We start from the raw sequence: 136507 nt of genomic DNA, 5'->3' as shown, positions 1-136507 counted from the left end.
CCTCAATTCTACATATATAAACGGTGTTATGTCTTGAGAAGCTGTTTCCCGCCGCCACGGGCGGCCACACCACCACACCAACATATGTGGTTCTGGGACGGTGGGGAAAGCAAGAGGGAAGGCGCGTTCCGTTTCTGTGATGCGACTCCCCGCCTCCTCTCTACTTTTGAGTCTGCACCTATAAACGGTGGTATGTCTCGAAAGGTCTTCTTCGCCATTTCGGGTGGCCGCACCACAACATGCGGCTCCGTGCTGGCGGGGAGGGCAAGAGGAGAGGCCGGTCGGATCTTTGCCAATACCTGAAGTCTAAGAGAGTCGATGCCAAAGTTTCCGTCCGTTAGACCAAATTTCCCTCTGGTCTCTCTGTTTATATGCACATCGTCCCTTCCCCTGTCAGAGCAATCCCCACCATATGCCCGCAATAGTGCTGCCGTCAGGCCGAGCTCCCCTATCTTATCGTATTTTTGCTCATTTGTGTCTCTTCCTACCCCCTAGTACATATGTAACTGTTAAATTTGGACGAATAAACTTGGGCAACACTCGGCCTCCGAGTCTCTGCCCAATTTAAATTTAAAAAAAAAATCTAGAGTGCAAAGAAGTTCTCCACTAGGTAAAAAAATTTAAACAACATGAACAACATTCATAATTGCAACTTAACATATTATCCCTTTTTAGGGATATGAAGACAAAAAACCAAGCATTGGCTCATGGTACAGTGCAAGAAACAAACCTGGTGACGTGCCAAATCAATCTACGCGTTGTCCCAAAGTTTCTACAGAATCACTTTGTAATTGCACATTTTTTATTTTACATTGTTTTATTTCTGTCTAATTTATAAACTTTTATTTTTTTGTTTGTTTTAATGACAGCAACATGGAGACCATCGCCTATATCTCTTTCATCGCGATTCATCGGCCATTCTGGATATTGCCCGAATATCTTATAAAGAAATGGCACTTGGACTTCGAATGTTGCGGGGTAATTATCTGTTGCTGCCGTCATAGCCGAAATTGTTTCACGCGGGGTTTTATATTCGTTTGGGACCACTTTTCCTGGTATATATATAAAATGGCTGACCCATTTTACGCGTTGGAAGAGTTAATCGAAAGTTTTGGTAGAAGAAAAAGTCGATTATCTTCATTTTGTGTTAAATTTCGACTGTCTTGAGAAAAAATTATTACCCCTATGAATGACGGCCAAAAGACAGTGTTGCGAGATTGAATACTTGTTTTTTTCTAAGAAATTGTGCAATGTTGTTGTGAGGGATTTATTCATACGGAAGAGGTGGTCAGATAAAACTTATTTTTTATGCACCCGTACTCAACATCTAAAACATTTTATTAGTTACTACTGTGAATTACTATTGAAAGTGAACGACTGATCACCTTATAGAATCGGACGACAAAATGGGTATTCCAATAAATGCAATGTAATAGGAAACAGTTAAAATCTTATTCCTAGCAAGGGTTTTGAAAAATGTTATTTACATTAGACGACATGTGGTTTCTTAATTAATTGTACTCTTCTTCTAGTTTTCTTCAAGACTCAAATTTCGTGGGCGACTCCGAGATGGCGTGCAAGCAGCCAGCGAAGCAGACGGACTCGCGTCACTCGGTGTTATGGCAGTTGAATTTGTAAAATAATCAAGAGGACACCTCTTCTTTTTCTCTGCTGTAATACACAGATCATCTCGTACCGACGACTCTCAGTTTGTATTTAATGATTTTTCGCTACATGCACATCACATGTATATTACGAGAATGTACATCATACATTCTTTCAGCTATTTCTTTCAAAGCCGCAATATTTGGGTCTTTAACGATCTTCCTTTTGTCCCCTCTGTCCCTAATCCCTTTGGGGGATAACCGGGTCGATGGAAAAGACCAAACGACCCCGAGTTACTAAAAAAAGAAAAGAAAAGAGTTAGGAAATAAAAAAAAAATAAGGAAAGAATAACTGAAACTCGCCTTTCGCTCTGGCACAGCGACACTCTCAAATTTTTGAAGTGATCTTCTAGTATAGTCAAATAAGCAATTTGACCACAAACAAATTATTAGTAGTTATTTTTTTTCCTGAGCACTGTTTTCACTATAACAATGTAGTTTTGTTTAAAATATTTGATAAAAATATCGTGAAGAACATGTTTAAATCGTGATTTTAAATTTTATTAACCGTGTTAATATACTTTCTGGTTGAAATAAAAGATATTAAAAGATATTAAATAGAATATAAATAGAAAAAAATATTAAATTGTAGGAAATCTTTCATTCTCTAAGTGCCTCAATTTTGGTGCAGTTATGAATAGATTTAGTATTTAAAATAAAATTAATTGTAAAACCCCCTTTTTTCCGTAAAGTATTTCCGTTTATATTAAAACCAAAATGTTTTAACATTTTCTAAAGTGTTCTTTTTTAGTGTTCAACACACCCTCTTGGTTCGCTTCTGCACTTGTTTACTTCATTTTTCTGGACCCTTTTTGGGCCAAATTTAACTATTTTATTCATCTATTTCTTCACTAAATGATGATGTTCTGGCACAAAAAAGCCCCCCAAAAAAGCTTTTGGTTCATCGGTTGAAGACTGTCGTTTCATCTGCCTACTCATAGCCAGATATTCTTGTTCAGAATCATTGTCGGATATATTCCAATTGGAATGCAGCGACGACGCTATAAGTTTGTTCCCTCTGGCATTTTTTGCTGACATTTTGGAGATCTTTTCGACACTTGAATCAGCTTTTGGCTCATCGGTTGAACACTGTCGTCTCATCTGCCTACTCATAACCAGATTTTTTTGTTCAGAGTCGTTGTCGGATATGTTCCAATTGGAATGCGGTGACGAAACTCCAGTGTGACAAGGTGTCATCTCTTCTCGATCATTTTTCAAACAGGTATTGCAAGTGAATTGCAATGCATTTGCGTCCATCTCTGCGGCCAATGATTTTTCTATGGAAACGCAATCACCATGAAACCACTCCAGACATTCGCAATATTCAAGGGCAAATTTTTCGGCAATAGGAGTACCACAGTTTGCTGCACTACATTTTTTCTTTGAAAAAAATTGTTCCACGTTATGCTGCAATATATGAAAAAAACAAGATCACGAAGAATTATTGTAAATAAATTAAATGCTGCAGTATACTACTTGGAAATCGTCTATTACCTGTATAATCGTCTGTAAATTAGGTCTTGTACCCCCTACTAAAGTTGATCGTCCAACAGGTGGCCTACCATGTCGTTGTTTGCAACCTAACAAAAAATGTTATGTATGAGATATTGAAAAAAATAACCTTTTATATATTTTTGGAATACTCAAACTTACCTTCGATAGCAGCGTACAGGACAGCTAAGTGGCCAGGGAGTTTGCCGTACGGCGTTATGTTATTTTCCATCGCTTTGAGAATATCTGAAGCCAGTACCACCGTTTCATGATTAAATGTGCAATTTAGCGTAGATTCCAATCCATAATAAAAGAAATATAACGAATCTTTTGGAATACCAAGTCGATATTAATCTTCCAAGAAACTTTTCTGCAAAATAAATAATTTATAATGAAACAAAATCAAACAGCAAAATTTTGCCTATTTGCAGGAGTAGAACAATGGAAAGGAACTCACCAAATGTTGTGGCGAAATCGTGAATGATGCAGGTCATAATTAAAACAATAATGTCCATTGGTCGGTACTTGAAAATCAAGATTTCTGGCAACACACCCATTGGCAACCAATTGTCTTTTGATTTCGAAGGACGCCGAAATCTGGATTGTATGCTAGAGTTAGCATTGGCTCTTGCAACAAAAACCCCACCATGCTTGACCTTTAAGGGATATCCAACTCGATTGGTCCGACCAAATGGCCCAAAATTACTAAAAAAAGAGTAAGTAAATTAATGTAGGAATTAATTAATAATAATGTAGGAATTACAGTAACTCACCTCACGCTATTTAAAAAAGACTGTTTTAATTTTATGAAGTGATATTCATCCATAGGGACATCAAACCAGAGATTCTACCACAATAAAAAGTCCACGTGATTGGCTTTCTATTTGAATCTTCTTCAATCATTTTCGGTAGGTATTTGGTGCCCAATGATATCCAATTATTTGCATAGGTTTTGTAATGACTGCATGGATTACAAAGTTGTTTTTCTGTATTACTAAGACAGTCCCAGAAGCGCAATCATATTTGACACTTCGGTCCAGTAGCGACTGTTAACGCAGAATTATTTCTTAACTCCATCGATTGTGAGATATGCATCATTCCGTGTAACGGAGACACAAGCCAGCGAACTTCATCATAGAAACTCTGTAGCGATTAACTTGGTGTCCCTGTTAGTAGCGTTGAATTTGAACTTTTCAGTTGTTCAGTAAGTAGCGAGTATATATATGTCCATAAATCGCTGCATGTTGAATACTTGTTGTTGTACCCTGTCACTCAATGGAAGGCTAAATTTCCATACATGCTGCAGCAGGAACAACCATTGGCATTTTTTTTCTTTGACCTCTTCCTTTAAGACATCTTCTAAGTGTAGTCCTCACTTTCCTAGGAATTAAAAAAAAACAATTAAAAAAAATAGGCAAAAAAATTTAAAATGACTTCTTACCGCAATAATGCCTTGCAGCTTCAGATTATGATGATGAATTTTCACGCACAATTTTTAAGAATTTTCGTCTATCTTCATCATCAGGTTCTTCATTTTGGGATTCCGATTTTGCCTTTTCTTTTTTGCTGAAAAAATTAGCATATGCATTCGGTCGTGTTGTGTAATTTTTTCTTACAGCATTTTTGCTTAAATTCATGATTTTTTCAGAAGAATTCGAAAAAACTGATGAACCCGCACCAAGTGGCTGAGGCAGAGGGGAGGCTTTTATTTGGGCTGGACTGATCGAGCATCTAGTAGTTGCCCAGGTCCTGGTCGTTTTTTTAGCGTGGCACCTTGAAGAACTACTTGTATTTATATAAACTTCTGCGGAGGCCATTCTTCCATCGTTTCTTGCCGTCCCGGTAGTGCGGAAAGTTCTTCATAACGAACTCGTAGATACCGTTGGTGGACACGCGCTTTTCGGCAATGCTCTGGATGGCCATCATGATCAGGGCGTTATAGGAGCACGTAGGCTTTTCATTCTTCTTCGACTTTTCATCGCCACCTTTCTTTCCGCTTGACCTCTTGCTGATGGATTGATGAACTTCCTTCCTCTTTAGCATTTCAGCCTTTCATTTTAAGTAGAATTGTATGTGGGAAAGTGATTGTTGTAATTACTTTTGTCTTGCAAGGTAAACAAATTTGATTTTTTGTATAATTTAAAACATCCACAAAGCGCCGGCATCTCATAAAGAATGGGCCAGAAACGATTGGTAATGGTACAGTATTCTGCAGTTCCTCTGATTGCAAGATATTTAAAAGTTCATGCAACAGGGAAAATTGCCAACGAATTCCTTAAATAATCTCTTCAGTGACTGACATGACGCGACTGACACTGACGTTTCATCTGAACTTTTAATTTTTCAGTTAGTGAACAGAAAATTGCTCTCCATAACTCGCTGCATTTGGTATACTCGAGTTCATGATTATTTGAGTACAAATTTAAAAAAATGCCACAGCAGCCACAACCATCGCCATTGCCGTCTTTCTCTTTCGCCTTTTGACGCATGAAAATTTTTAAATCTAATCCTCGCTTGCCTAGGCATACCAAAAAGTAAAAAAAAAACAAATAATAATTAAAAAAAGGGGCCATAAATATCAACAATGACGCCTTACTGCAATAATGCCTTGCAGAATCCAATGCCAAACTTTAACGAACTAACTTCATGAATTTGAAACTAGCTGCATCAGCAGGAACGGGATCAACGTCTTCATCATCATCTTTTGGCAAAGGAAGCTAGGAGAGGACGAGTCGCATGAGGGGATGATGTCTGAAATAAATGCCTAAAACATGGCATGTCATCATCTCAAATATTAGTGAGTTTTTCTATTTTTTTAGAAATTCAGATATTATTGCAAGATAATAAAAATTAAGAAGACTATATGTCTTCTGCCGCTTTGCTTAACACAATAAGAATGTTCAACTTAACCCATTTTAATCAAGAATAAAATTTGAAGTGACTCCATAAAAGGGAAGTCCAATTAAATTTTTCATTCCAGTCCCTTTACAATTGTGAAGTCATGCTGAGGAGAAGGACTTCAGTTGGACCATTCCCTAGTAATATTTAACACATCTTCTCAATCTTGATGAAGAAGACATTGATTGTTTATTTGGGAACGGTCTAATTTTTACCCTTGTACATTAAGAATATGCCTGAAGCAATTAAATATTTCAATAGAAGGTAACGGTCAAAATAGATGTCTTATTCACACTACTTTTACAGTTAGGAAGTCGTGGATGTGAATGAAGAATTTAGTTTGACCGTTCCCTTCTTTTGTGTTCCTTTCAATCTGATTGATGAAAAGGGATTTGAGTTGGACCGTTCCCAACAAAACAGACATGTTTCCCCTCTTGATTTCTATTACTTTACAATAAAATCAACATCTATTAACCAGAAAACACTCGCAAATATTTGTTATGGTTACAGGCCATATATTTGTCAATGCTGAAAGGGATTAGCAACGTACTATACGGGCAACTTGCCCTATATACGAGTCATCCACTGGGTTTCCCTTGAAACTTCAAATCGACCGGCGTCAGAATTACTGGGAATTCAGCTGCTAATGATGGATGGATGGCATTAGCCGCTAGATTACGCGCCAAAAAGTGTCATGGCGGCTTTCCCTTTTCAGTGTCCCATCTCCTTATCTCTGGATATTTTCCCTTTGTTCCCCTCACATAGTTGTGAATTTTTCAAATATCGAGAATTTAAAAAGGGTCGTAGTGATAGCCTGTCTTTTATCTCCCCCTGCCCTTAAAATTTAAAATTTCGGTATTTGGAAAAATCAGCAACTCTGGGAAAAGGGGATATATCTTAGAAAAGAAAAATTTTCGTTTTGCAATCAAAATTAAAGTGATCTCATGTGGCATGCTAGTCAAAATTATGCATGAGCTTGTAGAGCTTACGATGCACTTTGTTTAAGCCATAATGAATCCGCCTCGCCCTATTTTCCGTCCCGTGAAAACAAGCCAAAGTAGTAGGATTTATTACTGGCCCTTTTGACTGTGCGAAACTTTTCATTCCATTATAAAAGGGCACTTCCCGCAAACAAAAAAATCTCCAAAAATTATATCACATAGAATTTGTCCCATAAGTTTCTCTCAGTTGTGCGGAAACTTTAGGTTATTACTGATGAATACAAAGTATTAATAATTTTGGTACCAATAATAATTGCTACTGCTTGATTATTGTAAAACTAGATGTCACTGAAGGGTGTCAACACAGCTTCATTCTGAACGAGTTTGAGCTGCTCGTGCTTTTATTGAGGGGTGGCTCTCCATAGTCGGAGAAACGACTTATAGAATGTGCGTTTAAAAATACAGTACGATGATGAAAGTGCAAAAATACAAAAAATACGAAAGTGCGAAAATGCACAATACAAGATACAAAGAGATAAGGTACAAGTGCGTTTTATGATGAGACAGAGTGTGCTACTGGGAGGCCAGGGTGTGAACCATCGGAGGGGGGAGTACCCTCCGATGAGGTCATCCTGCATCGGAGAGTCCTTTTGGTCGCGGATGTGCTGCCTGGCGATGGTGAGTTACCCACGTATGGTCAGCAAGCGGTTGTCGCGCCTGACTGAGTTCCAGGAGCGGGGAGTGATGCCAAGTGTTGCTGTGATCTGGTTGTTCGTCGGAAGCCACGATCCGAGGAAGCTGACGACGAGGGGAAGCGTGGTGTCAAGGTACGAGTACTTGTGCACCTTCTCCCATGGATATCCCTAGTAGCCCTAGTTCCCAAAGAGACGAGACGTTGTTTGGACGAAGGGACTAACATATGAAATCCGAAGGGACTAACATGGATATCTTATGCTAGCAGGGGTGGCAGTGTGTAAATTTTTTTTTGCAGATCTGAAGCCGATTTTGAGGCTCTTTCATGTCCTTGGGCTGCTCTGCAATAGTTTCTATGCAGTAATGTGGTCTACAGCGCTGTAGCCTTCAAACAAAGAAAAAAGGGGAATATTTAGTCGTTGACTTTTAATTTAAAGTTTTATACAACATATAGTTTACTCATTTGGTATTCGTAGTTTAAAAAACTTCTCTGTATAATGTACTTGAACTTGCACACTTCTTGTGCTATGAGTTTAGGCGAGTCCAAATCTGGAATGTTTTTTTACAACCAACCAACGTATATGGTAGATTCAGATCGATCGTATAGTGAAGAAAATGCGTCGTGTAGTACAGTCCTTGATTTCCCACTCCCTAATAGCGTCAGTGTTGATGATGGGTCCATATGTTGGAGGGGCTGGTCCTTATTCGACCGATGGAACTTGTTCCATCACTTGTTTTATATGTAATTCAAATAATGGACAAAATTGTTAGTTTGTATTTGTTTTAAATGTTCAAGACTGAGTCGACATTAGCAAATGGACAATCAAGACAAACGCAATAAAAAGATTCAATTTAACTTTGAAAGTTAGTCGAGTGGTTGAGCAGGCTTAAAGTAAGTAAACCAGTTTTGTCGATGCATGCGTAAAGGTTCAATTGATACTTTTCCATCTAGGGCCCCTCTTTTTAAAGGAAAAGATTTACCTCAGGTTAGCCACGGAGCGTTCCATAAGTGACAGATTGCACATCATGTTCTTCTAGAGCCACATCAAGTGCCAAACTTTTATTTACACAAGCCATTTTCAGCAGAAATTAATATAATTTGCGACACTGGGCCTATAACCTGTTGAAAAATTAAATATTAGACATGATAGCGTCAAGATGGCACAACTGTTGTGCAAGTTTTCCCGTCAATGAACAAGTTTATAATTTTGTATTCAATAGAAATTGACCTTAGACTCATACAGAAATTTAGAGTCAAGTCGTGAGTAAGGATAACTTTTAACGTTCAAAACATAGCCTGTAGGCTAGTTTGGACAAATTTGTGAGAGAGTGAACTTCAAAAAAAGGACATAAATTAAAAAGACTTTTAAACGACTAGCGATTGAGGTGAGAACATCTGTTTTTTGGGGGGAGGGGGTTAAGCTACCAGTAAAGAAATTCTGAAAGAGGTTGCAAGCAAAAAAAGTTGCATGTTTTGCTCCATTTAATCGGAGGCTGAGCGAGGCGGCCATAGAGCATATGGCGTCCAGCGTCCACTGAAGGAGCTCGGGACGAGAGCCAACAAGGGAGATGTCGTCTACGTAGGCTGTAAATTTGAGGTCCCATAAGTTTCTCTCAGCTGTGCGCAAACTTTAGGTAGTTACTGAATACAAAGTAATAAACCAGTTCTGTTTGGTGCCTATAGTAAATGCTACTGCTTGATTATGGTAAAACGAAATGTCACTGAAGGGTGCCAACACAGCTTCATTCTGGACGAGTTTGATCTGCTTGTGCTTTTTCTCTGAACTGTAGTTCAGAAATTTTAGAAATAAATGTATTTGAGATTGCGCGTGAAACATATCAAATCGGCATTACTATCTCAACCGTTCCTTATAACAAATTAGATTTGTTTACAAGTTACAGTACAAATTCGTTGAATCCCATAATTATCTACTAAGCTCCTCGTCCTCCTCAAAAAATAAGAAAGTATTCTAATAATGAATTCCTCTTCGTATGAAATCCATATTTAAATAGAAATTTCTCAATACACAGAATAGCAATAATTAACCTGGATATTTTTGAAAATAGTTTTCAAGTTCTTGTGGACAAATGTCGCCCTGTCCAAACCTAATTTTTTGGTAATGGAGAACAATCGGAATGCAATTTCAAAATCAAAATCCTGTTCAATGAGGTGCAGATCCATTGATGTCCACACCTGGGCCATGTCAAAACGTTCATACCGATTGTAATATGTGAAACCGAAGGATATAATGATATATAATATAGGATATAATGAAGATTGGATTGAACCTTCGATCTAAGATAGCACAGTAGATTCGATATGATTTATGGAAATAAACTAAGTATAAAACCGAAGTGAATATAAGGAATTGTAATCGGAATCAATACTGATAAAACAGATTTAATATAAAGGAAGAATAACATCAATCGAAGTCTTCGTTCTCCTGGCCGTTCCTCAGCTCTCTAGATACGATTTGGAGTGCTTCTTGGTGAGTCTTCTGAGCTGCTAAAGCAGTTCTTAAGAGGAAAGAGGGTTGTCCAACTTCGTCAAAGATTCCACTATGATGGTCAGCGCTGTTTGGATTCCGAATCCTTATTCAGTTTGTTCGAGGACTGGTTTTTGTGACAATAGTTTGGCGGTCGTGGCAATTTTATTCGCCTCTCCCTTTGTCTACATTTAAAAGATCGCCAACTTGGTGGATGCAAGTCCTAGTGAAGAAATACTATTTAAAAAATAACAAACGGATTAACAGATAACTTGCCAGCAACAGCTTTGAGGATATTGTGGATACCCTACACGTTGTTATTAGTCCTTACGTGCTGCATAAACATTGACCAGCATTCTGGTGGCCGAATCGTGCTGTTAATGTATGTTGTCTCCACATAATTGCAGAAAAGAGCATTAGCCCTGTGGCGTTGGAAGCAATGCTCTCAAAGCTTTTCCGGATTTTCTAGATTGACAGCAGGTGCAGGCTAAGCAATTCCCGACATGTTTTCCGGGTCAATCCGTCCTTTCTATAGACTGGACTTAGTCCTATATCCTTGATGTTACGGTAATAGGACTAGGTAAAGTGAAAGGAACAGCCGACCGGTTTCACTGCGGGAAAAACCACCTTGATTGCATGAAAACAGTGAAAGAAAGAGTTATTACTGTAGATTTACATTTAAAAAGGGATATAACTGCCACATAGCAGCCTCGAAATGAACAGGAACTCGCGATAACTCCTCCAACACATTTCACACACTTGAAGTTGAACAGTATGAACACCACCTTAGACTTCTTCATTTACGGAAAAATTTAGTGCTGGACAAAGACGTCAGCATACACTGACGATGCGTAAATCTCCGGCATGAAACACAATAAATAATCTGGGGTTAACGACTAGTGAAATTTTCTAAATTGTACTCGATACTATAACCACTTAGACACCGTTTATATTTCAGTCGTATTTATCAATTATGTTTGAATAAATTCATTCTTCGTATACCTCAGAAGAATGCTCTGAACTTTCGTTATAAACACTAAACAACTACCATTTATTACGATTCATTTATTAAACAAACCAAATTGAATTTAATCGTCATTTAATTCTTTTAAAAAACTTGGGCCTCAATGTCACCAAAATTGGGCCTGAACGGCATGTGAAAAGTGGGCCTGAAATACGCGGGCCTTAATGTCGCACATCCACTTCAATCTACACCCCGCATATTCTGAATTAAACGATTAATCCTATTCGAATGCTATCCAAACTTATGGTGCACAACTTGTGACAATTCATGGGAATCATACTGTCGTTATTTGTGGAACAGATGCCAGTAATTAAGAAACAGTCAAACAGATGAGTAGAGCGACCCCGAAAATGAAAACAAAAACTTACCATCCATCCCAATTTTTGAAAAGACAAATTCGGAAAAATTGACTCAGTTTTCTATAGGAACTTGTCAGCCCCAAGCTCTTTCCCATTTTGAAAAAATAAGGATCTAATAAACCATGTAACTCGTAGCACCTCATTCTGAAATTCGGAAAATTCATCATCACTCGGGGGATACATGCTAAGTGCACTTCAAGTGGAAAACCTCTATAGAAATCAAATGTTTTATTGCTACCTAAAAAACCAAAAACCAAAACAAAATATGAATGGATACAACACGCAGCCAAACCCATTAATTACTGCAAGTTACTTTATGAAAAATTATGATGCTCTTCAATAGACGTAAAGAAAAGGTAGGGGAGACCGGGGCTATGTGGGACACGGGGCTAAAATGTACAGGGCAATTTTAATATGTACAATTTGTCTAAATATTATGAAATAAATACAGCGTATGTCAAATGATGTTTTATTTACCTTATAAACTTTTTTTCTTGAAATTATGATTAATTTGACGAGTTTTATGGGAAAAAGAAAAAAATGGGAATCGGAAAAAAATTTCTGACGTTTAGTTTTTCATTTTCGTAATACTGTTTTTATATTTTTATAAAACACAGATAGCTGTTTGATAGGGTTTTCTTTCTAGTTTAAGATTATATTAATATTTTATAAAAAATGTGTTCTAAAGTATGTTATAATTTAGTTTATTTCATGTTGGGTTCGGGTTAAACGGGACATGGAAAACGGGGTAAAACTGGTATTGCCAGATCAACGTTATTTCCAGAAAAACGCCCCTGGCAACAAAAACAAAGGAAAAATGATTGAAAAAACTTTTTGATAATATCTCCACTTCTACTTGATAATATAAATTAAAATGCAGCATTTCTGAAAGGGAAATGAATTTCCTTTTTCACCAGTGCATTCTTTAATAAATATAATTAAGCCGTAACAGAGAAAAATGATGTTCCATTTTACCCCTGGGTCTGTTCCGTTTAACCCTAAATGTTTGGTTTTTTTCTATATTCGTTGTTTTTCTTAGTTCGCAGTGGGTGTTTTTCACTTCTCTCAAATTATGAACTGCATTTTTCAGGAATGCTCTCTCATAAGTAACTATTCTATGTAACATTAACAATCTAATCATAACTAAATTTACAATAAAAAAGTATAGCATAGATATTTATATTATTTCAAAATTTAAAGACAACATTTTTAGCACTATACCGTCACTCTTCGTTTTAACTTTTTTTCCTCCACCAAGATTAGAAATACAGCATAGGTATCGTTCATCAGAAAAGCGCTCTTTAAGGAGATGCTGGAAGAGTGTTGGGAAGGCAAGGCAGCAGATTGTCTTTTTTGTATTATTAAAACGCCTTCCAATAATGAAATCACTTTTTACTTGTCGGATAAAATTTTCGATCTAAACCAGGTAGAGAAATGAACGGGATAGACGCAATCCTCCACTAAAAACCCATAATCAAAAAAAATTTCCTCGTATTGCTTCATGTATCTGAAATGAAATGAAGTAGCAAAGAACCGCTTTCATGTTGTATACGGAATGAACAACGATGGCTGAAATATTTTTGTTTGGGGGAAATCAAAATGTAATTTATAATTCCTACTAAGCTTTGTATTACTTGCTGCCAAGCTTGATTCGATTTTCACAAACGTTTTTAGAAGATTTCAAAACGTTTTCAAACGAATAGGCATTGGTAAGAGAAACGCAATGTATAATCACAAAAGCGGATAAAGTTATGCAGGTTAAACGATATATATCTTGATTATACCGATCCATATTTTGATTCACTTTGGTAACAAATAAATTCAATAATTTTCGGGTGTATTTATTTTCAACGATGAAATATTTCTCGGAAAGGAATGCGTCCCACATGAAACACAAGAAAACAATCTCAGAGGCGATTTGTGATATACCTGAGTCCTGAGATTACCACTGGACCCCAAAGCAGGTAATGAAGAGGCCAAATTTATCGTTTCAGGCTCAATGACATACATTTTCTAGCAATTTCTATAATATTATTTCTCAATGGTGTTAAAATATTATTACTTCATCTGCTAACATCTTAGACAATCTTCTTTGAATTGAACCGTGAAATCAAATCAATAAGACCTTTTCTTGTGTACACCCTCGACTAATAAAATTACACCAAACAAATCTAAACTTCCTGATTGTATGGCGTGACGACGAAAAGCCAATACTTCTTTTATCTGTTCTTAATCCTGACTCTTATTTAGTTTGCTGCAACTAAAAGAAAAGCAAGAATGGTTTAATATTTTGTCCAAGCATTGGCACAATGATTCCACTGAAAGAAGAATTAAGTTATATACCAATGCCAACTTAGCGAAAAATTTGGAATCAAAACTAACTGTTTTCTTTTAAAACCACACCAAAGCGAAGATTTCAAAAAACAAACAAAATTGTTCTCATTGAGTCGCATACGGTTTTTTAAAAGAATGTGTAGAAAATGGAAGTATTACTTTTAAAATTCCAGGAAATAGAAGGATAAAGTAGAAATTTCTCTACATCGAATTTAACCTTAGCTTTCAATGATGGGCTAATCAAACACTTTATCTCACGACCATTAACACATAAAAATATTGACAACTGTAATATTATCTAATTTATTTGAGCTAGGTTGGTATTTAAAAAGCGGTGTATTTTAAGTGATTTATTGCTGATCTATTTACTTAAGGTAATAGACGATCAAGCATAATGATAATGAGATGAGGTAGAGTAAGAATTTTCATTTTTGATTCCATCCATGACTTCGTCTCGCCAACAAGGGAGGAAAGAGAGGAAACACAGGAGGAAGCACACAACTGGTCAGAATGGTCCAAGTCAAGTGAGAAAGTTACGTATTTTTTATAATCATCGGTCAGTGACGTCATGCCTCTTCGAGATTGAATTAATGGGGCTGTTGTACAGTGTAAGTAAAACAGGTCCTAGCACGGAGCCCCGTGGAACACCAAATTGAAGATGGACTTCAACGGAGGAACTGTCGTCAATTCAAACAAACTGCCGACGACCAAATAAGTAAGAGTTGAACCACGAAAGAACAGTTCTGGAGAGGCCAAAGACTGAGCTTATGAGGTTGATTTGGATGGAATGGTCAACCGTGTCAAAAGCAGCAATTTGATCGAGAAGAGCCAGTACCGCAGCATTCCCGTGGTCTACTGCCAGAAGAAGATCATTGACAACTTTAAAAAGTACCGTTTCCGTGGAGTGGTTTGGTTGGTAAGCCGACTGAACTAAGACATACGGATTTTGTAAGACAAGATGTGTTGTTAGCTGTTTACACAACACACGCTCAACAAACTTCGATAAGAAAACAAAACAGATAGTTATTTAGGTCATTAGGGCAGAGTGAAGGCTTTTCAGAAGAGGAGTAACAAGGGCAAGTTTCATCTCATCAGGAAACACCCCACAAGAGAGAGACAGGTTTAAAATAGGAACAGCGAGATAATCAATATATTTTCTGAGAAGCTAAGTTGGAATTGGATCACAGAGAAAAGATTTCAGAGGAGAGCTCATAACCAAAGACAAGATCTCAGAGGCGGTTACTTTGTGAAAAAATGAGAAGGAAGGGACGCATAATGGCACGTTAGCCAAGGGATAACAACGCCGAGAAGCTAAGAGATCGGTCCTGTCACAAACTTTTTTGCAAAAGTGCTCATTGAATAGGTTTGTGGGATCGTGAGGAGAGTCATGACGAGGGAGTTTTAATCCAGGCCTTCTTAATCAGAAGAGAGTCCACAATCTTGAAGATTTTAATTTCCAACCTTACGCCTTCTTCCTCCCCCCTCCCCCCACGACTTAAAAAAATACATTTGTATTTTTTTAGGACACTGTACCTCAGAAATCAGTATAAAATTGGATTATTAAGTCAATCACTAATTTGTGTGGGCTGACTTTGTTGTCTTTTATAAGGGTTGGGACCGTTGCATTTTTATCTTCCCTGTGTTTTGTTTTCTTGATTCTGTAATTTTTTTCTGGGACAGTCTGTACGTAATTAAAATTTTAATTGAAGATATAAAGATGTAATTTATCTCGTCACTTAAATTCATTCTTCTTATTCACTTACCAATAGTTGAAACAACTTCCTCAAGATTTTGTCTCACAATTCTAGTTGACTGTAGCTTTTGTGTTCCACAACTTTTAGCACAACTTCCCTCTCACGATGTTAAATTCCGTTGGACATTCTTGAAAACATTAGACGCCTCAGTGGATAAAAATATGAGATTGGGCTGCTCAAAAAAGACTATTTTAAACCATACAACTTTTTTATTTTCAACGCAAAAATAATTAAAAACTAGGGTAAGTAAACAAGAAAATACTACAACCAGAGATAAGGAGAGAAGGGAAAGATAGGGTTGCAAATTTACCCACCAAACTTTTGCGTAAAAAAGCTGCTTTCAGCGAAACTAATGGCTAAGGATAACTTTTTGGGGGTCAAAGTGAACAAATTTTTTGAAGTGAAATGGAACGCATTGTAGCGTAAGTAGAACGAGCTTAGGGAGGAGCTAAAAAGGTTTCTGTATAGATCCAATTTTTGAGGAAAGGGATTAATAAATACATTGTAAAAGTTCTCTTTAAAAGAAAGGGGAAATTCGTATTCATTGTGTTTGTAAAATAACAGTTAGTTAATTAAAATCGTCAACATTTTCAATTGCAAATAGAATATAATTAATAATTAAAATTAGAGCGTATGGCTACTTTTTAAAAAATGTCAAGACAATCTTGATTGATTTCCCCCTTTAAAGTGTACTTGAAGCCACTGGTGAGAAAAATGCTACATCCTTCATTGGTTTTATTTTGATTCTAAGGGCTTTACGAAAGAGATTAATGCTGGTGAATAATCAAGTCGGAATTCTTTTTTCGGCCTCTTTTTATATTTTTGGTCGAAGGTCCTTTAATTCATCGAAAGTCTGCGACAACCATTTTTATTTTAAAGTTAACATTGAAAATATTTGGCAAGGAATTATACAGCCCCCCCCCCCCCCCTAATAAATTTACCTTGACCATATCTTTTGCCGTCTTGGGCGTTAAGCGATCTTTCCAACATTCTTAACGAAATCAAAAGTTTTGTCATATAACAAGAACAACCGCAACATTATTTGTGTATCTTTAAATGGGTTGCACACGTTGTAACTACCGTTAGTTCAAAACCATGTGAAACTAACTTCTACTAATTTCGAGGGAAGCTATCACAATTTTATGTTAAAAATGAGCATTAAGAATTCCGATAGTGAATTAGAATAGTATTTGTGCAGCTCATACAGACGCTCATCTTCTGCATTGGCTTTGGCCACATGTAAAAATTAGGTAATCTTGGACAAACTCTTTTTCCACCAGCGGAAACCATCGCATCAATGTCAAATAGCATATGCAGCTGTCTTCTAGAAAATAACTTCCCAACAACCTATATAATTCAGAATTTAATAAATAGGTATCAACGTATGAAACCGAGGCTAAAAAAGGTTTTCTAAAAACCTGAACATCTTCGTAATTAAGAATTTTATTCTTTGTACATTTTAAAACATGCGGAGTATCTAGTAAGAAAATAAATCACTTCTTACTGAAGTTGTATGTGCATTGAGTTGGTTATAGATTGTTTTCCATCTGGGCTTTTAAAAATAGTTATTTTATCCGAGTTCTTCCTATCGGAACATAAAAACAATGGAGATATCTGCTAGGTCTTCATCAAAAATTCTTGTTTGTATTTTCTTCATTTTCCCCTTCCTCTCCCGCGATGTGACCAAGGTCTAATCTCCCATCTAATTCGAAAGACTTATGATTAAATTTATCATTTTCTACAATCTTGATCTCGTCAAAGGTTAAAACACCCAAACGTTCTGCTGCAATGCATTAAGTCAAGATTTTTTCAATGGCTTTATGCAATTTTTATGAATCCAAATTTTCATGATATTGAAGAAAGCATTCTTCCTTACGTTATTGAGTGGGGAAGAGGAAGTATCTTTATTTCCCGCAGTTGGTTCTAAACCCCCGAACTCCTTGTAATACGCAACAAAATACATTCCAATAAGCACGCAGAATCGAACCTTATTCCTTTCTTCTTGCCTAACGACAATAGCTTAGCTTGTTTTATAAGTTCAAAGTGCAATTCGTCTTCTTTGTTGTTCTTTTCAAAAGAAGAAGTTCTTGATAAATGAAATTTAAAAAATTAAATTTGAAGTTAACAATCAACGAGTAATGTACTGAATAGTGTAATCGTTTTATAGCGTTACTCAAGAAAAAAAATCAGAACAATTTATTGTCAAATGAAAAAGGGTGGTGACCTGTTAGATAGACTCAAGAGGGCCAAAGAAACTCACGTATACCTATTACGGCTTTACCCGAACAGTGTTACGGCTTTAAAACCTGCATATAGGCAGGCCAAATACAACATAAAAAATGTAGAATTCGGTCAACGGCCGAATCATATAAAAATAATTACATGATTCGGCTAAAATTATTGGCCAAATCGTACGGATTCGGTATTTTAACTACCCTCGCAATATTAATGTTAATTAAAAGACATTGGGCAGTTGATAACAGATTCATATTATATTCTTGTATATACATCTCAATATATATGCATATATGCATGCTCGCGTCCTGCAGAAAAATTTAAAATAAAATCTAAGACATTGGAGTAGAGCTGAATAATATCCAATCAAGCGGATTTCTTGCCCATTCTCTTTGATTTCGGGTGACACTTGAAATTGATAAAAAATTTATATTTAGGTGGAGATTAGTGACATATACAATTCAAATTCTTTGGAAATAAAATTGTTTTCATCGGATGTTATTCCAAAGCTTCTACCGGATCATGTTCGTGGTTTAGGAGGGTTAATTTTTACAAGAACATCAGATATTAAAATGAATACATCGTTCGTTTTGGGGGGCCAAGTATAATTAAGAGAGGGGCCATTTTCAGTGAACAATTTGGCATTCACTCCGTTATAGTCGACATCAAGGCTCTTTCCAATCCACCACTGACTCATGAAAAAACAGCTACTTAATCGTCTACAAACAAATCACTGATGGAGACAAAGTTTCTATCCGGTAGACTAGGCAAAACAATATAAGTTTTTTTTTAATCGCTATCTTGGACAGAAGTACGAGATAGCAGAGAGTACGCTCTTGAACCTCCCTTTGAAATTGGTTCGTAAAATGATATTTTTGTGTTCCGGTTATGGCAAGAGAGTTTAACCTATTGGACAGCCTTTCTGCGTCGGCCGCAATGATATCTTTACTTGCGTATACAAATTCGATTCCAGGTATATTATCCACTGTCCAGTTGTAAAGATCTAAGGGGTTAAAATCAATGAAAGTTGAAGGGAAGCTCGTCGAGCTAATCGCTTTATAGTCCCACTAACCCCTTCAAATGCATTTTTTCCATGACAGATAGCCCAAAAATGCCAAACGGCGGGAAACCATGGTCAGATTCGAATTGAAAGATTGGCAAAATTGAATCAATTTTTGTAATATGCCGGACCACCGTCGATAGAAGAATATATTTTAAAAATTGGGAATACCAGTTTTGATTTTAGGTAAAATTTCCCGAATGAACAGCTCCTGCGTCGTGTTTAAGATAATCAGATATGATACAAACACTTTTTGAGATCAATTCCTCATTTTCCTTGTATTAAATGGCGATTGGATGTACTCTCGCTTGGTTGTTGTCCATTGTACGTCCATTGCGTGAACTTCATCCTGGCTTTCAAAAGTATAGTTTTCAGCAAAAACTATCGTTACTAGGCAATCTGAGTTTCTCAAATGTTCTTTTAACGACTTCAAATGAGCTGCTTGGACTTCTAAAGAAAATTATGAGTTCGAAGCTTAAGAAGGAGAGATACTAGTTTCAAAACAAAATCCTCCACTGATTGTTGCACTGTAATCAAGGTAGTACGATCAAGAGTTGTCCATTCGCTATACGTTACTGATTCAAAATCATTTAAATCTTCCAAAATAAATTCCTTCATATGAACTTGGACAAAGGGGGCATTCTCCAAACATACAAGATTCGTTATCAAGGGAGCCATCGAGAAGTTAAAGAAAAGACTTATAATCAACACCAATATCAACCCCGCAGATAACATAAGCTTAGGATTTTGGTGCTTGATACAGACGCACACATTTTGAGAACCAGAGGAATCATTCGTAAACACACCATTTTGGATGCAGAAAACAAAATTTTGATAGCCCGATTTTCACATTAGGATTATCTCATTGGAACAAGTAATGAGCCTCCTTCAGGTTTAACAGAATTAATCGTTTACTTACGGGCACTTTCTTTCCTTACATATTGACCGTCATATAGTATTTCATCCCATCGGCAGTATTTGCTAATTTTCTCGTCTAAGTAGAATTTAGTGACGGCGTCGATTGTAGTTTGTAGAAGGCGATTTCCAGCTAGTTTCGCTTTAATAACAGGAAAAATTCCTTTTTCTTCCTTTAATTTTTGGGCGGTTCGAACAACACAAACTCAACCTTGAAACTCGGTTGCAACTCTTTCTCGAGACCATGAGTCAGGGTCAAATATCAATAATAAGTAGATTCTTTCAGAAAATTTCGATTATGTATTCACCTTTTCTTTAAACGCGTCCATCAAGGTACTTAAATCTGCAACTTGCAATGTCAATTTAACTTGGATGAAGTTATTTACTGGTACATATGGTACTTGAATAGCCCTAGATCAATCGGCAACAACTGCTGCAGCAATTGAATCAGCTTTTCTTTTGAACACTTCTACACGTTGTAGAGAATTAAGTTTGTTGTAAAAAGTTGTGGACTTGTCTAGAGAAACTTAGTTTGTGAACTCGATCGCGTGAGAATTGTGTCTAGGGCGCTTGAGAGTTCAACGAATTCTTCAACAGACATTTGGCTCGGATATGTGCTTTGGCTACTCCAATTCTCTTCTCGGTTGATTATATCATTTTTGCATTTTATCTGAGCACACACAACAAAAGACCAGGGAATCGCCACGGGTTTATTTTCAAGTTCAAAGAATCATGTGCAGTAATTGTGTACGTCCCACCTACTATAATTTTCTTGGGATTGAGAACTAATTTAGTAACTATTTTTCTATTACAATTAATTAAATTTAAAATTTACCCAAATGGCCTGAAGAATTAATCTTAAATGGGTTTGTGCACAGTGAGCTACCTGAATATCATTCAGTCTGAGCTTTCAGTTTTAACTTGCAAGAAATACAGAGTTTTGTACCAGGAACCAATTTTAACATAAGAACTAGCTGTTGTAGTTTTACTTCAGAGATAAAATTTGTTCCTACGTATCAATTCAACAGACACTAAGTTAATCTTAGAAACGTAAAAAACTACGCGATCAAAATACCTCTACATTTTGATTTGTGTTCTTGAAAAGGGTTGACATATTTATCATTTTTCCCATTAAAGAACTTGTAGTCGCTGAGATAATAATGTTCATGGTGAAAACAGATAGTTGATTCCATATCTCACTGTTCAACACAGAGGCCAGTTCTTAACAATAACAGAGTATACACTTCATCAGTCGTCATCAATTTACTCACAATAATTTGTTCTCTTTTCTTATAAATAGTCACAAAAATTCACATTCACTTTCTTTTCCAAAAATCGTCCCAATTCTTCCTAATCTTGAGAACAAAAAAGACACCTCACCAATTTTTGGATATTTTTTAGAGAACATGATTAACAATAGAATATATAAGTTTCATAGCAAACAAAAATAATAGTTTTGAGATCAGAAGAATAAGAGTTTTTTTTAAGGCCAATTTTCGTCAAAATCAGTGTTTTTGGTAACTTTAGCGTTCAATATATTTTTGTTCTATGCAGTTAACGTCCTTCAAATTTTTACGATGAATAGCTCATATATCTAGCTATTGCCCCTAGAAAAAAGTTAATCTAGGTGCATTACAAAGACCCCGGAAACTAAAATGAATTTCAAAAATATTTCATTTAAAAAAACGATGTTTTGGGGGGACGGTACTTTCGATGAAGGTCCCTTTGGTCTTAAAATAAACTGTTTTATACCCTTTAACATTCCTGTAATAAAAATTCTTCATTCATAAGATCAGGTTGGTTTTAAAAATAACAGCGCAAAACACCCTTTTTCGACTTTTTTGAAAAATCGAAACTTTGGACACCTACAGTCATCTGTGAAAGTTTCTTGAACAGGCAAATGGCTCTCTATGTTTTCACTTTAATTTGATGGAAGGGATACTACGGTGCCTACCGTACGCCAGTGTTTTACACCTTTTTCTTTCCATTCTTCTCTTCCTTTACTTACGAAAACGGCAATGTCATTTGATTGATTTCAATTCTCATGTTCTAATCAAAATGTGTTTTTGAATTTGTCCTTGTCATTTCAAGTAATTAATTGAAAATTGGTTTGCAATTCATTTATTGTGATATCATCAAGAGTGATCTCGTTATTTCAATGCAGTCCTTGTTTTCCAATAAACAAGCAAGTGTTACCATCGTTAAAAAACAGCAAAAATAACACTTAAATTCATTTAAATTAATAACTGGGAATGTTTCCATCAATTTCCGTGATTTTTGAGAAAAATCTGAAACCGGGGTTGTTCCGGGATTTTTTTAAACTAAACCGGGGGGACGACCAAAAAGGAGTTGGCAACACCGAATACAGTACCTTTACATGTGAAATACATCTAAATAAAAAAAAATAAAATATGGTGAAAACGAAAACGGTCCCGCGTTACTCCAGTAATGGAGAGAGGAGATGCGGATTTGTCGAGAATTAAATAGGCACTTTGGCGGAAATTAGGGAGGGACGACCGAAGGTTTGCAGAGCAGAAGCTGAAAGGGCCCGAGCATGTGGGAAAGGTGATGCATGTGGTTGGGTGGCAGGAAGGAGGAGAGGCGTTTTTGGATAGAAAGTATCGTAATAGAATGGCCGTGCCGTACGCGTGATCAGCAGAGAGTTGGTGGAACGGCGAGAAGCCGGGCGGAATGTTAGCAAGAACTGGAGGGTAATAGAGTATGCGTAAGGTTCCTGGACAAGAGCAACACCAATATTTAAGTCGAGAATAACTTGGGCTAGAGCAGAAGATGCAGTTTTGGAATGTCTTAGGTGTTCTGTCAATGTCAATCGAGTCGGCGCCTGTCAACCAGAGGCCAACTCGATATTGGCTACCCCATTTTGTAGTGCCCAAAGTGTTTGGCGTCCTGAGCAGTGGTTGTTTTTCGACGCAGCTGCTATAAGTACCAAGGGAGGAGCCTCAACGACTACGTCACAGCTGGCCCAGCGCTTAAAAATCCGCTCCCAGCTGTCATTCTACACTTCAGGGAAGGAGAGGTGGCGTGGTCCACCGACATAGATGCTATGTTCAGCCGCATCCGACTGGACGACATGGATCGACGCTATCACTGATTCCTCTGGCCGGAAGAAGATAGAACGGTGACCACGTGTGAAACTATACGGGTCACATTTGGTGTCTCATGTGTTCAGCTCAATAAATGTGTAAATAGTATTAAGCTCTAGTGTAGTATATTAACCTGGTTATTCTCGATAAGTGGGTGAAAGAAGTAGATACACGGTACAGGAACACGAGATTAGAAGAAGTAAGTGAGAACGAATATAAGTCGTACAAGTGACGAAATACAGTACAAGAATGAAAGAGTAGACAGGAAGAGGAGATCAAGTTTATACTCAACATCATGTTCGCCCTATACGGAAATTCGGACGACCTGGCGAGCAGGAAACGACGCAGCCGTGGCCCAAGGTGAGGTGGCCGCCGCCATCCGGAAATACCTGTACAATGATGGAAACCATCGACGAGACCCTGCGCTTAGCAACGACAGTAAACAACTTCCACCTTCCCTTCGGCAACACGACTTCCACCTGAGCCATTGGGTGACTAGCAATACACGCCTGCTGGAGGAGCTCTCTCTCCCAGATCCGAGGGACAGTAGTCAACCTTGGCGCTGACGCCGAGATGGTCCTTGGCATCACCTGGAGACCTGCTACTGACGTTTTAAGTTTTCGAGTCCGGTTAGCGTATATCAACTATACCCGTTTTGGTCTCCTCTCGAAAGTGGCTGGATTATTTGACCCCCTCGGCGCCGATGTCCCAATTACCGTTAAAGCCAAGATTCGGTTGGGTCACCTTGGAGTGAAAGGCCCGCAATGGGAAGATGCAGTGACTGGAACAGACCGTAAATGGTGGGAGAATTATTTTGAGGCAATGGAGCAGCTGAAGACGGTCGAGTTTGCCCGCTGCCTTTTCCCGGGTGAGGGCCAAATCGTCCGGATCGAGCTGGATACGTTCGTGGACGCATCTGAGGAGGCCTGCGCCGCCATATGTTTCATCCGCAATGTCTATAGAGACCGTCGAGTGATCGTGCGTTTCATCAATGCAGTGACCAAGCTGGCTCCGTTGAAGACAGTGTCCGTCTGCAAATTGGAGCTGAATGCTGGTCTTCTCGAGGCGCGCTTGGCTCGATTCGTGGAATCCTCATATTGAACCGGAAGATAGCAGCACGTTGTTTTTTTATCGATAGCAGCACGGTGCGCAATTTGGGTTCGGGCGTTATCCGGTGACTACCAGGTTTATGTGAGTAACCCAATCGGCGAAATTAAGTCTTTAACGGACCCTTCGGAGTGGAGGTTCGTCCCGGTAGTATTAAACCCAGCAGATGCTGCGACACGCTCTCATCTGGATGACCGAGAGATCTCAGCTTGGTGGCTGGAAGGACCACCCTTCTTATATCAAGAGGATTCGGCCTGGCCACAAAATCTCCCCTGGACCTTGGAAAGGGCAGAGATGCGTGGGGCCCGCACCCATTTGAGTGATGTTGTTGCAGAGACAACAGTGTCATTTGACTGGAAGACGGTGCAAATAGCTCCTGGCAAAGTGCCCACTCTCATAAGGTTAGGGGATAAATACCTCAACCTTGTCCGTCGATGCCAGAGAGAAACCTATCTGGACAAGATTAACAGATTGGAACTTGGAAAGGCGATCCGCCCTACATCAACTTTGCAGCCCTTGAAACCCTTTTGGGGCGAGCGCTCTATCCCGTGCTGGACAAGGAGTCGGAAGGGCAGCGCAATCCAAGTGAGGAGATTCTTCGGACGCTTCTGTTCGAGGTGTCGGGACTTTCCTACTGCCTACGACTACCTACAACCCTCTTTTGCCCTCAGTGCCTAAAAGCGAAATACGAAAAGGGTGATTTTGGTGAGCGTCGTCTGCAAATTCATCAAAAATAAGGCACCGCCCATCAAAAATGGTTGAGGGCATGTTTTAAAATGGGAGGAGCTTATTCAAACTTTGCATTCAAAATATACATACTTTGGTTCATTTTAAAAATATTTAAAAAATATCGTGAGAATCAGCGTAAAAACTGATTCTAACTAGTTATGTTTAAAACAAATTTAAATTTCATGTTACGACCCTATTCGAAATTCATTATATTAAAATTTTTTTTTTTTTAATGTGAAAATGACCATGTTGTAGAGCTAACGAAGCTCTTTATTCAACTTTTTGCGTCTTTGTAAGTTTCTTTGTTCCCTATTTACAGACCGGCAAAGTAGCTCATTTTTTAAAAAGCTTCTGCAGCGTGTTCCCATACATTAGGGCTACGCATTTATTTGTAGCTCACCTCCCCTTAATTTAAAAAATCTGAAAAAATATTTAGGAAGTAGCCATCCTGTATGGCTATACTTCTTTTAAAAAATCGTTGCCTTCTCTCTAAGAAATACGTCGGTAATTCGACCGAGTAAAATCTCTTTAATCAACGTCCAGACTATATTGTCGGGATTTTTTTACCGAGATTAAAATCGGTACCATTGTCGATTAGCACCTTTCCGTTTCTGCCTTGTCCGTCTTCAGACCGGATATACTCGCCCCTCTTTTTTTTTGTCCCAAGGTCTGTCAGGGTTTCAATCCCTACTCAGGGTCAGAGAGGTAGAGACCGAAAACTAAATTTCCACCCATCCCCGATCCTGAATTATTAAAATTATATTTTCTTTACTGTTCTTCTCCGTTTCTCTCTTACCTTACACATCCAAGTCCTTTAATAGCCATTTTCTAGGGATCAAACCCAAGAATGAATTTTCACTTAGCAATTCACAGCCCACAGTGCTACTCTTGTGCTATTCGTTATTAATATTTGGTATGGAATCCTGTAAGAAATTAACTCATAGTCAGTTGGGACTTAGTATTTTAATGTTCAACATTCGTTCCTTACATCGATAGGCGCTATTTCCCTTCACATCTTTATAGTTTTGGGGAGTATTTCGGTATAACTAGTATAATAATACGTAGACCTATGCTGAATTGTTTTTCTTGCGTTATAAAATAATGAAGGAAGTTTAAACTACCTAATTTAATTAAAAGCGAACCTAACATGACGCTGTCTACATTTTTTTCCTTCAACTTTTCCCCAATTTTCACCCTGTGTTGTATTGTATACGTAATCTTTGTCTAGTTGTCAACCTCCATTTCGTGTTGTCAATTTCTTTGATCACCCGACAGCCAAAAGAGGAGAGGCGAAAATTTTACGCCTCTTTTTTTTTGTTTCTTCATCAATACCGAAATTGACTATCGGTATTTTGAAAATATGTTTTTTTGGCGAAAAAAAATTATAAATAACGACATCTATCTCGGTAAAACAGTACCTACCTAAAGTTTGGAGCGCGTGAGAGAACAATATGGAGAGAGGCGTTTTTTTCGGCGTCCCCAAAAATCCAATTTCCGTCGGAACGCGACGAATTATTTTGGCCGCAGCCATTATGGGTAGCATTAAGCTATTTTTTTTAGAATTTTCCGATCAAGGGAAGGGTAGGTTTTTAATGGATCTCTAAGTTTGGGAATGCTCCGTAAAGCTCCCGAAAAATCTGAAAATGAAGACTGTTGTTGAGCTTGTGAATTTCAGAGTTTTTCAGATTTTTAGTTTAACACGTCTTCCTAGCTTAACCCGTTCTATAGTTATCACCCTTTCAAGTACCCTAATTTGCATGGAGCTCTACGGAGCGATTTTTTTTTAGATTTTTTACCGACAAATTTTTTAGAGGGTTCCGTCAAAAATTTTATTTTTGAGAACATGGCGAAAATAGGCCTTTTACACAAGCTTCTCTTTCGTGTTCCCAAACATTGGGTAGTTACTGTATACTATAATAGCCCATTTATCTACGTATGTATAATTGTATAATAGCAATTAGATCAAACAGATAATAAGGATATGGTGATCTAGAAATTCAAGGTCTCGCTCATCTAATAATATTACGATGTTTATTCATTAAATAGAATTTATAAAGTGCCTTGGCGTTGCGCCTACAAATAAAAAAATTTTCCCTTAGCTTGTCTCATTTCCGGTATTAACTTAGAGATGTTTTAAAAAACCGTAAACTTCTTTATATAGTGGATTTCAGGAGCCCACAAGATGTATACCGGCGCACTTGTGTGCGCCGCTTTTAGTGTATGTATAGTATAGTATAGCTACTCCGTTGTAAAATAGAACCCAATACCCCACTTCAGGTTTGTAGCCTTATGTCTAGTCGTTACACCATCTATATTACAGCAGTGTGCACGTTGAGTTTCAGACAACACTGTCGCACTGGAAACAACTACACGGACCAGTCCTTCCTTCTTTTTTGAAACATTCGTAATACCATGATCTTTTGACGCGCGCTGGAACGAAGTCGGATGAGGGTTGCGGGAGGGAGGAGGAGAAGCAAAAGGACGTCTCATAATACATAAATAGATGGTAGATAAATCTCCTGGCGACCTGCCAAAAACACCAGCAAACAGCAGGAAAACCACATTCGTTTGAAGGCTGCTCCTTGCAAGTTGCAACAACTGAACTCGAGGCACCTTGCTCATCGACATACACGTTCTTGCCGGTTCAGTCTTCTAGACGAAGTCGACCAACTTCCATCTCGTTTTACTAGTTCTCGTTCATTGCTAAGCTTCACAATGGTAAACTATAGTACCGTTTTCCTTTCATTGAATTATTTCTCGAAATTTATAAAGTAGTCTAAGAAAATTTTTGTTAAACTGGGAACGTTTTAAAAATGTTAAAGTGAAAAGAATAGGTTTGAAATATGCTCTAAAAATTTAATATAGTGCAGCAAACAACTAAAGATAAATGATAACGCCCTAAAAAATCCGTCGTTGTTTGGCACCTTGAAATTTGTGAATTCTTTCGCTTTTTTTCCATTTGTTGTATCCGATGAGAGGGCAACGCTTGGTTAAAAAAAAGGGGAAATATTAAGGGTAACACAAACCTTTAAAAAATGTTCGACTCAATGCAAAAAAAAAAAAAAAACAAAAATAACGTTAAGTTCAAGTTTAGCGAAAAGTAGTAGCTTCTATAGCCAAACATTTGTAATAAAAGTCAAACATTGTCATTTTTCTATTATGTCTCATACAACATGGACTTGGAATCGTAGGACGGTGATGATGAAAAGACTCAAAGTAAGTTAATTTTATTTACTTTATTTTGCGGTTTTCTGAAACAAAGTTTAAGTTGGCGATTATTTTCGTGCTCTGAAATTAAAATCAAATTGTATAAATCTTTTCCTCTTATTAGTGCTCAAGAAGGCCTTCGCCATGTTCGATCAGGGCAAAACTGGGTTTATTGAAACAAATCGAGTAGCAGCTATCTTGAACACCATGGGGCAGCAATTCGACGCCAACGAGTTGGCAGTTACCATTGAAGAAACCGACAAAGACAGTAAGACTAAACTGTTGACAAACGTGTGGAACATTTGACTAATTATTGTGTTTGTAACAATTCGAAATAATTAAGAGACTGGAAAACTGACGTTTGAAGCTTTTTATTCTATCGCTGCCAACTTCTTGGAAGATGAAGACGATGAAGCCATGCAGAATGAGCTGAAAGAAGCTTTCCGTCTTTACGACAAAGAAGGTGCGTTATCCAACTAGGTTAACATTCCTCTTATTATTCTTTTAACGTCAATATTTTGTAATCGTTTTCGTAGGTAACGGTTACATTACGACAGCTGTTTTGCGAGAAATTTTGGGCGCCTTAGACGATAAGTTAACCTCAGACGATTTAGATGGCATCATTGAGGAGATCGATGAGGATGGTTCCGGAACTATTGATTTTGATGGTGAGATATTTATTAAAATACAGTGTCATCTCTAATTATCATGTTCATAATTATCAATCCCAATTGCAGAATTCATGGAGATGATGACTGGATAAATTTTGAACATCCTACTTTAAAACTCTTTCACCCCTAGATATAGAGCTTTGTATCTTTATTACCATTTCATTTCAAATTGACCTTTTGCCTTATACTGAACTGATGATTCCCAGTAAATAGAGCTGTTCTTTTAATCTTGAAGAAAATTACTCAGTGGTCATAATTTATTGGTAAATTAGATAAGGTTTCCTAAAGTTTGTAATGGATGGTTATGGAGTACGGTAAACGGATCCTTTTGCGATACTGTTTTTATGGAGGGAAAACGCATTCTCGTGGTACACTTTCAGTCATTTCAAAATACACTCACTATGTATTTTTTTGTATCTGTTCCTGTTACAACGGAGGCTTTCATTTATTTCAACGTTGCAAATATTTCTGCGCACTTAGTTGCATGCACCTGCTACTCTATAGGCAATTGAATACTTTGAATTTTAAAGTATTCCGTACAAACCTACATTACTAGAATCCGCTGTAAAACTTGTAATTAGCTGAGTCAGTTTGTCTTTTTCTTGGATTCCCCGTCATCACTCGGTAAATCAGCTGAAAAACTGCGAGAATCATCGGCTATCTATTTCAAAAACGTAAATATTTATGGATGAGATAGATGAATCAAATCAGTATTAAACGGATTATTAAGTACCTTTCCCGAAATTATGAATTGATAGAGTATTTTTAAAATTAAAAATGTCCAAAAAAGGTGAAGTCCAAGCAAGACATACAGTAATAAAATTAGAAGAGCAATGACAGGAGAACCTAAGACATCGATAGCTGCATCAAACCAAATACTGATTGTAAAATATAAAGTCGGTCAACAGTTGTAATATATAAATCTAGGAAATTTTGTTTGTTACTTTTTTAGGATGTAAAACGGGAAAATCCCTAGTCGAGAAATGATCCAAATAATGAAAAATAATCCAAAACCTAAATTGCAAATCCGTGGATATTTAAGAAATTTTGCTATACTGCACGAAAAAAAAAATGTTTAAAGCATATTAATTTCTTTTCCAATCAGATTTATCAACTTATTACTTACCGTGCCGCTTCCATGAAAATGTCGGCGCTATCATGAACAACTAGAACTAAGGTTCCGATTCTGACTGTATTGCTCACCCAGGATAATGTCATTAGGAGTATTGTAACGACGTGATGAATAAACATTTCAACAAAATCACTGCGCTTTCGGCTCAAAAGCTGGCTACAAGTGTGTGACATGTAGACGCTCAAGTGAATAATGTAGTACCACCAAACATCCGCCGAGATCCTCTATCGGTATGCAGGGAGAAAATTCGCAGAGATCAGTAATGCTAAGTTAAATTTTCTGATTCCGTACTTGAGGAAATTATTTAGAATGTCGGAAAAGGCTATCCTTGCCTACCTGGTTGGGAAAATCCGTCCAGCATTCATCTATATTCCACAGCCAAGATTTATCCGAAAGCACCAGCACACCGATAATGAATAAAGTAGTGTGATAAGTAAAGCGCCAACCGCATTCTTTAAAATACATCAGCTCCGTCGGCTGATTTTCATAATAGCGACACCACATCCATCTTTCTACTTGATCGTCCGACCAGTTCACTTGTTTAGCCAGGTTATGAATCCAATAACGATTTTTATGTTCATTCCGTCCGCTATTCAGGAATGCTACTTCTAACGCATCGTTCTTTGTTATGGGAGATTTGGAAGATTTCAGGCCGTTGCTTATCCCCAGCGGTTCAAAGAAGCATCTTTATGTATTATTTTTTTCAAAATTAAGTTGTTAAAATTCAAAGAAAATCTGTTAGTTTTGAACAAATCCATATAACAGCTTTTTTTAACTAACCTTTCAATTAACGACCTTATGGCAGTGACGAAAACTGAGACAAACACTGGGTAAATAAGGTGAGATACATGTGGGTAAACTTCACTGTTGTCAAGAACATTCTGCATCCAGATCATTTCAAGACAAGGATGAGACTTGCTCAAAAATTCTATAAAAAAAAACTACTCCAAAAAAGAAAAATACTGTGTTGCAGCCTAGGACTACACTGTATAATTTGTGTAGTATGAAACATGCATTACTTATCATTTGTTAGTAGCCTACTAAGCAAGTCTACACCAAACGTTTGCTTAAAGCGATAAGGATATTGCTCGTCATTGCTCGTCATTGCTCGACGAGACCAGAGTGACGAGACTTACAAGAGGCGTGTGATAAACATATTTATGTCTGTTAAGGAAAAATAGGTGTGCTGGCAACATTGACAAATAACAATGCTAGGGCTGAGCTTTGCTATAAGCTTTTAATAGGCTTACTAAAATTTACGTACCCAATTTTTTTAATCGATGTAAAGCATACCTTCAATTCTGAAATGTACTTGTATATTCCATAAAAGCTAGGTGCTATAGACGCTACGTGGCTATCAATCAATGAAATCAATAATAAAAGAATCGCGATGTTTCCCTCAAATATGTCAAGATAAATGGTGCATGTGAAACTGCACACAAAAGAATATTTGATTATTGTTTAATAATTGAGAATTCAAGCGAAGTTATAGAAAATATGTAATTGCCCTTCTGTTTGAATGCTACTTTATTTTCTATCCAGCCGGCAGCTGCTGGCAACCAGCGAAAAGCGGTACGCTGATAAAGCCCATTTTTAAAAAGTGGCATAAAACAAGGAGGTTTTCTTTGGACATGTGACGCACGAAATGCGCTCATTTTCCGCCCGTACGGCAAATGAGCGCGAGTATGGGTCTCCTATATAAGAATCATACGTATGAGGACGAAAAAGTCACTGATTTCTCATATGAGATGAGTCGTTGTCCTCGGCGCGCCGATAAGTTTACAATTAAGATACGGCTTCCAGATCCAGAAGCAACCAGAAGCCGTTCTGTTTAATATAAAATTATTCGGGGTACTCACTATTCATTTATTTAGTTTTAAAAATATGCATGATAATGAAGCACAAAGGGTCCACGTCAGTTGACGTCTACCGCCGTGAAATGCTTGGTCATGTTAATGGGGGATTGTTTAAAATGTCAACACGTTCTTATATGTATTTTCCTAAAATGTTTACGATCATAACTAAAATTTCAGGCAAAATATTAATCTCTAAATGGCTCTGATGTTTCTTTTGTGGTCTTCAAGTTAGAAAAATTAATTTGAATAAACAATTTTTAAAAAATAACTCCTTTCTCAACGGAAAGGCACTTAAAACAAGTACTACGAAAATTTTTATTTAAAAAAATACAATTCTTTTTAAATCATTTTTTGGCAAGAATAAAAGAACTGTGCAGCCCAAAATTTTAGTGTTAGGCAGATATTATTTATCAAGGAACATAAACATGATATTGAATAACATTTGACGAGTTGCCCTACCTAATACCACTTTCTGACTTCTTTTTTCTATAATTGTAGGTATATTTAATGATAAGAGCTTATCAAATTGCAATTATCCTTATACTGGCACATTGTCTGCGTGAAAGACAACTTTTGAGCTGAAGTTTATTAAATACAATGATTTTCCGTTTCCAATGCGTCCAAAACAAAATGAACGCACATAACAATCAAATCTAAATCCCTCGTCAAATCATCTTGCAAATGCCAGAATGCTTGTAAAATTTTACTAAGGGATCGAAAAGAGAACGGTTAAACATATTTCAATAACTATAACAGTAACACATTCGCGCGAGCAGTGATTAACACGTTAACCATGAAACGTCTTCCAATAATACAGTAATAAGAAGTAAGGCATACTGATACTGAGCGAAATTCCACAATTTGAAAGAAAATAGGAATGCTTATTTGGTTCTATGATAATACTTAAAACACACTATGTAAGAATTCCTTTATAAAATCCTTGTTCAGCTTATTTCCTGAGTTCACTATTTACGAAGTCTAACGGAAGAGGCAGGATTATCTGAATTCTCTTCAGTGGCTGAAGCTTCACTAGACGAACTTCGGGAATCTTTCTCCGTCTATGAAAAATTTGAAATGGTTCGTCAATGATCATTTTTAGCTGAAAACAATACGAGATTGAATAAGCACTGACCTTTCCCGACAATACTGCACGTTGCAATATTTTAAGGATGAAATAGGTCCACATGATGTGAAGTAAAAACAGAACTACAACCAAATATTTCAATCCATTGTAGGCAGGAAACATGGGCATGAAATTTGGAGCCGTCAGCCAAAAACTAGAAAAAAAAATTAAAATCAATAACGAATACGAAAGTAACAGAATACGTATACGTATCTATAATTATGAATTTGTGATAAAAAAATATTTAGTGTCGCTTACTTTTTTATGAGATATCCAGGGAAAATGATTAGGCGAGTGACAGTCCATACAATGAAGAATAGTCCGAAACAAACATCACAGCCACGCTGCCACTTAATATACTTAAACATTTTTGCGGCTTCCATAAATACGTCGGAGAAGTCATGGATAATGAGCACCAAACTGCCTCCACGTATTAAATTGCACGTGTATGAGAAAATTATTAGAAGGATAGTAGTCAAATGGTGAATGAACATTTCTAAAAAGTCCTTCCGCTTGACATCGACAAACTGGGAGAAAAGCATAGACCAGTAGCAGCTGAGTTGGAATACGTAATAGAGCCGGATGTCCCAAGAGACTGTCTGCATTTTTTAATAAATTTTTATTAGAAATGTACAGTGTTTTTTTTATTTTGCTACATTACTTGGTGAGGATAATCGGTCCAACATTCATCAATGTTCCAAAACCAGGGTTTATCCCAAAGAGCCCATATTCCGTAACAAACAGCAAATGAATAATATGTAAATCTCCAACCACTTTCTGTGAGTTTCACTAGTGCAGATGGTTTGTTTTGTTGCTTTCTGTAACGAATCCTGGTTAAATGTAAAATTTTATCATTTAAAACATGAAAACAAATCCTGTAAATTTGTAAAGTAAAATCAGACCATCGTTGAACTTGTTTTATATTCCAGTCCAGTTGTTTAGCTAAACCAATAACTTGGTGATGACTTAGACTTCCTGCATTTTTCAAATAAGTTTCTTCTAATAAAACATTTTGTATTATCTTCTTCTTAGTTGGTTTTAATCCTTTGCTGACACCCCATGGCAAAAAAATATACCTTTATATTAAAGCAGAAATGCATGATTACTATAAATACATTTGTACTAAAGATTTGTTGGACAAGAATTGCCAATAATTGTCTTTTTTTTAGTTAATTTTGTTTTTGAGGCCCCTAGTAACGTGAAACTAGAATATATTACTTATTTATACCTTTCAATGATGAGCCTGATGAAAACAACTAAAATGGAATATGCAACAGGGTAACAAATTTCTTGGAATTTTGGATACACAACAGTTTCCGTGTCTTTGAAATCACTCCACGTGATATTTGGTGGTAGCCAAAAGGACGGTGCCCAAAATTTTGTCCATACATTAGAAGCATATTGAACTATAATCGACATGTCTTTACCAGGAAAAACTTTGATAAACTTTGGCGTGGCTATGTTGTCATGACAGGTGTTTTTTACAAGCAAAAATGAAAATCGCTAGCGAGGTAGTACGCAACCCAACCCACTGCCCACTTGTTTGCACAGCAGACGAAAATAGCCGCAGCGATCTTGGCTCAGGTAAACGCCTTGTATACATTTAGATTTACGTAACTTTCGTTACTTCTCAAGTCTCAACAGCCGGAACTGCTGGGGTTCATTCTGATAGATTCGATACAACTCTTGATTGCATCGTCACGTTCTTACACGTATATGCATTTACATAATCATATGCTAAGATACTGCTGGGTACTGGATTCATAATGTGTAGTATTTGATATGTTTTTAGTGCAATAAATAACGTTCCTTAGTAACCATATAAATTAATTTTCACAAGTAATATAACTATAAACGAATTATGCCAAAGAACAGGTACCCAATGATAGGAAAAAAATTGCTTCCAAACAATATATAGTTCTCTCGTGTGACAGGTTGGTAAGATATGGCGCAATGAATATTATCTACTTGGACACTTTTTGACAGTTTACGAAGCAGTTTACAACGGGAAACGAAGATAAGAGAATATTGCTGTACCGTCTACCGTGCCACTCTCGTTTGACGTAGGCTTTGATTTTGTTGCTAAGCTAGTAGAAGCAGATCGCGACTAACTGTTTTCCATGCACTAGTACAAGATTAGCTAAAAATTCTAGCATATCATGTCCTCAAGTGGCCGAGTAACAAAATTGTTGACGGACTTATTAGACCTACGTGCATCGTGCATCCATTATTTTAAGTTTAGGTTGGATTTTTATTTTCAAACACCGTTTTTTTTTTTTAAATAATATCTGCAAATCTCACAAACACACCTGTTTCTTTTTTCGCGCGATTTACCTCGATTGGTCAATTACAACTATACAACCTTCAAGCGAGATTTTTGTTTTTACCGCCATTAACAGTGGTGCCAGATAACAGAAATTCGTAACTTTCTGCAATCTGTCTCTGGTTCATTAAAAATAATAAACTATTGACTTAATTACTTGTCTGTCTATAGATAATTAAATTATCCGTGTTTTTAGCATTTAATGGTTAAAAACAATTACTTTTCAGGTTTGGGGCGAGGTTTGGGGTTTTTGCCATGCCATGCCAAAGCCAAAGCCCTCTTACAGCGACTTTGGGAGTGCAGCGGGCGTGAAAGCGACTTGTCTAACTCGGCATAGACACGTTTCTTTACAATCCCATCCCTTGCCTGATTTTCCTCCCCATAAAATAGTGATGTGGGTTATGTTCTCTTAAAATTTTTGTGAACATCATTTGTCACAAGGGCTAGCTGACTGACATAAAAAAAATGCGAAAAATGTAATTATCTTAACACATTTGAATCAACTAAATGTTCGTTTATTGTGCATTTTCCCTTTGAGCTACATCCTTTTTAGAAAACTACAGTTAGATCTATACAACAAGTGCAAAAAAAAACAGCAAACAAAACATAACGTTGGTTAAAGCGAGGCGACGTGCGTAACGTGTCGTAATTCAGAGATGAAAAGGAAAATAACGGATTTGCTAATCATCAATTTCCCCGGGCGCCGTCGTGAAACGTAATGGTTTGTGATGTATTTACAGAAGAGCCTCACACGTACAGAAAATACGTGTTCTTCAAATGAAAAAAGACGCCACAGGGAAAGTTCTTTGTAACAAAACTTTTCAGCATGCTGGAGATCAGAGGCCTTAGTTGGACTAGAACGAACCATGGAATTCTTAGAATTCAAAAAACGTCGCCGCTGTCGGGATGGGGGGGAATGTTAGTCGACATTCCGTTCAAAAAATGATAAGCAACAATTAAAAAAAGGGGAAGCTATTTAGTGTCATCCAACAAATGTAGAAAAATTAAAAAAAAGGGCCTCGCCGTCTAAAAATCGAATGAACCGGTTGTACAAAAAACCAAAAATTAAAATTAGGAAGATGGGGCGGGGCAGACATGTGGAAAAGTCTGCTGAAGCCGCCACCCTTCTCCACCAGAATGTCGGCTGCTACACACATAGGGAGAAAGCGTCTGCAATTATTTGCCGCTTTGGACCGACGCGTGAAAATGTCAGCTGCTGCTGGGCCGCGGCTGAATATCGTGTCATTGACGGCCGGCGCATTATACTGTTTGGTTGGTTGTGCAGACTGGGTTTTGGTAACTCGGCCGGATGAAGCTTGGTCTACTGCAGTTCCGCTTGTCTTCTCTTTTGCGTGCTGCTAATCGCCCGTCCGCCCTTGACGGCGACCACAATAACATGCGTCGGGCGTATTTTCGGCAATCCATTTCAAGTAGCGCCCCATACGCGTGTAGACACCGGGGTATCCTTCTCTTCCGCATCCTTGGCCCCAGGACACCACGCCTGCATTACATATGACACGAGTTAAGTAATAGATATAGAAGCGCAGTTGTTACAACATCACTGCGGCGCACATCACAGAGGAGGTCGCATTAACATTTAGCGATAAGAAAATGGCGAGTCCGTATAATTTACCGATTAAATCAATCTTGCGGTCTTTGCCTTCCAGATGCAAAGGTCCGCCACTGTCTCCCTGACAGGCGTCGAGTTCGCCGTGGTCGTATCCGGCGCACATCATGTTCTCGGTGATGGCCTGCTTTCCATATTTGGTCTTTTGGCAGGCTTCGTTCGTGTAGATGGGCACTTCCACTTGGGCCAGGATCGGCGAAATGTTGCCCGTCTCGTTGACTCGTCCCCACCCGGTCACGACGGCCACTTTGCCCGCATAGTCAATATCTGGCAAAATCAGACGCCGACAAATCAATGGTGAACCCATGTCGTTGAATAAAACAAACAAAAAAGTCGGCCCGTTCCAGTTGCAGTGACTTGTTAAGTTGTTATACCTGATTGGGGGAGACAGACGGGTCCAATTAACCGAGAGAACGGGATCGGTTCGTCGAATTGCAAAATGGCAATGTCGTTGTTGAAGGTTTTAGGTTCGAAATTCGGATGTTTCACCATTCGCACGACGGCTCGCAATTCCAGCTCTTCTTCTTTGACGTTCTCCAGATCGTGTCCCCCGAGCAACACGTGAATCGATTCCATGTCCAACCTTATTGGGTTATGAAAGAGATCGCCGTTCCATGTGATTCATATTATCCTTGATCGATTGAACATTTTTGATTTACCCGTCGACACAGTGGGCAGCCGTGACGACATATCTGTCGTTGATGAGAGTGGCACCGCAGTAGAGAGCGCCTTTGTAGAGAAGGCCGGCCATCCATGGGTAGTCGTAGGCTTCGGTTGGACGTCCGCCGACGATCCGGTGCTCGTCTTTTCTCGAGATGCCACAAGCTGGCGTGGCGCAAACAGCGAAAGTAATGCAAGAAAGGAAACAATAAATGTACTGACGAATTGTTTGATTTTTCGAAGAAAGATTGTTCAGTCTAAACTTACAACATTTGCACGTTTTCTTGCCGTAACGCCAGCGATCGGGATCAAACTGTAAAACGGGAGAAAAGAAAATGAAACGTCAGTTCTAAATTATTTGTTACAACTTGATCCATATTTTGGTGTGTCTTGTGAGACAACCGAATTGCGGTCATACAGGAACTATTAAGTTTCTTTCGGAGACGCGCAAATCAAAATCCTTAAAAGTCTCTTTTAAAAGTCTGTTGGCACTAAATTTACTATCGTGCAAATTGTGAAAAAAAATGAAATTTTCAAAGTTTGATGTTAATTGCTGCAGTAAAAATGATGGAAACAATTCTTCGGTCCAACTCTGGACAGACAGCGTTATGAATTCGCTAGACTTTCGAGCCAAAGCTGAGAACTTAAAGAAACGCCTCGACCATTACAAGAAGGCAGACGAATAACCATTGAAAAGACGTTTATTCCACAAGAGGAAGCCGTCAATGTCAATCATTACGAGGCACTAGGCAACATCCAGCTGCTGTCACCCATCACGAAACCCATAAAATCCTTGTTGTTTCGTAGACTAACCTTTTTTTTTGTATTGTAACATATGCTTGTTTTTCGCAGTCGACATGTTCTTATTGCGTTTATCTCGCCCGTCGTTTCGTAAAATCCTTGATATTAAATCTCCCCCAATCTTAATAGCTAACGCGTGCAGAAACTATGACTGAGCATTATGATAGTTTACGTGTTTATTCAAACGGCCGCTTCCACCGAAAGAATTCTAACTGTAATCACCCCCCCCCCCCCCTTAAAAAGCTAAAAAGCACTCAGTGCTCCAAGGCGACAGATGACTCGCGTATGTACTCAGCAGAGAGAATAAGACCAGAAAAGTAAACAGACGAACATTTTTCTTTTGGTGTTGTGTTTGTTAGACCAGCTGTCGACTCGGTATATAGTACTCTCCTTGTTGTTGGTTATCTTATTTAAGACGACAACAAGAATCCGTAGAGTTCCAAGAAAAATGACGATCTCCTTATTAAAGAAACCTATAGCTATATAGCTAGGCCCGCCTAACAGTAATAATCGCTGTCGTTGTATATGGAAGATTAAGTCAGAGGAAATGAGTTTTCCACGACGGCCTATAGCTTCTTCCTCATAGTGTAGTGCTGTGGCAGCCCTGGCGCGTTGTGATGGGCCAGCAACAGCAGCAGCCGTCACGGTCATAACTTATGCATTGCTTGGTGGAGACTGGATAGTCTATAGACACAGTGGAAATCCATCGGTTAGTCATCGTCTATTACCGCAAACCCCTGAGAGATGGCTCCCTTCACAGCGCACAATGTTTGGCTGTAGGAGGAGAATTTCTAGTTAGAACATGTGTGAATTGTTGGCTATAGGATTATTAACCTTGTTAACGAGGATGACGCAGCGGCGTTCATCCTCCATCCCAAATTTACTTTAATCAAATTGCTAGCCCTTGCGAAAACGGTTTGAATCAGAGTTTGTCTTTGAGTTTATTCGCCCTGTATACACTTTGATGGATTCGTATATGATTCACCAGCCCCATCCAAATGGACAATGATGTATAGTATACGGTATTATAACTTTTAAAAAAAAGAGAAACTTGATGTTTTCATTTCCTTATGGGCGACCTTAATCCGTTTGAGGTTTTGTACTCTTTCTGTATTATTTTTTTCTAGGTTTTGTCACTGGATGCTTATCGCTGTGTATTGCTGTACACAGCAGCAACGATGATGGAGTAGATGAGGGCTAATAGAAACTAAAACACCTGTTGCGATTGTGGGAGATTCGATGGCGATTATTGTGCAGTTTTCGCTCTAGTGGACTAAATTCGACCCATTTTTCATCTCAACGGGGTGTGCTTTTGTGAAAAATGGAAAACAAGGAAAACATTTTCCTTTCTATTCCGCACTTTTCTATAAAAAAACAACACTTGCGATCCACAATGTGATATCTGACGCAATCCTTTCCGTGTGTGTCGCAATAAACCCCGCTACTACCAAGTCAGCAGCCTGCGATCAAATAAAAAGAACATGCGCAGAAATTGTCTTCGACTTACCCAAGATGCGGAAGTGACTGTCCTCAAGACGACAAAAACGACGAGCAGCTGAATGTGAAGGACGTGACTGGTCTTCATGGTGCGACAATACGATGATGCTGGACGCAGCTGAAGATTGCGACCCTTTCTCCTCAACAACTTGTCGACGAGTCCAAAGCGGCGGTGATTCAGCGAAGGAGTTGTAGACTTTTGATGGGTGACGCAATAACGAGTGAGCGAATATTGCGAAAAAAAAATGTTTGATCAATGTGTCTGTTTGAATGTGTAATGTATGAGAAAACGAAACGTGAGGAGATATAGCGCTGTTGGTCAGAACACTCCAAGGCGACCGAGATAGTGGCTCGACTGGGAATGAGCGGCAGCGGCAGCCATGGCTGGTTTTTATATTGGCCTGCTTCGGTGATTCGGCCGGGCCGTACATTCAAACACGGTTGACGGTTGGTGGAGGAGAAACCGAAACGGAACGACTCGAGGGAAACAAGTCCGAAAGAAAGAAGGAGAAAATAAGGGACGAGAAAGAGAGAATAGCCCCGGCCGCCCATTACACTAATTTTCGCCTATTCTATTTTCATCTGCCAATGAATACCGTGCCGCCGTAGGTGTGAAAACCACCTGCCTTCCTCGCTTAATCAAATGCCGAGTTTCATTTCATTAATATCAGAGTACGTTAAAAATTTAGTTAGGTTAAAATTAAATACTACCATATGCCATCCACTGAACGCCTATAAAAATATCACCGTAATATTCGTATGACGTAATTGCATCATGTTTTTTTAATGCATAAGTAGCCTACCCTTCTTTTTTTAAGGAAGCGTGGCAGTTAAGTGTCATTGACGGATTATCCGGATACTGGTACGGTACCATCGTTTAGCTTTTGCGGTGTTGTGAAAGAGTTGAGCTTGAGTTATGAAAGCAGTTCCACTCTCATAAAACACAAATACTCGAGATACCGTCGCCACTGTCTAATAATTTGCATACCTTTTCTTTTTTTGCAGTGAGTCTTTGAGGTATGATAGTTGGTAAAGTCTCATGCTTTTTAAAAAACATTTGACCTTTATTATTTGGATCAACTGTTTCTGTGTTATTCTTTTTCACATTTTTATTGTTCATATTCAATCAGAGTTAGATTAGGCCGTAGGTACAGCGAGTTGCCGTCCAGTCATCAATTGAAACTTGGAAATGAGCAGGTGCCCGTTTGATGTGGTCAGTCGTTTGTTCAAGACAGAGCGACCTCATTCCTATCATTCTGTGGGCAAGAAACCGACAGACTATACACTCTGAAAGCCTCTTTTCTTCCAAATATTGTGTCGTTTGAAGAATACCTCTAGAACGTGCCGCATTCTATAGATATTCAAAAGCTCCTAAAATTCTGTTCTATCTAAAGGATACAATGCAAAAACTTATGGATGACGTAATTCAGTCATCGCAAATAAAGAAAGCACATTTTTGTGAGTTGGCTATTTACGCTGAATTTTCATGTCTTGTATGATTTTTTTTTATCTTGCCCTGATATGCGATATTTCCAATCCATTCTATCGTCAAAACTACAAGACACACCTGAAATTTTTTAAAAATAAAGTTTAAAAAATGCGAAGGTAAAAAGCAAAGAACGACATGTGTGAAAAGGCTGCTATCCTGTGGCCTATGTCACGTGTGGTGCACCTGACAGGACCAAAAAAAAAAAAATAAAGAATAAACGACGAGAGATAACAGGTGTTGGCGCATGCCGTCAGAAGATGCGACATAGATTCAATGGAGCTCGAAGACTTTCGCTGGATGAATGACGACAGCAACCGACAAACACTCTACAAAGAACAGATCAACAGGATAACTCATGCAGCCTAACTCATGTTGGACTCGCGGCTCTCGACTGCCCTTCGTTCCGCTCAGCTCCACTCGGTTTCACTCGACCTCCCACCGTAGCAAGAAATGACATTTCCCGCTAGTTGCCATTACACCGAACCGAATGTTTCCTCAACATTTGGCACAAAAGAACTTGCAACTTGCGCATGCATCGCCAACATTTTGTATGCAATTAAGTTTTACCCGAGTTCAGTTCGACGATAACGTCTATTCGGCCTTATCTCCTGTCTGGTCTTTTGTCAGATTTCAATGGTCACTTTGTGCCCCACGTATACATATATGCTGGCATGAATGTTCTTGCCAAGTCATTTCAACACCTCGGGTGGTTGCTCGCTGGAGGACTCTCATCTGTCGTCCTCTTATTCTTTATTAGGGATTTTTCCCTTGGACTTTTTGGACTTTTTGCCGTTTTTTTTTTATCGTCTTCTGTCTAGCAAAGCTAATGTTTTATTTGACGTCACCCCAATGCTGCAAAGAAGAAGAGAGACGGGCGGGACCGACAATTCCGCCGGACTCGGAACGAACGGCCATACCACTGCTGACCTGATTCACTAAAACGCAGCTATAGCTACGAAAAGGGAGGGAGTGATCTCGATGGTCGAGTCTTTTCTCCTTGGCCTTGTAACACAGGGCTAATGAATTGAGGTAACATAGCGGTACGAATGCCCTATAGGGTATAGCACCCACCTACACCTGGGACAAATTCATTAAAACTTGGCTGATGGTATACAAGGACTCTCCGCGTGTGTGCTCTATAGACTTTCTCTTGCTCCACTAGATGATGATAAAGAGAAAGAAAGAAAGAAGAAGAAGAAGAAGAAAAAAAGAAAAGCAGAGAAAAGACTTGTCTCTCTTTGCCCGGTTGTTTGTTTCGTTCAAAAGATATATAGACTCCTTGTTGCAGCCTACGTAGTATCGGGAGCATCAGGAGAAAGCAGGGCCTCTATCTCATCTTCCTCCTTCAACATGTGTGCTTGTATCTTCTAGGCTCGACTGGATAGCGACGTGAGAGTGTTGGCTGTGCGAGTACATATGGAAGACTCTATCGAGCGTGTTATAGGATCCGAGCGAAACCGCAGCCGGAAAACGAAAGAGTTGGTCAATCGAAAATCATTGTTTAGATGATTACACATGTGGACACGTTTGGGTTTTATTTACTACCTTTATTTATCGCTACTTTCCGTTTTTAACCGGCGACTTAGAAATGCTTGGAAATAGGGTCAGAGCTTTTTCGGCTTTTTCGTGTCATCCCTAATAATGCCTGGACGGAGCGAGTGTTTACTTTTAATCTATTAGCTCGCGCCCATGCCGTTCCAGTTACAACTTTACCGCACTGGATGGGTAGTAAGCGCTTATGCAATAGAATAGAATAATCAGAGCGATGGCGGTTATCACGAACTGAAACCAATTAGACCTATATAACTTCTTTTTCTCGTGTCTTGTATGATTAATAACCTTCGAATTTAATCCCATTGTCCCCGTAATAATCCCCGTAATAATCAAGTCTCAAAATACTGTCCGTGAATGCGACGTACGCCATTGGCGATTTCCGATTTGTTGTCGAGACAAGCCGTGTGCCTGACGAGGACCTGGTTCCAAACTTTCAAAAGCAAACTTTGAAAGCGTTGCAGTTTAATTGATTGGACTGCTGGTAAATGGTGCTATGTGTGCTGTGTGTGCTCCGCATTCTCGTCTACGGATCCCTGTGAATTGGTTGCGAAGAGTCCGACACGGGAGAAAGTGCCACAGTGCCCACACTTTCATTTCAAACTGTTCACTATCCCATAGAGTGTCCTCAAGGAAAAACCTGAATTTCCAAAATTTAATAACATCTACTACCTCGTTAGATTAATAACGGCCTCCCCCAATTTGAAAGTGTCGATGAGCGAGTTCTGTAAAAAACAAAAAAACAAAAAAAAGTCCTTGTGGTGAAAGCACTTTGCCACCTCCTCCGTGTGGTTAGCCATTTTTGGCCCGTGTGCAACACAACTGCAGAGTAGACACATATCTATAGGCTACCGTAGTAACTATACAGCAGTGCCGTGCACTAAAAGTTTTGAAAAGAAAAACCGAAAAACTTGTTGTTTATTTTTGGTTTTGTTTTAGAGATCATTTCGGTTTTGTTTTTGTTGGCAAATGACTTTGGGAGATACTGTGGCATATAGAAATCCACTAACACTCACGCACAAAAGAAGGGGGATGAAAAAATGAAATAAAAATAAAAGAATCGTACTGTGTGTGTGTCATTATTCATCATCGTATAGAGAAGAATGTGGAATTAAGAGAGAAAAGTATTAGAGAGGCGCATTGGAGTTATACAGTCGAAAGACAAGTGGCGCTCCGGATACTGGCTGTTGTATGCGGAACGCCATTGTTGTTGCACATGCTGCTGCTGCTGCTTTTCTTTTTTTCGCTGTTGGGCATTTGATAATAGCGGGAGAAGGAGGGGGGAGGGATTAAATCGTTACAACTCCGTGATGGGATCAAAAAGTTCCAACACAAAATAGAGACACTGCGTACAAAAAAATGCCGGCCGGGTTCTTTCCGGCACTATATGTAACAGACGGAACACTGAAACAGATCAACACGAATTATATAAATGAAGAGAGTCTGCGCCGATTGCGACAAGTTGAGTAGAAAAATACAAACGGGCAAATGAAAGTGAGTAGAAGAAGAAGAGTATACGTAGCAACAGACGTGAGTTGATATGAACAAATATCTAATAGATATGAAAACTAATCATTTCAGACGGAACTGACGCGTTCTTTAGTAGTGTATGTGAAACAACGATTTCAGTTGCGCAGATACAGGTGTCCAGTTGAAATCTAGAGACAGTGCAATTCCATACGGATAATAATAAATCAATCAATGACAAATCAAATTGAAAAAAAAAAACCACCACAAAAGATACAGGTAAATGGAAAAAACAACGACGACTCGCACCCCTTGTGGGCCAAAAATGTGACTAGAAAAAGACCCAATTATTTTGATCCGTTGATCCGTCAATCTCTCCCATCATCTCTCTTGGTTATCGTCAGTCACTCATACACGATCGTACAAAACAATTGTCGAATCAAAGATATGCTCTATTCTCAACTTCTCATATTCATTGGATGTAAAAAGAAGAAGAAGAAGAAGCGGGCCGTACATCCGGAGGACGGATATTCCAGCCCATCCGCTCCCATCTTTTTTGACAAAAGAGAAAATGGAAGAGATGGAGAGAAAGAGATGAACCACTTAGACGTAGGTGCTCCGATCCGTAGAAGTCGTCTTGAAATTTTCATCGATGATCAATAGAGTGGTGGGTCGTTCGGTGGTCATGGCGTTGTCTACCACCGTCATCGACTCGTGCTGGACGACGTACGGCGTCACCAATATTTTCATTCGCTGAATAAAACAGAAAATTTGTTAAAATATGAGAGACTCGGAACAATGTGTTTTGTGCAGGCCTCTCTTCCTACATAGATTCTGGAACGTACTTGACAAAAAGTTCCTGGCGTGATTAGGATCTGGTAAATGGCGACGGTGGGTATCATGGCGATGCTGGATCCGGCTATACACCAGCCGAGGACGTTGGCCCACATCGGGTAGATGTAACCGTCGTATTCCAGCGGCTTGTAGTCCCACAATCCGTAGCCAATAATGCCCTTTAAAACAACAACAACAAAAATATGTTTTTTGTTTCTTTCTTTCTTTCTTTGCCGGATCGATAGCGAAGTGAATCCATTATTTCGCAATCTTTACCATGAGAAAGATGGGAGCGATGAACTTCCAACAAACTCGCCAGTAGATTCCTGGGCAGAAACCAGTCATGGCTTTGATATCTTGACAGAAGCGATCGATCCCTGTTTTTCATTTCCGACAACAAATATTGTTAGCGAGTTATAGAGTCGAGCGAGAGAGAGGGAGAGAGGGAGGGCGATCAACATTGAATTCAACCAGGCCAGCATGTAATAGTTTTGCAGTCTATAGTCTAGATATATATGAAGTGCTGGGCGCATGAACGATAACGACGTTACTTTCTTCCTCAAAAGACTCATCACAGAGAGCTAGCCACTTAATGAAAACCACGACAGGGTTGTATAATACCGAGCAGCTGTATACTTTGGGTCCGTGTGTGATGTGCCGCCCAACTCTACGTCGGGCAATCGATGGTGGGGGAGCAGAGGCAAAGTAGTAAGTCTAATTTATATCTAGTTATATATATCTACCATAAATCCAGGACACGGCGATGGATTCAAATAGAACGGCGATGAGGATGGAGAAGCCGGCAGCGAAGCGATCGAGCAAGTTGAAAAAGTAAAAACCACCCTGGATGGAATAGAGATAGCGAGATAGTAAGAGAAACGACTCAAATGAATAAAGTGATGGGAGAAAAAGAAGAACCGAGTTCAACCATATCGAATGACATGTTACCTGAGAACAGGAAGCCAATCCAACGACAAAGTAGACGCTGAATAAACAACCGACGAAAATCTCTCGATGACGACCAATGATTGGATATTCATCGCTGAGTGCCGTAATGATGGCCTCTGACCCACCAAACTGTTCATCGCAAAGGTAAAAGAAGAAAAAAACAAACATGTCAAAATTAAAGATGAAACAAAAAAAGAAAATGGGAATTTAGAGAACGATGAGATCGTACGGAGCTGTCGAGTCCAAGAGTCATAAGCATCATGAAGAAGAGCAACGACCAGAAAGTGGATCCGGGCATGGTGGCGATGGCTTCCGGATAAACGACAAAGACGAGACCCGGCCCTTCGGTCGCCACCTGGTCAATAGGTTTTCCCGAACGCAGCGCCATATAACCCAGCACGGAAAAGATGACGAAACCGGCCAGAAAACTCGTCGAGCAGTTAATTAAAGATGTCAGCATCGCGTCCCTGTTTTTGTTTTTTTGGAGAGTTTGTTCAGTGTTAGCCATGGGGTGAAGGATAAACTATTTTAATACTTCCACACGCATGTCAGCCGGTTAAGCTGTGTAAGTGTGTAGGCTACTATAATAGCAACATATATACGTGTGACGTAGATATTGTAAGGTATCTAGACCGAAATTGGATCAAGGAATAGGTGTCCTAATTCTTATTATGGACCGAACTCTGGTGGTTTGTAACCATTTGGCTGGATACGTACACGAGCGACATTTTGTGTTTTCCTCGATATCGGCTCGCCTTGGCTAAGCACGAGATCAACTTGACAGCACGCAACTTGGCCGGCAATTTTTTCTAAACACCAGATTATGACGATCGCGTAGCCTATGTATTATGCGTGTACAACAACAGCCAGTGCTGCTGCTGATGTAACCGGCAACTTTCTTCGACTCGTGACATTTGTGGCTTCGAACCATCTGCCATCCCTTTTTTCCTTTTTCGCTTTGAAGGTCTGACGGTCTGACAAAGCTTTCAAGGGTTTTACTCATGTGTAACTATTAACGTCGCCTACATGTACATTGTAGTCATAAAGAAACACACATAGAATTTTAAATTAATGACGTCGTCAGAAACTTCAAGGCCCATTAAATTTGGAAGGTAAATGCTGTAGGGGGGGGGGGGGGGCTGGTGTTGAACAGAAGAATATATCAGCAGTTATTATCTTTTAGTTGTTAGAAATAATATTAAAAAAAGTAGGGGCTAGAGTCAAACACACACTTACTGTACTATATACATGAAATACTTTAGCTGGTCATGTACGTAAGTAAGGCGGTCGTAAGCCTACTTACTTGTAAACGTTATTGTGGAACTTGTTGTAAGAGGCGAATGCCAGCAGAACGCCAAAACCTGGACCCAGCGAAAAGTACACCTGCGTGGCTGCATCCACCCAGACCTTCAATAATATGCACGCAAGTATCGATCAAAACAATTGAATTGGTAATTCAGATTTGAGCCAACATATGGTACTTTTACATTACAGCATAATAATTCATTGGCAAACATTTTGGCTGTATAAACGAGCCGATTTGTTCTCAATCGGAGAGAAATAACCCACCTCGGCTTTTTTGAGTGCTTCGAAGTTGGGCGATAGGTAGTAACGGATGCCTTCGGCTGATCCCGGCAGCGTTATTCCCCGCACCAAAAGGATAAAGAGAACAACGTACGGGAAGAGCGCCGTGAACCAAACAACCTGCCGGTGCGCGCCGCCCGTTTGTTTTTCGTCGGTACGGAGAGAAAGAAAAGAAAAATTGTAAAGTAAAAGTAATTAATAACATTGGTGATGTAGAGCAGAACAGTTGTTTGTTTTCTTCTTTGCGTTTGTAGGTTAGGTGACAACGAAAGGCGACTGTATAGAATACGGGATTTCACTTGCCTTGCCGGACGTGGAAATTCCCTTCCATAAACTGAAGTAGCAGATCAAGTAGACGACAAGAAGACACAGAGCAATGTCCCATTTGATTCGACCGAGATCGTCGATACCTTTGCTTTGGTTCAGTTCCAGTAAACCGCGCCTTTTACCAACGGAAACAAAAAGATACACAAGGAAAAATTTCAATTCTATTTATATCCATTCCCTTTTTTTGTTTTTTGTTTCAGCTTTGTCGGCGTGTATACGCAACCGGGATGCATAGAGTGTATAGTCTAAATAGGGATATCATTGGAGAGAGATAGAGAGAGCCTTACACGAAATATTCCCAAGCGGCTGACGTGAAATTGGTTGACTGTTGGGTGGAATTCAATTCGCTAATGCCGTCCAGATCGGACATGATCGTCTCGTTGTTGTTCATCTGGCTGATAACGCTGCGATTGTTGACGATGTAGAAGCTGCCGTTGAACTCGTGATTCACCTGATAAAAACAATGACGGGACCGCAATCATTTTCAATTCATTCGCGCCACACAACTAGTTCAGTTTTTCCAAAGTGTTTCCATATTTGATCAATTGATCGCGTACAAAACGTCTGTATGTATTATGTAAGGCGTGTGTAAGAAGAGCTGCATTTTCCCTCGTTCTCTCTTTCTTTTTTTTGTGTGTTCAATTCAACAACTTGGAAAGAAAGAAAGAAGAAAAAAAAAACGAAACGTTTTTTGAGTGTATATATACCTCGGCGCATTGAGGTGTGTTCCACGAATTGGAGCAAGTGGTCCACGGTAATTGGCTGGTAAACGAAGCGAAGAAGAAGTGCAAAGCCCAAGCGATGATGACGTTGTAGAAAAAGTCGACGTAGAAAGCGATGAGGACGACGGCGAATCCGATTCCTGTCGTACAGTTACAACGCATACGCGCCCGTCCAGTTTTATTAGACTCTCATGTCAACTCTGCACCACTAAGAAAATCGCCAGTCGTGTCCTGTGACACAGGGACGGGACGACGGGATGGGACGGGACGACGGGATGGGACGGGACGGACTTTGACACACAAGTGGAGGGAGAAAAGAATATTTCCCGTCGATCCAATTAACGACGACGGTCGGGTATGTAACCGGCCACAATGGGAAAATCGACCGCATTCTTATACTATTCACTGGCTTTTCGAATCTTGCTGGACTTGGACATTATTGTAGACCTATGGCGGGCTCCGGCTACAGGAAGCTGAATAAACCCAACGGATCTGATCGTTAGAACGGACGATTACATCCAGTGAACGAAAAAGGCGAATAAACGGGACTGGATTTCTTCTGTCGACGCTGGGCTCATTATTCGGCGATTTTTTCTATGATAGTCTAGTCGAGCGGCAAGACGTCTGGTTGGCAACTGTAATGGACATCTGCCCCGTTTCCCTCTACAATACCCCAAGTTGAGCGAACAAATAGTCGCACATATGATCCATCGTCCCAGGTCTCGCCAATGACTAGACACATGTCCAATCCATCGCTCAATTCGGTCAGGAATCTCTAGACCTTCAATATGTATGTGCACTCTTATTTCAACAATGAATTTGATATCTTGTAAGTATACTCGAATATATTATTTTAAACTTGATACTGCCTAGTTTGTTTTTGTTTTTTAACTGCGTTCCATCAAATAGCAGCGATTGAAACCAAATAAATTACCAGCGCAGGATAACGGGACTTGAGAGCACCTATAAAAGGGAAACGACCGCAACGAACTTTTTTTAAAAAAATAACGTAAATAAGTGCTATGTTGACTTGTAAGCAAAAGTTAATGTTTGCAACGTTTCTGAAACGCATGATGCTGCTGCTGCTGAACCGTGTCTGTCGGCGGGAATGAGCTAAATTGTGTGTGTGTGATGACATCACTGGCCGGACGATAACCAAGTGCAGACTGAAACGGCAGTCAGTCACGCTGTTAAGCCTGTTACCATATACTTAATTCAGCTGTCTGCTGGCGTTTTTTGTTCATCGTCTGACGTCATTCAGAACATTTATCATCCAACTAATAATCTTATGCGTCCGTAAAAACATTAAACAAAATAAACATTACGGTATTAATAGTATACGCAAATAACATCAACTAAAAATAAAACACGAGACAAACAAACAAAACAAAAGTCTTAAAGAAATAAATGAGTGGCGTGTGTGTCTGAATTTCATTTTTTTTTTTCAGTGGCAATAATTTGGTGGTTAAGGCGAGAGAGCGATTACCTTTGAACAGGGGAACGATCCTACCCCAGCTGGTAATGGCGCCTTTCCGGTAGAACTGCAATGCGAGTATAGTAATTCGAGAAGATTACGATGATTGCCGGCTGAAAGAAGCCTAACGGACATCGGAGGTAAACAAACTAAAAATATGTGACGGATATATTACCTGTCCGAGGGCCAGTTCCATGTAGAAGAGTGGTATTCCGCCGACGAAGAGCATGATCCCATATGGTATTAAAAAGGCACCTGTCATGTACACAAACATTGGAAAGAGAGGAAAAATAAACATTTCACATGTGCATATCGCTTATCGTGCCATCAAAAATCTGCCAACAACTGACGATCAATCCACATCTCGATCTTGATATGAGCCAAGCGTTCCAGATTACTATATTATACTCTGTGCTACTATCATGGGACGATATGACACTGGGCACACTAAGGCCTCAAGCATCCATCAACACAGCTGCAAACTGGCACACAAGGACCCTCCGTCAAGCCTCCCGCTAAAAGCCCTCACTTCTTCTTCTTCTTCTCTCTCTCTCTCTCTCTCTCTGCTGGCCACAGTCAGGCGTAATACAGTGTCACGTATTGTACTACTACACTGCAGGGAAAATATTCGACCCCTTTCCGGCTCGAGTCTTCTTCGTTCCTGGCTCATTCAGACGTGCACTTAAAGCGTCTAAAGCGTCTAAAGTGTCACATGAGGAGAGGTGACGGTTGACAAAGGCCGACTCTGATTTATAACTCTTGATCCAATGTAAAGAAGAAGAAAAAACGGAAAACAGAATGAAAAACGAGATGCTCTTTACTGACACGTTTTATCAAAACGGTTTGAATCGTCTAGCGTCTACATTGGAAATAGAGCAAAGACTAGATACACAGAGGGCCGAAGCAATGCGTTAAAAAAGATAGAATCTCTCCCGCAATAATATGAAACGAGAGAAATTGGGTTTGACAGTTTCCGTTCTGCTCTTCATCAAGAGATTAATTTGACAGTGAGGCCGGGTTACTAATATACCCAGAGTCGTTTCAATATTACTTTTCTACTGGGCGGTTACATTGTTCGGTGAAAATATAAATATTTCCCTTTTTGTTTTCACATAACCATCGCTGATCAAACGTGAGGTCGTATACTAAAATGAGTTTTTTTTTCGGCTTAGGCTACACGATGGAATTTCAATATATAGACTTAAACATATTTAATCAACTACTAATCAACATGCCATGGAGAAATTAAAGGAGGGGGGGGGGGGACGAGGAGCTGGTCAACTCGAATCAGAAGTCCATGTAAGTTACACAAAGCGTATGTCTGCTAATAGTCTAGTGTAGCTTAATTATGTATTTTCATTTATTGTGTGTGCTGTAATAACACACGAATCCAAAGCGGATATATATGTATTATACATATATATGATGCTGTGATAGGGTAGAGCGGTGAAGACGACAGATCTATACGGACGCTGACTCCCGCGGGAAATATTTCTAGCCGATGATTGTGGGCATGGTAATTTGATTGTCAGCAGAGAACCGAAAAAAAAAACCCCAAAAAGGGAAAAGTATATATTATATAAGATATAGCTTGCAGATAGAAAGGAACAGGGCCGGGGATATGTGTAGAGGAACTAAGGCAGTAGAATATACATATAAGAGCGCAAGGCGGGCAAAGCTAATTAACGGCCAGGGGGAGATGCAACCGAAAAAATGTGATGAGAAATACGTTCACGATGGACGTATTAAGAGAGGCAAGAAGAAAAAAAAGAGATGCATTTTCTCGGATCTATTGCTCAACTCGAAATGTGTACAGAGACCCAGAGCTGCTGTGCTCTGTATTAGGGACATATGAGGTTGGCGTTTTGGTTTATTTGCTTTATTATTATAGTATTATGACAGCCCCCCAATGAGATTCGATGGCGTTTATTTGTTAGCAGAGCTGGCGGAGGGATATATAGGGCCGGGCCCCTCATGAGCCGCGCACACAACTATTATATCGCCGCATTCGTTAATTTACGAGTTGGGTTTATAAAACGTTAGCGCATATTGGATGTGGTGGAGGATTTCGAGATCTCGGAAGCCAAGCCGAGAATTTCCAGCTCATTTTTTTCTCTCCTACTGAGTCCTGACCTCCCCTCCCCCCTCCCAACAACTCTTTTACGTTGTCCTTATACGACGAGAGACAGAGAAGATAAATGCTCAGCTCGAGGATTTGCTTGTATCCGCCATCTCTCCCCCCTAACCCCCTATACGAGTCTCTTTTCTAGCGTTCGTGCCTAGTCTCCTAGTTCCCCCCTTTTGATATCGTCTCTCTGACTCTCAGAGTCTGGCACTAGTCATATAAACAATAGCGGGGCGCGCATTATAAGGACGCCCATCCTATTACCAAGATGCGAATGAGATGTTGCCAAGAGGAAGCGCAGCTCGACACTTTGAGCAGTAGAAAAGCGGACGAATAAGACTCGCGGCGGGCCAGATTCAATCTCGCACCCGCGACGCCACCCGACGCGGGGTCTTGTTCTATTGCCGTCAGTCCTCTATAGACTCCTCTCCTCTCTACGGCGCCCCGCTTTCATACTGATCACGACTCCTTCAAAATCCTGCGCGTCATATCGCGCACTTGATGATGAACGACCGCAATGTTAGCTGGCTGGCATCCCCACTTCATTCGCGTGATTGCGGAGAGCATTATGGCAACACACAACCGCCAACCAACAGTCGCGCCCGCCCCTCTATTTCTTCCTCTAGCTCTCTCTCTCTCTCTTGTTTTCTCGTCGAGTGCCTTTTTCTACGTGACGTGCAGACAGCACCAGATCGTCCAGCTCGATTGGTTTGTCTCCCCAAAAATGAAATGAAATAGAAGAAAATAAAATCAAAAGTCAATGTCACGCAGTCGAAACCTCTAAGTTGAACCTCTGTCTTTTTTTTGGTCAAAAGACTATAGAGCTCTCGTTCGAAAAAAATACTACAGACGATAGAAAGAAAAACAGTCATAGAAATGAAGAGGGATCGTGCTATTTGGCAAAAAGAAAGATTTTACCTCCTCCGTTCTTGTAGCCTGGCAGAGTTGAAAGGGTTCCACGTCGTTGTTTTGATAGAGTCGGAATAAAAAAAGAGACAGACACAATTGCAATTTGAAGCTTTGAATCACAGTGGCGAATAGGAATGCAGTGACGAGCTGATGATATAGGAGACCAAAGTACTCACAATAGTAGGGGAAGCGCCATACGTTGGCGAGATCGACGGCGAAGCCGATGACAGAGAGGAGGAAATCGACCTTCTTGTTCCAGGTTTCGCGCGGCTCCCCTTCGCTCGACAAGGTCCGCGACACCGGCGGCTTATTGAGCGCCGTGATTTCGTTTGGTGGCACGCTGCTGTTGGTCCCATCTGCGTTGCTGCTCTTACTGAAACAAACACAAACGAACTTTGAGTTTAGTTTTGAGTTTAGAGAAACGGCAGGGCGGGCAGGCAGAAGATATAGCTAGTCACGATAGAAATGTGACACAGAATTCAGTTAGAAAGTGCGCAAACAATAATAATAATAATAGTATAGATGTTGGGAATTTCATGTGAGTTGAGACTATAGTGCCATCTGAAGTATATGGAATAAGCTGTTTGTAAATCGCGGGATTATTAAATGGGGCCGACGTCTTATACAAGTTTCATTCTGGCTGACTAATGACATCTGGTCGTAAATTCACTAATTCCGACGCGGCCGTCCCGTCCGCTTGATTGCCGAGATGCAACCCACAATCTCGGATGTCAGATTATTATGAATTAATAATAGGCAAAGGATAATAGAGAGAGAAGAATATACTATAAAGACACGATTTAACTTACCCCATCCAGTTATCAACTCTATTCTTGAGACGTTGCATGTTTGATGTTATGGTCTTCTACTTTTTTCCCTAACCGGAACGAGGACGGACGCAGCTGGAAATTGTAGGGCGACGAAAGAAATTTACTGGCACACTAAAATCTCATACCGCTGTGTCCTGAAGCGCAAGTTTCCGCAGGGTTCGTCGTCAATGATGACAAAATTTAAATTTGCAAAAAAAGGAAAAATAAACAAAAATCAATCACTTGTTCGTTTTTTCGGTCAGTTTTGACAACTGCAGTTTTGAATCACCTCCCGCTCCGGTCATGATGACCACCATCACTCGCTGAAGCGATCGCTTCTTCGGACGCAAGATTTCCAATTGAAATCGGTCTGTCAATTTTTCCGAACCGAAAAACAATTGGGGGTAATAATAAAATTCAGCGAACTTGGGCGTATCAACCAAATCGGATTTGGTTGAATTTGAATTTTTCGGTTTTTTCACGTAACGGAAGAAAGTGGCAGGAAGTGATCACCGACAAGGGCGGTCGACATCTGAGGACGCAGAGGACGCGGGGCAACAGGTCATATGTCTGGCGATCAGGACTTTTTTTTTCCTGCTCTCTTTTTTTATAAGAGTTGCTCCTCCCTGATTCGCTCCTCGATATATAGCGGGAGTGTGCAGGATTGTGCGTGCGAGAGACTCAGAGCATGCGTCAAGACCTAGCTGGCGAACTTGTCAATCCATCTCCATCTGCCGGCGACACGACACTGCATCATATTTATTCGTTTCTTTTTCTGGCCTTCACCTTATAGGGCTCTTGGAATTATTTTTTTACTCCGCGTACTACTATCACTCAACTGCGTGGCGTATCCAGCATCGAACATTATTGCCAGAAATAAATATTGAGATTTAATAAGTGTTGTCGGCAGCGGAGTTTTATTTCCCTGTGTCGAAACAAGAAGGAAATTATGAATTCATTGCACAGTTTTTATATTTCGTTCAATCGGACCAAACTTGTAGACATACAGTAAACATTGGGCGAAAGGATTTAACAAAGAAGAACACGAGAAAAGAAATACAAAATTTCAAAAAAAAAAAAAAAAATTAAAAAAATAAATAAAAAGGGGAAGACCATCGCACAGCACCTTATTAAAAAAAATAAATAAAAAAAAATGCGCGTCATATGCTTGTGCCAGTCGACATACATACAGTATACAACAAAGCCAAATAAGAAAAATCGAAGGAAGCCAAAGAATCCCCGAAAAAAATACAAAAAAGGTTTGAAAGGATGTATAATAGTGATATGCTGGTAATGAAGTGTGCCGAATAGACCACTCGATCATATATGCTGGACGCGCGAGCGCGAACGACTCAGATCATCGGATACAAAACGCCAGCAGTCGCCAGAGTCTGGTATAATTAGCACTTGAGATTGACGCAATTGACGCCGATCTCTGTGCATTTGCATTCGACGCACGGTCCGGACAGCTCGTCGATGATGCGACCCACTCGGTACATCTGGCCGTAGATGTTGCAGCTATCAATCCTCAGACCTCCTATTTGTCAGCAGGATACAAATGAGAATAATTCAGTTGCAAAGAAAATCGATCAATCTCGGATCACACAGGATACACGTAAATAAAAGTGCTCCAGGCCTATAGCTTCGTATACTACGGCGTCGTTTAAAGAAAAGAAAGAAATGGTGAAGGAATCAGAAAAAAGAAAACGACGGGTAAATAATCAATGTCCCCTCATTCCTCCTGCCTAAATACATCCGTTTTTTCTACTTCATTTTCTATTCCATTTCCCGATGGGAGTTGATCGGCTGGAAACGGCTTTTATGTTTCAACCCTGCTATACTACTATCTCTGAGCAAGTCTCTGCTGATTTTCGTTTCTGAATCTTTCTTCGCCGTCAATTGAAATGAGAAAAATCAATCAAAGCGCATCAATCGGATAATGAAATGAGGCGAACAGCTCGACGAGAGAAATTGGGTGGGCACATTATTGTGCGCAGTAGGCACACAGGTGCTGGGACTCTGGGTTGGCCGGAACGTTAAGTATTTAAAAAGAAAAAGAAAGAAATGGGCAGCGGGAATCTTTAATCGAGTCTATATAAAGTCTCGAGATGTTATAATTGAATTTGATACCTGTAGCAAAAGGAGCTGGAACTCCGACTAGATTGTTGATTGCCGGCTTATTGAATTTGCTGTTAAAAGACCTTGGTGGCGTCGTCGGAGCAGTTGGCCGGGCGGTCGGCCGGTTGGTCGGGAATCTCCGCAAGAGGAAAGTCGGAGTGGGAGGTGGCGGAGGCAGGGTGCTGCTCGGTCGCGGCGGGAAAGTCACTTTGAAGGCCAGGATCGGTGAGGGCGATGGAGTCGTCGTCGATGTCTCGTCGGCTGCCTTCGATTGTTCTTTCTCCTTTTCCACTTTCTCTTTAGGTTGCTGAACCTTGTCGCTGGGCGTCATTGTACTGGTGGTTATCTCGGCGTTCAAAGTTTCCACTCGGTCATCAACGTTTCCTACAAAGTCGGACAGAAAAATGTGAGGAAAAAAAACCACCGAAAAACTGTCGTTCAAATTTGAGCAGAACAAAAGATGCGTGTTCTTTTTTTTCTTCTGTCGAGCCACGCCTATTATATCTCTAGTTAGTCGGGAATGGAATTCATGTGAATCTCTTTTGTCCTGGCAGACTTTTGTCTCAAGAACGAAGGCAGACGCGCTGGGGGGTTTTAAAACTGTAAAGATGCAATCAACCTCAAGCAGATGTTATACGCAGCTCATCATAAAAGAACCCAAATTAACAAAAAGACACAAATCCAACTCGAGAAATTTTCCCAGATGATGATTACGTCACCGTTTCTTACATCCTCGCGACTGCCGTTAATGTTCAAATCCCTTTGATGAATTCGGGCTTTTCTCTTTGGTAAAATGATCATCGATTGATGTTGGGGGATGATATTAAAATCAATGCACACCGAGAAGCTTTTTTGTGGGAGGAGGGTCGACAGAGATAGTGTGTCTATAGTTGACGTCATCATTAGAATGAACAACTTACCGCCACAGACCACTTGTCCACAACAGAAATGGGGCTGGTCAAGCCGGCGACAGCCGGGCAGCAGCGGAGCGCACTGCGTTTCGTGGCAAACGACCTCGCCCAACATGCAGCGGCAAATATTGCAAGGGTCTTCATCCAACTCGTCCGGCTGCTGGCTATTGATCAGCTCGCCGTGATTGTATAATTTGCCATCCTTTGAGCAGTATTCTGCTATAGAGGCGTGCAAACGGGTCGCCGGACGCCAATCGGGGTAGGCAAAATTGTGCAACCGAGTCCCCCATAAAAAAAAACCGGTTGGCCAGGAAAGTCAAGCGTGCGCAAATGAGTTAGTTAATAAATCAATTAGATTTAAAAAGATTTAAAAATTGTGTTGTTAGTGATATTTTTTTTAGCGTGATTAGTTTGGTTATCCAGGTTTGCAAGCTAAAGGTGAAAACAAAAGGCGATCGACAGTCGATACTAACCTGTCTTGGTCAATTCGTCGACAGCCGTTGCCTGAGACAATGGCGTGCGCTGTTCGATGACACCGCCCAAGTTGAGCCGCTCGTCTTCCTCCAAATTGGCCACGCCCATGACCGCGTCGGCCGCAACAAACGGGATGATTCTGCAGTGAATAAGGTAAAAAATGCAAAATGATTTCAGGTTTCATTTTACAAACGGAAATTATTTGTAGATTTAGTCGCGTCGATCGAACAAATTGAATTTCGTGGTGCCCATCAATATAATGTAGATGAACAGCTCACTCAAGATTTGGTAGTGACGGTGGCAGTTCCATGTGGGTGTAGTCGTAATCTAGAGAATCTTCCTCTTCCGGAACTGAAGGCCCTGGCGCCGAAGAAACGACTTTACCGGCATCTACCAACGGTTTGGCCGTCTTGTTGTCGACGGGCAGTAAATTGGCGCTACTTTGAGGAGGAGGCGCCGGAATGGGTGAGGCCGTGCTGGCGTTCGTTTTATTCGCCTCGTCCTTGGTCCCGACAACTCGGACCGGATTGGTGGACTGCGAAACGGAAGATATCGATGACGAGACGCTGACTTCAATGTTCCTTTCGGCCGCTTCGGCATCCAGCTCGTCGTCGGTGATCAATTCGGGCTCCTCGTCCAGTCGGGAAGAAATCGGATCTTCGACTTCTTCGGGGGTAGGAACATTCTCTTCCTCCTCTGGCGTATTAATCGCCGGCGTCGCCGATTCTTCCGGTGCGTCGGTGTTGGCCGTGAGCAGGGCCGGAGCCGGAACGCGGCTCTCCACGACGGATCCTTCGACGGCCAGCGAGTCGGGATGTTGTTCTCCGACGTGATCAATCGAGTCGAGTCGAACGTCATTGTCGGCCGTTTCGTCGATCGCCTGTTGGAAGAAGGAAGCGGCCGAGATGGCATCCAATGACGAGATGGGATGGTCGTCCGCCAAACTATCCGGTCCTAGGGTAACGGCAATGGGTTCCTCCTCCTGGAATCCACGACAATCAACTTGGATTAGGACATGCCATTTACAAATGACTGGCCACCCGATGAAAAGGGGGGGGGGGGGAGACTCGACCAATAATTGACAATCATCCACATATAATAACAAATAAGTTGTTGGATATACCTTCATTTGATTGAGGACAGCAGTGGCTTCCTTCTTTTGGTTGTCGACGTTTCGTTTGACAAGAATCTTCTTTCGAAACACGCGCGATTCCGCCAACTAGACGTAACACAAACAGAAAAGAAAAGGAAATGCATCTGATGAATTAACCGTACGATGATGTAATTGTAAATGTGCTGTGAAGGAATCTTTAGAATTTCCCCTCTCCCCTCTGTATACCTTCTGGTGATGGTAGGACGACGTCAACGTCGAAGACGAATCGATAATGCGGTCATTCCCCCGCATGTTGCCGACAGTCGTAGCGGCAGTCATCGGACGAACGCGGTCGCCTGTTTTGGAAATTTATTTGTTACATGCGTAAATGATTAGTTTTTCAACGGTTCAATGTCGGCGAACCGACAAGAAATGTTCAATACACCCATAAACATAAATAATCCCCCTCCCTTTCAAGAAAAGAAAAAAAAAACGTTCGTAAAAATTATACTACGCGTAATAATAAGCGAAACATGAAACGGCAACAAAACTACCGTTAGATTATTAAAGTCAACATATTGTGTATGTATACCTCGACGTTCGGCGGTGATCTTTTTGGCTGCGACGGATGTGGTGTTGGTCGTCGACATGGCTGTTGGTAAACAACAAAGAATGAAATGAAAACATCGACAGATTATTTTTGCACTCGGACATTATTTTAAAAATTCGTAAGATTTAAGTTTCACGATGACGCCTGTTTCCCTACTGATATCAATGAAATATAGGACTGAATTTTGTAGAGCGCTACACGACTACATTTTTACTTTTTGTTTTTTTGTTTGCTATTAAGACGGTGCTGGGCGCTTGGCTGGGCAGTCAAATAATGACGACATTCTTCGTCCGTCGCCCGTACACCGCAACTCAAAAGAAAAATTCTCACTGGGCTGAACATTTCGCTTTGGCGACCAGCAACTAGTTTGTCATCATTTATTCTTGGTTGTATGTCTATACAGGAAGTGTGTAGTTTTGGCAGTGAACGATTCCCTACCGCAATCGTAATGAGTCGGACAGCAGGCCAGATCGCGGAAGCGCGGAGTGCATCCTTCCAGTTCGGGTTCGGCGCACTTGGGTTTGACGCACGTCTGTTTCCCTTTGAGACAGAAACAATATTCGCACGTCGACGACGTCATCATGGCCGAGCCGTCGGCGTACAACGTCCCGGCGTCCACGCAACCTGATGGGGTTTCAAAAATGGCGCGCACATTTCAAAATGGAATTTGACAAAATAAAACAAAAAAAAATGATAGACTAAACAGTCGACATACCGTGCTTATCTGTGCCGCTTCTGGCCAGATGTTTCACCAATCTCTTGCGGAGATCTTCGCGCACTTTCCAAGCCGACACCTGGCCGGTGTAATCTTTCCGCAGGAGGCGATTGCCGCTGGTTCCGCCGGTGGTGGCTGTATCAAACGGAAGGGGATTTCAACATTTATAACTATTGTAACGCATGAGATTGGATCCTTTTACAACTTTGTGAAAAGGTAATAAAGGACGTTGGTCACCTTTAATGTAAGACGAAACCTGTTGGACCCTTACTGGAATTATCTGTGTTATATAAGTTAGTTGACTAAAAGTAATTTTACATAGGTGCTGGCACTGTCAACCTAGTGAAAGGTTTGATCGTCAGTGGACGTGATTGGGAAGTCTGAACTCGTGACCGTTTTTACAGTATCACCAGCCGGTTGCTTAACACATATTTATGCGATCGAACCCCAGTGTCGAGTGAAAGGCCCAACAGATGACCAACGCCTCGTAAATTTAAAACCTTTGCAAAAACAAGGCCAACTTATCGTCCAACACGGACCTTTAGGATCGACTCATTCTCTTGAGCAATAACAAAATTTAAAGTCTACTCATTAATATTAAAAGCTGGTTCTCTTTAATTGAATGGCTGGAGTGGAATGTTCTAATCTAGCCAAATATTTCAAACTAAAAATTGTGCAATTATGCTTTTAGCAGTCATTGACTTCTGCTTCTGGATATGATTTAAAAAAAACGTGACTCTGCTATCGCTTCATGGGAATTCCACTACGACAAGCGCAAAAATTAAAACAAGAAATGATAATCGCTTTCTACCGGGAGGGAGCAGGGAGGGGGGTAAAAAGATAAAATTAGATAAGTATACTTACGACAATGCAATTTCGGGCAGCAGGCGTTCTTCCTCTCGACCAAGACGCAACCCGCCGGCGGTGGATAAATGTCGTGCAAAAACGGGCAGACTTGCAGATGACAACGCAACGCCCCGTTCCGGCAGCTGCAGTTGAGGCAGGGCTCTTTGGTCACCACCGCTTCGGTTTCGTTGTAGAATTTCCCATCGTACAAACAGCCTTGTGAGAAAGAAAACGTAACACATGCAATCAGATTTCTATACATAAAGCAGAGTTGGCTACTTATTAATAATACAACAAGCATTAGACCAACAACAACAACTATTGCCAGGCGACTTGAAAGCGACGTGGTTATTATTCGATGCCGCCGACACGTATCAACCGACACGAAAATTGTTTGCCCTTCAGCAACTTCGGACACGCTTGACTCCACTTTTTGGCCAATTCCAACAGAACCGCGAAACCCATCCGGCCAAAAAGGGTTCAAACAAAATGGGAGAAAAACACGTACGCTAATTTCTTCTCGTTGTTTTTTTTTAGTGTCTATATTCTCCGAGGAATTTTACCAAAAAAATTAACAAAAAAAAAAACGAAAATAGAAACCAGTCTATAATATGTTGGTATTTTCCCTTCAGTTATGTTGTTTACATCCTGTCAAGTATTATTTTGTTTTTTTTTTGTCTTATTTAACGTGTCTTGTGTATTTCAGTTATGTCCCCGGACGTTCTTTGTGGGATCGACCCCGCAGAGGACATGACAATGGGTGCCAATGCACTGGAGTAACAGGTATATAGAAGTAATGGCCGCTGGGCAACGACTAGATTGCCGGATTGCCCTTCTGGTTTTTTCTTTTGAAATTTATTTAAATTTAAATTCGTTTCCACCTTGAAATTGCGGGACGCTAGCTAGATAGCTCATCAGTGGGCTGCATGTTATTATTTGTATTCTCTTAGTATACTATGCTATGTAGTATGTAATTACAAAACACGTTTCTCCGTTGCATATGCTAATGAGGCACAATTTCAAAGATGTTATCAAAATGCGAAATCCCAATTCCGATTGTAAACAACGAATGCTCACTGTCAGCAGCCATTTTCCCATTCTCGGTTTCATCTCTCGCCCGTTTGTTTTGTCTCTTGAGTGTACTAGTGTACCTACTCTTCTTTTTCTTTTCTTTCATTCTATTCCGTGGACGAATTTTGTTCGAACTTTTCAAGGTCTTTTACGGTCATCAACCGACACTTCCCCCTTCAAAAAAAATTCTAGTTCTACCTGTATGCTAGTCCTCACTCACACAGTTCGACAGCATTTCTTATATACGGCCGTTTTGACTGTATCTGTGCTGTGTCTCTCTCTCTTTTGTTATATTTATATTTCACTCTTGCTATTGTGTGTCGACATCACGGTACCGCTAGTTTGACTTCAATAATCCGGGCACGTCTTCGAACTTTCAGCGAGAAAGAAAAAAGAAAGAAAGAAAGAAAGAAAGAAAGAAACGAACGCAGAATCAACCGAATAGTGTCAGTGGCATATAGCGGCACTTGCCAAGTTCAGGTTTCTTCAGAATGATGATCATCTTTTGAAAAGACCAGAATGGGCTGCAAACTCGCGCAAGTCGAATGGAAGAAGAAATGAAAAAAAGGTTCACATTTTTCCGTTGTGCTCAGTCAAGTGGACTGATTGTTCCGCATACAAATGCAATTGAGAAGCGGAAGGAATATAGAAATGATAAATATGTATACCAGTGCGCTGAGGATCATCCACCATGACGTTAATGTCCGACGTGGGAGCTGAAAAAGATGAACGAAAAGGAATTAAAGAAATAAATAAACATTCACTATACAGTATCATGACATAAGTGAGAATTATACATCACTCCGATATTACTGTGTTTTGACATACAGCTCAAGGTGTAACAAATCTAACACGGCCCCATGGATATTTATTTTAGACAGGCAAAGTTAAAACTTTTGAGACATAACATCTGTGGGGCGTTTTCACGCATACTCAAGGTTTGCAAAATAACCGGTTAATCAAATCTGGTCTCAATTGGTCCTTGAATAGCAGTTTTGAATGTTTCATTTGGAAATGAGATCGTAAACTTTCACAGTCTCTCTTAAAAAATGTAGCTGCTCAGTTTCCAGAATTTTGGCGTTTCGTGTTTCAACATTTTGGCCGTTCGCGAAATTGACTTTCAAAGTTCCGAAAAGAGGCGTTTCGTCTTTGATCTCAGCTCGTTTCTACTTTGAAAGAAGAAGGTCTGGCCGGTGTCGAGGGAAATGAGACAAAAGCAAATGTTGCATTACCTGCCAGAATGGTAAACCATAAAGTCGATAAAGTCAGGAGCGACAGCCAAATGTGAGCGGAGGTGCACTGAGCCATCGTCGGTTCCAAGTCCCTGAGCGCCGAGAGAGTTGTGAACAAATCAACTGGGGAGAGAGGGGGAGAAAAGAATCAAATCAAACGAAACAAGAACCGAAGAATGCGAAGATAGCAGTCGACTCGCCACTTGTTTGGTGAAGCTTCTGGCCACAACTGACAGGGCGAGGCTCAGAGCAGGTTTTTCGTCGACTCCTCTTACCTTGCCGCAGCAGCGGTAGCTACTATAAGGCTATAAGGCAAGTGGCAATAAGACTGGGCGGGTTTGTTTTTTTTAGATTTTAGACTCTCAATAACTTCTGCTGAGCTGCTGCAATTCGTTTATTCTACCGTTTGTTTTCTTTTATTGTTGCCCTACCTCCTCCTGCCAAGTGTTACGAAGACCCAGAAACATTAGACGCGTCTTCACAATAGCAGAAACCGCAAAGTGTTTTTTAAGAAACCAGCACAGATTTTATTGGACAAGCGAATTTGGTCGTCCGCTATAAATGGACTATAACCCGGCGCTGATTTATTTGATTTACTTGCCCTTCCTCTCCAGTTCTCCACTGACCCGAGACAAGTGAACCCCTGAACTTCTCTCCCGCTCTTCATCGTTGACTGCTTGCACAATGCACATTCTTTCGGGGTGTATCCTCGCTGACGATCCGACTGTCTGTCGGCAACACGTAATGTTCGATTCGACTGGTTATGAATTATTCCAGACAGTCCCACCTAACTGTTTGCGCTTTGACTGTTGAGGAAAACCAGAAAACAGAAGACACGCTTCCGTACGAGTCTGAGCATTTTCTGCGTTCAAAAACAATACTTGTCCATTACACCCAAGCCAAACTCAGTCAATCATTTTTTTATTAAGGCATTCTTTTCTTTTCTTTTTGTAACTCAAGGTGCCGGAACACCGAATGACGATCGGTCTTCTTGTAGATATATATGACAAGTGTGTGTGTGCTGTAGGAAAATCGACCGGCTGAAGGACATTTCAAGGTAAATGGATGCGACAAAAGCGACCTCCAGCCATCGAATCATTATAATGCTATAAAAAAAAATTAAAAATAGCTGGAATATTATTTCAAAAGGACGTTTATATATTTTAGAAAATAAGAAATGGTGATTGCCTGCCCGGTGTAGCTATGATAATCCAACGCCATCAAATATTCAACAAAGAAAATATTTCACAACACATATGAAAAAATCTCTTTGCGTGTTTCCCTCAATTTAAACTGAGGAGGCGAAAATCAGCCTCCGTGAAATTGACTCTCACTCAAATAGGTTTAGGTGATTTTGTGTAAAACCTTGGCCGTTTTTTCAGTTGAAACGCAATGACTCAATGTCTGAACAAGTGCAACAGTTCCCACATTGTGTGAATATTTGCTGAACAAACAAGAGCGCGAACAGAGTAAAGTAAATGAGTAAATGAACAGGATCATTTAGGATAAATACATTTTTTAATAACCGCCAACACCATCGAGTCTAGAAAAGTACGGCCATTATCCTTAATTATTAAATATGAGTTTTCTGTCTCTGTAACCTTCAAGCAAGTGCAATGAACCCATAGCAATGTCCTATAGGGAAAAGTCGCCATTGAGTTTAGTGATAGACAAAAAAGAACCGAAATTCACTTCGCCCTCCGTGCTCAAACACACACACACACACACAAGTTGATCACAGACCGCATCTAAGTGAGAGCAGCACTGTTGAAACGTGATTGGTGAACGTGAGCTTCCGGTCTGCTGGTCGAAAATGGCTGGCGGTCGCTGATAATTGTCACATATTCCTATAAGGTTCCAGCGCGCCCACCATTGCCCAATTTAATATCGCCAAGGAAACTTCTAATTATTGCGAGCTATTATTTGAATTCGGGCTACTATATACACCCATGCAGCAGCGTCGTGAAGGAAGCAAGAATAGGTTTTGTTAGAAAATAGTAAAATACCGACTTTTTTTATGCGTCCTATTGTTAAACGAGTTATTCGAAATTTTATTTTTGTTTGTAAACCTACTGAAAAGTCATAACGAAAGTTGGCCAAAGGAACGAGTCCATATTCCGGTTGCCGGTCATTTATTTGTTTAGTTTTATAGATTGTAACTCTTACGCAATACTGGCAATAATCAACAGAATATAATATCGACCCAAAAGTGAGCCATGTGATAAGGAGCGAAGCAACGGAAGACACAATAGCCCTGAAATATACGACTCAATTTGACATCGTCCTTAAAGTCCCATTTCGTCGCGTTCGTTCTTTTAGTGTTGTTCCTCCTCTTGGTTCCCTTTTAAAATTTCAAACACAATAATAAGAAAAAGGAAGACACAGGATGCAATAGACTCTCCTTTGTATTCAATATCTGCATGTTGTTTCAAGATGGAATGGAAACCAATGTAACTGGAAAACAGAACGTACCGTTCGGCACAGATAATCACCAAATCTAACACTATTTAAAAAGGAAATAGGCTTCTTATTCTTTTGAAATGGCACAAAATAAAATTCAAAATAAAAAAAAAGTCATCGGGACAACGGAACTAAAGATATTCGTCTCTTTTTTTTATTTTTTATTTTTATTTTGTTTACGGCACCCTTTTCATAAATTTTTCATGCATCGGAAGGCCTTGATCGTAAAATACGGTAAACATGTAGAAACAAACGCACGAAAAAGCAGGAATTATCACTTACAATTTTGTCACATTTTTTGCTTCTCGAAGGGGGTATGGTATAGTATAAAGAGATCAGTATAAAAGTTTTGTCATGGACGGCTGAAATAATGCTTGGCGTGCGGGTGCTATCTATACTATAGATAACATTTTTCTGCATGCCAAAACTTTCCTTTTTTTTGGCTTTGCTTGGATAACGTCTTGAATATCTTTCATTTCATTTCATTTGAACATTATTTCGGTCTAACTATGTTGGAATCAGAATTTGGCATTGTGTTTATTTTTGATTTATTGATGGTTACCACCTTGTGAATTCCATATGTGAATATTTCAAGGTTTGTCTTACTTTTTCACTGGGCGCTCACATGCGACCAAATAGGCAAATAGTACATTGTGTGTGTCAAAAAGCCAAGGATAAATCAGTAGAGCGCGAGTGGGCGTTTGTAACAAGTCACCCATGGCCGTCTAAAGCCCAGTATTGCTAGCCCTTTTTGCCTTTTCCTTCAAAATCAAGATTATATCCGTCACGATAGGTTTCGTTGCTTGAGACACCAGGCCCGACATAATCTAGCACTTCCGGTATAAAATATAGGCCGGCTTTCATTATTCCGGGAATTTGGAATGATTCAGTCCCCAGTCCCCACGCAATTTCTTTTTTTCTCTGTTGTGTTCTACACAAGTACAATTACTGTAGGCTCTTCGCCGAAGGTCACATTTGCAACTTCATAATTTACAAATTATTTTGTCAGGCGCTCCAACTTAATCCGGAAACGAACTAGTGGAGCTACAGTGAAATTCGATTGATAATAATCTGACCAATCGATACTGGGAAGCCCAAAAACTGCTAACGCAAGTTCGTACGTCATATTTCATCAAATCGGAAAGATATACAAGTAAAAAAAAATACATATTATATCTAAAAAATTCACCAAAAATGCTATAAAAATATTCGTCATTTACTACAGCTCGAGTAATATACGTTTGATAACCGTAAAAGTAGTAAAAATTATATGTCTATACCAAAAAAATAGGGAAACCAAGATATCAAAAATCAGACAAACAATTATTGTATTTAAAAAACTGTATTTTTTTTTTTTTACATTTGAGGAATCAAAGGAATACGTTATTTTGATTTTGGCAGTGTCAGTGATGGGTCGAACAGTTTCTGTAGAAACTTCCACACTTTTTGACATTGGAAGATTTTTTTAAAAGAAATTTCAATCATTTTTCTGGACATTTGGAACCAAGTAACTGATCTTGGTATCTTTTTTTGGCGCTTCCAGGATCGCATTTCCTCGGTTATCATGAAGCAACATGCTGTTATTAACAAAGATAACAACGGGACCTTCAGCAAATGTCTGGTTATCTAAATATTTTTCAACCCAAAAGATTTAGATGGTTCATAATTTTCGCGACAAATAGTAAAAGAATAAATAGGAAATGGCCGTAGTACAAATATGTATCATGCTCATGCCTCATACTTTCTTATTTAAGCTAGTAAGCAATAAAAAATCTTAAACTTACAATGTATAACCGTTTTAGAATAGCTTTTTTCGTAAAATGATCTTGCTGGACTCTATATACGCCTCCATGAGTCCGCATTTCACGAGTGTCAATCCGTCCTTCTCTAAGTCTTGAAGACAACTAACTGACCTTTAAATCTTCCGTCAACATATACACCCCCAGCAGCTCTTTTGAAATTTTTCCAAGAAACATGAATCTTCGATCGGAGGTTTCACAAAACAATTAGAATGCTTCTAAAGTTCAGATGTATAAGCCATGTGATGTAATAGGCTATGATCCGATTCCCGATATTTCTCTCTGGTGCCAGATTTTTATTCCCAAAGCATTAAAATCCTTAAGTCATCTATGGACTAGTTTTTAATCGCCCATGATTTATCCCTTGTCAATATGTTTGAGGTCACGTAAACCATGATGAAAACGGGAAGGCATTAAAATAAAATTGATAATTAAATCTTGGAAACACTTGTCCATGCAATTCAAAAGCAAAGAAAACCTGAAAAAATTAAACATTTTTTATGATTTGTATTGTAAAATGTCTGATTTGTTATCTGAAATGGGGTGTATAAATCATGGTGTCACGTTTTAAATGATCTCTTAAAAACTAAACATTTTTTTTTTTTCATACCGACAAGTTTTTCTTTGTAATAAGCTGGCGTCTCTCTTTTAGCTTATAGATTTCTCGTCTCCTTCTGATAGCAACATATTACCCTCAAGTCCACCACATCATTGCTTCCAGAATGAAAAGACGATGAGCTCTTTAGGATCCACTGATACGTCTGACTTTTTAACTGGCGCAGACTCCCTGTAGAGGTAATGAAGGACATTTTTTTTTTAAATAAATAAATAATTAAAATTTCAGCGTTAATTTTTTTAAGATAAAAATAAACTTTTAACATACAAAAAAAACTCACGTTCGACTTCCCTCCGGTCTGACTTTTCGGATCACTGTCATGTCATTAGAGATGTATTGGACATCATTAAAAGACAAGGTTTTGCGCTGGTTACCGACATTCCAAACAATAAGGAATCCGGTATTGTTTGATGCGTGAACTCTACAATTAATAGGGTGTTGAACTAATGTACAAATTGCCAAAATTCCAAAATTCGAGAAAATACCTGGTAAAAGAAAATATATCCACGTCGACCATCGGGAATTCAATAGTTCCATTCGTCAATGCTAACGAACTCTTTTTCAGGCTAATCATGTCCTTGATTGTGCACCAAATGGAATTGGTTCTGGATTTTAGTAAATCGACAGTCGGGTCGTTGTTGTTCACCGGAAGCCAAGGATTTGTCGCGACAGTGAAACCTTTCTCAGACAACCATGCAATAAACAACGGTAAAAATGTACAGCCAAGAGGTAATTACCTGCGTTTCGGGAAGAGTTCCACTTCATGGGAGTGCGGAAGGGATCCCGCGATATTTTATTATAATTCGATTGGCCAGCTTCCTTGGCAGCACTATCAACTGTTTGATCGTATGTGATTGACGGGTTATTGCTCAACATGATCTCTTCACCATAATAGATGGACGATGAACCCGGCAGGAATATTTGAGTTACTTGTAATCCGACAGCCAATTGATTGAATTTGGACGAGATGCGACTTTTTGTCTCGTCACCTAGCGACCAGATTGGCCACACCTAAAGTCGAAACATTTTTTCAATGTCGATTCTAATATTTAAATGTTTTTCAAGAACATGAACCGCTTACGTGTGTTTTGTTGAAGGCCTCGAGTGAATGTTCAACAACAGCTTTCAGTTGCAAACCGTCGAATGTTGAGTTCAATTTGTAGAGCGCGTTGGTCGTCATCATTTGATATGTTTGGAACCACTTTTCATCACTCATGACTCGATCGTTAGTTTCCATAAGCAATACTCTGAGAACAAGGCAAACGAAAGAAGTTGTAGCGCACCGTTATATTTTGACGTGTAGCGGTTTTCAAAAGTTACCTGTCAGCATTCATCCGTGGCTGAATAGCGCCAAAAAAGATGTCGTTCACAGCTTGGTAACTTTCAGTGAGGTCACGGGTATTATTGTGGCTATGGAAAACGTATTCCTGCGAGCTACTCAACTGACTCTCGTCGGTTAACTGGGCATCTTCGTACAAAAATGAGACGTCGCGGAGATAGAACCCATCCACCCCCAATTCCAACCAGAAATTAACCGCCGTCTTTAAAACAAAATTTCAACATTTGATATTATAAAAATGTGAATCTGTTTGTTAACACATTGGGTGTGGTTTGTTACCTTCATTTCTTGGATAATCTGCGGATTTCGGTAATTAAGGTCGGGCTCGTTTTTCCAAAACTGACGAAGGTAATACTCCTGTCTGCTGTCACTCCACTGCCAGGCGGAGCCGTTGTACAGTGAAATCTAAAATTATTTAATAAAGATTCGTTATTTAAATCTCATTTGACAGATATTCTATTCAAGTTTTTTGGCTCCTTTTTGTTATTACCCAGTTGTTGGGAGGTAGAGGTTTAGTGTCATTTAACCCTCCTAATTTACCCTTGCTCCAAATATAATAGTCTTTGTAAGGGTTTGTTGACAACTGCGACTGCTTGAACCACTGGTTGAAAAAAAAAAAAAGAAACGTGTCAAACGGTACGTGGAACGCAGTTCGAAATTAATATATTCCTATATATTTCTTGTTTACCTTATGGGCGCTCCCGCTATGATTCAAAATGATATCCATAATCACCTTGATTCCTACATGGTGGAAATTTTTAAGTTGAATTATTTTGTTATTTGTAGCTAAATTTATAAATTTTTTATTTTTTATTTTTTTTTAAATAATGATCGTGGTCTGCAAAAAGATACGCTAGTCACGTATTTTGAAAATATAAATACTATAATATTTTTATTTTTTTGGTGGTTTAGAATTTTACGGGAAATTTCTTAAACAAATGGATATTTGATTTTGATTTCAAAAACTGGATTGCTGTAATAATGCTCTATTTAATTGAGAATTTGATAGGTACCCATTTCTTTGGCGGCAGCGACGAGATTCCGAAAATCTTGTTGCAAGCCATATTCAATTTTAACTTGTTTCGCGTCGATTACGTCGGTGCCAGACACTGTGTTCTGCATTTTTAAAGAAGTCGGGCATTTGAAATTATAATGAGTTACTACATCAAATATTAAATCACTGAAAAAGGACTCGTAGTAGTATTTACCGTATTCTGGATAGGTGACAACCATAAAACGTCAACTCCAAGTTCTTTTAGATAGCTTAAGCGTTCCTGGATTCCTAGATATTGCAATCAGATTCCAATGTATAGATAAACATTTCACAATGAGTAATGAATTCAGTTTTTCGTAACGAAAAGAACCTTTGAAATCTCCTATTCCGTCTCCATCAGAATCGACGTAGGACGTCACGTAGCAACGGTAGATTGTGGAATTTTGCCACCACGTCAAATTGACTGGATTGCTGTAAACAACCGACTTATTCTTTCCACCCAAAGTCACGCCCAGAACAATGGCCAAAATGAGCAGCAGAATAAATGCGCTCATCGCTGCGATGAACCATTTTTTCCTAATCAGAAGGCAACACTGCTTCTTCCTCTTTTGCATCGTTGAACTCTTGGTGGCGTAAGTTTTCTTCGGGATTGGAGGAGCAGGTCCTATCCGGACCGTTTTTCTTTCGTCATCACTGCTGTCTGACGATGATCTCGCCATTTTGTTAAAATAGCCAACGACACTTAAAGATGAATTGAAATTTGATTTCAACCTGTACGATGGACGGCTGAGTGGTACGAAGCGTTGCACGCAAAGAGTTTTAACAATCTGAAAAGAAGCTTTGCCAAGCTTTCGAAACAGTGCGTGGTTACTGGTCAAAGTTATCTGCTATCTATTTGACATCTGATAGGTAACCTGTGATAACGGATAACCAGTGCTCTATCCTTGCCTACGCTTTAGCCTCATCTCACCCTTACAACTGTTGTAAGTTAAGATAACAACATGGTCTAAGCATACAAAGGTGTGGTCACAGTGTGGCCAGTACTTGTTTTGAAATGAATACCAGTTAAATAAGTGATGAAATCAAAATGAAGGCAGGCTTATTGGAAGTATATCTCGACGGTGTATTTCTCAATCAAACACGATGAACGTTGATGAATCAACCAGTGGATTGGGAAGAAAATTCGGTATAAATAATAAATTGGTTAAAGAAAACAGTCTTTCGTGGAATGGAAGTTGACAATATCAGCTTGAATGTTGCGATGGCTACTTAGATGAAGAAAGTCATGAGGGCACTATAAATAGTTAATCTTTTTAATTCTGCAAGCTGGTGTGACTGGAGTTTCCCGCACAGAGGTTTTTAACCAGCAATAAACCGGTGACAAGCTCAGCAACTCGACGAAATGTCATTTTAAAGAAACTGTATTCGTGTAGGACTAAATAATGAATGAAGGTTTTTATTTTCGTACCAGGCAACCGGTGAACATGTATTCGCGGGTCTCTACATCAAAACGGCCATTCCAAATCGTTATTGCCAACGAATTCAAAGATTGGAGGCCCTATAGTGTATTCAAAGTTCGAAGTTTAAAAGTCAAAAGTTTTGCTATCGGCTGATAATTCTTTTGCATCGATCAGGTTGGTTGCATCGGGAATTGGGGGCATGAATCTATTCATTGGGAGCTTTATTCGAGTGGATGGTGTGGCTGGTATTACGTTCTAGTGCGCTACACCAACGCAACATTTTCATGATGCATTTATCGGCTCACGGTGCACGGACAGTTTAGCGAAAAACGCCTTTTACATAGTGTTGTTCCGGCACACATATTTTTTAATCATTCGAAACATTCAAGTAAAATTGATTTTTTGAAAACCTGTCAATTATCGTTTGACGATCTGGCAGTGTCAGTGGATGAGAGTCGAGATGTTTCCCTACATGCCGTCAAATGGTTCAGGGGATATTTCCGGACTACCGGTTTTGGAATGGACAAACCAGGTGCGGTGGGGGTAATTAAGAAGAAAAAAAAAACACAGTTTGATGGAAGGAAATTGTAAGATCTTTCTCAGAAAGGTCAACATTCAAGCAATTTAGATTAATGGGTGTGCATTTAAGCTTTTAAGATACGCTAATCATTTAAACATTTCGTTCTTTTAGATTGCATTTCTTACCTAACCCGAATTAATTATTGATTTACTTTTAATTGCTTTTGTCTGACCCTAGAAAACATCCACTGAAGAATTTCCATCGGAGCATCGATCGCGAGACAAACCGAATTAGGTGAATGCCTATAAACTGCTTGAATATCGCTAGGCGTATTCCGTAGGACTGCTATTAAGTTTTCCGTAGAACTAATAAGATACACCTTACACCGTAGTGAAATAATGATGTTTGATATTCCTACATGGGAACTACGAGATTTACATAATTTTTGTTTTTAGGGAGCTGTTAGTTTAGTTAGGTTAGAAATGGTTCCAAATGTGCAAGATGTTGGATTTCGGATCAGATGAAACAAGTAAATTAACAATACCAATAAACATAGAGCTGAAATGAATAGTGGAATTTTTAACAATTATCTCTAACCTAAGCTAAACTAATCTAATCAGGCTGAGCCAATCACAGCTCGGCACGGACGAAGAAGCCACTCACCAAGAGGCCAGCGTACTCACCGTATTGGCAAGCTCCGGTTTCTTGGCCAGTGGCTTCTCTCGACCAGGTTAATCTCTCCGGTAGTCCGAGATATGGAAATATATGTATGATTTTTTTTCTTTTTTAAATCTTATTGTAACTACGAACTTGCCAAATAAACGAGATTCAACAATATCAACAGAAACCGCTGAACAGAACTGAGAACGGATAGAAAACGACAGTTAAGAGGACGGGAATGGTAAGTAGGGCGGTGGGCATCAGAGATGGAGACCCGTTGCAGCCGTCGCCGGAGCACGTACAATGGGTGAGGAAGACGTCTTGTGAACCGGACCGTTTGAAACAGCTTTTACCGTCGTCTTCGTTGCTTGAGTTGAGCCAACCACAACTGCGGACCACACGCAAGTTTCCGTTGACTGCATATATCAATGAATATCAATGAATCAAGAAATCAATTCAAAATGAAATCGATGGAAATAACATGCCCCGCACAATTGTGGAAACGTTAGTCAGCGATTTTATAATCCGTACGAGTGTGGTCTTGTGAAAAATTGTTGTCTAGTTTCTTAATCTCTTTCTGTCAGTTATTTTAATTCAGAAATGCAAACAAATGGGACCACCCCTTATTTCCGTCTGTCTTACTTTTTCATCAATAGTTAGAAATAAATGAATTCCAACCTGATTGCGTAGTTTTTCTGCATAGGGTGGCTTCCTTTACACTTAAATGCGGATAAGACATCTGGCTACAGTCGACCATGGCGATGGAATGGTTATCGAATGGGTCTCCGCATCGTGGATCGTACGCTGAGTTGCAGTCCCAGCAGTGAAGACAGTTGGCTAAATTGAATGGTGACAAATATTGGAGAGGTTAATTCAATTTTGAATTGCTTTTTTCTTTTCTTGACATAGTAGTATAGAAGATACTAAATCGATTTTAGCTCAAGGGCAGACTTGCATGGCACACGGCACCGGATTGGCATTAAACAAGCTCTACAAAGCAGTAAGCAAGTGACGGCACCATGGTAACGTTCCCGCAGTTGTTAGATACGGTACTGATAAAACCAACCGCGTTTCCTAAGAGGCATTGTCGCTAAGAATCGATCCCAGTTCCCAGAAAATGGCGCTAGATAGACTTGAGTCGCCCAATAGAGTTATTAGAATTGGAAATACTTGGGAAATACAGATCGAATCACTATAACACCGGAATATGTAAATTATATCTGTATAGCTAGAGTTGTTGAGTTGTTTTCAAAGGAAGTTATACGACAAGTTACCAACAAAAAGAAACGGAGAGATTTAGGAAATGGAATCAACGTCAATTGTTAGTTGAATTCCCGGAAAAAAAAATAGTTAGGATAAGAAGGAGACATATAACTAGAAATCGTTCGAGCTGCGAAGACAAATCCTCATCGATCGATCCTTTCCTATAGTCTTAACATTAAACAGCAGTCACAAGCGAATGCTATATGATGCCTGGTTGCACACTAGGAATAGTTCTAATTTTGCACAGAATTCTGGAATATCTTAATTTAGAAATTTGCTGGCTCGGAATAGTTGGACTTTTTTCATGATCCCAAAAGTGTTTCTAGATATTTCTTAATGGTCTGAGAGCAAATGAAGCGAATGCGTTAGGTAGAAGCCAGACATACTAACCTGAATGCAGGGTTGCGAAGAAGAATAGGGCCGTTAAACCGATAATGATGGGATGGTAAGTAGCCATGGTAAATTCCAAACCGCAGGTTTTCAGACGATGATAAAATAACAGATGCCGAATCGAAGGGTGACAGCGAAACCAAAATTCGCGCACAAATATTCAGAACCAACTAGGTAAATGATTTGGGTTCGAAAGTAGTGTGATGAGAATCCAGTTAAATGAGTAAGGCACCGACAGAAGAACCTTCGTCTGGATAGCCAGGCAACGCATTGATTCAGGAGGGACGTTTCGTGCCAGTCGCCGCCACCAGTCTCTAGTGTGCGCTTCCAAGGATTCCCGGGATCGATTCCAACCCTCCCCAACCCCCTCATACCACTCGCCCCTTCCCTCTCATATTGATTCAACCTCCTTTGCACAGTCGCACTGCAACTCGATGTGACAGACAAGTCTAAATATGACTCAACTATTGATCCAGGCTTCTTTTCCGTTTGTTTTTTTAATAGCCAACATCGTCCTATATCACCCCCCAAAGGAGGTAATGTCTGTGTTAAAACAACTGTATTGTTTCTCGGGCAAGTCAAATTTGAGAGCATGAGGTACACCAAAAATGAACGTTGAATGGCACAGATCATAAATGAGGAAAATGTAAACATTTTATAGAAAAAAAAAGTCTGTTGGAAAAAAATCTTTCGACGGAATGCCAATGAAACAAAGAATATGGGTCACTCCAAGCTGATCAACAAGATCGTAGGTCACCACCTCTAATATGTCAGATCAAGAAACGAGATTCTTTCAGAGGGCAACAAAAAAATCCTTTTCAATTGTCCGACGAATTTTTGTTGTTGTTAACAGATTAAAAAATCGATTGGTAATTTGATCATAGTAAAACGATGGGTCCGTACACTCTGTAGAAGATTTCATAATTTTACTTTCAATTCCTGCATCCGTTTTTTAATGCGCCGCTTCAGTTCCCGGTGCCTGTTGATGTAATTGGAGGTAAAACAAATTATTTACATTTATTTGAAATGCAACTTATGGAGCTTTTCAATACTTATTTTTAATCGATTGCACTTCACGCTCTTCTTCCTCACAGTAAAGCCTTAGAATTGATTGTAATTCAAAATCACTAAGACGTAGAAATTGCGCAACAGCAGCGCTGACTGTTTGCAAAAATTAAGATACATTAATTAATGCGCAGTGTGTTAATGAGATCTAAAAACAGGACAGGTTTTATATTTAATACCTTCGTGACTGCCTTCACCTTCACTTTCCACCAGAAAAAGTTTGGCTACGCTTTCATCCGGCCCCTGCATCACACGCAACAGCAGTGGGTACTCATCTTCCTTTACTCTTCTTCGCTCTAATGATCAATGGTACAACTATTAGAAGTGTCATCCACAAAATGCTTCATATTTTAATTGGTACCTCCGTTGTCTTTAACGACGAAAAGAGAAAAATTACTAGCAGGGCATTCAACGCGGTATTTGTCGAGAAGCATGTTGATCACTTCCTGAGTATTTACAAGAGACGTAGTCCATACACTCATCGTACTGCCTAAAAGTGTTAAGTGGTCCTCGTATTAGTAAGGAAAAATTTATTCCTGAGTATTATTGCCAATTACCATAAGGTGGAGTAAAAACACTGGTTTCTCTGTTGTAATAATGCCCATTTATAGAACAACGGCGCCTTAATTTGGTTTTATCGAAGCGCCTGCCTGGACGTCGTCGGAGTGCTGTAGATTTTGTTGGCGAAGTTGCATCTTCGACTACAGAGGCTTTTGAACTTGATTCTTCGATCACCGTCGGGCATACCTATTGAGAACATACATTATTTCTTTATGTTGATGTCTTTGACAAAATAGTACGCATTACTTCACTGGGAGATAAAGAAATTTTGTTGGGCAAAGTTGAATAAGGTTTTTCGTGATCTTTCCACTCTCTCTCGACTTGTATAAGCTCGTCTAATTCATCTCGACCAAGTTGCTTGGGATCCAGTTTAGAAGGTACCGTATTGAATTTTGATACATCATTGGATTCGGAATTTAAGCTCACTTTCTTTTCATACCCCGAACCGTTTACAGCTGGACTAAACGCAGAAATGACTGACGAATTTTCAGATAAAGAGTCGTCGTCACTATCAGACTCGTCAAATGAAGACATGTTTGCATTCTACAAAGAAAAACAAACAAACATAAATAACTATTCTTAAGATTGAACTGCATTATAGTAAATATTTTCTTAGTACCTGATATCCCAAGCTGCTTGAGACTTTTCTTTGGGTTATTTTCTCCTCTGCGCCATTTGAAGGAAGACGCTGATCATCATCTTCTTTTAACTGAATGGCAGATTGTACTCCCCAATATAGTCTTAAGACACCTTCTAGCACCAATCTTCCGTTGACTTCTCTACTCTTAATTCCCCCACTTCCTCCATGTACATCATGGTAATGATTGTATGATTTAATTGTTGTTTCAAGATGAGTTCTATTGGTGAGGACACAATAATTTGTATAGCATTTTAAAAAGTGTGACAATAAATTGCCTATTTTTTTTATACCTTGTAATTCCTCCATAACTTTTATTCTCTATTTTTCCAAAGCTTTTGTGTGATTCAACACGAGTACCATGGCCAAATAGCTGGGGTCCAAACAAAGCACCATAGCTGAAATTAAGATAAATGTAACACAGCCCAACTATTTTTCTTAATATCAACTGAACTTACCAAGGGACATGGCAGTATGAAACACCTTTATGCTAAATGTGTAAACAAGAAAGAGGTAACAATCATAAATATTTATTTGAAAATGATACTATTAAGACCTCAGCATGTTGTCCTGGTTTTAAAATTTTTCCACACTCTTCACATTTTAAACAATCTGGGTGCCAATCATATCCCATAGATTGTTTTCTTTCAGCTAAAATAAGGAAATGTATTAATTTCTTCCAAGTCTTGTATATTAATACTGCATACAAGCTAACAAATAAACATGCAAATTTACCAAAGAACACGGGTTTTCCACACTTGTGACAACTCCACATTTTGTTTTTCTTATTTTGACCAGCAGTTTACATACATTATTACTTTTGTGTACACATAAATGACATCTTGGGCAATAAAAAAGTGTTTGCCAAATGGTTAATAAACAAACTTTCGCAGCAGTGCGGCCGCGTAATAGATTGTTATTCTTTAATTTCGATACGAAATGGGTATTAGTATTTTAATTCACTATTTTTAAACACTTGTAAATTATGTTAGAAAGATTTAATCCAAACACTTTTTTAATTTGCTTTTTTATTCACCTTCGACATTTAAATGTGTGTTCTCCTTTTCTCTCTCCGTCCGGCTCCGTCTGACAAATTTCGGCTCTTTTTTAGCGTTTCTTTATTAATTAGAGTTTATTAAAATCTTACGAATTTTAGTTGAAATTGGCTGAAGTTCATGAAAGGTTTGTAAATGATAAAATTTGAATATTACTTCAGAATTTAAAATAATGTGTTTATGGAATATCTTTTTCGTGTGTTTAGGGAATGAGATTCTAATGTAGCCAACCTCAACAAGGCCACCATCTTTTTCCGGCACGTCGTTCGTTAGTTTGGCAAGCAAGATGGTGAGCTCCTCTTAAAATTATTTTCGTAGAAAGTTTCGTAAAATTTCATTTTTTTTGTGAATTTATACCTCGAATTTGCATTATTAAATCTTTTAAAGGAGAAGTGTCGTTAGTGTAAATCAAATCATTCTTTTTAATCGCCAATTCCACTAGGAATTCGTGGTCGTTTTGCACTAGAGAAGAAAAGTAGAATTAGTTGTGTAATATTACTTGTGGACTTAGTTCTTTTAAAGAAGTTGCAGGGGAAAATATTATCAAATAGTTTTATTATGGTTTTTTCTCGAATTGAACGTGTCTAATTATTATTTGGTTTCAGCCTTTCACCAAGTTTGTTGAGACGGGCCGCGTGGTCTACATCGCTAAGGGCCCTGATGCCGGCAAGATTGCTGCCATCATCGACATCATCGATCAGAACAGGGTGAGGTTTCCCTTTATTTAAAATTGAGTAACAATTTAAATGATGAACCTCATAATTACATGATAGGAATTGCCGTCTGATCATTTCTTGATGATGTTTATGTTCTGAGCATTTTTTTTTCTTCGAGACATTGCCTCGTTCCTAAAATGTATTCTAATGTATCTTTCATTATAATGTAGGCTTTGTTGGATGGCCCTTGCACTGGTGTGCCTCGTCAAGCTCGCCGTTTCACCGAGTTGCATTTGACAGGTCTTGTCACTAAAGTGACGCGAGGCTGCACAGAGCGAGCATTGAGGCTTGCATGGGAAGCAGACAAAATCACTGACAAGTGGCTCGCTACATCATGGGCAAGAAGGATTGAGAAGCGTGAGAAGGTAATGAGTTTTTCCTCTTCAAAATGATTAAGTGAAGGGATCCATTTGGAATTCTTTTGTGTGTATGATATAACATCACTGAACTAATGCTGGTATTTTGTTTTGTAGAGGGCTAGCCTGAGTGATCTGGAAAGATTCAAGGTGGCTAGGGCTAAGCAAGCTCGCAACAAGATGATCCGCACTGCTTTCTTCGCCATCCGCAACAGGAACACTACCGGTGCCAAGAAGGCCCACGCCCGTATCTTGAAGCTGCGAGAGAAATCTAAGGCTTACAACAAAGCCCAGAAAGCAGAGAAAAAAGCGAATAAAGCAAAGAAAGCTTAAATATTTCCGTTAGTGTTAAAATCAATACACTACACTTGGGAATGTTACTTTTGTATTTTACTTAATTTTTCAGTTATTTAGCATAAATTCACAAGCAACAATTAAATATCAATGCATGCTGCTGCGTTTAATTTTTCGTGGTCCATTTTCCTTCCTTAAGGCAAGCGATTTTCATAGATTTAATCCTTTTTATAACCTGATTCTCCTACATAAATTAAATCATTAAGAAAGATTCGGAATTTGAGTTCATAAACTGTTACCTTCAGTTGACTTGGTAGTTTTTGTGATATCATTCCTTTATCGACCAACTCAGGACGAACTAAATTTGATTTTACAATCAATTTAGATGCGTTCAATTTTCCCGGACTGTTACCACCATACCACTGGCTTCTGTTAAGGTCGCCCTCAGTACGATTTAAAGATTTTCCTCTTTTAATACCGACAGAAACGAGTTGACAAGTAGATGTCGTTTGACTAAGGAACTCCGAACTAGTTAGAAGGGATCTATCTGATTTTGCTTGATGGTGCTGAATATTTGCATATCCAGAATTCGATTCTTCAACGTGACGAGTTTTAGCCTTCTTATTGTAGCTTGATGAATCTATTGGATTGACTTTGCTAGTTGAGGGATGAGCACCTGCAAACTCCGAATGGAATACCGTTTGGCGAGATTTATCCATCTTTTCATTACCATGAGTTCTGGTATCAAGATTGGTACTCCCGGAGGATAAAGATTCCGGGAATGCTGGTGTTCTAGTTCTCGCTTGTTTCCTCTTCAATGCATTTTCATTTTCCTCGTCGTCACAATGCTGTATTTCAGAAGTCTAAAAAAAAACAACGAAAATTATAAAAAATTTTCAATTTTGAGCAAGAAAGTGAAAAAATTTATAATACTCACAACGGCGACCATTTCATCGAGGTGAATTTTTTTGCTAGGTGGCTGAAGAACTTGAGAAATTTCCGAGATCTGTTTCTCGATTCTATTTCTTTTGGACGGGGGTTCTTCACACTCCTTCTTGCGACCAACAAGTTGTGGTACGTTACCCATCTGTGTCTCTTGATCGCGGATACTGCATTCAACAGAAGCAAGGGCATGCTTATTACTATGACTTTGGCTATTTTGGTTCAAATTGCGCGCACGAGGATTACAATGCACCTCAACAGAACTTGAAAGAATGGCAAGACCAATTTCGTTCTGGGGGATGGAGCGTTCTCCACGAGAGGATACTTTTGTAAGTAGGCGACTGTAATCCGGAGAAGGACTGCTACACTCCACCAACAAGGAACAATTAGGATCAAAATTCTCGGTGTTGTTTGAAATAATTCCACCAGCTTTCGTAGCGGCGATTGCCATGGAGGATTTCAGTTCGTTAGGAGTGGCAAATATAAAGGTTTTTCCGAGAAAAAGTGACTTTCTTTCCTCTTTGGGAAGAAAGCATTTTTTGTCAAACTGTTCAAGAGCTGGTCCAATTACAGGGGTGAACTGTGAGGCATCAGGCATAGAACTAGAAGGATCCTGCTCAAGGATTTTCACCCATTTTTCAAAATATTCCACTGTCACAATTGGTTTGACAGCAAGTAAACTATCCAATACCTGTTATTAAGGAGGATTTAAAATATTGTGTGCATGTCCATGAAAATTATTTATACCTTTTGTGTAAGCATGATCTTATCTGTTACCAAATGGGTGATGTCATCCTGCCAATCAGAAAGTAGTTTGGCTCCTAACATGGACAATTCTCTATGGAGCTGTTTTCTTTCAACAGATCCAAGAGCTGAACAAACAACAGAGACATTTCTCCATTTGACTGTCCAATCATTCTTGACTCCAAACTGGAAAGTAAAATCAATATCCAAGGAAACCCATACTTTTGATTCAATCTTGTCAGTATTAGTAGCAGAAAGGTTAACAAATATTCCATAAGTTGATCCTAAATCCATAATTTGTAAGATTGGTGGTCCCGAGTTCTATTACGTGTGAACAAAATATACTTGGATGCTAAATGTCAGTTACAACTATGCTTATATACTTGAATCAGTGGTGAATAGTCGACGGATAGCTTCAAATGTTGGCGACTCACAGAAAGATCATCAGACAATTCGATGGTACAGTTCTTCCTACCTATGGTGTACTCTTTATTCAAGAGCCAAATTGTTTTCCCTAGATGAAGAAACTTTAGTACCTGTTGTACAAATAAAACCGAATTTTAAAATGTATACCATCACTCTTTCTTTGTATAATCCACATTTTAGAAAATTTTCCAGTTCACTTCGGATTTAACGATTTCACGCAGGGAAATGAAGAATGCACGAAACATGAATGAAAGAAATAAACATCGTCTGCATCCGCGACCCGAATTTGGCGCCAGATTCAATTTCAAAAACGGAAAATGTTTATGATGCAGCAAACAGTAAGCCTGCATCCATTTTTGATGAATTTTTTCGGAACCTTTGCATAGCAATAATTTATCTTCTTTATATCTTAATCTCTATTTTATCGATTTTTTCCGAATATTTGGACATAATTTAGTTTTAAAAAAAATATTTCGGTTATTTTGCGTCAGAATTATTTATAGATTAGCTAAATAAAAACAGTAGCACTTACTGTAAAGCAAATAAATCAACACGCGTTTTTCTACTAAATTTGGTCATTTTATTTTTGTATTTAATCTTATAAGAGGAACAACAATTGTAACATGTTTATAAATTTCATTCGATCGGAATTCGGAAGGAAAGTTTACTTTTTTTTATGGACTTCGTTTGAACCTCAATGGCCGAATGGATAACACATAGGAGTAAGACAGAAGTCATTCACTAACTTGTTCCATGGACATTTCATCGGACCATCGAGGGGTGGAATTGGATCCAATCTAGCAACAATTTTATCTTTTTTATATCTTAATCTTTATTCTATCGATTTTTTCCGAATATTTGGACATAATTTAGTTCAGAAAAAAATATTTCGGTTATTTCGCGTAAGAAATATTTATAGATTAGCTAAATAAAAACAGTAACTAACCTAACCTAACCTAACCACCACGGGTGTTAACGATTCGTCTGCATTCACCACTCTGGTTGTTTCCAATAACGGTGGTATTACTACACTACCCACCAAAATTATTGGTTCATTCCCTGCCGGGGCTTATTTTAACCCGCGCTACGATACGCCTCACCGTGTCTCTCTCTGGAATTTTTTATTACTGTATGTACTAACTTTTCACAAAAAAATTACTGTTTTTATCGGGAAGTTTATTTGAGGAGTCATTTTAACTCTGATTTTTAATTTACAGATTGCTAAGGTGCTTGGGTTTTGTATTCCTCGATCATGTCGTCATGTATTTTATATTTTATGTTTACGAACGAACCAATAATTCTGTTTCTTCTATATTTCCATGTACGGTATTTTTTTATTCGTTATTTCAAGAACATTTGTAGATTACGACGTATCCATCTGTAGACACGCAATTCTCTCAACTTCTGCTCTGTTGGAATTTATTCGGCTACATTTTCTTCTTTGCTAAATTAAGAAAGGATGTTAATGCATTTATACAAATATTTGGTCAAAATAATAATAAACGTGAAAAAACGCGCCCTGTTTTATAGATCCGACCTGGATTCGACACGCTCTTAGCTTCACAATACAATAATAAGTCTAAGTAATTGACTTACTTTCAGATGGGTTCTTTGAGTTGCTTGGGAAGAGCAGTTTGTCAGCATTGAGAAACGGCTGTTCTACCACGACGGAGACGACAGACGCAATCGTGAATACGATGAGCAAAATTCCCAGGTACACCGTAAAGAAGTAATATTCTGTTAAGTAAATGGGCTGTCGCATGTGAGATACGTATGATTTAATGAAAGTGAAGTGAACCAAATAGACAGCATAGCTTAGCCGGCTCAAAGGTAAGAACACTTTCGAAGACAAAAACATCTCGATGCAACCTATTGAGCGGAGAGTTGTCAGCCAGAATAAAAATTTGACCCAAATATTATATATTTTTTAAAAACTCTTAATTACCTCCGTATCCTTGAGTGCAGGCAAATATTACCCAACCGACGGTCAACGACCAGGCCGAACGATGAAACGCTCCATATAAAACATGTATGACAGGATTTATTACTGGAGTCTTGGCCTCATCCAAGTAAGGAAACATTCCATAGATGACAGTAAATCCTAGTAAAATGGCTGTGATCCAACCTGCTACTGCAAGATACTAAAACAGTTGAATTATTCAACAATCAGATACACAGTCATTTTTAAAAATTGTTATTATAAACGACCTACTTTATTTAGGTTGATTTTTGTATCTTTTATTTTATGCAGATACCATCCAAGAAGAATTCCTATAATATATGGAGGAATTCGGGCAATAGTATGGTGATAATGCTTTCGGCAGTATTCATTAAGTTTCAACATGGCTGATCTAAACGTTAGCCAACCAATCAAAGTTACTTGTCAAATACAGACATGGCTGGGCTGTAGACTTGGAACGTTTCTCCGTAAATAACTTACGGTCTACTGAATAAGACTGTGGGTGGTATATCGTGCACAACGAAAGGTACAGTGCTCATCACTAGGAAAATCAACAAACTAACACTGGTCCATATTAATCCTGTTTTCTTCCAACGCCAAATCGGGTATACGAACACAGGACTGACCCAGAACATTTGCATGTCGCAGGCAAGATACCACGATTCAATCATCCCTGTTGATGGGTTGCTCAAACTTGATCTTTGATCAGCTACGGTCACGTAATTGTTGATGTATAGCAAATTAGCCCACAAATTTTGTCGGAAGGTTTGGCTCATCTGTTGAACGTAATTCCAGTCGGGCCCAGTTCCAACATAAGGCCACAGCGTTGCTATAAATACAAGCACAGATGCGTATACCGGGGTGAGCCTTTAAACTGAATAAATCTCAAAACAATTAATATATTTTTTTAATGTAGTGCATTTTTTACCTGGCGAATCGGCGAAAATAAAAGCGTTTAATGTTAAATAGACCATTAGTGTGATCTAGCTGGCGCATTTGTGTAAATGCAACTAACATGCCGCTTATTAAAAGAAAGGTATCCACTGCAAACAAGCCATTTGTGATTATTTGAAATTCCCATCGTGTTGCGTTCTAAATATTGATATTCATTCTTCATTTAATCCACACAGTGTTCAGAGAGACTTAAATCAAATTTAAAAAAATCCGAAAATATATTTGTTACCTTGAGATCCATATTCCTAGTATAGCTCATTCGTTGAATGAATTCTCCGGCAGCATGTATTAGAACAATCCAGCAAGTAGTTAACACTCGGATGCCATGTAAACATGCTAAGCTGTCTTTGACATCATCTTGAGTTGAGAATAATGTGCGGCAGTTCGTATGAGCGGAGAAACAATGTAGCAACTGGACGGGAAATATCTTTTGGGAATGGACCGATTCGTCCGAGTAATTCCATTTTTCGTGAATAGTTGCTATCAAGACAATAATGCCCAAAAGGCCAAAACCAGTCCTGAGAAAAAAAAAATTGCATTGATATTTGCGATTTGGGCACTATTAGGCTAATAAAATAGGGTTGAACGAAATCTGTTGAGTTTATGGCTATAATTAATTATCCAACTTCGTATTTATGTATCTTTTTCTCAAATTTGTGAACCTTACATATAATATTTATACGAATATATTTAAGTGTGTGTGGCTGTTTGCCTAATAATATTAGTAAAAAATTATTATTTGCTACTTACAATGCGCCAATTGCCATGTTATCGAATTTTATGCAATGAGCGCTGAGTTTGTTATTGGTATAACAATAATTTTCGTTTGTAATGGCGACCAAAGAAAAATTTACGTTTTCGATCAGTCGATAACCAATACGTTGAGCGACTGCGTAGCGCAACTCACGCGCACTACACGTTGACGGAAGGCAAAATCCAATACTTGGCATTAAAAAATTCGAAATGTGATTTTTAGGTTCTCCTTCTTTATCACTCTTGATTGATTGGTCAATCGCGGGGTTTTGTTTTTCGTAATTTTGTCGTCTTGAAACTGGAGTGAGATCAAAAAACACTGTGCAATATTGTCCTTGGAATGGGACGTCAGACGGATAGATGGAGACACATTCATCAAAGAAACCCAAATCATGATGGACGTATCCGCTACCAGTGTGAATGAGATGTTCCGCTAATCTCCCAGAAGACTGGTACACTGTATCAGAATAGTATCCGTCCCAAGAAGATGTTGTACCATCCGATTTTTTAAAAATTATATAAGTTTAATAAATTCAAAACTTACTTTTTACTGCCCATAATTGCCGGTTACGGAGTGCTTTCAGGTATTGCTCTGTGTGATCCAGGCATGTCTCACTGATTTTGGAAGGAAGAGCATTTGGAGAACTGGTTTGAATCAACCAGTCGGGTTGATGGGGAATACCTTTTTCCACACTTGATGTGGATAATTCCAGACAATAAATGTGTTGTACATTAAAAATAACTGGGATAAAAAAATTAAACAACAGCACTTTGGTAAGTGGCTTAGAGCTTAAAAAAAGAGGAGTTCTCATGGCGGAAGAAATAAACGAAGTGAAGGAAAGAAGGTGTTTCTCGCATCTTATGCATATGTAGATCAAATGGTACAGACGGGTACAGACAGAAGAATAACTGTAATAAAAAAAGAGAAAAACCAGTTTATGAAGCAACATATAGACATTCCATATTTGGTTGTCCTACAAGCAGCATAGTTCATCTAGTTTCTTGTTACAGTGCATAAGAACTGAACCTATCCACGGAAAATCTTACTAATTTTGGTGTTATGACTATACCTGCTAAGTGGGCAGTTTTTTTTTTAATATTTTGAGCGCTTTTAGGCATTCTCGGGGTATGTAAAGCCTTCCCATGAGTGTCTAGAGTTTGGACTTGGCAAAAAAAACAAAAAAAAAAAAACAGGAGAACGAAAGGTCTAGTCTAAGCATAGACGTAATTACTGACAGTCTCTCGAGGTCTTGCAGGCAAGGTGAACTTAACGGTAGTTACGGGAAATAGAAGGGCAAAAGGAGAAATATACGAATTGTTTTCCCTGATTTTCATCACCAGGTATAAAACATTTTAACCATTTAATCTACAAGAAATGTTTTAATGAACAAGAATGACTCAGTTTGGGCAATATAAAATTATTAATTGGCTTTTTAAATATATGCAGTTTGTATTTCTATAGTTAACTATCGTAACTGAAAACTGTATAGACTTCTGATAATAATTTAATTTGACACAATTACGCTTCTTCATAAGAATGTGAGAATAATACGCTCACTGAGGAAAACATTTTTTCATTGACGTTTCAAATTTTTCAAATAACTGATCGTGCTTCAATATCATTTGCTCCTTCTAAAAAATGTACAGATGCATAATTACCACAAATTTATGTAAATATCGAAAGTAATAAATACATCTCGTTGGTGCTTTATATAAATGGCTTCAAGCACTGCCGCTCCTTCGTCAAGTACTTTTTGACTTAGTTTCAAATCTTGCCTCAGCCGGGAAATCTCGTTCTCCGTAGCTATTATGCGCGCCTCCATCTGGGCTTTCCGACAATCATCCTCACTCAAGCACCTGTTGAAATAAATTGTACGAATAAGTTAATAAATAAAAATAGCCTGTCGAATAAAATTTGGAAAAATTACTGTTTCACATCGGAGCGTGTTTTTTCCAGTTGTTCTCTCAAATGTTCGACTTTTTGTTCGCATTCTACTAACATCCGTTTCTTGCTCTCGATTAAATTCAGGTCCGTTTGGACGTTGTTTTCTAGGAGTTGCTTCTCGTCGTCTACTCTTCGGTAATCAGCCTCGGCAGTGTGCCACTCAAGTCTTATAAGAAATGCAATTTAAGTTCGGGACTGGAAATTTGCATTTACCAATTTGACTTACTTTAATTTAGATTCCCTTGCTTTGACTTGCGCCAAACGTTGGTGAGTCTCTTTGTGTTCCTGAAACTGTAAAGTGCGATCCTGAATTTGTTGCTCGAGAGCTGGCAATCGGTTTTTGATGGATGAGAAGTCAGTCTCAATTGCTTCCTTTTCATCTTGACTTGCTAAAAGTTCTGCTTCCAATGCTTCTGGATCTTCGACAACCGCTTCGGTGGCTTTTTCTTTTTCCTGGTCTACCTGTATTGTTGACATCCATTAACACTAGCTGATTATGTCGTATAAGTTGTTACAGTAATAATTGTTTATACCTGTTTCAAAGTGACGACAGCTTTTTCAAGACTTGTGTTAATGTTGTTAATTCTTTTAGTTAAATTGTCTACGTCGCCTTCCATTTTTTTAACATGAGCCTCAATCTTCATAAAATTCTCTTTTCGGCTAACCAGAACTTGACGCAATTCCGTGACCTGGATTTTTTTTTCTTCATCATTCTTAAAAGAAAGAAAAAAATAGATTAAAATAATGACTTAATTATGGTTCTTGCTTGAAAACCTGTTGGCATTTGCTGAGATATTTTTCATCCTCCAGTAAACGCTTTTCGTATTGGACGGTTTGCTGTTTCAACTTCTGAATTTCTGCTTCAGCTTCTTCTTTTGTTGCCTCTTCAGCTTCAAAATAGGCAAGAAAGTTGACCAAACACACAAAAACATCCTTGACAGTGTTGGAAGCTACAGAAAGTTTTTTGTGATTGAGCAGCACACCAAATAAGTCAAAATTTAACAAATGTAAACAAACTTGGTTTAATCATATCTCCATATTTGAAATTATGGTATCCCAGTTCCTTTAAGATCCTGTTGACAGTCCGAAACAAAGAAAGGTTGCCTTCCAAGTGGACAAACATTTCTGGGTTCGAGGAGAATTTGTGCATATTTATCTGAAAATAAAAGAGTGAAAATAAAGATAAGAAAAACTCAGAGACCTAAAATAAAAATTGTTATAACTAACAGCAGGATATTGATAATTGCAACCAAGGAATCCTTGTAGAAACTTGCTCAAGACATCCCTAAATTTTTCTCCCGTCGGTTTCCGAATGTCTGCATACGTAAAAGGATATTCAGGCCAGCAGCTGTTGATACAATTCACAATGCGAACAATTTCTTCATCTTTGCTTTCTAAAGCCATTTTTAGATGCGTTTAGTTCAAAAACAATTTAAATGAATCAAAATAATAAGATCATTTACCCATTAGACAAAATTTTTTTGGCACTGGAGCTGACTGGAGTAGAGCAATACCAACGGTGTATTCAGGACAATTGATTTTTAGACTATCAGTCTACCACTAGGCCTTTTTGACACTTTAATCGCCAGAAGGTAATTTATATCAAAACTTGTGTTGTCATGTCAACTTATTGTCATGCCTCTAGTGGGCCATTTTTTAAATGATCCTTCCACTTCCACATTCCTTCCATTCCCTTCCATTCCTTGCTTGCCGGCGATTTCGGTGCCCGTAGTGACACAGTAGGATTAGTTTGAAAAACTAAAGAATGATAGTCCATTCGATACCATCACTACACTTTTCTTTATTTTGGTTAATAAGGGTGACGTCTAGTTTCAATTAAACAAATGACAAGGTTAATCCTTAATACGTCTAGGATGTTTTCATTGGCGTCAACCGGAAGACGCAAGCCCAGTCGGAAATAGGATTAGGACCTTTAAAGCAATCATCAAATTCAAATTTCGCTGCGTTGACGCACAGATTGTTGCGCTTTGTTGTATTCAAATTAAAATAATTTCTTCTTAAATTTCTCACATTTTTTTTTATCCTGTAAAGGATGCCGAAAAGACAGACTGTTTACTCACTTTTTTATACTGTCTTTACGTTATTTGGAAGGAAATTTTAAAACATTTTACTGATGATCCCGGTAAAAATATTAAGCGATTGCAATTTGGGGCGGATATTTATCAAAGGACGCGCGCAGTTCAAATGAATGCAAATGCATTTTTAATTCAAACAAATGCTATTGTAATATGCCATCTACTGGTAAAACCGAGCAACGTTCATTCGATTTTTCCTATAATACAAAACCTGTACCTGCACAGAATCCCTACAATAATTTTTTTTTGTTTGTTAAAAAGGAAAGCAGATAATTTATATGAAATTGTAGGGAATATTATGAGAATCTTTAGACCTGAATGAATTCATCTCACAATAGTAGGTCAAACGGATTTGTCAATTTCCTTTTAATCAAACGTGTTCGTATACATCATAATCAGTTAACCACATTGGCCTCTGAAGAACTCCGCCTAAGCTCGAGGGCATCGGTGTAAACCTATGGTTGGTATAAGCCCTAAAAAACAGTTGCGAAATTCTCGGTCATTCATTGAAACCGGATTTCGTCCGTCAAACCGACGCACCCAATTGCCAGACAAGGAACTATAAGCAAGCTCCAACTCTAAAAACATTTCAACACAATCCATCATCGCTGATCAATTCGCTTGCTAATTTAGAACCCGGTTGTATATGTTTCTCGGTGAAAACATATTCACATTAACATATCTTTGCTAGTAGAAATATGAAATTTGCTATAACATTTCTTGACCGTCTATTAATAGAGATTTATAGTTCATGACTGATTCAACCCTGTTTCACATTTATTCCTATTTTTCTATATGAATAAAACGTAGTTAATGTAAGAAAATCAAGATTGTGATAAATGAGTTTTGTAGATTATTCACTTCCCTATACGCACGCGACTGATCTGATGTCACTTCTCAAATATTTCAAGGGCTGTTTTTGCTCATTCGACAGAGTTGCTTTTCTTATCGATCGCGAATCAATTCTTTTGAATAAATACAACAACAACAAAAAAATAGAATAAAAAAGGATGCAAAAAAAAAGTCCGGTTTTCCATAAATAGTCTATTATGGTAAAGATTTATGTCCTTGATAGAATTTGATATATTCTTTCAGGTCAGATTTACAAAGAATCGTATAATTTGTATGCGTTGTAGACAATTGAATGGTTTATTGAACTGGCCAGCAATGAAAATTCAAATAAGGTTTTTGAATAGTAAGCGGGCGATCGCTCGGAGCGTCGCATCAAAATATAATAATAATAATAAAAATAAGAAATTAAAACAATAAAAAGGAAAACCCATGCACGATGGGAGAATCAGCTGAAATGTTTCTTGCGAAAAAGAAGTTTCGGAATTTCCCGATGCATGAAATCATGCACGACCTCAAATCTATATATTAATATAATAGATCCATTGAAAAAGCAAGTGAAGCTCTCTCTCTGCTCTAGTCTTTGTGCAAACTTTCTATTTTTTGTGAGAAACCAAAAGAAGGTGATGTCATAAGACGAGTTTTGCTGCTGCTGCAGGTTTGGCCGCCGTTCAAAACGCATGTGGGCTCGGAATAAAAGGCAAAACGAATGTTACACAGCCAGCGTGAAATACAACAAACGCGCGTACACCTTTTTTGCGTCTCTTCTCTTCTCTTTCTCTCTCTTTCTTCCAGCGTTCACGGAAAAGGTATAGAATGCCAAAGCCGTGAAATCGCCCCGAGGGTTTTGGCCTCGAAGCCACCAAAATACTCGAGTCTCAGACGTCATCAGACGCAGCACTCACGCTCTCCCTCTCTTTTCCATCCTTCTCGTCGCTCTTCTCGGTTGTTTTTTCTTCCATTTGACTATGCACTCCATCCTCAGTTTCCGTACCAGTACCAACTACAACACCGGACTATTGAGAAGCAGAAAAGAGCCAGGCTTTATAGCCAAGAGTAATAGAAGAGCCGAGATCCGGAATTACTTCCCGGTCGGCGCTTAATATTCGAAATTCAGTGGGTTTGTTTTTTTGCGGTGTACGTGTGTTGGTGATCGTTTTTTTGTCAATTGCCAAAACAATTAGAATTGCGGATTCAGGTGATGCCGCGACGAACAAGAAATTTGGATTTTTCCGCCATCTGTGACTGTTGTGTCGTGTCGGATCGCCGTTCGATTGAATCCGCTGGAATTACAGGGAATTACCGCCGCAATTGAACGCTGATAACAATTTGTGCGTGTTTTTTTTTTAAGGATTTGGAATGGAGTTTCTTCATACCCTCATCTGGCTTCTCTCTTGTTGGACCATAGGTAAAAAAGGAAAAAATGACTAACCTTGAAAATGAGCAAAGTCAGTCTATAGTCTACGTACAAGGATAGCACAATAGTTTTTTCTTAATTTTCCAACTGATACACTGCAAACAGATTCCGGTTCGATAAAAAAAAGCTAACAGCCTCGAAACACAATTGATTAAATTTGATGAAAATGAATAAGCTGCGCTGTCCTCACCGGTGGTTCTCTGTGATCTCTTCAGAATCTATTTGATCTCTACGGAATCTATTTGATCAATTCAGAAAAGAGAAAAAACAAACAAACAAATCGGTTTTAAAATTTATGTTGAATTGATTAAAATTAAAAAAAAAAAAAAAATATTTCTTTAAATATTTTAGTACATAGCTACATATTACTATTTCTCAGTTGTAAAAAAAAACACACAAGTAAATTCCTGCTATTCAAGTTGCTTTTGATTATCAGATTCAAATATAGCTATCTTGCGCAGCGATCTACAAATACTAGACATTGCATGACCTTCCAGTTTACTTCAAAATAATTTTAATAAGACTCCTCGAATTTTGTCTGGGATTTTTTTGTTGTTGTTGCTCTGAACGCACAGTTTGAGAATTTAAAAAACAAATGAACAAACTGAGGGCAAGTTTTTGTTGACTGGTTCAAAATGTGGTTGAAGAGAGTTCGTCCTTGAAAAGCCAAGCAAGAGCGAAGAAGGCTGCTGTGTGTAAATAATTGACTGTGTAATTTTTGTGCAGCCCAGTGCAACACTCCACCCACCATCGTAGCCGAGCGATCTTGGAGCCTGCCGGAAAACACGGCCGTCGGTGCACGCGTGAGCCAATTTCGGGGGCAAGACTCGGATGACGACGCCCTGAATTTCTTCATCGGAGCGCCGTCCCTGCTGCCCGGATTGCGTTTTCTCGATGGCTCCCGATTCTTCCACGTCGACTCACGATCGGGCGCCGTCCTCCTCAAGGAGCCGCTCAATGGAATGCGTGGCCAGCGGCTCATGATTGGCGCCGGTGTCAACGATGGAGTTTACAACGCTAAAATGGATATCGTCATCCAGGTGACGCCATCCGACGGATCCCAATTGCCACCGTCTAACAATCGCTTCAACTCCGTTCCCTTGCCGGCCAATGTCAATCCACCTCCTCTTCTTTCATCCGCAATCTCGCCCTCTTTTCCACCCCGTCCTCCAGCCCCACCTCGCATTACTTCCGGCTCATCGTCATCATCAGGAGAAGTGGATTTCAGTAAGTCGAAATAGCTAAGATACGACGGACGGTGTCGGTTTGATATTGGTAAAATATAACGGTGAATTCACCTTTATGGTTTTGATGGGATAGGTAATAGTTTTGTGGCACCGCCTATCAAGCCGGTGACGGCACAAGCTGATTGGTCCATCACTCCTTCACCTCCGCATCAAGCCCTGGCCTCGCGGATGCCTCTGCAGACGGGCTCCCTGGAGACCCACACGACTGAGCAAGCGTCAACCGTCGATCCTGCTGGTCAGGTCAAAGCGACTCACGTGGAATTTCCCGTCACCACCGTCATCGTTCCTATCGTCATCGGACTGGTGGTGATGATCCTGGTGATTCTGGGCTCGTCTCTGGCCTGGATGCGGATGAAACGGTCCGGGCGATCGAGCAGCAGTCAAACTGGTCGCTCGTCATCCATCGACGAAGAGAAGGAAAGCAAAGTCGAGGCCGTGAAGACCATCAGCAACATGACGACGACGTCTTCGGTCGACGAGGATGAGCACGCCATCTCCTTGCAGCACTGGAGCAGCAAGAAAGCTGTCAGCAATCGCTACGAATCGTGGCATATAGGAGAGATTGATCAGGAATGGGTGAGTGAATGATTTCGTCGCCAATCACACAGATTTATAATTGAATTATTCAATTATTATGTCGGTTGCCATCAGAGAAACAAGAATCAAACGGAAGATGGCTGGGAATTTCCACGTCATCGATTGCACGTCATTAGCATTTTAGGCGAAGGCTGTTTCGGCCAAGTCTGGAAGTGTCAAGCTCTCAATATCGCAGGTATATGCTGAGACCCTAATTTCATCTTTAATTGAGGGAAATTCAAATTTCTTCTTTTAGCGGAATTTTGGTACGTAAGTCTAATGATTTGTTACTTTGGCTGTTCAGGCCTTGAGGGTTCATCGTTTGTGGCCGTCAAAACATTGAAAGAATCGGCCGGAGACAAAGAGAGACAGGACCTCCTGAAAGAACTTCAAGTAATGAAGAGCCTCAAGCCACATCCTAACATCGTAACACTTCTCGGTTGTTGCACGGACAAAGGTAATCTTTTGTCGAACCTATACATACGTATTATGCTGCATAGCAGTCTTGCCAAAACTATCGAGTTGGTCAACATGCAACCATAATAAGACGAGTTGTCGGTCGACACAATGTCAAAAGCTTCAAATGGGAAGGGAGGGGAAATGAAAAGGTTTTTTTCTTTTAGAAGTTTAAATGGCTTTTTTTATTTCCACCTAATAACGAAGACGTAAAAAAATCGTAACGAAAAAACCGCTTGAACGAAACTCCAAGGTCTTGACTTGGATGCAAAAGATTGTTACATACAACATGTTTAGGATGTTAATCGATTTGGTGCTAGAAGACGCATTATTATTACTATTTAAAAAAAGAATTATTTGGCGCATTAACGATCCGACGCTGATGATCTTTTTTTCTCTCTCGTGTTAATTTAGATCCTGTTTTCGTCATTATGGAATACGTTTGCGGTGGGAAACTGCAGTCCTTTTTAAGGAAATCCAGGGCCGATCATTACTATGGCAACTTATATGGCGCTAGCAGCCACTTGAGCTCACGCGATCTCACTTCATTTGCCTATCAAGTTTCGAGAGCCATGGAATTTTTGGCTAATAAAGGAGTACGTTGTTTTTCTCTTCTGCTGCTGCTCAGTTGCGCGTGAAAATAAATTAGCCAAGTGCTACATAAAAATAACGGTTGATTTCTTCAGATTATTCATCGTGACCTGGCGGCCCGCAATGTACTCATCAACGACGAACGCGTCTGCAAAGTTGCTGATTTCGGATTCGCACGCGACATCATGGGAAATCACATTTACGAGCGGAAGTCGGAAGGTCGTTTGCCAATACGCTGGATGGCACCCGAAAGTCTCTACGATAACGTTTTCTCATCCAAGACAGATGTTTGGAGTTTTGGTAAAAAACATTTGTTTTTCTTCATTTGAATTTCTTCATTATGCCGAGATACACTATTATTTTTTTAAATGTCCATATTTCCTCGACAGGCGTCCTTCTCTGGGAAATCGTCACATTGGGATCAACTCCTTACCCGGGCATGGCAGCTGGAGAAGTAAAAAAAACAAATTATTTTAACCAGTTTTCTTAATTGTTATGTTTCAATCAAATTTTCTAATCATTTCTAGGTTATGCGAAAGGTTCGCGAAGGATACCGACTAGAGAAGCCGGAACACTGCAAGAGGGAGGTGTACAACGTCATGTTTTACTGTTGGGAAAAGGACGCTGCTCAACGACCAGCTTTTAGCGAACTGGTGCAGCTACTTGAACAGTTGCTCATGTCCGAAACGGACTACATCGAGCTGGAGAGGTTCCCGGACCATTCGTACTATAACATGGTTCCACCGACGGACGAAAAAGTTTGAGAAAGGGAAACATATTTCCCATCTACTATAAGGAATGGTTGTTGTTGTTATGTCTTTTTTACTCCAGTGGTTGATTTTTCCCGCAATAATGTTCAACTCCTGCAAGCTGCAACAATACTTATAATTATTAGAACAGAAATGGTGCCTTTAAACGTTAAAACATTGTAAATGTGAGATGAACTGATATAGGTACATGTACAGTGTCTCTTTGATAAAAAAAAAATTCCTTCTCTTACGTACAAATTTTTTACTTTATTTCTTTTTAATTTTGAAAACAAAACAAATATTTAATTGTCATTTTCTTTGTGAGCTTGTTGAATATTTTGGATTTCACACGATCAGTGAAAAGGTTAAAAAAAAAATAATAAAATAAAAACCCTGAACGCAGGAGGGTTCGATTAAAATTTCGGCGAAATTATTCAGTCAATAGGAAACCCATATTGATATTATGAATAATCAAAATAATTAGCATACCCAATAGAATTTCACGTCGCGAATCAATAGGCGTATCGTGGCGTGTCGTGGCAATAGACAATTTTCTCTTTATTGCCACGAAAGATGTCGTGGCAATAGACAGTTTCGACCGTCGCGCCACGACATCATGTCGTGGCAATAGATCTAACCAAAAAAAAAACACTAAACGAATAAAGTGCGAACCCTAAACGCAGGAGAGATGAAAAGGCAAGATTGACCAACTGCACCATGTTAGATTATAGTCATGGCTCGAGCGCGTGACACCTAGCGGTCACGAGAAGAAGGGCACACTGACATAACACTGTTGATTTGATCCAGGCTACATTGATTTGATCCATATTTACATCTTCAAAGTCCCCTGAATCGCTATAATCAAGGAGCAAGTTTTGTTTGAAATGAGTTTTCTCTATTTTCACAAAAGTTTTGGTTTAGCTTGGAGGTGGTACATCATCAGGAAAAAGCTGAAGAAAAACCTGCGTTAAATGAGCGTTTCCTTTGAGCAGAGGAAGAATAGCATTTTTTATGTCGTTTATGTTGGGTGACGCACTGCTTTCCACTTGCTGAAGGGTCTTCAGAGTTCGCTTGAGTTGTGAAGGGCTATCTTTGAAATGAATCTGTAATTGAAAAAAAACAAAAAAAACATGGTCGGATTCATAAAGTTAGAACCAAGAAAGACATTTACCTTCAGTTTTGAGAAAAACTCGCGCATTCGGACGTACAAAAAATGTTGGAACTGTACTCCACATAGAGCAGCTGCCTTTGGACTTAAAAAGAGAATAAACTCTTCCAACAAATCCATGTTATCTTTCAAAATATACTCGATTTTTCTGTACAACTCCAAGAACGAATTAGAACTCGATTGAAATTGGCCCATAATAGAACACATTTCTTTAAACGCCACGGGATTTGATTGTTCCAACCGACTTTTAACTTTCGTGAAATAAATTTCGGCATGTGCTAATAATAATAAAATTTAAAAAATATCAATAATAATAATCATTAATAAACAAAATTTAAGCAGTACCATCGCTGTGTGGCTGCACTGGTTCATCATCGGCCATCCAAGAGTCAAGTATCCGCTTAGCATTGCGCTGATGTCGAATATGGCGATGAGCAGGGCTCCTCCCTTTTGGAACAGAACTGGTAACCAATGGTACTGTCGTCAAGAAATCAAGTGAAATAGAGTCTTCTTCTTCGTCGTCGTCTTCCATGACATCATTGCTGCTTAATGGACTCGAAGGAGGTTTATCCCCGTCGTCTCCTCCGCTGTTGCCAGCACTTGTTCCAGATGCACCAGATCCAGATGGACAAAAAATGCCACTGCCACCCTCAGCACCTGAAGAAGATGACATTTGATTTTCCTGGACAAGTACAAAAAAAGGTGATTAAAATTGTACATATTTCTGGAGAACTTGGTTCTAACTGAACTATTATCTCTGAAATGGCTGTTTGAAGAATGTTCTCTGTGGGTTGTTGTACACGAGGAATATCATTGCTTGGTTTAGGAGTTTCCTCATCAGACGAAGAAAAATCCTCTTCAAACAGCAGTTCAACAACATCTTTTTTAGTAAGTTGGACAGTGAGATCTGCACCCGATTCCTCTGCATCGACTTCTAATATTTCATCTATTGGATTATTTGGATCACTGAGGTTTTCTTCAGGCGCATTGCGTCTTTTAGACTTCTCGGGAGTTTGAGTTTGTACATCGGCTTGGTTCGCCCGTTTTCTTTTGCTGGTCTTTTGATTCTCTAAGCTATCATTTTGAAAGCTTACTTCTGAATTTCCAGAGTTCAACTGTTCAATAGAATGATGCAAAGCCTGAAGTTCATTTTCTCTTAGTTGATTGGTTTCTTTTGAAGCCATCGCTCGAGACGTTATTTTTTCACATTACCAAAACAACCACAAAACTGTTCGGCCTTCGGCGCCATTTTCCAACATGGTCTCCGCGGTGGAACACGACCAATGCAACTTTGTCTCAACACGACGTGGCGGTACTTACCGCCGCCTGACGGGACAACCACAGCGGCGGTACGTACTGCCGCGGCAAATAATTTCCCCAAGATCACAGGCCACTCGGTGGCGGTAGGCATGTAGCTTTTCTTAAAGGTAAACAATAAGTATTGTCTGCTAATTGAACGCGCGCGCGCATTTTAGAGCGAAAACAGTACCGACTTTCTCCAAAAGGTGTCGGTACATGAGTCTTATCAATATGCAAGTTGTGTTATTCTTGCTAGATGGCAGCACCAAAAAGTGTGCGTGATCTTATAAATTATCAACGATTGATTTTTTTACGGAATTTAATTATCTTTTAACATTCTCACTGTGAATTTTGACCCTTCTTTCAATTTCTGATTCTCCCTTAAATATATAGTTTACATTTTGGTAACCTTTTTCTCAATAAGTCACTGTAGTAAAACAAGCCGCAAGCGTCTGTCGTGGGACTGCAATACGCGCCTCAAATTTTCCAACTACAAGTCGTATGGTGAACGCTTTCAAGTATCTGGATCAAGAAAATGGATCAAAATAAACTTTGAAACTTAAAAATCTTTCACTCCATGTTACCAAGCTGTCTTGTGGAAAACACCAAAATCCTGTTTGACCTATAGAAATGTCAAAACATAACAAGACATATGGGAAAAGAGGGGCATCTGCCCCAGTAGCAAGTATTCAATTTGACAAAGTTATAACTGACAACAACAAAAGGCCCTCTGCTTCGAAATCTGCTGGAGTTGTGGGCAAATGGGGAACCACATCTTTCACATCGTTGAGGAGCAGCCAAGTCAATGGTGGTAAATCTGGTAAGTAATTATCAATTTCACCAATTTCATAAAAATATTTGCTGAATTTTGGTTTTAATTCTGTTTTTAGGTAAACAAGGGATGAGCCCTGTGAAATGCTTACCTGTAGACTATGGGGTGACAAGTCACACATCAACAGGTTTAAGTAGTGGAATAGATGCTTTTAATTTTGAACCAGGAGCCAACAGTACAACCAACTGCCCAGCCCAACCAAAACCAAGAAAATTTTTCAAATCTCGAGCCACTGAAGATGTTGCTAAAGCCACTGCAAATGTACAAAATCCATCTATACTTACAAGTTGTGTTGATTATCCATTGAATCATGGAGAAATTCTTAGTGGAGCCAATCTTTATCCTGCTGTGTCAGGTGGTGTGGGTTATTTGTCCCCCACCTACACATCTCCCACAAGCAAATTGACAACAAAACGAGGACGAGGACGTCCTAAAGGAACTCGTACTACCAGTCCTCGTGGATCTTCCACAGCCACAAGTTATAAGCCAAATGCAGCAAGAGGAGCAACACCCCGGGGAAGACGCCGAGTTAAAAGCAATCGCTCTGTACGAGGACAGCAGTCAGGTGGTCGTGGCAAACGAAAGCGAGCCAAATGGGAGGGTGAGTCAGAATCAGAGGAAGAAGAAGAAGAGGAAGAAGCTGTCAGTTCAGAATTGGAAGAGCCTGTCGCATCTGCCAAGGAAGTCGAACCCGAAGAAGAGGAAGAAAATCAAGAAGACGAGGAAGAAAACCAAGAGGACGAAGAGTTGGAAAGCAAAAATGGTTTAGACTGCTTAGATAGTAGTAAAGAAGAATGTAAGCCACCCATCAAACTACGCATAATCCGTCAAAATGACACGAATGCCTTCGTTAGCAAAGTTGGAACTGAAACGGACAACGTAACAAGTGATTTAATGACTCCTCCCGTAACGGATTTGCCAAAACAAGAAATTCCCAAAGCATTGGAATGCACGAACAAAATTGATGTCAATGTGCATGCTGAAAACGAAAGAGTGATATCTCCGGAAGTACCCGTGAAGAAAGAAAGTCCAGAGCATTATCCAGCAATGGAAGTAAGTGCAGCTCAAAAGAATTATGTTGTAATAAATTGTAAATTAGTAAATCTAATTTTCTTTTCATAGGAGGATGAACCATTTCAGCCAAAACCGGTTATTCCAGAAGAAGCAATGGTAGTTCCGACCGAGACGATAACAAGTATAGACCCTTCCATAGTTCCTCTTCCGAATGTTCATCATCAGCAACGAAAATCGAGCATTTTCAAAAGCCGGGCAACCTCGGCACAACCACCAACGGACAAAAACGCATTGGTTAAAGGAGAATCGTCAACTTCTACCAAAGGCAAAAAAGGTCTTGCTCTTTATCGTCACACATGGCATGAAGATGATGCGCGAAAAGCCGCTTCGTTAGATTCGGATGGCGCAACAGCCACTTCGTCAGTGTCAACATCGGCCGGATTATCTTCCGGTGATCAGCAGCATCCTCACCCGTCACCATGGGATGATTTAGGTGACGAATCCGAAGGACCACCGCCTAAACTTGCCCGTCTAGGTGCCTCTTCCAACACACTATCCTCAATGCCCCAGAAACTTAGCAATTCCTCTGAACCCGGCGAAGATGATGAACAAGGAGAGGCAACGAGTAGCCTGCGCTGTCCTCGCAAAGTCAAAGATTATTATACGGTGGTGAGAAATGTGAAGAAAGCTCACCAGATCCAAGAATCGGGCGAGTTTCAAGAATTTAATGACGATGTTGACTACATTCTTGATGCTCTACAAGATCGAAACCCTACGGCCACTAGGCATGGATAAATCGTTACATTTCCAATTTTGAACGTAACTCATCTCCATTTTGGCTTCGCTTCCTACAGGTGTCTTTCCGCCATGAGCCTGGCTTCAAAGTGCATGGAGCCAGCTTTCCGAATGCATCTTCGAGCGCATTCGACGGTGGCAAAATTTTTCAAGGCACTCAAGGATGCTCCGTCTAAAGCAGTGAGTTTTGGAAGTTTTCCTCTTTTTTTGTTGGTTTGACATTTATTTAAGACAGTTATATCTCATTCTGAATTTATTTACAGAGTGTGGCTCTCTGTACGTCATGCATCATGTTTGTTCTTACTCAAGATCGTTTGAACATGGACTTGGATCGCGACAGTCTGGAACTCATGCTTAATCTTCTCGAAATCGATGCCGGTATTTTAACTCTATAGTGTCAATTGCCTTGCACTTATCCTCACATTTTTTCGTTTGTTTAATGTGGTTGCAGTTCAGGTAGATCCCACAGAAGGCAAAGAACTGGAGAAAAACAAGCTCAAAGTACGCGAACTGTGTGAGGAAATGGTCCGGAAGGGTCATGCTCCGCATCTACAACTGGATAAAATAACAGCTGCTCAATTGGCTATGGAAACGCTATTGAGCTTAACGTCGAAAAAAGCCGGTGAATGGTTCAAAGAAGAACTGCGCGTTTTAGGAGGCCTAGATCACATTATCCAAACTGTAACTGTTTGTACAGCTGTTCTCGCCCCAACTTCCGATGGGGGAATTTCCAATTGGGAATGGGACAAACCTCGCCTTGATGCTCTCAAAAAAGTTGATCGGTGCTTGAGGGTTTTGGAAAACGTACGTTTTCTCCATTTTGTTTATTGCCTAGAAATCGGATTTTAAAGTTCTTTTTTTCCATCGACAGGTGACATTCCAGAATGAGGAGAATCAGAATTATTTAATGGAATTTTCCAATGGACGTCTTGTTGATGCTACTTTAAATCTATTGATGTTACTTTCGAGAGAGGTTGCCATTTATTGGCCACATGGAACTAAAAGTTCATTAAGCAGTCTACTCAGCGAAACTCTTTCTAATCTCATGAAAGTTGTGATGAATCTCACACACGACAGTAACGACGATTGTAAGTTGCTTGAGATTAAATCAATTTATTTTCAACAATTAAACTTGCTTTTCCTTTCGGTAGCGGTTGGCAGTAAAGTTTATGGAGAAAAACCCCTTACGTGGGAAACTGCTTTGGTTTGCCTGCTTCAAACGTCTGTCTGTTTGCCTGAAGATAAATCTTTTGATATTATGACTCTGGTATGTTTTAAAATAACTCAAAGTACCTTTTTAAAACTTGATTTTTTTCCCTTATCAAGGCACTGGGAATTTTGATCAACCTGGTAGAACGCTCATCAGTGAATCGAGATCGTTTGATGTTAGTCGCAGTTCCAGCCAGTGACGAAGACATATTTGACAACAAAACCTTGGCCATAAGAGCCCTCATCGATCTTTTTATTAAAAAAGAGGACAGTGCTCGGTTAGAAGAAGCGCGAACAGATGCGATTTTGGACGGTAAACCTGGCCAAAGTGATTCTGCAACAACACAATCTACCTCAAGTGGTAAGTGCTTTTTTTGAAAAATAATTTGATGTTAATAATTTTTATTTCAATTCTAATTCGTAGGGTCAAGTGAAACCCCTTCAACAAACAATGGAAAAACTCAAGAAGATGCCATGGAAGAAACGGTTAAGAAATGTAAGTGAATTGAAAAAAACTACGGTGTATACACATAGTAAAAATATGGTTATTTGTTCGCGTGTTTTAGTGTTGCATAAAGCAGGTCGGCACATGGAAGACAGCATGGTTGCAGCATATATTGCGCTGTTATTGGGATATGTTGTCATGAAAAATTCGGTATCCTACTATAACGACTTCAATTGTGCCATGTTCTCATTGAAATTAATTTCGCATTTTTACTATTTTCGTAAAGGAATATGAATATCAAGTCAAAGAACTGCTTCCAGAAAAGAAATTCACACAAATGATCGTTGTTTTAAAGAAATTCTACGAATTCCTCAAACTGACTGCAAATGTAAGCAAATTTGACAAAATTTCTATGTCTAATGTTCCTTAAGTAACATGATTTGATTAATTTACGTGTTTTGTTTTAGGCTGTTACGAGTACCAGGGGATTGAAGAATACCCAAATGGTCATTAAGTTCATGGAATCGAGCGATAAAGTTCAGGCAATTCCAAGGTGAAGGAAGAAGCACGATACTTTTGTTAGATGACGGTATCTAATTTGTCGAAAGTAACTTCTGTTTTATCGGAGGTATACGATATCCTTTATTGATTCAGTTTAGTTCTCATCGATCGCTCTGTTACTAATTATGGAGATTGCTTACTATCGTAAATGATCGTATTCGTATAGCATAGCAATTGCGTCTTATTTAATGTAAATCGAACTCAGTCCTTTGTGTAATAAACATTACTTTTCTATTTTAATTTTTATGTTTTATTTTTTAACTGATGATTTTAAAAAGTTCTTAATTTTAAAAGATAAATGATTAAAAAAAAATAATCAAAAATTAACATTCGGAAAATGGATGTGTTACAATAAATAATAATAAAGCTGCCGTTTCCGGCTGGTTCCTCTTGGTTTACCGTCCTTTACCATCTTCCGATTAAATGAATAAAGGCCAATTCGTTTGAGTACCAAACTTGACATAAAGTTGGCACGTAATAAGCAGAGCTATAGAATACTGCAAGCAATAGCAATAGTATTCTATAGCTCGTAATAAAGCACAACCCGGGCTCGTCGTTCAAACGCGTATTGAATTTTTTAAAACGTTTCTTGCTTCTGTAAATATTTACTTAATGGCAATGTTGCATACGTTATTAATGTTTTGATTTTTGACAGCAATATGCTGCAGGCTGGCTGCAGCTAGAATTTACCAGATCCACCAGTTCAGTTCAGCACTTTCTCCCTTCGTCGCATAAATACTACGCAGCAAAGGGTATTTAAGTGAATTCAATATAGTAAAAGTAGTAGTCGCTTCACCAAGTTTCTGCAAAAATTGCCCACCTTACCTACATTTAACAAATAAAGAATTGTGAAAATGGAACAGTCTTTTGTTACTGTTTATATTGTTGATGCATTTACCAATGAACTATTTTCTGGTAATCCGGCCGCCGTTTGTTGTTTGGAGAATGTGAGAATTTCAATACAGTATTTTACATTACATCAACACACACCATTCATTCTCTATTTCAAAACACTGGAAAAATAGGATCTCCCAGAAAACTTGAAGAGGAAAATTGCTGCTGAGATGAATCTATCTGAAACTGCTTTTGTCACCATAGAAAATGGTGAAACATTTGAAAAAAGCTCAAAATTTGCCTTACGATGGTTTACACCAACACATGAAGTGGATTTGTGTGGACATGTAATGCATATAATTTGTTCCTTTTTTCAGTTAGATTGTAGGTTTGTCTATAAATTTTTTTTATTTTATTCAGGCTACACTTGCAACAGCTGCTATAATTTTTCACAAACTTGGTATGTAAAACCAAATTTAAATGATCAATCATTTATAATAGATCAACACATTCAATCTTATCTTTCCCCCTTTTACATCATAGGGAACAAAGAAAAAGCCATTGAATTCAATACCCTTAGTGGAATCTTAAAAGCCATCCAGGAAAATGATTCCTCTATTACTTTAGACTTCCCTCTGAATCCTTCTTCTCCATATGAAGCACAAAATCTGAAGGATATCATACGCGTCGTAGCAAACAATTTTGAAATTCAAGACGTTCAACATTGTTCCACAACAAAAAAATTACTTTTGCGTCTGGCTGATAAATATAAAAGGTTTGTCTTATTTACACCATAGGTCTTTTAAAAATACTCTTTTTCAAAAATATAAAGTTGGCCTGATAATATTTGGAATGGTAATTAATTTATAAAACTTGATCGGTAAAAAATACTAATTTTACGGCCGGTTTTTAAATCGGGAAATCGGTCTTACACTAATCTTGTAATTTTTATTTCCTTGTTATATTTAGGAAGGATTTGGAAGATTTAAACCCTTTGACGCAAGAACTACTAACTTGTGAAAGTAGTGGTGTTGTGAAAGGGGTGATTGTTACATTGCAAGGCAACGAAAACGAGGGCTATGATTTTTACAGTCGCTATTTTGCCCCTTGGGTTGGTATTCCAGAAGATCCAGTTTGCGGATCTGCTCACACGGTTCTTGCTGCTTACTGGGAAAAAGTCTACAATAAAGACCAGTTTAGAGGTAAGACGCAATTGAATTTATTAATGAATTTTAATTATTGTGCATTGAAAATTAACAGCTAGGCAATGCTCGAAACGAGGTGGTGATTTAAACATCAAGATTATTGGACAACGCGTCAAACTAACAGGCCAAGTGGCCCACGTCCTTGAAGGGAAAATCCGCATAAAATAAATATGAGGTACAACTGACTAGATTTGTAAAAAAAAAAAAAAAAAAAATTGTTTCAATTCACTATTGAAAGTGACGCTTAAGTGTTGTGCATGTTTGGCAATAACTTTTGCAATTGCATGAGAGTTTGCATGTCTCCATCAATTGTGATTTGTCCTTCAAGGTAGGCCTGTAAAAACTGTGACTGGGATGCGCCATCCATCAAGGAATCAAAAACTGCTTGCGGGAGGCTCAGTGTAATGCCGACTTCTCCTGAATATGTACCTTCATATACTTGGCCTAAAAAGGTGTAAATGGCGTTGGAAATTTGTATACTTTCAGAAAATAAAATTAACTTTTAAAGCGTAAATACCTTTTCCTTGGCTGAAATCGGCGTAGATTACGTCTTCATTGCCAATTTTAAAACAGATAACGACGGGATTATCAATAATTCCAGATCCTTCATTCAAAATCTTTCTAAGTTTGATAACATTTTTAGATTTCGGTTGAAATTCATCTTGGATAACCATCCCGACATCTGCTAACGAAACCGATGTAGGGACAGACGAGCCGGCAACACCACCATCCCCAGAACCAAAATTTATTCCCATCTGTTGCATAACATTCATGAAAGCATTAACAGGCTGAGCTTCTTTAAGGGTCTTGAAGTTCTCACTTGGAATAAATGCGGAATAATAAAAAAAAGGAAAATAATTATAAGGAGTATAGTTAGTTTATATTAATAGTAAATATAATACATGTGTGCTGAGCTAATTTCAATTCCCCAAGGGCTAGTGATAGAATTCAGTTCTTTTAATATTCTTTCTTCTATAATTGTTTTCCTTGTAGGTTGAAATTCCCTTTCATCAGAAGCTTCTAGCCGTTTAATTGTGATGGCATTTACAAGGATTTTTAACCCTTTGAGTTCTGGATCCTTTACATTGCTAATATATCGGACTGGATCAGAAATTCTGTAGAAAACACTACATCCAGCTTCAACAATAGCTTGATCTTTTGTGAGAAACTGAAATTCGCGGAAATTCGCACAGAGAAGAAATAAAATAATACAAAAAAAAAAAATAAAAGAATTTTATAATTTGTAAACAAATAGAAATCCATTATACCTGTTTTAGAGGATGACATATGACTTGAGTGCGTAAATCTAACTTTGCAGAACAATCAAGCCAAGGAATTATAAATACATTGCCAGGACCCTTCACCCCTATTAGTTTTCCCAAACGGTAAATAACAATTCTCTCCCATTGTGGGAGGTTTTTGAAACAAAACCAAACACTTATTGGTAAAGTAAAAAATATAAAGAGATAACTGAAAGCCATAGCTAGAACAGAAATAATTTTCCCTGATATCCCTTCAACAGAGATCTCTTCAATGACTTTTTCTCCAGCAGAATTTTCTGCCTTTACTTCCTTGTCTTTAAATGGACTATCATAAGAAAAAATTGATTTATAATCAAAAGCTGTTTTGTAGCCAGATTCGACATTACGGTCATCTTGAGGAATAGTAGAATAGGTAAAATAAGATTTTTCTGATAAAATGGACATAGTAAACGATAGAGCAAGTAGTTCGTTAAAATACCACAATACGTTTCACTACAAGTAGCTTAGTAGATTCAATAATAAGTAGTCGCAAACAGACTTTTCTAAACTGACTAATTGGCTTACTGTGCTTTGTGAGATCACTGAATTTTTTGACAAATTGTGTTGTTGCTAGACTGGCTAAGGGCGATCGATGCTTAGCAAAGCGCATGAGCGGGAGTCCTTAAATTGCACGAAGCGCGCGCATGCGCTCAAAAATGCGCGCTCATTGCACAAATTGCGCCCAATTAAGAAAATCTAGCTAGAGAAAGATTCGCAGTTTTCTTTCTATTATTGATTTTATATTGAATTATTTTATTTTATATTTTATTTCCCATTTCTGAAAACTTGTTTGTAAAGTTATAAATAGCAGTGAATATAGAGATTTTTAAAGATGAAATGTGTCCGCAAAGCAAAAAGTCTTGCGACTTGTCGACTAGTGCGCACCTTAGCGGGGGTTGGCGGGACTGTTGCTGCAAGTTTTTCTTGTTTCATAGCCAGATTGGTTTGTTATTGTGTGTCCGACCGACCCGACCTTTTTGATTGGTCTACCAACACGTGACTAGCCGACCAATAAAATAGTTGGTAGACCCGAGACGGGATATGTCCCGGATAAATATCGGGTCAAATGCACTTGTCTTTAAATTTTTCAATGAATTTCCAATAATTAAATAAATACAATTAATGTTTAATTTTTAAAAATAAAATAAAATTTATTTTGATTTATTACATAAAACAAACACTCATAAAAAGAAGCTTAAATTAACTTTTAAGTTTTAACAAGCCATCCGCCACTCAAAAAGACCGTTTTGGGGGTTTTTATTTCGCGGAAAACATCGCTAGTGTTCTAAAAAATAACAAATAGATGGGTTTTGTTTAAATTTTTCGCTAAGTCGATTGGTGAAAACCTCAAGATTCGCTTAGCTATTGTAGTTTGAGAGATATTAAAAATAAAACTGTGGGGGGTAGACGAAATTTAGACTTTTTTTTCTTTTTTTGTGCAGCAGTTTTCTCGTCAACTGCTGCACATAAAAATAATATAATTGTTTTAAAATGATGGGATAGCCCATCTCTTCAAACTTTTTTCATGGTTTTTCAATACTCGACTTAGAAGCCGAGATATAATGATTAAATTTTTGGAAAAAATTCCTAAAAATGTCTTCTTTTTCGGCCATGTCGGCCTTCATCCTATAGGGCTCTTTCGGATCTGTTTTCTTTTGCCGTTTTATCTGACAACGCAGCATGGCGCCGTTCCTTTTTAGCGCGAGAACGGGGAGAAGAGGGAAAATGGGACGAATGGGAGGGAGGAGGAAACGTGGGCCCCCTTTTTTTTCGTACGCCCTCATCCCTCCCATTCTCCCTCTTCTCCCCGTTCTCGCGCTTAAAAGGAACGGCGCTATGCTGCGTTGCCAGATAAAACGGCAAAAGAAAACAGATCCGAAAGAGTCTTATAAGCCACCTAGCGCTCACGAAAAAAACATTTCCCCCTCTTTGCCTTTACGGTCTGTTGGGGTGGTCTCCCTCATAACGTCAGCCTACACATATCGAGAGGGAGGTTCTGATAACGGAAATATTAGATGACAAAACCAGTAGTTTGTTAATATAACACAACACACAAAACACTACAAGTAGCTTAGTAGATTCAATAATAAGTTGTCACAAACAGATTGTCTTCTCTAATATTGGCTTATTATTGTGCTTCGTGAGATCACTGAATTAGCGTTTGCTCATGAATGCACTTCGCGCAAATTAGGGGCTCCCGCTCATGTGCGTTGCCAGGCATCGATCGTCCGTAGCCTGTCTAGCAACAGTACAAATTGATTTTGTTTTTCTTCTGTGATGGCGTCGTACAGCCCGATAAAATGTAGACTGTAGACGTCGTTTAAATGAAAGAGAATGTATTATAACCAATGACGGGTAAGGAGGGATACAACTGTAGGGATACATGGAAAGAAGAATACTAGCACTGATTAAGGTTGAGTGCTACTGAAATAAGACTGACATACTAGCGAGACGGGACGCGGCTATTTAATAAATAGTGTGTAATACGATCTATTGGGAGTGGCTAAATATGAGAGTAAAGACGAGTCATCACACGTCCTTTTTTATTTTTTATTTGGGATATCCTTTTTTATTTTTTATTTGGGATATCGATTTGGACGTGTCGTTAGGCGTGTTAATCGGTAAAATGCTGTGGGTGGAGATGCGGTTGGGAATCCCGATTTGGGTCGGTTTCTACGACGACTGCGGGGGTAGACCGGCATTTGGATATGGGATGTTGGACGATAACCGTTATGGGATCTCTTGTTCCAGAATGTGCGTAATGAGAGTGGCAAGTTGCATTTTTCATTAGGAAAGCTACGAATTATTGTTTCTCTTAATTCTGACATTTTGTTGTCGTCTTTTGCTGTTGTTTTTATTTTTTCAAACATCGGGTCAACCGTTGTCGCATCCGACTCTTGAATTGAGTTGATTAAGGCTACTCTTGTTGCTGAGCTGGGGATTTCTTCCGTCATCTCGTCTGCTGGTGTTGCAATATCGACCGGCGCTCTTGCAAGGGCGTCGTTGTCGAGGTTGTTATAAAGACAAGTGTGTGTCTAAGACTGTCTGTATTGGGCTCTGCATCGAGGGGATATGCCCACTCTAGGTGGCACGACATCTAGCGCTAGATTCTACAACATCTCCCCCTTGCACACTGATTACACAAATGAACGACAAGAACTAACATGCCGAACATGAGAACAAACACAATGAAATGAATAATGAGAAAACACGACATGAGATGAACAATGGGACGAAAACCAGAAAACAAACACAAGGAAACGAACAATGAGACAAGAACACGACATGACATGAACAATGAGACGAGACACAGGAAGAGAGAAAAAAAATTGAGAATTAGACGACGAATTCCACGAGTGAAAGTAGAGCAAAACGGCCAAATGTGTCACTAGCAAAGCAGCCAGGACAACGGACACGGAATCACATACAGACAATTAAGACGGCTTGAGGTAAGGGCGACCAGAGCGAGTCGAACCCGGACGATGAGGCGCGACGGCCAGCGGACTTGACACAGTCAGGCTGGACAGAGGGTAGCTGGACGGTAGCGCGCTTGTCGGTTGAGACGGGCGCCGCACGTGGCCTTGCAGGAGTTGCCGGGCCGGGCGCCGGGTTGACAACGATTGGCGGAGGCTGTGGTATCATTGACGGTTGACCCAGGGCTGCCGGAAGCGGCTGGGCAACTGGATGGGCAACTGGAACATTCACAGCGCGGGCAGGCAGACCAGGCGGAGACCAAGACAGGACCGGCAGCAGATGATTAGCAGGGGCGGGGCGATAACCGCGAACAGCAGACGGGATTACAGCAGCACCACCACTCTGTTGACCCACGGCCAATCCTGCCGACGGCGAGTTGTCAAGATTTATATCGCGGCGCGTCCGACGAAAAGCTCGCCCATCCGCCAACCGAACGACATATGAGTCCGGTTCGCTGCAAACAGCTTCGACGGCACCTGGTAACCACAATCCAGAGACGAACGCCCGGACACGTTGACCGATAATGAGCGCCGACCCACGAACATCCGGACGACCGCCGTGAGTGAAACAAGCCGTAGCCTGACGACGCTGGAGCTGGCCGTGAACGAACTTGGCAGATACAAATTGTGGAACCAGACGATCCTGCAGAAACGGCAAGCTGCCACGAAGGTGGCGTCCCTGCAATAACACTGCCGGAGACGGCAGTTCCGACGATATTGGAGTTGACCGAATGGCCGCCAAGGCCTCCCACAGAGACCGGCCATCCGTAAACATTTTTAGGAGCGTCTTTTTTACTGTCTGTATGTGGCGCTCCACCAGACCATTGGACTGTGCGTAGGTTGGGCTGGACGTCACTGACCGAACTGCACGGCCCTCGCAGAACTCTCGAAATTCGGCGCAATCGAACTGAGAGCCATTGTCGGACATGACAATTTCCGGAACGCCAAAGTCACTAAATATGCGTTCCATTTCGGCGACGACGGACGACGACGATAAACTGCGCAACGGAACGCATGCCGGCCACTTGCTATATGCGTCAACAATCAGGAGGTAGTTGACGCCACCATGTAGGAAAATGTCAGCCGACACCCACTGAAATGCATGAACCGGCAACGGCACTGGACGAAGAGGCTGCGCTGGGTTTCGATGGCGATGCGTTTGGCAGGTCGAACAGCTGGCCACCATGTTGCGAATTTGCTCGTCACACCCGGGCCAATAAACGGCCGATTTGGCCCGTAAGATGCACTTCACCTCTCCAAAATGGCCGTCGTGTATTCCGGCCAACACTTCCTGCCGAAGCGAAATCGGAACCACCAACCGGCTGCCATTGAGTAGCAGACCATCAGCTTCAGACAAGTGGTGGCGTACTGGCCAGAACGGCTTAACGGCCACCGGACACTGGGCCTTGTGATCAGGCCATCCACGCCGAAGGACTTCTTTCAGGAGACGGAGAGTCGGGTCTGCCATTGTTGCTGCAGCAAACTTGACACGAGTTGAATCATGAGGAATTATCAGGTCAAGAACAGCGTGAACCTGCTCCTCGCAGTCTTGAGTGACGTCATCGGTAAAGAGACGGGGCGACGGAGCCCGACTAAGCGTGTCGGCGATAAACAGCTCCTTGCCCGGCTTGTAGACGAGCTGGAAATCAAATCGCTGGAGTTGAAGACGCATCCGCTGGATTCTCGGGGAACAAGACGCAATGGGCTTCTCCAGGAGGCCAACCAACGGTTTGTGATCGGTTTCAACCACCACCATTTGGCCATAGACGTACTGCCGGAAGCGCATGAGTCCAAACTGGACCGCCAACAGCTCCTTTTCGATCTGAAAGTACCGTTTTTGAGTATCGGTTAACGACGTTGACGAGTACGCGATCGGTTGGTTATTTTGAAGCAACACTGCACCGATGCCGACGGGAGACGCATCAACGGACACAACCAAGGGCAGTGAGTGGTCAAACAGTCGTAGCACTGGAAGAGACGACAACGCACTTTTAAGCTGACCAAGGGCCATCTTCTGGGGCTCTTCCCACACCCACGCTGCGTCTGCTTTGAGTAAGTCACGTAAGGGTCGTGTCAGACCCGCGAGATTTTGGCAGAATTTGTCCAGGTATGTCACCATGCCCAGGAGACGGACGAGATCAGCCGGACAAGTCGGATCAGGCATTTCCACAATCGCCGAAATTTTGAGAGGGTCCGGCTTTAAAATTCCCTGGCCAATAACATGGCCTAGCCACGGGAGCTCCTGGAGGAAGAATTTGCACTTTTTTAACTGAAGCTTCAAGTCATGGAGACGGCAGCGTACAAACACTTGACGAAGGTTGGCGAGTAGTTCCTCCTCCGTTTCACCCGTTACAAGGAAATCATCAAAATAGATGAGTACACCGGGCAGGTCTCCAAACAAGTCGTTCATCGTCTGAAGATAAATTTCAGGGGCTGACTTCAACCCAAACGGCAGCCGGAGGAAGCGATAACGGCCTTTTGGAGTGGCCATTGTGCACAAATAGGACGCTGCATCAGACAAAGGAATCTGATAAAAACCAGACGCAGCATCAAGGCTGCAAAAATATCGAGCCTTACCCAACTTGCTGAACAGCTGCTCAATGGTGGGGACGGCAAAATGTTGACGTTGAATAGCCTTGTTGAGCTCAAACGGGTCCAGACAAATACGGACATCACCGTCCGGTTTTCCCACCACCATCATGCGGCTGACCCACTCAGTTGGCTCTTGCACGGGGGTGAGGATTTTGTCGTTGACCATTTCGTCCAGCTTCTTGAAAACGCGATCCTCCAGCCGGAACGGAAGTCGACTGGCTGCACACACAACAGGATCCACGCGATTAGCACCCGACAGCAGCCGAATGTCATGTTCGACAGGTAATTTACCTAATCCTTCGAAGACGTCCATAAATTCCACGACGATCGGCGGCAGCGGAGCGTCTACTGGCGACTGAACAGCATCGACCCGCCGAATCAAGTTCAGCTTGTCGCAAGACGGGAGTCCCAGAAGGGGTGGCTGGCCAGGCTCGTCAACCACGACAAAGTCGATGACAAATAAAGCGCCTCTGTGAACCACCTTGGCCGTGTGCAATCCTAGCACTCGTAAGAGGCCATCTTGTGAACGATAACTGCGAACAATGGGCCCAGGGCGAAGACAGCGGCGTGTTTTGGGTAGCCGAGAAAACGACTCATACGGCAGAATGTTGCATGTGGTGCCAGAATCAAGCTTGAAGTTAACTTTAACGCCATCTACTGTCACTTCTTGGCGCCACTCAGACTCATTACCAGACGACGTTAGGGCATGAGAGACGTAGTAACTTTCTTCAACTGACCGCGGGAGGGCCATCGCCGTACCGCCACGATCGACATCACCAATCCAGTGCGTCTCCTCCTCCACAGCATGAACTTTGGCCGCGGGGCTTGGTGCTTGACGTGACGACATCTGGCGGGGCTTGGGTGGATTCGGACAGCAACTAGATACATGGCCGACCACGTTGCAATTAAAACACGTAACATTGGTGACCCGACACTGATTTTTTCTATGGGAACGACCGCAATCTTTACACTTGGGATACTGCTGGGCTGAATGTTGATTAGCGGACGGCTGCTGCTCATGCTGAGCTCTGAACGATGAATCCGGCTTTCTCTCAACCTTCCGGCCACCAGGTCGACTCTGAATGGCGTGAGCGGCTTCTGCTGTCGACGATGTGTTGATTTGGCTGAGCTGGGCTTTAGACGACTCACATGCACGCACAATTTCACACGCAGTGGCGAGCAGCAAATCCTTTTCATACAGCAGCTTTTCACGGACGTAAGGATCAGCCACACCGAGTACTATTTGGTCCCGTAAGACCGAATCAACACCAGTACCATAGCCACATGAGTTCACGAGACCACGAAGATCAATCAACCACGCATCAAAAGTTTCACCAGGGAGTTGATGACGACGCAGGAATTTAAAACGCTCGAAAACTTCACTACGTCGGGGCTCAAAATGGGCAGTGAATTTGTCTAACACCGGCGCAATTTTAATGGCATCGGTGGCTGGATTGAACACAAAAGTTTCGTAAATTTTGAGGCCCTCACTGCCAAGAAGAGTGATGAGCACGCCCACCATTTGCTCTTCATCCACGTTAAGGCCGCTATTTGTAGCCACCAAGTACCACGAAAACTGTTTACGCCAAATACCCCACTGGGCCGCCAAATCACTGGCCCCGAAAGAAAAAGGTTCAGGAGCCCTCAACGAAGACGACATTTCAAGAAAATGGTGCAAGACAAACGGATGCACGAGATAAAGACGGATGCAGTTCAACAACACGGAGGATGCGTACGATAAAGAAGGATGCAGTTCAATACTCACAAACCACGCGGTTACGACTCAACACCGTCGAGTTGTGAGAGCACACTTCTGACACCATGTTATAAAGACAAGTGTGTGTCTAAGACTGTCTGTATTGGGCTCTGCATCGAGGGGATATGCCCACTCTAGGTGGCACGACATCTAGCGCTAGATTCTACAACAGAGGTTCTCTTTACCTCGCACCCAGCGGGCTGTGAATTGATAGCGTTGCATCTTCAGCGGCCTTGATTCAGCTTAGGGAAGGTACCGCGATCCTGCTTGGACCATTCTCCAGTTCTCGTCTGCGTCTTTTTGTTTAAGAATAAATCCCAGTCCGAATAGGCGGGACGCGTCGACGTGCAGAGTTGTCAGATTACTTGAATTCTGATAGAGTTTGCCGTGCTTTGAGGATCTGATGGTAGCCTTTTAGGGCATCAATGACTGTAAAAAATTTCATTCCGGATGGAATGGTCCTTATTGCTTGGAAACGGGTTGCTGTATCGAATTTTGAGCGGATAATACTCTTGTTTAGTATTGTGAAATATCCGCATACACGCCTTTTTTAGCACGATGACGATTGGGTGAACCCATATTTTAGGTTCGATTACCTTCTTGATTCTATTGTGCTTTTCTAAATTATCCAGCTCTGTTTTTAGCCGGGGAAGAAGTGGTTTGGCGACGGGGCGTGACCCGCGAATCGCCACTGGGACGGCGTCTGGTTTTAGCTCGAAATGGCAGGCTGTGCCCGCCATGGGTCGGCAGACTCCATCGCAGATACAAGGAAATTCAGTGATTAATTTCTGCAAGTCCGCTTGTTTTTGGGCTTCAGATGGTCCGGCATGGACGTGGAATATTTGATTCGGGTATCCTGTCGGCAGCATACCCAAACGCCGTTGGGTATCTTTCGAAATGATCGGCTGCCTAAGGTTTGTAAAAACATTAAAATTAGTAGTGACTTCTCTGACGTCATTACCGCTTTCCCATCTGATGTTTGCTTCAAAAAATTCAAGATTTTCATTGCGTTCTCCGGTTGCCGAGACTGTATTGTTTTCCCATGGGGTAAATGTCATGGTCGGAAAAGAATCTTGGAAAAGACTGGTCGGGATGGCGTCTATCTGAGCTCTGAAATTTCAATCCTGCTCTCGTGCTCGGCTGGCAAGATGGAGATTGTCACGAGCTCCATTGCGTTGATTCCTGACGCGCGTGTGTCTGTGTCTAGGTTTACGCATTCTGCATGAACGGATGAATCATTGACCAAATTGTTGGTCTGGTTTGAGCCCGTGTTCTGTTGATGGTTTGCTTGTGTGTTGCTGGGGTGTCGATTTCTTGACGTATCTTCTGTGACTGGATTCTGCTTGTCTTTCTTGTAAGATGATTTGGATAGCGCTTGAATGGCTATGGCGTCGCCTTGCTTTAAATTACTCACTTGCTTCGAAGCGGCCTCGGTGGTGCGGAGAATTGAGATGGCTTGATCCAGCTCCAGTTTTTCACCTAGCTCGAATAGTTTCCGGCGTACTTCATCATCGTATACTCCAAAGACGATCTGACCTAAAATGCGCGTTGGCTGGCATTTGGCACAGCAATCATTCGGATTTTCGGGCCAATTCACGCAACTCGCATAGTTAGTTATCGGCTGTTTCATTTGATCGTTGTTTCTTCATGGCGAACTGCTGTCGCCAGACATGACGGTTTATTCCTGCGTTACAACGCTCTCGCAGGTGTTTGATTATGATTTTATGGTCTTCTAGGTCATCTTCGGAAAGGCCCATGCAAAGCACCGTGGTGTCTTTTGACAAGCATGATACTAACATGCTTATTTTGTATCCTGGGCAGTCATCTTCGTCTAGCGCGGTGTCGATTGTAGTTAGCGCTAGAAAAATGTTCCATTGTGCGTGCCATAATTCGAATGAGTCCTTAGAATCATCCAAATCAAACATCGGCGGTGAACCGTATGGTTTGAACGATTTACCTGGTTTTGCGGCATTGCGTTTTACCAATTTTGTTTTCCAATTTCACGCTTCGTGCGAGTGTTTGAGCGAGGATTGGTTTGAATATGGATTGTAGAGGTTCTGCGTCACTTTTTTCTGACATGAAAAAAGTGGCGAGAGGGCAGTAGGGGAGAGCGGGGTCACGCTTGACACCTACCAGGTTGGACAAGCTCAATAACTGACGGTGGGGATGAGGAAAAAAATAAAAAATAGTGTGAAATGAAACATTTCATTACAACTACAGGGTATAAGTTCAAGTAAAATCATGCAAATAGTTTTTTAGTTAAAGCAATAATAAAAAAATGGCGGTCTAATTTTATGTTTGTGATTTCCATATTTTTGTGTATCACTAAACAACCTTTACGGTTACAAAATTTTTATGGTTGAATAAAATACTTCATTCATTCAGTTTTCATGTTGTGTTAAAATTTTATTGTTACGGATTTAAGAATTATAATGATTTAAAAAAATATCTTTGCTACGGGTTATACTGGACATCTTTTTTGGGGTCGTATCGGACGAAAACGATATTTTTGGGTGGATCTTATAGGTGTATAGGCTAAACAACAATCTACTAAAAACTAACTTTTGTAAACAAACAAAATAATTTTGTAAACAAACGCCATCTTTACCTTTATTTGTGAGTTTTATTCTTTGTTATTATTTTACTGTTATTAATGCAAAAGACTTCAAATTTAATGTGATTGATCAATGATGAATTTATTCTTTGATAATTATTTTTCCTTATTGAATGAACTTGATTAAGACCACGTATAAATTCGAAACATCATGAGAAACATTTATGGGTAACGTAATGTCAACATCACTTAAAATTTAAAAAAAAACATGAGTTTCAAGGACAAAGCAAAACCGAGGCATGGATATTTTGGCACAATTCTTTGTTGTTGAATTTGGGGGAACCGTGAAAAATTTCTTATTTTTGAGAGATAAAGGAGAGCCATTCATAACTGTGTAACATTTTCAATGAATAGAATAGCATGACTACTTCACCACATGAAGCATTGAATCTTCAAAACTATGTCATCACAATCAAGTAAAATTAAATTTAGGTTGTGTGATACTGTTAATTGAATTCGACGCTTTACAATTCTTCCTGTTATTGTCTTAATCACAACAGCATTCTCGGTATTTTCATCTTTGGGTTCAATGTCTTCTGACTCTCAGTTTCTTCTTTCTTTTTCTTTGCATTCTTTTTAGACGTGCAACGTGAAGCCGGCGCCACAAACGAACTATCAGAATCAGAGTTGCCAGCATCCTTTTTCTTCTTGGCAGCAGTCTTTGAAGTTTTCTTCGGTTGCGATGTAGTCTGTAAATGCTTTCGTACTTTAACAATCTTTTCCAATTTTCTTTGATGGTCTTCTAATATAAGACGAGTTTCAGGAGTATCAGTTAAGATACGAGTACGACCTTATTGTCTGTTCTTTTGTTTTTGACTACGGCGTACTTGGGGGTTGTCTGGCTGACTGCGGGAAATGGTCTTATTTCAGCGGGAAAGAGCTTGGGGCTGACAAGTTGCTAAAGAAAATGGAGTCGATTTTTCCGAATTTGTCTTTTCAACAAGTGGGGTGGATGGTAAGTTTTTGTTTTCATTTTTGGGGTCGCTTTACTCATTTTGACTGTTTGACTGTTTCTTAATTACTGGCATCTTTTCCACAAATAAAGACAGTATGATTTCCATGAATTGTCAGAAGTTGTGCACTATAAGTTTGGATAGAAATCGAATCGAATTAATAATTTAATTCAGAATATGCAGTAGATTGAAGTGGATGTGCGACATTCAGGCCCAGTCTTTCAGGCCCGCGTATTTCAGCCCACTTTTTTTACATGCCGTTCAGGCCCAATTTTAGTGACATTGAGGCCATATTTTTTTTAAAGAATTAAATGACGATTACATTCGATTTGGTTTGTTTAATAAATGAATCAAAATACATTGCAGTTGTTTAGTGTTTATCACGAAATTTCAGAGCATTCATCTGAGGTATACAAAGAATGAATTTATTCAAACATAAAAAGTGAGTGAAATATAAACAGTGTCCTAGTGGTTATAGTATCGAGTACAATTAAGAAAATTTCACTAGTCGTAAACCCCAGATTATCTATTGTTTTTCATGCCGGGGATTTACGCATCGTCAGTGTATGCTAACGTCTTTGTCCAGCACCGAATTTTTCCGTAAATCAAGAAGTCTAAGGAGGTGTTCATACTGTTCAACTTCAAGTTTGTGAAATGTGTTGGAGGAGTTATCGTGAGTGCTTGTTCATTTCGAGGCTGCAATGTGGCAGTTATATCCTTTTTTCAATGTTAATCTTCAGTAATAACTCTTTCTTTCACTGTTTTTCAGGCAGTCAAGGCGGTTTTTCCCGCAGTGAAGCCGGTCGGCTGCTCCTTTCAATTAATCTAGTCCCATCACCGTAACATCAAGGCTAAAGGACTAAGTCCAGCCTATAGAAAGGACAGACAGACCCAGAAAACATGTCGGGAATTGCTTAGCCTGCAAATGCTGTCAATCTAGAAAATACGGAAAAGTTTTGAGAGCATTGCTTCTAACTTCACAGGGCAAATGCTCACTTCTGCAATTATGTGGAGACAACATGCATTAAAAGCACGATTTGGCCACCAGAATGCTGGTCAATGTTTATGCAGCACGTAAGGACTAATAACAACGTGTAGGGTACCCAGAATAACCTCAAAGCTGTTGCTGGCAAGTTATCTGTTAATCTGTTTGTTATTTTTTAAATAGTATTTCTTCACTAGGACTTGGTTCCACCAAGCTGGCGACCTTTTTAATGTAGATGAAGGGAGAGGCGAATAAAATTGCCACGACCGCCAAACTATTGTCACAAAAACCAGTCTCCAAACAAACTGAATAAGGATGCGGAATTCAAACAGCGCTGACAATCATAGTGGAATCTTTGACGAGGTTGGACAACCCTCTTTCCTCTTAATAACTACTTTAGCAGCTCAGAAGACTCACCAAGAAGCACTCCAAATCGTATCTAGAGAGCTGAGGAACGGTCAGGAGAACGAAGACTTCGATTGATGTTATTCTTCCTTTATATTAAATCTGTTTTATCAGTATTGATTCCGATTACAATTTTTTTATTCACTTCGGTTTTATACTTAATTTATTTCCATCAATCATATCGAATCTACTCTGCTATCTTAGATAGAAGGACCAATCCAATCTTCATCATATCCTATATTATGTATCATTATATCCTTCGGTTTCAAATATTTCAATCGGTATGAACGTTTTGACATGGCCCAGGTGTAGACATCAATGGATCTGCACCTCATTGAACTGGATTTTCATTTTGTAATTGCAATCCGATTGTTCTCCATTACCAAAAAATTATGTTTGGACTTTGTCATAAAAAACTTGACAACTATTTTCAAAAAATTCAAGTTAATTATTGCTATTCTGTGTATTGAGAAATTTCTATTTAAATATGGATTTCATACAAAGAGGAATTCATTATTCGAAACGTTTCTTGTGTTTTGAGGGAGACGAGGAGTTTAGTAGATAATTATGGAATTCAACTAATTTGTACCGTAACTTGTAAACAAATCTAATTTGTTATAAGGGACGGTTTAGATAGTAATGTCGATTTGATATGTTTCACGCACAATCTAAAAACATTCATTTCGAAAATTTCTGAACTACAGTTCAGAGAAAAAGCACAAGCAGCTCAAACTCGTCCACTGGTGAACGCGTCCGGACTGGTGAACCAGTTTCACTCATCCGCTTTCTGGACTGGATTGCGTGAAAGTTCGGATCCGCATCCTAGTAAGGCCTGGCGTAGTGATCGTCATTCAACTGACTCTCTCTTGTCGTCCGTTCCGTTGGCTTGGGACCATATCCCTCTCTCTTGTTGTCTGATCAGTTGACTTGACAAGCACGAACCTAACACGAAAACATCGGGAGCATCGCAGGACTTCCCTCAACGATATTTCCAGTTGCCCGTCTCGTGTCGTCCTGGTCTCGGTCATACTCGGCTCGTTCAGTTCTGACTTGAGGGAACAGAGGATAAATTGGGTCACTCTCGACGTGTTCGGTTCTGGCTCGAAGGAGAAAGAAGATTGCTCATTTCATTCTACGGTCCGTTCCCTGAAAAGTGAGGTGAAAGACGAAGGTGAGTGTGAAACTGGCACTGGAAAAAGATTTGAATGTAAGGGAAATTCTTTATTCATTTCTACTTTGGAGAGAAGCGACGGACTGAACTGAACCATAACCTACCGTCAAGCGGGGGAGGGCACGTTCAGTTGACGAGCTTCTCATCGATCCTTCTCAACCAGTTCGAGTTATTATCGAACGGGTGAGAGGCTTTCATGATACGAGTGAACGGTAGAGTGAGAAGTCCACCCTCGATTTAGACTCAATACACCGTCCGTCTCCGTCTCTGAATATTTTCTTTGAGTGATTACCACACCGGCGACTACATCCGGCTACTACACCCAGCTGCCACGCCCGGCTACTACACCCAGCTACTACACCCGGCTACTACACCCGGCTACTACACCCGGCCACCACAGCCATGGCCTCCACGACAAAGGCTTGCGGCAACCCAGCCTGACCGGTCACCTTCACCTCCGTTGGCAACAGAAAGAAGTAATGCTCCAGTGGCTGCTACCCCTCGGTCACCAACCGCGCAAAGCGCCCAGGTCAAAGCCTAAGCTCAACCACTGCTGCTGTTAACGCTCACCTACCACCTAACTACGTGGACTCTCCAACTGGCAGTAGCCGTGATCGATCCTGGGCACCGTCACCGTCCACCATCACTACCCGTGCCCTCTCACCAGTTACTTCTGCACGTTTGACGAGACCCTCGACGGCATCACCAGGCACCTCATCTACACCAACGAGACCGGCCCGTCGTAATCACTCCAGTCGGCCTTCTCGTCGGCCACCAGATCGGGACCCTAGGATGAGCATCTGCATCACAGACGGCTCCATACAACTAGCCCATCCCCTTCCAGCAAAAGTCTTCTGCTCCCCCTGTGGAACCTCCCTTCGATGGTCTGGCCGAAACTGCATCTCGGACGCCATTCGACACTTGCGGACTTTCCACGGTAAATCAGTTAACGTTCTGGTTGAATGCAGCTACTGCTGCAACATCTCCAAGACCGTTCAGGCTGCCTTCTTTCATCAGGAAAAAGCGTGTCCTGGATTGGCCCCACCCGATCAACTCGACTCAACTAGCCCTGCTGGCGAAACTCAACTTTTGGGCGACAAAGTCATCCTACTCTTCCCTCCTCCCCAGCAAGTGCCCTCTGTGTAGCTGGACCTGTGCTAGAACTCGTGCAGATGCGAACGGCACCCCTACGACCGGTGTGGCGGATGGTATAATCAGCCACCTCTACACTCACCACAACGGAATCAAGGCCACCCGTTTCTGGCGCTGCTCGAAATGCCTGGTTCTCGGAGAGGGCATGGCGATGCACCACCACCACAGGTACCCAATTGAGGACGTCGACAACGACCACCCAGCTGAAGCTCTTCTGTCATCGACTGACTACCCATCCGACTCAACCACCAGACCAGCATCCGACTAAACCACCAGCATCGGATCACCATCTCCAAGCTGCTACCCAGCACAACCCGTGGCAAGTCTAAACCTTGAAGACACCATTCCACCAGTCATCCTTAGCAACGGGGAGGATACCAACAGTCCGATACAATCGACACACTCTCTTTGTGGCCATCGATGAACCACCATCTGAAGGTTCCAGCGACAGCAATGACGCATCATCCCGTCCTGACCCGACTCCACCGAAAGGTGAGTTTCAGTTATTCTTTCCTCATTTATTTATTTATTTCCTAACTCTTTCTTTTATTTTTTAGTAACTCGGGGCCGTTTGGTCTTTTAAATCGACTCGGTTATCCCTCAAAGGTGAAGAATGGTGGAATATTTGTGGAAATTGCCACTGCTACGTCAAGCATTTATTCCAGATACATCCGTACTCTAGAAGCAGAAGCAGACTGGCAACCGATGTGTTTTCTGTCCAATGTTATGGTTCACAAGTGCAAACCAGGTGACATTTTGGTTTTAGTAATGTCACAACCATCATCCTTCACAATTTTGCCAGAACATTTAGTAAGTAAAACTCCATAAACATACTTCTTCCGCCTTAAAAAATATTTTGTAATATATTAAGCAAACAGTAATGGTTAAAAAAATTTGTTTTCTAAAAAATATTTTTTTAAGAGCTTTTTCATCGAAAATTTATTCAAACGCGGAATACTAAAATACTTTTTCTTCCATGTTTTGAATTCTACACTTAATTGGACATACAATTGCAATTGCACCGACAGACTGTCGTTGCTTGAATGGTATATCAGCTATTACACCGACAGTCTATCGTTGCTCTAAAGCTGTTATTGTTATTGTACCGACAGATCCTAATAGCGCGGTGCCCAATGTATTCCTGTGTGAAATAAATAATAACGAATTAATAGTTTGGAATAGATTACACTTAACTACTACACAAGGTAAAAATGAGAAAAAGAAATTTACTCCATTTTTTAAACTTTGTGTTTCCGTTTTGAAAACATAGAATTTAGAATATTTTCAAAGCATGATCATGTTTCCCTTTTTCAACACAGCGTTTCTTAGAGAGTGGGAGGCCAACCAAAAAGAAAGCGTTGGACCATCATAACTTTATACCCAAATGTTTTGCTGAAAAATTGGCAAAACTGAAAAATTGAACAAGCAAAAAGTAACTTTTTCTAATAAGAATTCATTCGTCATACTAAATATTTTCAATTCTGGTTGGTTCAGTGGTTCTTACTTGGGTGGCGGGAGCTACTAACGCAGAGAGGGCGCTGGCAAACAATCAAAAGCTCGATCAAGATCAAATTAAAGTCAGGCCTGAGGATGTTTCAACTGCACTGATAGAAGAAGACTTCGATCTTGAAACATTCAAGCATTTCTTTGATGATGATGCATGGGCATCGGTCGCGAGTCTTGGTAATCACTTAATCCCAATGCTTCACGTGGGTTGGGTTAATTAGTGAGTTAAACTAAAACCGCTTAATTTCTTAGTTTCAGTTATGAAAGGGCTTGGGAAAAAGAAAAAAATCGTCTACATATGTCACGAATGTGACAAAACATTTGGCGATGACGGTTTGGTCTTCTGCAATTCTTGCAGGGAGTGGCTTCACTTTCGATGTGAAGGCCTCAAAGAAAGAGGACCTATTAGTAATAATTATTTTTGCAAACATTGTTATGCTGAGGCAAAGAAGAAGTAATTTACAGTATTCATAGCTTAAGTTTCGTTTTTTGGCCATTAACTTTTTTGTTACTAATTTTTGACAACTTTTACTTGTTTAAATTCTCATTATTATTTTGACACCTTATTTTTTATCCTTTTGTAATTTTCTTGACAACTTGGCTTTTATTTGTATAACATAAATGAATAATTTAATTAAATGGTAAATACACAAACTTCCCGCGAAACGCATACCCAGCGCATCAAGATAGGCATCTATTGGTGGAAATAGGAACTACCGACAGGCACCGACAGACTGTCGGTGCAATAGCTGAAATACCATTCGAGCACCGACAGTCTGTCGGTGCAATAGATTTTTCGATGAAACTGTTGTACTGTTTAATTATCTTCTTGTCGCAATCGAGAAGAACATGACGCTATATTGCATACGCTTTTCACACTTGGCTGTCCTGCATGCCACTACTCTAGGTAAGTTTGTGTGTTCAAAACAAACCCAATTTTCCCTGGATTCTAGGACTATTATGAACCCATCGTGCACCACTGTATGGATATTCTAACTTCTAAGACGCGTCAATTACCCAGCGCCTTCTGTTCTGCATTTCAACAACAAACAGTGTTTCACGATTTATTCTAAAGATCCAAGAAAAAGGACGAAATAAACATTTTTTGAAGTAACCCTCAAATTCCAAAAAAATTATGAAACAATTTACGGGTCATCGTGAAGGGCAATGGATAATAATGGTGTAATTTTCAAAAAATTGCACCTAATAGAACATTCGCAAATACCGTGTGTGTGAAGCACGTAATCAGTAGGGAAACGGGGAAAATAGTCAAAATACCTAAAAACATTCACCAACTCTATGGTACTGCGCCCTAGCGGCAAGCTCAGGCACCGCCTAGAGAGAGATATAATGGATTTCCGTCTTTACTTCGTAGTCTGTGCTAAAACCAGAGCAAGAAGGGTCTTGAATACGTTTTTATTTTAAGCAGTGGATACTTCCAAAGTATTTTTTTTATTTCAAAACGAAATTGACATGTCGGTGTTTACAAGTTTTTACTTTAGTTGACTCAAGACATTTGTCAGCCAAGCAGCGAATTGAAGAACTGCGCCGAGTTTTTGGTCAAGAAAACTGGCTGACTAGTCAATCGGGAAATGAAGTCCGGTTGATTCTTGGCTTGCAAGAATAAGCATTATAAGCAGTACCGATTCTAGTTCATACATGGTAGACTTCACATTACTTTTGAATCTCAACGAACCCCATTAATTTTTGCTGTTGAAACGATCTAGGGGTTGTGTGATGTTGGGTTTTCTGTTTTTTTTTGTGTGTCGCCGTTTCCTTCTTCTTATCAAGTGACTGAGCGGATTTCAATTCTCTTTTTGGGGTGCTTTAAAACAAACAAAATCCCGGTGCTTCTTCGCAGGTTGTCGTTAATCATTGCGTGTGGTCATCCTCCAACCTATAAAGATATTTGAAAATAATAGACTAGAAAGTTTCGAACCGAAGTTTGAAATACGGTCACGAATATGAGTCTATAGCTCTGCCAATCAAGTGCCCGTGCCAGTTAATCAACCGTTTTTCGTTAACTGCATATGCTTGACTGCACTGCTAACAAACGAAACACTAACTACAGAAAGGAATAAAGTATTGCAATTGGGCGGTAGAAACCTTGTTTATAATGCTTCCAGCAATGCTGCCGACGAAATTGAAAAATTTTTAAGCGAAGCTACATTAGTTATTGGGGAAAAAATTGCTAGAGTTTAGGGGAAACATGTGATTTCAGCTGAATATTTTTGCACAAAAAAAGGAGAATAGGACATACCGCACCGTAGCTCCTGGGTATCTTTCGGAGAACACGGGAAATCAGAGGGCGAGGTTTAAAAAAAAAAAAGAACTTAGAAAAAAAAGAACTTGAACTTTGTGACCTTTTGTAAAACAGAAAGGTGGAAAGGGAAGGCGGAACAACGGGGTGGAAAGTGGTCGATGGAAAGGCCTGCCTTCAACAAGGTGGAAAGGCCAACCACTCGACTTCATTACAGAACTTGAACTTCATGACATTTTACATTTACATTAGTCAAGAAGATTATATCAGCGCATTTGGGATGAACAAGCAACATTTTCCAGCTTTATTTGTCCTCTTTGCGCACATCCAGTAATTTTTTTCTACCACAAAAAAAAAGCAAATGGGCCATTACAGTGGCAACGTATATTGCCATTACTATCGGTAAGATAATACTGGTTTCTGATTGATCCTTTGATCGTTTTAGGAAATCGTTAACATTTGGATTTTCACCGCGTACCAATTCCATGTGTTGGTTTCGTAGTACTAGAGGATTTCTTCGAAAATTGTCTTCCCATTCCCACCGCAAGCGTTTTTCTTCGACTAGTTCGCGTTCAAGTATATTCACCCTCTCTTTCAAATTTGAGTAATTGAGCGCATCCTGTTGGGTGTTGTGCTCACGGTGAGGTTCCAATGGCTTTACCTGTTGCTGCTGGACCGTGAATTTTCGCGAATTTGAGTTTGTGAAAAATGAGTTATTTTCGTTTGTTTCATAGTCGTTGCGCTCGGCGTCTTTGCGCGCCACGTTATTGCGCTTCGCGTCAAAACGCACCGACGAGTTGCTGGGCAGCAGTTGGCGAAATTGCAAATGGCCGGGCGACGACGACTGTCTTGACGTGGAGGCAAAGGGTGAGTAATTAGATAGTCCGGAAAGTTTCGCCGCGTCGTTGCGCTCGGCGTCGTTGCGCTCGGCGTCTTTGCGCGCCACGTTATTGCGCTTCGCGTCAAAACGCACCGACGAGTTGCTGGGCAGCAGTTGGCGAAATTGTGAATGGCCGGGCGACGACGACTGTCTTGCCGTGGAGGCAAAGGGCGAATAATTAGATAGTACAGAGAGTTTCGCCTCGTCGTTGCGCTCGGCGTCCATCAGCGAGTTACGGAAATCCCATTGCAAAACAATTTCCCCTTCAATGCGGTGAACGCATTGAATGGTTTCACGAAAATTGCGTTGGCGTCAAACGTTCGCTAGCCGCCAAGCTGGACGAACACGCCTTGCAATTTACATGCAACGGTTGTTTGGCAAAGGATCGACAGAAATTTCAAGAAAAAGGCGAGGAAAACGACAAAGATGAAGATGACAGCGATGGCGTACGCTGTTATTCGTCGTCACAAGAAACCGTAATTCTGTCGACAAAAGAGATGACACCGCGCGACACCGTAGTTATGTCGCCACAATTCAAATGGAGCGACTCCAACATAATCTAATTGTTTTCCCGTATCGTTGACCATTAACGGCCCAACATAGCAAACGCCAGCTGTAAGCCTAAAATTACGTAGATGAAAACAAAGATACAGAAAACAACAAACTTATATGCCATGCAAATACTTACACAACATCCTTTTAAAAAAAATTCTGGCTTACAAATTTGTATTATACAAAACTTACATTCTAACATAAAATCTATTTTTATCAAAAATATTTACATTTTACACAGCACTTCGGGTTAATCCGCACCAATTCATCAAATCCTTTCTGCGACGAAAATTCGAATTTCAACCAAAGTTTGACCAAATATTAAGAGGAAGGTAAAAAAAATCCTTGTCAGGTAATTTGTTTTTATTTTTATTGGTCAGCGTTTTCAAAATCTTGTTATTTATTATGTCGTGAGCCACCGACAAATAAAAATATTTTATTTCTGTTTCCCTTAGTCACATTTTTCAATTTAAACATAAACACAATAACCATTCGACAGAGAATTGGATTTTCTGGTTGGTTTTTCTTTCGTTTCCAAGGTTTGAATTTTTCATAGTAAAAGAGTAAAGAGAAATTAACAACAAATATTGTCGGAAAGTGAAGAAAACGAGTAGTACATCGATCCTAATCCAAATGGAATGTAAATGTGTTTGTTATTCTTCTATGTAAGAATTTTAGACATTGGTTTCGAAGTTCAAAGTTTTTTAATAATTTTAGTAGTGTAAATGTCACTCCTGGAAAGAAGTTACTTCTTCCTGAGGAATTATTTGAGATTATATATCCGATGTTCCTCGCAAGAATGCCAGCTTATACAAAGGCCTCTCCCCAGGTTGTATGGCAAACAAAAAGAAAGATAAGTCCATGGTCCATGGTCTTGTACCTCGACGAAGAAGAGGATGAAGATATGGTGTATTCCGAGATACTCGAAATATTGCATGGACTACGTCGAGATGAGGCTGATCAGCTTGTCTTAAAAAAACGTCAGACTTTCAGTAAATCGACGCTCCGCTTGCCACCTGATTTATCTCATTTCAAAAGTTGTTGTGCTAAGATTTCAGATTTCAACTATCAAAAATAACATAAAACGACTTTTGAAAAACTAACACACAGTCATCGAGCTCAATGTGCTCGATGATCAATTCTGATATCATCCCTCGTCATCTTGATCAATTATTCGTTTTTCGAAAAAAACACACGCTGCAATTCAGAGTTTGACGCAGTAAACTGAATTGTTTGATTGCTAAAAAAAGGCCGATGTTTGAGAAAACTATTGGATGAGTTATGCTTACCTCAGTTTACTCCTAATGAAGAGCAATACCTTCAGAAATTGAACGGATCATGAAAATTGCAGCAGAAACTTTGGATATTCTTCAAGGCGAGAAAAACGTTGGATTAGGTTATTTTTGCCAACCATTTCCACCTTGAAAATTAAATGATAAGCTCCCATGGACGGCGCAGCAATTATCCATTGTCAACCTTTAGTTTCTTGTGTTATTTATTTGATTGTTGTTGTGATTTCTATATTCCGTGTTTGATCATGTTACTAAACTCTTTTATTGTTCAGATTTCACCACATGTTTTCGGATAATGAGCTGTGTTTATCAGCTATTTGTAAACTTATGTTTAAGTTATCTTGGCTTGATACTGACGATAACGTCCGCCGTGGTAAAAATTGCTAAAGGGAGATTTTTCAAAGCTTCCAGGGATTTGTAGACGAGTCTGACACGTAAGGCTTAACTTCTTAAATATATACAGCGAAATGTATATTATATTATTATATTATTCTATATCCTTTTTAGATCGGATGATTCCAGTCATGAAACTTCTTCCTTCATGAAGAAGCATCCTCCATTTCTTATCCAAGGTCACAAAACAAAAGAAAAAGTGCAAAATTTTTTTTCCTGCATTTCAAAGAAAAATGCCAAACTTCAATCTCATGGCAAAGTCGATTCCTACTTAAAATTGTGTGAAAGCCTAACACTTAATGGAGTATGAAACAATTAGCAAGGATGTACAAGTACGTTGTTGATCAATAATTTTTGTTTATCAAAAAATACAAAATTTGTTTCATTGGACTACATTAGAGGAGATTTAATGTCACCCTCGCAGCCTCAGCAGTGGTTGAGAGGCTCTTCAGCCAAGGATGCCTCATTTTTCAACCAAAAAGGTTGAATATCTTACTGATAGGCACGTTGAAATGTTTGTCTTTTTTAAGTTCAACAATCATTTTGCAAACAAGTAAGAGATTTTGATTTCCAACGACTATCAAATGATTGCCAAAGGTACATGTGTAGGTACCAAAAAAGGTAAAGAGTACCTAAAAGCGGTGAATAGGAAAGATAATAGAGTGATGCCGTATTCAACTTCATTGTAATTATCCCTTTGTCACTTTGCGAGACAGCCCTCCAGCTTGCCCGTAAAAAATACAGCCTTGCATGCCTAGACAACATAAAATAAAGAGGGGTCTCCGCCCTTGTTGGATTTTACGCCCTCATTGTTGAAGGCTAAGACGGAGTTGAAGACGTAGTTTTAGATTCCATGATCCGTGACCTAAAAACTTAAATAATGAAATCAACAAAATGTAGAGAGTAATAAAGTAAAAATAAACAGAATTTAACTGATTTTTTTCTACTCAAAAAATATAAAAGATTGCTGGTAACTTACTCAAATGAAGCCGCGATGATTACCGAGCTTTGTGGGACGATCGATGTCGATTGATGTTTGACGGACACCCACGCAGATTCATCCTTATCACTCTATTTCTTTCCAGGAATGATATTAAGCCTAACAAAATATTTCTAGAGATTAAAGAGTACATTTAAGTCCGAGTCAATCAATGTCCCCATTTTTTCTTAAAGGTGGGGAAAGAATTTTGGTCTGTTCCAAGAAAAAACAGACTCTGGCATATTGTTGAAAAATGTAACGAGTTAAATAAAACTGGCGTTCGATAAACTTTCGTGCATGTTAACTAGCATTTCTTTATTTTTAACAATTAAAAGCTTACCAATCCACTAAGCTTTAAGAGCTGAGCTGCGATTCTTAAAACGGCATCAGGAGTTGCACAAAGTAATTTATTTTTTAAAAAGTGAAACTGTTTAACGATGAAGCTGCTGAAGTGCGGACTAAAGCCACTAAGATAGTTCAAATGCATTCGGATGGCTTGCCTTCCGCACTTGATTTTATTGCTATTAGACGAAAACGCCAGTTTTTTTGCAAGGCCTGTGTCTGCAGTTGAAGGAAGCCTCCTTGATCCTCGGAAACGGAAATGGCATGTTGAGCATGTAGCTGGTAAGCGGTAATAATGAAAAATTGAACCTTTTCGGAACTTTCTCTTTTCCCATGTAGTAGTGAGACCATTCTCGTTCAGTTTCGAATAATCGAATAAATTTTGTTCTTCTTGAATCTCTGGTTTTCAGAATTGAGAATCACAACATGACATTTTATTCTTATAACTGATGGGAATGTAAGGATCCAGTATAAGTGCATTGATTGGGTTGTAGGGCGTTGATAGATTTTGCTCAAGGCAAGTCTTCCAGTTCTATCATTGCGCCATCCTTAAAGTCAGTGACGCTTTCTGTTCCATCTCTAGTCAGAAGCTTTTGTCGTGTATTTTAGATATGCATTACTGTAAAGCGGTTTCCAACTTGACCTAACCCGTAGACAAAACCCCATTTCGTTCTGAAATTGGTTTTACAAGTTCTCAGCAACGGGTACAAGTTGAATTGGTATTTCTAGGATTATCACTCAACTTTCTACGCCCAACTATTCATATATACGAGCCCATTTTTTCTGATCAGGATTGGTCTGCTACGATTTATACACTAATAACGATAATACGATAATATACGCTAAATTTTGCAGTTCAGGAAAATTGTATTCATATTATTGTTGGACCATTTAATATAAAAAATCAGAGAAATGTTATGTCATTCGATATGAGATTAATCAATTTAGACGCTTTGGTCAATTCGCTATTATTCAAGAAAATATCCCATGAAAATTAGAATATGTGGAAATACACAAAAGAAAACAAAATTATAAGAAACACTACCTGAAGCAAATATGTTTGCATTTCAGGATCTGCGTTCTCAGTAATGAAATTCAAGGCTTCGATTTTTCAAAGCTCAAATTTTTCGTTTCGGTCGTCTCAAAATTTTTCTACCAGCATAGACCAGTTGCGTCTACTTCGGGGACTCGTTCTTCATTCTAAGGGTTCCAATACTGATCAGAATGTTTCAATCTACTTTATTGATATGCTGAATTTGATTACCACCATTGTTGTGCAGGAACATCTTAGAAGTCAACATCCTCTGATTCTCAAGGTTTTGATCAATGCCTCCTTGGGGTTGATTCATGATTACATTTCGTGCATTAAACAATTTGGGTGGGAATGAAAGATTTGCGTTTTGTAATAACTCTCCATCTTGTCTCTTTTTACATTAAGAGTTTAAACTTAGCTTATTTCATGTCAAATTACCATTCCTAGTGTTCATTGGATCGTGTTAGCATTTTTTAACTCTGTTCCGTTATCAGTTGTCAGAACCTGAATGGAGTAACCGGTTTGCTTTTTTGTAAATACGAAAAGCGCCCTCAGGTGGCCGAGGAATTCTTCTTTGTCTTCATGAAGTTTATCACGATCCTACCCGATTGAAACATATACATCATTACATTATTTATTGCTATTGCCCATAATATACACAGATTGCATTTGGAAAAAATAAGAATGAAAATTAAACATGGAGGGCTATTTTTAGAAGAATTAAAATTTCAAGAAAACTATCAGACAGTTTGTTCCTTCTAACAGTTAGAACAAGTGCAGCCTGACTAAAAAGACGTTCCACTGGAGCACTAGTTGGAATTGAGGTGTTGTGTTTTATGAAAAGATTTTTAATTTGGGGATATCGATTAAGTATCTCTATACTCACTTCATTGTCTGCTAAAAAGTAGTCAACCTCGTTAGGTTTTACCGAATTTTTACTTGGAGTAAAACTAAGAAAGTCTTCTGTTGAGCATGCACTTTTTTCTGAGCGAGAGGTGATTCTGCATCGCTTAACAATAATTTCAATTTGCTGACAGCATCCTCCTTATGTTTAGAGTGTTCTACCCAATTCAATTTAAAAAATGGATGCGATTCAAATTTTCGCAAAGCAAATGTTGCCAAATTTTTAAAATTGTTTCTTGACTTTTACGGTAATAACTCATAACTGGACTTTTTTACACGTCAAAAGTATACGTAAAAAGTCAGTATTTTTTTCATTTACATAGAAGTCACCGTAAACTTCAAAAACAAGGGAAATTGACGTAACGTACGACGTAACGTCAAATTTTCGAATAAGTCACCGTATGACGTGCAAATCACTGCCCAATTCTAAACTCTTCTTTAAAGATAACAAAATAGCTTTCTCCTCCCAGAGAAGTGTACGACATCGGTCCACAGACCGTCACCCTTTGCTTCTTCCACCAATATTTCCAGCAATTAAGCAAGTGTTTTAGAACAGTCCGCACAGACACAAAACTCGAATGGTTCCCATTCTAAAGTTGAGTTCTTCAACAAGTTTCATTGTAGACATTCTTGTAATGTTACGACAATCGGTGTGGCTCAATTGTCGGTGCCAGGTATCGAGAGAAAAAAACTTTTGCAATGAATTTGCAAAGTCTTCTACATTCTTTGATAAGTAGCACATTGCTTTTGCTTAACACTCTCCTGTTAGTTCAATTAAGTTGTTCGTTAGAATAAAATAATATTTGTTTCCAACAAAAGTATATTTAACAACAGGTTTTGTTGCAGTAGCTTCAATTGGAAATACATTTATTCCAGCGACGATTACATATGCACAGCGAACTTTACCGTTTATCTGAGTAGATAACATAAAAAAGAGGTAGATCATTGTTACTGTTGCTTTAGTTTAAGGTCATACCTCTGCAATGACTGGTACATTTTCACGTCCATGAAACGTAAAATTCATTCCCCAACGCCTGAAAAAGTCCAAGCTCCTTGTTTGATGGATACGTAGTTCATTAATAGCCTTTGTTTATCAGTCATACTGGTGGTAGTACCAGAGTTGGCGAACCAATCAAACACACTTCGTACAGCAAAGCTGTGGAAGCGACAAAACATTCGTCCTGCACTTCTTCCTCCTCATCACCTCAACCTGCTTTCTTTTTAACATTGGAAACAGCATAAGTTAAAGATTTACTTTTAAATGCTGTTGTGCTCTCTGCTTAAGAGTTCGGTGTGTTTCGACACTTTTTTTGGCACTACGATTTCGTCGTTTCTTGCACAGATTTTGTCTGTATTGGAACTATGTTTTTCTGTTTCGTCACACCACCAATGGCTAATAATAAGACTATGCCAAAGGCAGTGTTGTGACCAATGAAATTTTTTGGATCGCGATCCATGTCCCGATCAACAGAAAAAAACAATCACTTTTGCGATCGCCACTGGAAGGCAAATGGGGAAGAGCACAAATTTTGTCTAGAAAAAAAACTTGCGTAATCAACGAAGTAGTTTTTAGTGAAATAATGGTACTTACTCTATATAGGTACTTTACTCGTCATAGGACGTTTACTGACTCTGATTAGTTCAGAAAACTAATTAATCTTGATGAACATGATTTATTAGCAGTGGTGCTATTTTTTTTAAGTTTTCAGTTAATTTTCAAAATTTAAAGCTGGCGCCGATCGAAAATTTTATTGCACGATTTGTGGCCTGCGATTCCGATCCCGGTCGCGTTTTTCAGTTTAGATTGCGATCGCGATCATGATTGTGCGATCAAACGATTGCGATCGTCACAACACTGGTCAAAGGCGTGTGGCAGACGAATGGCCAAACTTTGTGCAATGATTTATTATGAGGCCCACTTTCCAGAGACTGGCCGGAAGAAGATCGTTAACACCCTTGGATATAAAAGCGATAGATATGAAGTGAAAAGCCAGCGCATTGGAGAAAACAACAGTTGCTGAAAAACAAAATGAGTGATTAAAATATTTTAATGTGCCTTTTTCTTATTCGTAACCGTTTCGTAATCAAACCAATATAAAAAGGTCATTAAACGCCATCAAGAAATCCAAATTTATATCAATTAAACGCCACATGTCTGTCATTCGATGATCATCTGGAATCCATTAAAGTGTCAATTGAATATCATAATAAAGACTTTACAAAGTCATTTATAATCATATTTAAACTCATTCAAAAGTCATTTTAGATTCACAAGAAATATTAATAAAATAACAGAATCCCTTACTAATAAAACGAAAATGGCGAAAAGGGGGAGGAGGCAAGACAAAAATAACGGGCAAGGAAATTTGCATAAATGGCCTAATTTACACTAGCCCAACTAAGGACCGGCCCTTGACGGGCATAAAGTTACTAGTCCCTTACTAATAAAGCGCAAGGCTGAAAAGGGGGAGAAGTTTGTTTTTGAATCTGTTTCTTTGTCTGTAGCATTGAGCGCACGCTGTGATTGGCTCACGACTTACTACCCTGCGAAAAAGGGTTACAAAAACCGCGAGGCTACGACTGACCTCGCTCGACAAATCGACCAAAAAGCCGTCTAAATGGACAACGGATCGAATTTCTTGAAGGCATTTTAAAAAAATTCTGTAAGTAACGTTTTGTCTCTTTCCATTTGTTTTTTTGTTAATCTTGAATTTTCTTGCAGGATCACAATACAATTTGACCGAGAAAGAAGTTGCAGCAACTTATAGTTTACTGGATGAGATGTATTCAGAGGAGTTAGACGGCCCTTCAGTGATTGTTGAAGCGCTATCGCTAACGATCAGTACTTACGATCTTTTTCAGCAAAACTATGAGGACTCATTTTGTAGGATCTCTTTTCCAGACCTTTTGAGATTTTATTTATTTTATAAATGAACAAAACATTCTTTTTATCTCTAAAAGCGTTGTTTCATTAGGTTTATATCACATACTTTAGATTGAATTACTAAATCAGACATTGAAATCTGTCTAAATTCAATGCAAAAAAATTTCCAAAGAAAACGGTATTGCGTCAAGCTTCTGGAAACCCGAAGTTTGGACAAGATTGCCCAGTATATCTCAGGAAGTGAGAAGAGCTTGTAGGTTTTGTTATAAATAATGCACAATTCACAAATAAAACATTTCATTGCAATGATGTTTCATTTTTAAGGAATTTCTGTTCCCACACCATGTACAACCCGGTGAATGACGTGCTATGACTGCATCGCAGAATATTCTTGAAAAACCATAAGAACCTCAAAACAATCAACGGACTACTGCCATAAATTGGCCTTACTTCAATGTTCTATAAAGAGGACATAGAATTATCTTATTATTGAATTATTATAGAATTATCAGGAGTATGCTGTGTTAATGAAGCCTATTGCGAGTGTACTGGATATTCTTCAGTGAGAAAAAAATTCTTCCATGGGATCGGAATGATACTTTCTCTGCTAACAAGAATTAAGAAACCACTTCATGAGAGGTTTTTCGTCAATCTTTGACCAATGCTTGGCCGGTGTTAAATGTAACTGGATGAGTGGAGAAGCAGCCACATGTACAAAATTGAAACTAGAGCCACTGGTATTTCGCTTACACCGGTAAGTGTAAAGAATCCGAGTGGTTTATTGCCCTTTCGCTAGCCTCGATACAAGTCATTCACCCCTTCTTATTAATTACCCACGCCAACCTTGACTCTACTGTCAATGACCGCGTTTGACCCTATTTTTGACTTGTATAAAACCCCACCCAATGTAGCTATTCTTCAGTCAACGCTGAGCTCCTGTTCAGTCAATACCAGGCTGTTCAGTCGGTCTGGTGTTGGCTCACTCCTTCTAGAGCTCAGTCTTTCTAGCTCGTTTTCCGTAGTTAAATTGTCACTCGTTATGCAGGCGAGATGAGGCCTCAGGTAGTACGCTGGGAGTTATTCCCCGTCTGTATGGCTGGTGGCAATCGGCTATATTCTTTGTCTATCCTGTTTGACCTTATTTGTGTTATTGTTGATTGTATTGCCCGGCTCATGCTAGAGAAGTCTCGCGCTTCGCATGTAGTCTCGTAAAACTCATTTGATTAAATACAGACGATGTCCCTTTTTAATTAATCTTTAAGTTGAGGATTGAGCGGAAACGGTCACACGGCCTATCCGTCCAATTCCTTACATAAGCGTTTAAAGCAAAAGTAAGGGGCAGTTTAGTTCAATGAAACGTTTCACATTGATAATCTATACTCGTAATAATTTTCCAGTTTTTAAATTTCATTAAAATTTTCCATTCGCAGTCATTTGTTTGTGGATGCCCCCTAAAGAACTATTTTTAAAACAACGAGACCCACCCTATGCTTCTTAATTATTCGTTCCTTTTTTTGTTTTCTCTTGTTTATTGAAGTTGGTTTTTTGTTGCCGATTTTATCGTCATAATACGCACTTGTTCCAGCAACAAGTACTTTTTTTGGGGGTTTTAAGTTATCTTTGCTCCTGTTTCTAGCAAAAGTAGTACTGTATTAATTTCTTTGCTCTAGCAGCAAAGAAATATTATTACTTTTTGTTTGTTTCTTTTGCTCAGGTGCTGCAAATTCTTATTCACAACAACGCATCGGTCACTCCATTTAGACTGTGAAATATCGTCCACGTCGAATGGTTGCCATTTTCAAGGGGAAATAGGCAGTCTACACCACTGTAAGTTGGAATTTTATGTTTCAAAGAATGTGGAAATAATTATGGTTTGTATTTTCATTTCCCAAACATGGCATCCGAGTCCGCAACATTCGATCGACAGGACAAGATATTGGAACTGAAATTGACCGGTGCTCAAGAAAACATCCAATCGCTTCTGTTGAAACATTCCAACTATGACCATAATATCCCAACTTCATCACTTGGCTTGAAGTGCTGGCAAGAAGCCATGGATCTTCGTTATATAAGCGTTATACAAGTTGCTTTTCTTTTTGTTTATGTGAATACCTGTTTTTGAATACATATTTTTTTGAACTTGTTACCTTCCAGATGAACCTCTGCTGCCCAAGACGCCTCACATTTCCTTCCGCCTCTGTAGAGTTTTTGGCTCTATACAAGAGCTGATGTCTGCGGCAGAGATGATAGTATTTATTGAAGAATACCAACGGCTCTGCGCAGATGGGGAAGTTGATGATTCGAGATTACGGTTCAAAAATAGAATGAAAATGCAATCACTTCTCGTCATCCGCAGAATCTGTAGTGATGCCAACAGAGAGGTCTACATAGGAAGCTTGTTTGACGTTGCAATGGATTTATGAAAATCAACAATAATTCAAGACAATCAACAGTTTACTGATTTGTGCTGGGTTATCATTGAGGTAGTAATGGGCTACCACACGTTTTCTGAAGAACTGTTATTAATTCTGACAGCAACATTCGTCAACATTGCGTCATTTTTTAACAAGACATCTTTCGAACTAACAGAAGGTGTAAATTTCCCAGTTTCTTATCTCAACTTCTTCAACATGTAAACTCAAGTTATGGGTTTGTTTCCAAATTTTTTTCAAAAATGCAGAGGAAATGTCTGCTTTTAACTTTAAAGTAATTCAGAACGATGTAGACGATGGCAATGAAGACCAATGGGATGTGGAATATTCTTCTAATTTTGTAGAGCTTGTTATGCATTTCATTGTTGTTTTCAACACCATTTCCCCTATGCTGCTC

The 136507-nt window shown here is 39.7% G+C and overlaps 20 protein-coding genes and 1 long non-coding RNA gene across 28 annotated transcripts; 7 read left to right on the top strand and 14 right to left on the bottom strand.

Annotated features, from left to right (window-relative positions):
* Positions 1–507: 507 nt before the first annotated feature.
* On the top strand, positions 508–1832 carry LOC124327764. The gene is made up of 3 exons (XR_006916211.1): positions 508–787; positions 880–978; positions 1533–1832. It is a non-coding gene; the product is annotated as an uncharacterized LOC124327764 (long non-coding RNA).
* Positions 1833–27324: 25492 nt separating this feature from the next.
* Positions 27325–28906, top strand: LOC124325393 (troponin C-like). The gene is made up of 6 exons (XM_046784424.1): positions 27325–27512; positions 27986–28010; positions 28126–28269; positions 28345–28464; positions 28538–28669; positions 28739–28906. Exons 1-6 carry the CDS (start codon positions 27510–27512, stop codon positions 28762–28764), a joined length of 450 nt encoding a protein of 149 aa, XP_046640380.1. The 5' UTR covers positions 27325–27509; the 3' UTR covers positions 28765–28906.
* LOC124325367 (ceramide synthase 6-like) lies at positions 28574–30862 on the bottom strand. Of its 2 annotated transcripts, none has more exons than XM_046784423.1 (6): positions 30585–30862; positions 30141–30489; positions 29799–30028; positions 29617–29727; positions 29406–29533; positions 28574–29333 (listed from the first exon to the last, which is right to left on the bottom strand). In XM_046784423.1, the coding sequence occupies exons 1-6, from the start codon at positions 30698–30700 to the stop codon at positions 29323–29325; spliced, it is 945 nt and encodes a 314-aa protein (XP_046640379.1). In that variant the 5' UTR covers positions 30701–30862; the 3' UTR covers positions 28574–29322. The 2 variants fall into 2 exon arrangements, with proteins under 2 accessions (XP_046640379.1, XP_046640378.1); XM_046784422.1 differs by having other exon boundaries at positions 29406–29550; positions 30585–30852.
* A 1099-nt stretch (positions 30863–31961) lies between these two features.
* Positions 31962–34298, bottom strand: LOC124328452 (ceramide synthase 6-like). The gene is made up of 6 exons (XM_046787224.1): positions 34012–34298; positions 33686–33859; positions 33445–33613; positions 33042–33382; positions 32793–32937; positions 31962–32718 (listed from the first exon to the last, which is right to left on the bottom strand). The coding sequence occupies exons 1-6, from the start codon at positions 34200–34202 to the stop codon at positions 32626–32628; spliced, it is 1113 nt and encodes a 370-aa protein (XP_046643180.1). The 5' UTR covers positions 34203–34298; the 3' UTR covers positions 31962–32625.
* A 1307-nt stretch (positions 34299–35605) lies between these two features.
* Positions 35606–40039, bottom strand: LOC124329144 (trypsin-7-like). Its single transcript, XM_046788185.1, has 6 exons — positions 39702–40039; positions 37661–37706; positions 37393–37558; positions 37108–37316; positions 36740–37000; positions 35606–36607 (listed from the first exon to the last, which is right to left on the bottom strand). The coding sequence occupies exons 1-6, from the start codon at positions 39777–39779 to the stop codon at positions 36465–36467; spliced, it is 903 nt and encodes a 300-aa protein (XP_046644141.1). The 5' UTR covers positions 39780–40039; the 3' UTR covers positions 35606–36464.
* Positions 40040–43794: 3755 nt separating this feature from the next.
* LOC124321010 (sodium-dependent dopamine transporter-like) lies at positions 43795–54524 on the bottom strand. 2 transcript variants are annotated; one of them, XM_046783927.1, is made up of 17 exons: positions 54077–54524; positions 53931–53998; positions 53298–53494; positions 53131–53148; positions 50263–50342; positions 50100–50154; positions 48599–48753; positions 48179–48342; positions 47868–48006; positions 47550–47684; positions 47284–47387; positions 46210–46447; positions 45981–46109; positions 45776–45875; positions 45309–45409; positions 45044–45211; positions 43795–44951 (listed from the first exon to the last, which is right to left on the bottom strand). In XM_046783927.1, the coding sequence occupies exons 2-17, from the start codon at positions 53966–53968 to the stop codon at positions 44802–44804; spliced, it is 1971 nt and encodes a 656-aa protein (XP_046639883.1). In that variant the 5' UTR covers positions 53969–53998; positions 54077–54524; the 3' UTR covers positions 43795–44801. The 2 variants fall into 2 exon arrangements, with proteins under 2 accessions (XP_046639883.1, XP_046639882.1); XM_046783926.1 differs by having other exon boundaries at positions 53931–54085; positions 54220–54524.
* Positions 54525–54884: 360 nt separating this feature from the next.
* LOC124321009 lies at positions 54885–63247 on the bottom strand. Of its 3 annotated transcripts, none has more exons than XM_046783923.1 (13): positions 63001–63247; positions 62437–62484; positions 60716–60913; positions 59852–59986; positions 59575–59760; positions 59119–59178; positions 58773–58882; positions 58557–58652; positions 57712–58415; positions 57433–57572; positions 56969–57178; positions 56061–56432; positions 54885–55467 (listed from the first exon to the last, which is right to left on the bottom strand). In XM_046783923.1, the coding sequence occupies exons 1-13, from the start codon at positions 63074–63076 to the stop codon at positions 55331–55333; spliced, it is 2472 nt and encodes an 823-aa protein (XP_046639879.1). In that variant the 5' UTR covers positions 63077–63247; the 3' UTR covers positions 54885–55330. The 3 variants fall into 3 exon arrangements, with proteins under 3 accessions (XP_046639879.1, XP_046639880.1, XP_046639881.1); XM_046783924.1 differs by having other exon boundaries at positions 56969–57175; XM_046783925.1 differs by lacking the exon at positions 56969–57178.
* A 4635-nt stretch (positions 63248–67882) lies between these two features.
* On the bottom strand, positions 67883–71052 carry LOC124326208 (maltase 1-like). Its single transcript, XM_046784920.1, has 12 exons — positions 70579–71052; positions 70423–70496; positions 70228–70330; positions 69903–69955; positions 69705–69815; positions 69494–69619; positions 69196–69416; positions 68957–69122; positions 68613–68886; positions 68361–68553; positions 68156–68296; positions 67883–68046 (listed from the first exon to the last, which is right to left on the bottom strand). The coding sequence occupies exons 1-12, from the start codon at positions 70925–70927 to the stop codon at positions 67968–67970; spliced, it is 1890 nt and encodes a 629-aa protein (XP_046640876.1). The 5' UTR covers positions 70928–71052; the 3' UTR covers positions 67883–67967.
* A 258-nt stretch (positions 71053–71310) lies between these two features.
* LOC124326430 lies at positions 71311–74807 on the bottom strand. The gene is made up of 3 exons (XM_046785265.1): positions 74502–74807; positions 73527–73685; positions 71311–73264 (listed from the first exon to the last, which is right to left on the bottom strand). Exons 1-3 carry the CDS (start codon positions 74566–74568, stop codon positions 73026–73028), a joined length of 465 nt encoding a protein of 154 aa, XP_046641221.1. The 5' UTR covers positions 74569–74807; the 3' UTR covers positions 71311–73025.
* Positions 74808–75043: 236 nt separating this feature from the next.
* Positions 75044–77642, bottom strand: LOC124320631 (ras association domain-containing protein 6-like). The gene is made up of 11 exons (XM_046783479.1): positions 77500–77642; positions 77321–77415; positions 77223–77254; positions 77058–77162; positions 76747–76984; positions 76374–76670; positions 76124–76313; positions 75928–76056; positions 75746–75862; positions 75554–75662; positions 75044–75480 (listed from the first exon to the last, which is right to left on the bottom strand). Exons 1-11 carry the CDS (start codon positions 77537–77539, stop codon positions 75420–75422), a joined length of 1413 nt encoding a protein of 470 aa, XP_046639435.1. The 5' UTR covers positions 77540–77642; the 3' UTR covers positions 75044–75419.
* A 383-nt stretch (positions 77643–78025) lies between these two features.
* LOC124330096 (60S ribosomal protein L14-like) lies at positions 78026–79271 on the top strand. The gene is made up of 4 exons (XM_046788689.1): positions 78026–78108; positions 78425–78526; positions 78706–78900; positions 79009–79271. Exons 1-4 carry the CDS (start codon positions 78106–78108, stop codon positions 79222–79224), a joined length of 516 nt encoding a protein of 171 aa, XP_046644645.1. The 5' UTR covers positions 78026–78105; the 3' UTR covers positions 79225–79271.
* LOC124329831 (nibrin-like) lies at positions 79257–81553 on the bottom strand. 2 transcript variants are annotated; one of them, XM_046788680.1, is made up of 7 exons: positions 81445–81553; positions 81255–81385; positions 80875–81192; positions 80123–80818; positions 79916–80048; positions 79485–79861; positions 79257–79429 (listed from the first exon to the last, which is right to left on the bottom strand). In XM_046788680.1, exons 1-7 carry the CDS (start codon positions 81470–81472, stop codon positions 79352–79354), a joined length of 1761 nt encoding a protein of 586 aa, XP_046644636.1. In that variant the 5' UTR covers positions 81473–81553; the 3' UTR covers positions 79257–79351. The 2 variants fall into 2 exon arrangements, with proteins under 2 accessions (XP_046644636.1, XP_046644626.1); XM_046788670.1 differs by having other exon boundaries at positions 79485–80048.
* A 1032-nt stretch (positions 81554–82585) lies between these two features.
* On the bottom strand, positions 82586–85808 carry LOC124328749 (nose resistant to fluoxetine protein 6-like). Its single transcript, XM_046787587.1, has 9 exons — positions 85509–85808; positions 84962–85421; positions 84441–84729; positions 84186–84349; positions 83738–84124; positions 83510–83648; positions 83243–83438; positions 82894–83166; positions 82586–82741 (listed from the first exon to the last, which is right to left on the bottom strand). Exons 1-9 carry the CDS (start codon positions 85774–85776, stop codon positions 82725–82727), a joined length of 2193 nt encoding a protein of 730 aa, XP_046643543.1. The 5' UTR covers positions 85777–85808; the 3' UTR covers positions 82586–82724.
* A 581-nt stretch (positions 85809–86389) lies between these two features.
* LOC124321262 (tropomyosin-like) lies at positions 86390–88527 on the bottom strand. The gene is made up of 9 exons (XM_046784178.1): positions 88373–88527; positions 88137–88303; positions 87927–88065; positions 87684–87859; positions 87443–87622; positions 87136–87371; positions 86893–87075; positions 86659–86821; positions 86390–86596 (listed from the first exon to the last, which is right to left on the bottom strand). Exons 1-9 carry the CDS (start codon positions 88374–88376, stop codon positions 86519–86521), a joined length of 1326 nt encoding a protein of 441 aa, XP_046640134.1. The 5' UTR covers positions 88377–88527; the 3' UTR covers positions 86390–86518.
* Positions 88528–90757: 2230 nt separating this feature from the next.
* LOC124321261 (tyrosine kinase receptor Cad96Ca-like) lies at positions 90758–95140 on the top strand. The gene is made up of 9 exons (XM_046784177.1): positions 90758–91262; positions 91998–92498; positions 92592–93094; positions 93170–93290; positions 93399–93551; positions 93965–94146; positions 94237–94441; positions 94531–94595; positions 94669–95140. Exons 1-9 carry the CDS (start codon positions 91214–91216, stop codon positions 94903–94905), a joined length of 2016 nt encoding a protein of 671 aa, XP_046640133.1. The 5' UTR covers positions 90758–91213; the 3' UTR covers positions 94906–95140.
* Positions 95141–95746: 606 nt separating this feature from the next.
* Positions 95747–97418, bottom strand: LOC124320884. Its single transcript, XM_046783787.1, has 4 exons — positions 96808–97418; positions 96404–96740; positions 96062–96336; positions 95747–95993 (listed from the first exon to the last, which is right to left on the bottom strand). Exons 1-4 carry the CDS (start codon positions 97240–97242, stop codon positions 95808–95810), a joined length of 1233 nt encoding a protein of 410 aa, XP_046639743.1. The 5' UTR covers positions 97243–97418; the 3' UTR covers positions 95747–95807.
* A 179-nt stretch (positions 97419–97597) lies between these two features.
* LOC124321222 (protein wings apart-like) lies at positions 97598–102453 on the top strand. The gene is made up of 13 exons (XM_046784131.1): positions 97598–98177; positions 98248–99242; positions 99312–99988; positions 100058–100178; positions 100262–100376; positions 100450–100802; positions 100870–101086; positions 101150–101265; positions 101325–101568; positions 101632–101703; positions 101774–101862; positions 101939–102040; positions 102120–102453. Exons 1-13 carry the CDS (start codon positions 97988–97990, stop codon positions 102207–102209), a joined length of 3381 nt encoding a protein of 1126 aa, XP_046640087.1. The 5' UTR covers positions 97598–97987; the 3' UTR covers positions 102210–102453.
* Positions 102454–102878: 425 nt separating this feature from the next.
* On the top strand, positions 102879–105380 carry LOC124320960 (phenazine biosynthesis-like domain-containing protein). Of its 3 annotated transcripts, none has more exons than XM_046783888.1 (7): positions 102879–103160; positions 103239–103394; positions 103468–103507; positions 103591–103822; positions 104017–104249; positions 104308–104427; positions 105246–105380. In XM_046783888.1, the coding sequence occupies exons 1-6, from the start codon at positions 103068–103070 to the stop codon at positions 104418–104420; spliced, it is 867 nt and encodes a 288-aa protein (XP_046639844.1). In that variant the 5' UTR covers positions 102879–103067; the 3' UTR covers positions 104421–104427; positions 105246–105380. The 3 variants fall into 3 exon arrangements, with proteins under 3 accessions (XP_046639844.1, XP_046639837.1, XP_046639831.1); XM_046783881.1 differs by lacking the exon at positions 105246–105380 and adding an exon at positions 104585–104766; XM_046783875.1 differs by lacking the exon at positions 105246–105380 and adding an exon at positions 104581–104766 and having other exon boundaries at positions 102880–103160.
* Positions 104461–106153, bottom strand: LOC124320951 (stomatin-like protein 1). Its single transcript, XM_046783866.1, has 4 exons — positions 105521–106153; positions 105155–105420; positions 104770–105071; positions 104461–104696 (listed from the first exon to the last, which is right to left on the bottom strand). Exons 1-4 carry the CDS (start codon positions 105956–105958, stop codon positions 104497–104499), a joined length of 1206 nt encoding a protein of 401 aa, XP_046639822.1. The 5' UTR covers positions 105959–106153; the 3' UTR covers positions 104461–104496.
* A 2820-nt stretch (positions 106154–108973) lies between these two features.
* Positions 108974–113530, bottom strand: LOC124322157 (uncharacterized protein K02A2.6-like). The gene is made up of 4 exons (XM_046784265.1): positions 111910–113530; positions 111604–111837; positions 111329–111534; positions 108974–111268 (listed from the first exon to the last, which is right to left on the bottom strand). The coding sequence occupies exons 1-4, from the start codon at positions 113276–113278 to the stop codon at positions 108974–108976; spliced, it is 4104 nt and encodes a 1367-aa protein (XP_046640221.1). The 5' UTR covers positions 113279–113530.
* An 8406-nt stretch (positions 113531–121936) lies between these two features.
* Positions 121937–122647, top strand: LOC124329455. Its single transcript, XM_046788518.1, has 3 exons — positions 121937–122086; positions 122149–122337; positions 122413–122647. Coding segments are annotated over exons 1-3 (396 nt in total). The 5' UTR covers positions 121937–122085; the 3' UTR covers positions 122619–122647.
* Positions 122648–136507: the final 13860 nt, after the last annotated feature.

This window comes from Daphnia pulicaria, chromosome 1 (assembly GCF_021234035.1).
Source record: "Daphnia pulicaria isolate SC F1-1A chromosome 1, SC_F0-13Bv2, whole genome shotgun sequence".
NCBI lineage: Eukaryota > Metazoa > Arthropoda > Branchiopoda > Diplostraca > Daphniidae > Daphnia > Daphnia pulicaria.
Note: the sequence above shows the minus strand (reverse complement) of the source record. Positions and strands in the feature narration are given on the sequence as shown.

Coding starts and splice junctions, on each gene's coding strand:
- LOC124326430 (XM_046785265.1), bottom strand. CDS start 74,568: ATGGCTACTTACCATCCCATCATTATCGGTTTAACGGCCCTATTCTTC. Junction 73,686..74,501: donor CTTCGCAACCCTGCATTCAG/GTTAGTATGTCT, acceptor CATTCAATTTAG/CCAACTGTCTTCACTGCTGG. Junction 73,265..73,526: donor CAGAAAAACTACGCAATCAG/GTTGGAATTCAT, acceptor TGATATATGCAG/TCAACGGAAACTTGCGTGTG.
- LOC124320884 (XM_046783787.1), bottom strand. CDS start 97,242: ATGGCTTCAAAAGAAACCAATCAACTAAGAGAAAATGAACTTCAGGCT. Junction 96,741..96,807: donor CAGCCATTTCAGAGATAATA/GTTCAGTTAGAA, acceptor GTACTTGTCCAG/GAAAATCAAATGTCATCTTC. Junction 95,994..96,061: donor AGTTTTTCTCAAAACTGAAG/GTAAATGTCTTT, acceptor TTTCAATTACAG/ATTCATTTCAAAGATAGCCC.
- LOC124330096 (XM_046788689.1), top strand. Junction 78,527..78,705: donor ACATCATCGATCAGAACAGG/GTGAGGTTTCCC, acceptor ATTATAATGTAG/GCTTTGTTGGATGGCCCTTG. Junction 78,901..79,008: donor GGATTGAGAAGCGTGAGAAG/GTAATGAGTTTT, acceptor TTTGTTTTGTAG/AGGGCTAGCCTGAGTGATCT.
- LOC124325393 (XM_046784424.1), top strand. Junction 28,270..28,344: donor TGAAGAAACCGACAAAGACA/GTAAGACTAAAC, acceptor GAAATAATTAAG/AGACTGGAAAACTGACGTTT. Junction 28,670..28,738: donor CGGAACTATTGATTTTGATG/GTGAGATATTTA, acceptor TCCCAATTGCAG/AATTCATGGAGATGATGACT.
- LOC124328452 (XM_046787224.1), bottom strand. CDS start 34,202: ATGTCGATTATAGTTCAATATGCTTCTAATGTATGGACAAAATTTTGG. Junction 33,860..34,011: donor ATCAGGCTCATCATTGAAAG/GTATAAATAAGT, acceptor TTTAATATAAAG/GTATATTTTTTTGCCATGGG. Junction 33,383..33,444: donor GGACCGATTATCCTCACCAA/GTAATGTAGCAA, acceptor TAAAAAATGCAG/ACAGTCTCTTGGGACATCCG.
- LOC124320631 (XM_046783479.1), bottom strand. CDS start 77,539: ATGTGGAGTTGTCACAAGTGTGGAAAACCCGTGTTCTTTG. Junction 75,863..75,927: donor CGTCGTTAAAGACAACGGAG/GTACCAATTAAA, acceptor ATTGATCATTAG/AGCGAAGAAGAGTAAAGGAA. Junction 75,663..75,745: donor AGGTGAAGGCAGTCACGAAG/GTATTAAATATA, acceptor TTTTGCAAACAG/TCAGCGCTGCTGTTGCGCAA.
- LOC124329144 (XM_046788185.1), bottom strand. CDS start 39,779: ATGAAGACCAGTCACGTCCTTCACATTCAGCTGCTCGTCGTTTTTGTC. Junction 37,001..37,107: donor CGTCTGTCTCCCCCAATCAG/GTATAACAACTT, acceptor TGATTTTGCCAG/ATATTGACTATGCGGGCAAA. Junction 36,608..36,739: donor CCGCAAGATTGATTTAATCG/GTAAATTATACG, acceptor TATGTAATGCAG/GCGTGGTGTCCTGGGGCCAA.
- LOC124321262 (XM_046784178.1), bottom strand. Junction 88,066..88,136: donor GCAATTATCAATATCCTGCT/GTTAGTTATAAC, acceptor TTTTATTTTCAG/ATAAATATGCACAAATTCTC. Junction 87,076..87,135: donor GCAAGGGAATCTAAATTAAA/GTAAGTCAAATT, acceptor ATTTCTTATAAG/ACTTGAGTGGCACACTGCCG.
- LOC124322157 (XM_046784265.1), bottom strand. CDS start 113,278: ATGTCGTCTTCGTTGAGGGCTCCTGAACCTTTTTCTTTCGGGGCCAGT. Junction 111,838..111,909: donor GGACGTCTTCGAAGGATTAG/GTAAATTACCTG, acceptor TTGTGTGTGCAG/CCAGTCGACTTCCGTTCCGG. Junction 111,269..111,328: donor CCAACCTTCGTCAAGTGTTT/GTACGCTGCCGT, acceptor TTCTTCCTCCAG/GAGCTCCCGTGGCTAGGCCA.
- LOC124321010 (XM_046783927.1), bottom strand. CDS start 53,968: ATGCAACGTCTCAAGAATAGAGTTGATAACTGGATGGG. Junction 53,495..53,930: donor AGAGTTGATAACTGGATGGG/GTAAGTTAAATC, acceptor TGTTTGTTTCAG/TAAGAGCAGCAACGCAGATG. Junction 45,410..45,775: donor CGCCGTGTCCTGGATTTATG/GTAGATATATAT, acceptor AATGAAAAACAG/GGATCGATCGCTTCTGTCAA.
- LOC124321009 (XM_046783923.1), bottom strand. CDS start 63,076: ATGGCTCAGTGCACCTCCGCTCACATTTGGCTGTCGCTCCTGACTTTA. Junction 58,883..59,118: donor GATCACCGCCGAACGTCGAG/GTATACATACAC, acceptor TTTCCAAAACAG/GCGACCGCGTTCGTCCGATG. Junction 58,416..58,556: donor CTGTCCTCAATCAAATGAAG/GTATATCCAACA, acceptor CGTGGATTCCAG/GAGGAGGAACCCATTGCCGT.
- LOC124320960 (XM_046783888.1), top strand. CDS start 103,068: ATGGAACAGTCTTTTGTTACTGTTTATATTGTTGATGCATTTACCAAT. Junction 103,161..103,238: donor CCGTTTGTTGTTTGGAGAAT/GTGAGAATTTCA, acceptor CTGGAAAAATAG/GATCTCCCAGAAAACTTGAA. Junction 103,395..103,467: donor AAGTGGATTTGTGTGGACAT/GTAATGCATATA, acceptor TATTTTATTCAG/GCTACACTTGCAACAGCTGC.
- LOC124326208 (XM_046784920.1), bottom strand. CDS start 70,927: ATGGCGAGATCATCGTCAGACAGCAGTGATGACGAAAGAAAAACGGTC. Junction 70,331..70,422: donor TGTCACCTATCCAGAATACG/GTAAATACTACT, acceptor TTAAAAATGCAG/AACACAGTGTCTGGCACCGA. Junction 69,123..69,195: donor CCACGGATGAATGCTGACAG/GTAACTTTTGAA, acceptor CCTTGTTCTCAG/AGTATTGCTTATGGAAACTA.
- LOC124321261 (XM_046784177.1), top strand. CDS start 91,214: ATGGAGTTTCTTCATACCCTCATCTGGCTTCTCTCTTGTTGGACCATA. Junction 92,499..92,591: donor ATCAGGAGAAGTGGATTTCA/GTAAGTCGAAAT, acceptor TTGATGGGATAG/GTAATAGTTTTGTGGCACCG. Junction 94,596..94,668: donor CGGGCATGGCAGCTGGAGAA/GTAAAAAAAACA, acceptor AATCATTTCTAG/GTTATGCGAAAGGTTCGCGA.
- LOC124325367 (XM_046784422.1), bottom strand. CDS start 30,700: ATGATCTGGATGCAGAATGTTCTTGACAACAGTGAAGTTTACCCACAT. Junction 29,728..29,798: donor ATTTTCATGGAAGCGGCACG/GTAAGTAATAAG, acceptor TTTTTCGTGCAG/TATAGCAAAATTTCTTAAAT. Junction 29,334..29,405: donor AATTCATAATTTCGGGAAAG/GTACTTAATAAT, acceptor TTTTTGAAATAG/ATAGCCGATGATTCTCGCAG.
- LOC124329831 (XM_046788670.1), bottom strand. CDS start 81,472: ATGTGGATTATACAAAGAAAGAGTGATG. Junction 80,049..80,122: donor TCGATGAAATGGTCGCCGTT/GTGAGTATTATA, acceptor GTTTTTTTTTAG/ACTTCTGAAATACAGCATTG. Junction 79,430..79,484: donor AACTACCAAGTCAACTGAAG/GTAACAGTTTAT, acceptor TAATTTATGTAG/GAGAATCAGGTTATAAAAAG.
- LOC124320951 (XM_046783866.1), bottom strand. CDS start 105,958: ATGTCCATTTTATCAGAAAAATCTTATTTTACCTATTCTACTATTCCT. Junction 105,421..105,520: donor TATGTCATCCTCTAAAACAG/GTATAATGGATT, acceptor CGCGAATTTCAG/TTTCTCACAAAAGATCAAGC. Junction 104,697..104,769: donor CGATTTCAGCCAAGGAAAAG/GTATTTACGCTT, acceptor ACACCTTTTTAG/GCCAAGTATATGAAGGTACA.
- LOC124329455 (XM_046788518.1), top strand. Junction 122,338..122,412: donor GGCATCGGTCGCGAGTCTTG/GTAATCACTTAA, acceptor TTAATTTCTTAG/TTTCAGTTATGAAAGGGCTT.
- LOC124321222 (XM_046784131.1), top strand. CDS start 97,988: ATGTCAAAACATAACAAGACATATGGGAAAAGAGGGGCATCTGCCCCA. Junction 100,179..100,261: donor AGGATGCTCCGTCTAAAGCA/GTGAGTTTTGGA, acceptor ATTTATTTACAG/AGTGTGGCTCTCTGTACGTC. Junction 101,704..101,773: donor GGAAGAAACGGTTAAGAAAT/GTAAGTGAATTG, acceptor CGCGTGTTTTAG/TGTTGCATAAAGCAGGTCGG.
- LOC124328749 (XM_046787587.1), bottom strand. CDS start 85,776: ATGAGAACTCCTCTTTTTTTAAGCTCTAAGCCACTTACCAAAGTGCTG. Junction 83,649..83,737: donor ACAGTCTTATTCAGTAGACC/GTAAGTTATTTA, acceptor GCTAACGTTTAG/ATCAGCCATGTTGAAACTTA. Junction 83,167..83,242: donor CTGCACTCAAGGATACGGAG/GTAATTAAGAGT, acceptor TCCGCTCAATAG/GTTGCATCGAGATGTTTTTG.